This window comes from Arvicanthis niloticus, chromosome 4, assembly GCF_011762505.2.
Source record: "Arvicanthis niloticus isolate mArvNil1 chromosome 4, mArvNil1.pat.X, whole genome shotgun sequence".
In the NCBI taxonomy this organism is placed as follows: Eukaryota; Metazoa; Chordata; class Mammalia; order Rodentia; family Muridae; genus Arvicanthis; species Arvicanthis niloticus.
This window is the reverse complement of record NC_047661.1, coordinates 64,687,510-64,831,688: the sequence shown is the minus strand read 5'-3', so window position 1 is coordinate 64,831,688 and position 144,179 is coordinate 64,687,510. Positions and strand designations below refer to the sequence as shown.

Here is a 144,179-nt window from a genome sequence, read left to right as displayed (position 1 = left end):
AATGGCTTCTGGCATTTTGCTTACCCTGTGGAATACCTTGTTGCTTAAGCCAGGCAATGCAGTACCTGCTTTCTTCCTGTTGTGCAATGATAGATTCTGGCTCTTCCTCAAGCCCCACCTCCCTGTCAGTCAACAGCTAGGCCTTGGAGCAGGCTCTGAGATATAATAAGTTGTGAGAAAAATTATGAGTCCACTGATATCTCGGCACCATAGCAAAAAAGGTCACCGGAGACTGACTGATGTGTCTATGCCACCAGACACCTAAGCTATTTCTTTGCATTGATGTATTTTTAACCAATCCCATCCTTCTGGCTTGAAGCATAAAACCCCAAACCCAAAGACTCCACTTTTCCCATTGCATGGAGCTTTTTAGACAAGGCCCTTTGGAGATTACCAAGGGTCATTTTAATCAAAATGAAAGACATCTCTTATTAAGATAGCTTTGCTGACAAATAATTAAGATGAATTACTAGCATGTACTTGTCCTGGCTGCCTCATCGGTGTCATTTGGAGTAGGCATGGGCAGCTCATAGTCCCCGCCTCAGCTCTTTAAAAGCAATTTATAACCTAACTCACCATCCTAACTACCTGAGAAGATTCTAATCCTAAACCTGTCACTACCCATTATTTTCACAGGGTCCTGACAGTTCTACATTAAAACACTTTATAAGTAAAAGTTAACAAGGCCTAAAGAGAGTGATTTATGTTTCCGTGTGTGAAACAGTCAACATTCTTTCCCTGGCCAAAGATAGCCCAGAGCTTTCTATGGACTGAAGAAGAAAAATTATCTTAGAAAGATGGATGGCTCATGCCTCCAGGCAGGTGGCTGATGTGTGGTCCTGGGCCTGAGGCCTGGTCATCTGGAAGAGCTTGTGAGTGGGAGGAGCCAAGTGCTTCCTGTCCTCCACTTCTCTCCACAATCACCACCCTCTAGGGTCTAGATACTCTCAGGTATTTGGTATCTCATGCCAGCTTTTCTCTGTACATTCTGTATGTTGCCCTTGATTCCTCAGAGCCTGATCTGATGAGTCAAAAAATTGTTCTTTCTTGTTGCTGGCAAATTGGGAGGATGAGTCCTAGAAGACAGGAGGAGTAGCATGAGGCTAGTCCCCAGCTCTACTTCTCCCAGAGCCTCCCCCAAATCTCTCCTCACATATACTGAACTCTGTCTCTGTTTCTCCAGTCTCTGTCTGTCTGTCTGTCTGTCTCTCTCTCTCTCTCTCTCTCTCTCTCTCTCTCTCTCTCTGTCTTTCTCTGTCTCTCTGTCTCTGTCTCTGTCTCTCTGTCTCTCTGTCTCTCTCTGTCTGTCTCTGTCTCTGTCTCTCTCTCTCTCTCACGCACATACACACACACACATCAGGATGACAGAACAGCCAAATGCTTTGTTTTCTTAGCCTTGACCCCTCTGCCGAGTGAACTGTTTGATACAACCCTCCAGAAGCCACTCCACTCCCACTCGAATTGCATTAGTTTTCTCGGGCTGCTGTGACAGAACTCTATAGTCAGGAGGCTCACACTACAGAAATGTATTTTCTCATCATTACAGAGGCTGGAAAGCCAAGTTTAAAGCATCAAAGGGTCTGTCCTCTCCTGAGGACCCCCTTGCTGGCTTGGAAGAGCTGCTTTCTGCCTTAGTCCCATGTCCTGGGGTTGTCTTCCCTCTGCATGTGTCATTGATGTCCCCTCCAAACGAGCCTGGGGGAAGGTCCATCCCAATGTTCTCACTTCAGCTTAGTCAATGCTCTAAAGTCCCATCTCCCTCAGCTTCTCAGGTGCTGGGGTCACTGTGTCTATATCTAAATTTCAGAGGAAACAATTCAGTCCACATCCTTCTACAGCTGTGAAAACCTTCCAGCAGAAGTGACACCAGCAACAGAAGGACATGGAGTCTCACTGACTCTTAGTGAGGCCCAAATCATCCTGTTTTGACAACTAACAGACAAGCTTCTCATGCGAAAGGATAAAAAACACTCCCTTTGAAAGGAAACCTTGAATGAACTGAAAACCAAGCAAGATAATTGGGAGGTTACCTTGAGTTGGAGGCCAGCCTAGGCTACAGATTGGGTTCAAGGCTAGCCTTAGCTACAAAGTACGAACTGGAAAAACAGCAGGGAAAGTAAAATCCTTCCAAGGACAGTTACTTAGTTTACTTCTTTTGATGCAACTTTCAGGACCCTCCCATCTCCCTCTCATTCTCCGAGTTAGTTACGTTCATCTCTCCTTTTCTGGGCACATATCATTAATACAACAACATGGCATCCTCCTTGGCCATGGTTGCTTTCCATTTTTGGTACCCAACTTTCTAAATGTGCTCGGGAACTAATTCAGGGTGCCCGGTCTGCAGTGGGTGCGGCAGGTATTTCTTCATCCATTATTTCAAGTTATAATAAGCGAGTGTGGTCAGAGCTGTTCCCAAGATAAGCAGGGCATAATATTTTCATGGTCACCATGATCACAGACTCAGATAAGGGGCCAACTTGCTATTTTTACTCCCTACTTTTCTACTCCTGGTGTTAAGTCCAAGGAGAACAAGTGGAAAAACAAACTGCCTCCCTCAGCTCCGGCAGCAGAACACAAAACGTCCAACCTTTCCCTTTTTTCTCGGGCCACCATGTACGTCAAAGAGGACACAAATACTATTGAGATGATTCTGTGCTGAGGAGATGCCTCTTAATTGAGTTTGCAGCCCAGAGCAGAAAGCATGCTCATCTGAGGTACTTGTTGTATCATTTTTAAATCAAGGCCATCTTTTTCTCAGTGGTAAACGTGAAATGTTTTTAAAGGCCAGACTTAGCATAAAAATCTATTGGTTGCCATGGAGACCACTTTACCACACAGGACTACACTCTGTGTTCAACTGTGATTTTCTCTATTCAAAGGTTCAGCATTGTCAAAAAACAAATTACTTTTTCTGTTGTTTATCTCAAAGTTCATTATTGGGAAGGCAATAAATAAGAAGATATTCTCGTACAAAGAGGAACAGCATAGGGCTACACTTGGGTGCTATGACTTAAAAAATTTTGTATTTTACAGTAATTATCGCCAAATTGGCTATTGTTAGGAAATAAAATACATTTTGATCTTTTTTGTGTATGTGAATATAAAGTAAAGCAGGTACTTGGAAGTCTGCTTCTAACAAAATTACATGGTAATAAGGCTTTTCACACCTACACGGCATTTAGTAACACAGCTCTGAAAGAGACGGGAAGCCCTGATTGGTTTGCAACTTGGTACCTGAGGCACTGGGCTTTCCTCTTTATGGGAGAAAATGTGAGTTCGGGACCTCGTGCTCACTGAATTATTCATGCCATCTTTCCATCACGTATCTTTAGGTTGAAACCTGTTAGGCTATTATTAAGTGCAATGGTCCATTGCATCCAACACAGTTCCAAACCGGCACCACTGTCCTTGGCTAATTAGCAGAAACCTTTGCAGATGGCAACTCCTTCCAGTCCCCACCCCTCTTTCCCTCCCACCTTCATACCACAAGGAAAAGTGTGTTGGGGGACGGGAAGGGGGGGAGTAGGGCTGGGAAGTGGTAAGTATGGGGTGGGGCGGGGCTCCTCAAGGAATTTACTGAAGTAGCGAGAGGGAGTCTCTCACATCCCTGGAGGGCATTCCAAGATAACCAAGTGTCAGCAAGTTGCCATTGGCTGAAGCCCATTTTATTTTGTTCTGTCTCCCAAATTAATTAAGGAATGTCCTGAATTTTGACTCGTTACTTATTTAAGATGCTCCTCCATGCACCTCTCAGGCACTCTTTAGATGCCTTGATTCAGGCAATTTGCATCACAATGAGGGAAAGGGGCGACCTTAATGAAGGCATCTGGTTTTGAATGTACTCCTGGTATTGGCTGCCTGTAATAATATCCCAGAGGGGGATGGAATTCTCTCTCATTTGGGTTCATCTACAGCAGTACACTGATGCCTGCTAATATGCAAATTCTTCCTTGTCATCACAATTATGCCTATAGCTGGTAAAGTTGTGGAGGCTGCGGAGTTACATTCAAATTGTGACCCGGGCACAACCTACTTACTAGATGCATTGGTAATTAATTTACATGTTGCACACTTAAACTGAGGCCAGCTCCAAACCAGAATGCCCAGTGAAGGCGTTGTTGGTAATCTCCGTACTGCTCACTGGGCCTTGCAGGAGCTGGCTGGGCCCCATCCTGGAGTTTCCCGGCCACATTGAAGGCACTTTGAGGAGAGTGGTGGATGCCAAGAGCTTTACTGGCTGAAAGTTAGGACCAACTATAGAAATTGAGTGAAAGTAATGTTTTTTCCTGTGGGGTGATTGGGTTGTGGAGCCTTTAAGAGGCGGGAGCTGGTGAAAGGAAGTCAGGTCACTGTGGACACGCCCCTGAAGGAAATACCCTTAGCTCCAGCTCCTTCCTCTCTCTTTTTACTTCCTGGCCATCATGGAATGGGCTCCATCACACACTCCCTTCACCATGGGCCTCAAAACAATAAAACTACTATTGGAGAAATTGGGATTTCTTTTTGGATTCTTGGTCTCATTAATAAAAAGAATTTAGAGACAGGCTGGAAAGGAAGCTTAAAGAAAATTTTATTAGAATTTGAAAAAAAAAAAAAAAAACAACCCACTATCACCACCAACAAAAGAGGCACGTGCGCGTGCACACACACACACACACACCACAAAAACAACAACAAAAATGGAAATGATGAAGAGCGGAAAGAGGTTTACATTTATGGCCTGTCCTAGTTAGAGGTACTCATGACCAAAGGCTACTTAGGTCGGGTTTACTTGGCTTACACTTCGACATCATGGTCCATCACTGAAGGACAGGAACGAAAGCAGGGCTGGATCCTGGAGACAGGAGCTGATGCAGAGGCCGTGGCAGAGTGCTGTTTATTGACTTTGTTTCCATGGCTTGCTCAGCTTGCTTTCTTACAGAACCCAGGACCAGCAGCCCAGGCGTTCTCTAAGAACCAGCCCAGGCCCACTCCCAATGGTTTGGGCCCTCCGTCATCAATCTTCTAACCAAGAACAGCGCCTTTGAGGCTGCTCTACAGCCTGGTCGTATGTGAACATTTTCTCAATTGAGGTTCTCATCTCTCAAATGCCCCCAGCCTGTGTCAAGTTGGCATAAAACTAGCCAGCATGGGCCAAAGAAAGCAGGTGTGTCCAGCTCCAGAGGCTCCACAGCAGCTGTCTGACAGAAATGCAAGGGTGAGGAGGGATGGCGTGAGGTACCTCAGGGAACCAGAGTTCCCAGAGTGTATGTAAAAGTATGCTCATGCTTTTGGCCAGTCTCTGAAAATGAAATAGAAAGAAGAAAAGGGGAAAGTTAGGATTACTGGCGTAGACTTAAATAAGGGAGAGATATTTCTAGAAGGAATAAATACATGATTTCATTAAGCGAATAGTTATTTCTCCCATCTCCTTAGTGTGTCTTTCCCTAAATCAGATTTCCTGTGAGGTGGTCTCCTTAAGAGTGATTGACAGGTCCAGCTAAATTAACTCAGTAAAGCCCTGATGCCTCTGCCCACAGCTGACCACAAGGAGGGGTCCTTTCTCAATGGTCTCTAAACCTTTTAGTTCCTGTAAGTACTAAATAACCAACCAATCATAGAGTAGGACAAGCAGCAAACAGTTATTTTGGCTAGCCTGGGCTAAAAAGGTACTTACAATGAGAGAGAAAAGTGAGAGGTAGAAATTAGGATGATATCAGGGGTTCAGATGACAGAGGTCAGTGGAGGACCGGCTCACGATGCCACCACTGGAGCATTCAGCTTTGAATGGCTCACGATGCCACCACTGGAGCATTCAGCTTTGCTCCTCTTCAGTCTTTTGTCACTCTGCTCAAGACCTAAATTTGAAAAAAAACACCCTTTATGTTAGTTTATTTTTCTATTTCCTGACTAGAGTATGGTGTCAAGTGGGGCCCAGCTATAAACTACAAGTCCCAGACTCCTTTGCGGCCAAGTGTAGCTGGAAAGGAGTTGGGGTGATACATAGCCATTCATAGGCCTGGATCTAAAGTCACAAAGTAAGCCTTCTTCCTTCTGGCTTGTAAAGAAACAGCAAAGCTGTAAGGCCATGTGTAGAGGATGGCAGTACAGCCTGCCCAGATACCCATGTAACTGTATATGAAACAGCTTGTCTGTTGGTTCTGGATCCGTTATAAGACAACCTTCTCTTTTGTTCAGACAACACTGTGGGGTGTCTTTGCTGTGGCCACTATGCATTCCCTTTGCCCAGAGAAATCTGTGGGCTACTTTCATCAGGAGAATTGGATGCTTGGAAGGAAAGCAAGGGATGTCCATTTTATAGTTGTTATTGTTGGCAGTAGTATCATTCTGCAGCATCTACATCCAGTGTAAGTGAGCTGTTTTGAAATCCCTTATCAGTATACACCTCTTTCATGGCCACTCAGACTTATGACTTGTCCCTTGGGTGACAAGCACAGAGCTGCTCTCCTCCCCTTGCTGTAACAGTGAGCATGGATCCTCACTTAAGGGACAGATGGGTTCATCCACAACCCATTAAAGATGAAACAAGCTTGGTGCCTGATCTCTCGTCTCTAGCTTCACCTCTTGGATTACAGCACAGTCTGTAACATTGACTAGCACCTGCCCAGCTTCAACAAGCATCATTCTATGCTAACTGTTCCTAAGAAGAAGCCCTTGTTGGGGAAGTAAACACCTCATTAGTCTGGGGGAGAAAATGGTCAGCAGGCACATGGATCTCTAATTTGTATTTTTATTTTGTGATTTATTTTCAATCAATCAAAAAATACTCATTGACCACCTTCTAGCTGCCTACCACGGCTTTCATTCTGAGTAGAACAATGTATTGTTCTTGACATAGGTACTGCTGCTATTGCTTAATTGTTTTTTTTAAAAAAAGTTCTTGAGTTTGTTTTCTAGTTAAAGCACACATGCACACACCCATTTGTCAGCCTTAGCTCATTGCTAATGGTAACTTTGCAATTCCTCTCTGGAAAGCAAAGGAGACATGGGATTTATTTGCAATAATTTTATTCTAGCATAGACTCTTTCTGGGATGTGCTTATTTCTTTGATGATGCCGTTAATGGTCTTTCCTCTTCCTCCAGTTTTGCACATTCCATCTCTGGGACAATCTCTCTGCACACAGTCTGGCATCACACAGATGTGCAACCTTCCTTCATTAGCTGTGTAGGCTGATCCACTTGAGTCCAGGAGCTATACTCAGTAAACTCTGGCCCATTCCATTTCTCAGCCAGTAAATCTTTAGATCTGATCCCTTGTGCTTGGCCCAAGAATCTGGTTCTTATCAGCTAGTTCTGATCACTGTTAGTATGCAGAATCAAATGACTTTTATGCATCACCATTCCAGTAGAAGGGCACAATTTGGTCCTGACATGGAAAGTGTGTGGTGGGATAGAATGAGAATTAGTCATTGGAGATGAATGGAGTCTAGACCCAGAGGGTGATTAGGATAAGTCTAGAGCAGAACTTTCTATGATGATAGCCCTCTGTCTCAGTGATGGTTCCTAATTGCTGTGATGAAACACCACCAACAAGCAACTTGGGCAGGAAAGGGTTACACTTCCATCAGTCCATCACTGAAAGAAATTAGATCAGGCACTCAAGCAAAGCAGGAACTTGGAGGCAGGAGCTGATGCAGAGACCATGAAAGAGTGCCACTTACTGGCTTGTTCTTCGTGGCTTACTCAGTCTGCTTTCTTATATACCCAGGACAACCAGTTTAAAGTTGGCACTACCTAAAATGGGCTGGTCCATCCCACATTACTCACTAATTAAGAAAATGCTCCAGGGGGCTGGAGAGATGGCTCAGTAGTTCGGAGCACTGACTGCTCTTTCAGAGGTCCTGAGTTCAATTCCCTGCAACCATATGGTGTCTCACAATTCCCTGTAATGGGATCCAATGCCCTCTTGTGTTTCTGAAGACAGTAGCAATGTACTGGTATACATAAAATAAATAAATGGGGGGGGGTGCACTACAGACTTGGTTACAGCCTGATCTTATGGAGGCATTTTCTTAATTGAGAGCTCCTCTTCTCAAATGATTCTAGCTTACTTCAAGTTAACATGAAACTAGCCAGGACAAACCTTTCTATATTTCTACTGTCCAAAACAATGACCAGTACCCACAGTAACCACTGAGCACTTTTAAAGAGATAGCAGAAGAAAGTATATTTGCTAAGGAATGCTGGTTCCACTGGATTTTCTATTCTTTCGTCTCATTTAGCATATGCCTTAAGCTGTCACCAGTAACCAGAGTCGTTGGCCCCCTTTCTGTTCTTGCCAGTCCTAAGCAAGCCCAACTCCCATGTAAACCCTACATTTAAAGTTTCACTGGTTCAGAAGAAACCAAAGAGATGTCCCTTGCACACAGGAGGGGCTCTAAGAAACAAGATTTACCTACAAGTAAAGTAGCAACACCTCCAACTTCTCCAAATTCTTTATGGCACAAGGTTTCCAGAATGGCAGCAATTCCTGAAAATGGATGAATCTAGCAACAGAGAATTAAGCATGTTGTTATATATACTGGAGTAGCTATGAGAATACAGTTCTTTGCTTTTGGAGTGGTATGGGGAAATGGAGGAGATAGAATTTTTAATTTCATTTTATACCCTTTACAGAGTTTGAGTCTGCATTTTCAAGGAGAGTAGGGAGGAGCTAGACCATACTTGCGCTGTCAACCTAATGCTGATGTTTAAAGAGAGGCAATGGACCTCGAGACAGCTGCTGAATGCCTTTTAAGTAAAAAATGGATAACTGAAGGTCTAAAGTGACATTTCTTGGGGGTTCTGATGCAGCAAGGGAAGGAAGTATTACAGCGTCTTAGTTGTGGATTCCAGAGTATGAGGAGAGACTGAGAAATGAGGTGTTTTAGTTAGGATTTTGCTGCTGTGAACAGACACCATGACCAAGGCAACTCTTTTTTTTTTTTTTTTTTTTTTTTTTCATCACTTGTAGTTTTATTCCCTGGGACAACAGCGAAGGTAGTAAATTTCTTTGTTGTATGTTTAATTTAATTTAATTTAATTTAATTTAATTTAATTTTTAGCTTCTATTTAGTTTCATTTATTATTTACTTATTTATTGTTTATTTAGTTTCATATAGTCATATTTTAATTTTTTTTTTTGACCAAGGCAACTCTTATAAAGAACAACATTTAATTGGGGCCGGCTTATAGTCTCAGAGGTTTGGTCCAATATCATCATGGCAGGGAACATAACAGCCTGAAGGCAGATATGGTGCCAGGGAAGGAGCTGAGAGCTCTGTATCTTGATCCAACTGCAGCCAGGTGAGACTCTCTCTTCCACACTGGGCAGAGCTGAAGCACTAAGAGTTCACAAAGCCCGCCCTCACAGTGACTCATTTCCTCTAACAAGGCCACACCTATTCTAACAATAATGTCACTCCTCATGGGCAAAGCATTTGAACACATAAGTCTATAGGGGACAAACCTATTCTAACCACTATATATGGCTTACATACGAAAGCCAGATAAGCAGTGAGGGTAGGCTTGGAGTGATTCTTAAGTGTAGAACAAAAAGCCATACACTGCAGGCCCACAGCAGAGCTTTAAAGGACATAGTAGGGACTAGAGAAACTACCAAAGACCCAGAGGCAGAAGCTGTCTCCCTGATCACTACCAAACCTAGTTTAGGAACCAAAACATTCCTTTAGCAGCAGAGATCACCCAAGCATGGGATGAGGGTCCTTCTCTGCAGACACAGCCAAGCTTTGTTGTAATTCTAGAAGGTCTTAAATGTTTCTTCTCCCTCCTCCATCTTCTTTCCACTCCTCTTCTTCTTCTTCCTCTTCCTCCTCTTCATCCTCTTCTTCCTCTTCCTCCTCTTCCTCTTCTTCCTTCTCCCCCTCCTCCCCCTCCTCCTCCTTTTCTTTCTCCTCCTCCTCCCCCTCCTCCTCTTCCTCCTCCTTCTCCTTCTCCCTACCACATACTGTGTCTTTTCCCTTCTATTAACCCTCCATACTTACAGAGAAGAGATGGGCAAATCACTTACATATGGAATGAGCTTGGAGCTATAGCAGTGGCCTGATCAATTAGGAACTGAATCACTCTGAGCATCCACCGATAGGATACTGGAGGCCTGAGAGCAGCCCAGAGCCCTGGGGCCTTCTCAGATGCTCCCCAAGTAGCTAGAGATTCAAGTCAGACTCAGCTGAAAACCATGCACTTTGCTGTTCCTCCACCCATGGGTCAAGTATCTGATTCTAGCCTCTTGCCTGGTCCCGAGTACTCACATAACTTCAGTTGCTGCTGGAGCCAGGTACTGACAAACACAAGGTTCAGTTCTCCTAGGCTGCCTTTCCTGTCTTTTCAAGAATGTTATAGCGGCTTAATTTATCTTAATGGGGTGGGGGGTGGGGTAACTAATAATTGCAGCTCTCTCAGCCAGCCAATCTGTAATAGAGCCACCAGGCTAAAGAAACTGAAGTCCACCTTGGGTATTTAAACACTTGCTACCTCAGAGTAGCTGTCACATTTAGGTTTCGGCATTCGGCTCCCACCCCTCTGAAGAGGGATGGTTAACATAGTTGATGTCAATTCATTTTCTGTCCTTCATGGAAAACCCACCCCATGGCTTTCTACAAGTCAAAAGAGTTCTGGGGTACCCATGATTTTCTGCTCAAGGAAAAGAATGGCTTTTTGCATAATTCTGAGAGCAAGCAACACGACTCTCCACCACATCATGGAAAATTCCCAGAAATACAATGCATAAAATGAATAGAGGTCCCAGCAAGCAAGCAATGATAAGGAGGTGTGTGGCGTTCTGCAGCGGTCTCCTGCCTGGAAGTCACATAAAAGCCCAGTTTGCACTATGTAGCAGCTGCATTTTTCTTGTCTACAAATTCCAGTTGTGTGAAAGTGGCATGCTATAAGGGAACACCATGTCTGCCAATAATAGAAATTATCTGAGAGTTCTGAGGAATTGGTAAACGACTGGGAATGGAACAGAGGTGGTTTTGGAGTTTGTGTCTTGACTGGAGATTCTGGACACAGCCCTTGTTGCTCTTAATAGCTTAGCCCTAGGTAGGAATGACAGGCGATTTGGTACTCAGGTAAATAAATGGCAGGCAGGGTGTTTTAAATGGTTTACTTTTGTGTTGCTGTGGCCAAAATATCTGAGAACAACTTAAGGGAAAGAATGTTTTATTTATCTTGCCATATCAGAGGTATAAGTTCATCATGACACTAAATCACAGCAGTTCATACAGTGACCAGCAAATAGAGAGGAGTGCACAAGAAAAAACCTAGGTGAGAGAGTTCCCAATGACATGCCTTTGGGAGAAGTAGGTCACCAGGTCACTTCTCTTCTGACTTTTACTACCTCCCAGCAATGCTGTCATATCATGAGTCCATCAAATGCTTAATCTAGGCATGAGTTCAGAGCCCTGGGGCTCTAACTGTGTCTGGACATGCCTCGAAGACACCCCCAGGCGGGTGTTCCACTAATCCCTTTGTGTTTCTCAGTCCAATCAAGTAGACTGTCAAAATTGACCATTACAGATGACATAGAATTCATGGGTCTGTGGAAGCCAAGATTGCAACATGAGGACAGTTGAAACTGGACTCAAGCACAGATCAGAACTACCTCTGTGTATTAACCATCATGAGCCACCATGTCCCCAGCACCTCTGCTCAAAAAAATCTAGGAAGGCCAGAACAGAGACTCATAAATTAGAGGCTTCTGATTTACTACTCTCTGACCTTCTGGATAGCAAGTGTCTGGTGGTAGCGCACATGGGAGCCCAGAGACTAGTGAACACCTAGGAAGTTTCATGGTGGGTTCTAGTTGCCATGATGAGTTGTCACTGTGTCTAGTTTTACAGACAAAGAAATTGGACTATAAAAGGATTACATGCTCGAGGCTTCTGTGGGGGTAAAATATCCATGCCCTGAAGGTTCCCTTAAGTTAACTGATGAAGTTCAACTAGAGAAAAGTTATACAGATTTATTATGTACATGGAGGCATCCACATAACCCAACATGACTCAGCAGCATCTACAACCTTTTCGTATAGGAGAAGGGAAAAATAACGTGTAGGCAGATTTCCAGGGGAATAGTATATGACTTAAAGGAAGTTTCACTTAGACAAACACAGAGCAGAGAGTGGGTTGCCACGGATTCTCCTTGGAGTGTGGATGGAAATGGAAGAGAAGATGAGGGTGGGTGCAAGTCTGTCCAGAGTGTCCATGTGGTGGGTCTGGACTGCAGCAGATAAGGGGTGCCGAGTACAGCCTCTTCCGGCAACTGAAACCATTAAACTCCTTTAATTCAAAACAGCCAAAGCTGGACATGGTAGCTATGCCTGTAATCCTATCATCAAAGAGGTTGAAGCAGGAGGATTCCAAGTTTGAGGGCAGCCTGAGCTACATAGTAAGGGTGTTTCAGAAGCAAATAAACAAAGCATACAAGGGCAGCAGTTTTGAGAACGAGAGTCCCTGGGCTCATTTGTTGTGCAGCTAGCAATGGGTAGAAGCAGGATTCACCGTCAGCATTTGGGCATCTCTCTCTGCCCTTTATACCAGCATCACCTCTCTGGCCACTGCACTTCTGACCATCAATTTACCCTTCTGCTCTCTACTTTGCTTTGCCTACCAGCAAGTCCACATGGCTCCTAACTGCCTGCATCTCTGGCCTTCTATCGTCCATTCATACTCACATTCTGGCTCATGGGCATAGGTTTCAGAGGAACTTGCTGGAGACTGCTGCTTTGCTGGGTTTCCACATGCCCCGCAATCTATCTGCCCGGTTTTTGACCCCATCCTCAGCCCACTCCAGGTCTGACACTCTCTGATTTTGGCTTCGTTTCTGTGCTATATGGTCACGCTTGCTGGATCACTGACCACAAAGTTGGGTTTTGTTTGATGAGAGCTGGACCAGGCAACAAGTCATTAGCCAATGACCGCTCCACTGAGATGACAGGACAGATGGGCAAGTCAAAACTGTGAGCCACGAATAGAGGCCAAAGATGCCCCAGGTGCAGGCTCTTGAGAAAGGGAATGGGGATCTACGCAAAGGTCAACCAGTAGTACAGAAGCCAAGGCAAACAAAGGTAGGTAGAGTGGGTGGGGCAGCTCTCAAAGAGACTGCTCAAGCAAGGGGCCTCTCCATGGGATGCAGTGTGAAAACAACGTCAAAGCATGCAGGGAGGCTGGACACAAATGGGCAGGGATGCAGAACTGGAAAGTGGTTTATAGTTAGTTATATTCACTTCCCTTAGGGAAGAGCATCGGATACCACTCAGGACCATGTAGCAGGATGCTGAGGCTGTCCCAGAACACAAAGAGGAACCAACTGTGGGAAAGGGTCTTTAATTGTGGTTGCCAGGAAAGAAAAAGAAGGCTGTGTAGGCAGGATTTAGTAGGGCCTAGCTAGAGTGATTTCAGCTGACCCCAGGGCTTGCACTTGGCTCTGGGAAACTGGGGTGAGTGTGCCATAACTCTGGAGTATGAGAGTAAGCTGAGGGAGGTGGTTGGGTATGGCCTTAATTTTTCACTCAAAAGGAAGAATTGGCTAGCAGTCCATCAATGCCTTAAAACTGGGTCAAGAGAGCATGTGTACGAGCAAACATACATAAAATTTATATTAGAGCTGGATTGGAACAGACTGTAAAGGAAAGTTGTTTTCTGTTTTCAAATTCCAAAGTAGTATATAGAATTACAGATCCAGATTGCAAGTAAATGTACTATTAGTAGGATAGATACATAGTTCTCTAGAACATTGGCTGTCCCGATAGGAAGTGGACTTCTAGGGTGCTTATATATGCACTCAGGCCATTTTGTAGTTCACAGTAAAGATTAAAATAGGATTGCTGACTATCGTATGAATGCCTATTGTAAGCTTAATAGCATATTATGGGTCTTGTTCCATATCAGCACAAGGCTGTAACATCACTCTTTTTAAATAGCTATATAGTATTACACAGCGTGTCACAAACAGAATGAATTAGCAATCATTCTACTATTAATTAATATTTGTGTTGCTCTTAGGCTTTTACTAGTATATTGAGTCAGTAAACATTGGACACATTTGTGTGACTTTTCTGAGACATAAATTCTTAGAAATAAAATTTCTGGATCAAAAGAATCATACGCATTTTAAATTTAATTAGCAACTATTCAATTTCTCTCTGAAAAGATTACATCAGTTTATAATCCCACAGCAGTTTATGGCTAGACATTAGGCATTATTGATCTTCATTTTCTCAATATAATTGGTAGAAAATGTGGCTTTATTTTAATTTGACTAGGGATGTATGTAGTCCTTAAATGTTGCTGGCATTTGAATATCCTCATCTATAAATTAGTCCTTTGGGTCTTTCCCTAATTTTCAATGTCTTTTCTTTATACATTTAGAAGATCAACTGCTTGCTATGTAACTTTATAAGTAGCCTTATTAGTTTATCAGTTGCTGTTAATTTTGTTTATGGTTTCTTTTTCTGCATAAAAGTTTCCATGTTTTGTATGATAAGACCTTTTGGTGCTTTCTTTTGTGGTCTCTGTTTTTCCCACCTTGCATCAGAAGATCTTCATATTGGAAGAGCACTATTGAGGGGACCAGGCTGGATTAGCCAGTACCCCTAGCATTGTCTATATTCTCCCAGAACCCCTACTATGTCTTCTTGGAAGTCCCCTGGTGGCTGAGGGTGGAGTAGAGCCACTGCAAGCTCAGGCCATTGATGATATACTTCTTAACTTTTTGTGTGTTGAGATTCTGATAAAAGGCTATGAATCTCACACATAATCTAACCTAACCTAACCTAACCCAACCCAACCCAACCCAACCCAACCCAACCCAACCCAACCTAATCTAATCTAATCTAATCTAATCTAATCTAATCTAATCTAATCTATCTTCTAATCCTCATTTCAAACTGCCTGAACTCTATCACAAACTCCTCAGACTAGCAACTCTTTCTACTGAACTGCTGACTATCTAATACATGTCAATCAAATTCCTGCCAGTAGACGTTTCATTCTGACAGCTTTCCCTACACCCAGGAAACCAAGCATTTCGTGGCTGATATCTCAACACCTGAGAATCTTTCTGCAGCGCTGCTGCCCTCTTAGGAAATCTGTGACTCCTCACAGCCCCACATGTAAAGGCAAATCTCACTCCATCTCAGATCCAGTGTCTCTGTATCCTCGTGGAGGACAGCTGCTCCCCAGTGCTTTCCCCTACCTCTAGTCATCTGACTTCTCACCAAGGAGGTGATAGCCAAGCCTTCTCCAAATGGGGCCCTGGGCTGGAGTGGAATTAAGAGGGGGTAGACTAAAGACCTCAGGTAGAGGTTGGCATCTGTTCACTTTCCAGAAGCTCCCATGAGGAGAAGGACATGGCTTAATAGTAAGATTTTACCAGTGCTCTGGAGGGCAGAGATGAGGAACTCGGAAATTCAAGGCCACTTCTGGGAAAACCAATACATCATAATTGAGAGACAGGTTTTGGAGGATCTCTCCAGAGTGTTGGTTCTCTTTGAGTGCCCAGGAGGAAATGAGAGACATTACTGAGGCCTCCAGTCCTTGCAGAGCCAGGATCTTTAATATAAAAGCTAACATCCTCTGCAGATCCTTTTCCTCTCCTCCCTCTCCCTCTCCCTCCCTCTCCCCCTCCCCATGTCTCTCTGTGTTTCTGTCTCTGTCTCTGTCACTCTCTCAGATCAGAAAGCATCATTTCCAGACAAATCTAATCAATGATCCAAGAAACACACAGGGGGCTGCTCTTGGCTTCAGAAATCCCAGCCTCGTATGGTCCCAATTGCTTTCCATGGGGCTTTAACTACAGAACGGTCAGTCCAGGGCACAAAGGCTAGCACACTCAGAACTTGAATTGGGTAATACCATCTAAACAGCCCCATGTGGAATTCAAATGCCATCTGATGCAGGTCTCAGCCATCTCCTATACCTCCCCATTTCTTCCTATCTTATATATGTAGCTACCAAATAGTGGCTGGACTGTTTGGGCCTCCAAACATAACTAATCTTGATCATAATCCTTCTGGAGAAATAATGAACCAAGATTCAACTCTTAAAGGAATATGGAGAATAAATCACTCAGCCCCCATAAAATGTAGGTCATTCCAATTTTAGCAGTAGGCTTCATTTCTCTCAATCAGATGCTATTTGTTTAATCTCCTAATTCTCCTAAAAATATTTCAAACAAGGAGGAGAAAGAGTCCTCTTATAAAAGATATCCGGCGAAGTGGAGATGGACTGTTTAAGCTTTGGGCACGAGCAACGGCTTGTGGAGAGAGCTGTTTTCAAATGGACCCCACAACAAAATCCTCAACCTTCCACTGACTTATCATGCATTTTACCTGAGGAAAATGCCAGCCCTCAGGGAAAATGGTCTGTTGACAGAAATGCAGGGGCAGAATATAATACCACCACCTGGGGACCGAATGTTCAAATGTCCAAGAAGATGGGGACACTTCATCTAAACCGCAAACCTAGCAGGCAACAAGCCACGTATGGGTGAACCCTGCTGTGGAGGAGGCAGCCTGAATTAGTGCCTCTTTCCTGGGCACTAAACAGTGAGACTGTGACAGTGAGACTGTGTTCCTCTGTTTTGGCATTACTGCAATGAACTGCCAGAAGCTAGATAATTTTTTATAGAGAAAAGAGGTTTATTTTGGCTCACAGTACTGAGGCCCAAGGCTGAGGGGTTCGCATCTAGTAGTAGAAGTATTGCTGACAGAGTCCCAAGGCAGGTTAGTGCATTGCACGGTGAAACACAGGGGAGGCATTCTTGCATTACTATACTCCAGAGTTTCTGACTTTTCTTATAAAGTCGCCAGGAATCAATCACAGGGTCTTTATCCCAAGGACTTGTAACAAACCCCACTCATCTCCCCAAGTCTTCACCTCTAGACATCACAGTGGAGTGGCTTCCACCCTATAACACCTCAGAGACGACACGGAACCTCAGAGCATGGACTCTCGGGCACACTGAGAGCACACTGAACCGTGTAGCAGAGGTGCTCACCTATATCGGTGTGGGGAGCTGACAGAAGGCGGATATCATCCTTGCAGCCATCTTGAGCCATATACCTTGATAAGAGACTTGATTAAGTCAGCCTGCAGCAGCTGAGCACACTCTAATAACATCTTGCTTTAGATACCCAGGATCTTCCCTTGGGTGTGTGAGACTTAAAGCTGTGATTTAGAGCTGAGACTTAAGGGCGTGACTTAGAGATCAGATTTAGAGACAAGGCCTAAGGGCATGACTTAAAGGCATGACTTAGAGGCGTGGCTTAGAAGTGAGACATATAAAAAGTGAGAGGCAGACAGAAGAAAACAACAAATTATTAGGTACTTGGAAGTACAACTTGGAACTAGGAATTAGGTTAGAGAGTACAACTTGCAGTACAACTTGGAGTAGGAATTAGGTACTTGAGCACTTGGAGGAAGAGCTTGGAATTAGACATTAGGCACTTAGCACTTGGAAGAAGGAACTTGGAACTTGGAGACACTAGGGACTAGGAACTCAAGACGTGGGACTTGGAGAGAAGAAGAGAGACTGAAGAATAAATGTGATTGAATCACACTCTGTCTGGTCTCCATTCTTCAAGTCCATCCTCACTCTCTCTCTTGCTGAACCCCGACCCGCAGACTGGAGCAGCTTGGGGCAGTGCAGGCTCTAACAACTTAGTCCCCAAGGCTTTTGGCAGTGTGGGTTCCAACACTGACAGAACGGTCCGAGACATTTTGGACCCCAAACGTGGAGTAGAGCAGTTCTCAACATTTCTGGCCCCCAAACGTGGGCCAGCTTGGGCCTCAACATATCAATGCGTTGGATTTTTGGTTTTGTCTTGAGTTTGATATCAACTTAAAATTTCTTGTCCTTATGGAACAAATGAAAGCACAGTAGATCAAAGACCCGGTGCCTGCTCTGGTCTGCCCTTGTACCTTCTCCACTGAGACTTTCGCTGGACACCCTACAGCATTGGCTCACAGCTCTAACTTAGTCTTCTATCTCTTGTTTCATTTACAGGAAATCCTGTGCCCAACTTTCCCATCAACCACTTCTCCCCCTCACCCCTCACCCCTCCTCCGCCCAGCCCCTGCCTCTCTCTGTGTTAATCTCTTTTCCCTTTTCTGCTACAATTGTCTTTTTCCATGCTGTGAAGGAGGGGGAGGAGGGGGTGTAAATTCTTCCGGTGGAAAAAGCTACTCCTTACTTGGGGTATAAGATAAGAATTCATTTTCTCACCTTTCTTTCTTACTAGGGGAAAAAATAAGTAACAAAAGTAAAGCTTCTCTTTTGCCTCCCCCAAAACACAGGGAATTATATGAAATTACAGTAACCTAAGAAAGACTCCTCCTTAACATTCTATACCCTACTGCAAAGAGCCAGTGGGCAAACCTGACTAAAATAAGCACTGTTTTAATAATGCTATAGGTTTCCCAGCATGTTAACTCACTTCCTGTTACTGTGAACAATCCCAGGGAAAAATTAATAGAAAAGGGAAAAAAAAATATTTTACACGGTTCATGGATTCAGAGCCTTTGATCAATGGCCACTTGGCCCGGTTACTTTCCACTTGTGGAAACAGTATATCATGGCAGGAGTGTAGCAAAGAAGCCTGCTCACCTCATGGTCTCATGGGAAACAGATGGGAAGACAAAAAATGCAGTCCCAGTATTCTCTTCCATGGCATGTCCCCTGTCATGGATATTATAGTAGTAAATTGTCATGTGCTATTTTCATTGGTTGAGAAACAATAATAATAAACAATTCTCTGGGTGCCAGGAGAGTCTCATCTTGTCAGACTGGAGTATGTCTATCTCACAGGTCCTCCAAGACTCCCTGTCCTGGAACAAGTTGACCTCTGACCCCATAACAAGGAAGAAGGGTAACAGGAAACCGCTGAGGGTATTAAGAATATTGTGTCCTTGAGACAGCTAAAATGTAAACTGTTTCCAATAGAGCTTACTATTGTTCATGACCTAATTTCTTACCACTGGGCCCTACTTCCTAGAACTTCCACTTCCTCCCAGTAAATGCCACAGACAGGAAACCAAGCTTTTCCCACACAGGCTTCTGAGTGATGAGCCCTGAGACTCCAGGAATTGGAGTTAGAGCCTTAGGGCTAAGGCATGGTCCTTATACCTAGCCAACTTCTCTCGTGAGTTGCTATGGCCACCAATCAGACACAGGTGTGAAAACGGTGGCAGTTTGCCACAACAAAGAGAACAGGCTTCAAGTGTGTTGTGTATGTAGGCAAGTAAGAAAAGCAGAGAGAGGCTCACTTGCCTGACATCAGTGAACAGTTCATAGCTGTGGGCATTGCCCATCAGTTGAATGAGGAGATCTGGTGGAGGGAGGGGTATTCTTAGCAGCAATGAAGAAAGAAAGGGGGAGGAGAGGATGTTCGGAGTGGATGTGAAGTAAAGAAGTCAGTCAATGTCCTGGGAAGAGTGGACAGCCAGGGAGGGCTGGCTCCAGTGTCTGTGACCCTTCACTCTTCTGGGATTCCCAACCTTTGACAAGGATCTTGCTTTTGCTCCTAAAGCCATGAAATGACCAGAGGGAAGATGTGCTCTGTTAGTAATGAAGTCACTGGGTGGCACCATTCCTGGAGGAAGTCCCTAATGGGTCAGAGCCTCCACCAACCCTTCACAGAGGCCCCTCAGACCACCCTGGTGCACATGAGGATCACATACATTCTTTCATCAATGTACCAGGTCTCTTCCTGGGTGTCCTGACTTAAGTGACCTGGGGTGGGGACCAGGCATTGGTATTTTTAAGAGTTCTCCACTAATTCTAACTTGAACATTGAGATGAGAGCCACTGAATGAACCAGTTGAGACTGGCCAGTTGGAAAATATGTGCCTCCATTTCCCATAGTCCTGAAGGATGCTGCTGAGGTGATGTGACTTCCAGCACCTCTTGTCTGCTGTCTGCCCTCTCTCTCTGTCTTTGCCACACTGTCATGGCAGTTCTGTCCCATCATTTTCCTTCATCTTCTTCACCACAGTTTGCTTACTATGGGCCCTATGTCACTCTGCTAAGTGACAAGTGGCAAAGACAGCAAATTGCTTGATCAAAAGAACTAATCACTATTAACACTACCTGACTAGAGTGTCCCCCATACTAATGAAATGTTCTTCAAGCCAGTTATAAGGTGCTTCCTCAGAAGCTGCTCCACACAACAGGTGCTTCTGGACAGACTGACTGGGGCACACAGGGCTTTGATGTTACTCAAGGTCCTTGCACTGATGGCCCCACCTTCGGAGTGGGCAAGCATGGGCTGAGGAAAGAAGGGGATTCTGTTATTGTGAGCTGTATGTATGAGCTCACTTACTTGCTAGGACCCTTGTTAGGGGCCCATCAAAGAGTACAAGCATGCTACAAACATTAGCTTCCATTTTCCCTCCTGTCAAGGGCCAAATCCAAATACAGGTTCTGGCAGCTACGTCTGTCTTCCTGTTAACACACGGAGGTTAAATCTAGAGCTGAGCAATACCCCCTCCACCTCCATCTATACAGTTATTTGATTTCCACATTTTCTACTGAAGGATACACGTAAGATGACACTGACTGTCAGATCCACTTTATTCATGCCGTTTAGCAGTGTTAAGCACATCATGCCCTTGTGTGACTAATGCCAGCACACCGTGCAGCTATTTCCAGAGCTCTTCACCTTGCAAAATTCAAGCTTGATACCATTGTGTGTGTGTATATATATATACATATTTCTGTTCCTGTGGCAAAATCACTGAGGTAATCAATTTATAAGGCAGAAAGGTTTACTCTGGGCCCACATGTATAGCCCATTGTCATTTTGCCCTGTTGCTTTGGGTCTATAGTGAGGCAATACGTGGTAGGAGGAACACATCAAAACAAACCAAACAAAACAGAAAGCTGTTCACCCTTGGCAGCTGGGAAGTGGGAAGAGAGGAGGGGGTAGGGACAGAGACGGTGACAAAGACAGAGATAAGGTCCTATTATCCCCCTTCTTCAAGAGTATACCCCCAGTGACTTAAACTCTAACAAGGATCCATCTCTTAAAGGTTTCTCCACCTTCTGTTAACATCACTTTGGGACACATATGAAGCCACATATGAAGAAACTGTTACAAAACAGTAACAGTTTCTTCCCCCTCAAGTTCCTGACAACCTGCATCCCGTTTCATCCTCTCTAGACTTGACTATTCTAGGTATGTCATGGAAACAAAACCAGAGTGCAGTTATTTTTCTTAGTCTAAAGATCAAGGTTTATTACTCCTCCTGTCATATTTTCTCTTGCTAGTTCTTGCCCAGGCTCTCAGCCTTCCTAGAGCTCTCGGATCCTGATTAAGGGTGCTCACGTTTCCTGTCTGTGTTGTCTGCAGAGAGTGCAGCGAGCTCTCCAGGACTCCATCCAAATCAGGGGCAGCATCTTTAACATAGTGAGTCAGAAGGCAAAGTTCTTCTCTAGCCAAGGTCTGAGCACGGGGCTGGGAGTTAACCATGCATCTTTGCTTTACTGTGGGTTTCCAGTCAGCCAAACGGTACCCCCCACACCCACCTCACACTAGAGGCAGTGATTCTTTACAGTTACTTTTGATGGCCAAAACTCGCTTTCTGTCCCAACCTCTATTCTTGTCTTCTTCTTAGCAAAAGAACCCTAATTTTCAGCTCCATTGAACCCGCCTCTCTCATGGCCTGATATGACTGGGTGTCTCCATTCCAGCCAATGACTTGTAAGTAAGAGTTGTGTGGTGGAACTTTGGACATATCTGCCCTAAAAATATCTGACTCAGCTGGGAGGAGCCAGCCCTTCCTTCTCCCTGATGTTTCAACACAGATGTAAAGGCTCAGTCTGAAGCGGCCATGTTGATCATGAGGTGACCTTGAGCATAAAGGAGAGAATCAATCTCTCTGAGTCTTAGAAACCAGGATTTTAGAAAGTAGCTTGAAAGGTCATTAGGAAAGAACACAAAGTGTTTTGTCAGCACACGTTTCAGAAGTGCCCCGATAGGAGGAGCTACAAAAGCCTTTCTTTGGAGACTTCAGCCATCTCTAACAGTTTCCTTTGAAATCGCTAATTATACTCTAAAAAGACGGCATCATTGGAGGCAGAACCAGCAGCCAATTACCCACGAGAAATCACTCACTGTGTGGGCTGTCTTCTCTCTCTCTGTTCGCATAATTTCAAAATGCAATTTCTAGAACCATGCTAAATACTTGTAAACAGAGATTGGTTTGATTGCACAGGGGGAACCATTTCGGGGCGGTAAAAAATGACAGTTGTTTCTCCTTGTCTTCTAGTTCACAGAGCAGTTCCCTTTGGGTCACCTTCCACCGAATTCAGAGCCATCTGCAACTCCAGCCAGAGGTGCTGACTTCTAAAGCAGGTGGAGATTCCTATGAGGTGGTGGAAATACCAATACCAAGCTCTTGGAATTAGAAGACCCAGGTTTGAGTTCCAGCTCTAGTTACAGGTTGGTTAGCCTTCTTATGCCTCAGAATCCTCATCTCAAAACCGGCCACACTAAAGACTAAGTGGGCAAGCATGTATGTGAACTGTAACGGACCCTAATGGAAAGTGAACCTTGTAAAGCAGTATCTGGGTTCCCCCTGCCATCTCTGGCATGTTAGCAGTTCCTGGAAGACTAGAAGTGCTGATATCAGTCATGACTATTCAAACTGCAGCAAACAGGAACTGCAAAGAGGTGGTAGGTGGCCACCACCAGTGTTTGCTTTTCTTAGGTCTGATCTTGACGGAGCCTGACTGGTGTCCGCTGGGTTGCATCAGGCTCCTGTTCTTCAGCTGGGCAACAGAGCTGGGAAATCTGTGCTTCATGGGTTTCTCATGCTTTTCTTAGGACTAAGGGCTAGTTGGAGCCTGTCCTTCTTGTGGTGATAGCAGAAGAGGAAGCAAGACAGCTTACCTGTTTGTTGTTGGCATTTTTTTCTACACTCTGCCCAACAGCTACCTGGCAACAGTCAGGTAGGCCTAGCTTGCTATAAAAGGGTGAGAAGTGTAGACTGATTCCACAATAGGCTTCAAATTGGAAGTTGAGGAGACTAGGCCTAAATCTCTATTTCCAAGAACTGGGCAATTCCAAGCAAGTTCAGGCCTCAGAAGCTGCCCTGTTGCCTGGCCTGAGGCAAGGACAATTGGTCAGCAGCAGTTTCCAGACTTCCCCAGCAACAGTTTCCAGATCTCCCTAGCAAGTTTCTAGCCCCCATATCCCAGCAATAGAATTTCTGTAGAGATGGATCCAACAGATTAACATAGAGGTCACCTACACCGGAATTCCCTAATGTGCTTTAAGTCAGGTCTGCAAGTTGACTTGGGTGTCTCTCTAGCTTGGTAATAGGAGACCCCAGCCAGCATGCTGGACTTCTGAAGAATTAAACACTCTTTGCATTTACATACTATTTGAATCTGGGGCATCATTCTTCAGTGAATCATGGACCCTTACAAGCTTTGGCCTCTCCCTCTCTCTCTGAGTCGCTCCCCTTTTCTCTGACTCCCTTTCCCTCTTTCCTGTTCCCCTTTCCCACGTGTTCCTGGCTGCCCCCCTTCCTCTCTTTCTTTGCCTCTACCTCTATTCCCTTCTCAACTCCCCTTCCCATGCCCCCAAATAAACTCTATTCTATATTACACCTGTGGTATGGCTGCTACCTCAGGGGGGGAGGGATGACTTACCATGGGCCTGCTGAGGTAGCCACTCCCACTGCACCATACTTCACTCTATGAAACATATCCCTGGATTTATAAAACATATCACTTGTGCTATACTAATACTGCATTCATCAGAGGAGGATGTGTGTCCCATTCCATCCAGAGACAGGAGCTCCATTCAGCACAAAGACAATGCAAAGTTCCAGGGTACATGGTTCCAATAACTTGGACAGAGGAAGGGTAAGGAATTTGCTCACTAATACCACTTACCATGGGAAGCAAGGACAGAAATATGCATGGTTTGTGAGTGAGTGAGTGAGTGAGTGAGTGAGTGAATACATGAATGTTTAAAGATCAGAACAAATTCAGGACACTTAAGGCGAATCTTCACGTTGTCCATCACATGTCATCTTTGCATGTCTACAAGCCTTTTGTTAATAGGAGGTGGGAGGGAAGAGATAGCTATCATAAAACTATGAGAAGAAATTCACATTCAGCTCCTGTTTCCTCTTGGGTCCTGTCTGCCTCCAGCCTTTGTTCCCCTCCCAGCATTTCTCCATGAACTCACTCTCCACTGATGATGGCCAGGATTGCAGTTGATCTTGAAGGTGTTACCCAGACATGTTGAGTCCATTCTAAGTTGCAGAAGACTGGGGTGGGAAAGTATGTTTCTGTCTCCTTTCTCTACAGATGTTTATCTGATTGTCTCTTGAGTTGAAATAAGCAAGATGGGTCTCTTCAAATGATAATGATCAAAAAAAAAAAAAGCATGAAGGAAAGGTGAATGGTGGGGTCATTTTCTTTACATTTTACTTTCCCATGCTATTGATTTGCAATGATATATGTAAAATATCTCATATATATATACATATGCATATGAGACAGAGAATAAATATATATATATATATATATATATATATATATATATATATATATATGACAGAGAATATATTTTGAAAGGGTTTAGACATGCATTCTTTTTAAAAAATTTTTTATTTGCTTCTGGGAATTAACCCACGGCCTTGCTCATTCTACACAAGTGTGCCCAGCCATTGAGCCACATCCCCAGCCCTGAGTACTTGAATCTTTAAAAGAAAAAAAAAAATGTTTTAAAAGTTGCCCTCTTGCATCTGTGCTCCCAGAACCCCAGAAGACAGAATGGGGGAAGCGAACTTCCAGGCTTCAGAGTAGCAGCAAGGACAGGGCCCCACCCAGCTCCATTTCAAATCTCACCTGCAGACTTGGCCCACCTGCCTTAGCCAGGCCCTCATTTAAAAGGAGAGAGAAAGGGAGTCCTTTTCTCAAGCCAATCCTAGGAAAGGAGCATGAATGGAATTAACATTCCTGTCTGCTCACCTAGAATAAAATGTCACTGGGTGAGTAAAAAAAGCGATTACTTCAAGGCTGAATGAGCAGACTATTTCAGTGGTTGGGAAAGTCTTGTTGTACTCTGATTTGGGGGTTATTCCCCTTGTCTTTCCATTTCTTCCTGCTTCCTGCAGGTCTGGGTGTGCATATAGAGTGTGTTTGGGGGAGTGGATTCTCCTTTGTCTCACATATGCAATAGGGTTTTATAACGTTTCTGTGGAGTCGGGAAGAACCCTAGGAAGAAGCCTGCAAGTTGAGGTGGATTTTTTTTTTTTTTTTTTTTTTGATGGGGAAATGCTTTCCACAGCTCCCACACAGGCAAAGCTCCTGTTCTCAGAGAGATTTTTCTGCTGCAGAGCAATGGGGGTGGAAAATGACCTTCCTTGAGTTTTAGCACAGTGGCAGCATGGGGTCTCTCTGATGTCACAGCTCATGAGAATCCCTGTGCTTCTCTCTTAGACACCGTCTGCTCTATCTCTCTCTGAAATGGCAAAGGAGACAGATTCTAAGTCCCTGTCTAATTTGTTACTGAGACAGAAAGAATCACCATGAAAATGAATCCTTCAACCCCTGCCCCCTGGCCCTCCCTCCATGTCTATGGGTATGTGTATATGATGTATGTGATGTATATGATGTATATGATATATATGATGTTATGATGTATGTGTATATGTATGTGTATATGATATATATGATGTATGTGTATACACATACATACACTAAGACAAATGACCACATGTTTCAAAGCCTCTTCAACCTAGAAACCAGTAAGAATGGGTCTGGAATGCCAAGTGACCTTGAAATTCACAGATTGGCAAAAGTCTTTCAGCAATGCAACTGACAGGTCACCGGCCAGATTTTCCCTGCTGCGCTAAAGAGTGCAGGGATTGAGATGAGGGTTTGATTCTCCTAGATCAAGGCTCCTGTCTGTCCTCTCTCCCCACTCCCTTCCTCTTGGCTTGCTTTGCAGGGATGCTCAGTTGATCACACAGCCTCTTCCCATTAAGGTAAACAGTGTTTTCCTGAGAGCACATCTTCGCTATGTCTGCAGTTGTGCATTTGTGTCTTAGTGGTGCTGTAGTTTAATGGTCTATTAAAACACAGTGCCACACGTTAAAATCTTGACTGTAGTGCTGCTGCAGAGCGCAGGAGGAAGTTAGGGTCCCCAGAAAGCACCATTCACTTGCTGAGAGTTGTTGTAAACAGAACAGGGGAAATATCAAATGGCAGAAAATGTAAGGGGAAAATGGGGTAGGTGAGGGAGCCAGTAAACCCCTTCCTGCCTATCTTCTATCAGAGGAGCCCCTCTGCCTGGAGGGAGCAAAATGTGCTGGTGCCGTGGGCTGTATCTGGAAATTCTTACTGTTTAATAACAAATCCCTTCAGTCCAATCTCCGATCTTCATTTGGAAGCACTTCAGCTTTCTCTCTCCTTCTCCGGGAGAGACAGAGTTCAGGAAAGCTGCCTCCAGCCAAGGAAAGGACTCTGCAGTTGCATCCCTCCAGAACAATTGCCAGGGAAGGAGAATTCTTCAAACAGCTGTAAATCCTCCCACCAATATCTCCTTCCTGTAGAAACCACAACAGATCCCCACATCAAAGCTGCCTGTCAGCTGCCCAGACAAAGAATCAATAGTTTAACAGAAGGGAAGCCACAGGAAAGCTGGATGTTTGGTGCCAAAACACCTATACTGCAAACAATCCAAATATCATCTCGGGAACTCCTTAGAAACAAGAATGAAGGTCCTGAGGCTGCAGCTTCCTATGAGCTCTGATCTGCTTGCTTGCAAGTCAGCAGTCAGGATAGCTGCACTGACTTTGTGGGAAAGGGAGCGAGGTAGAGACCAGGGGAATTCCCCGGTGGATGCTCAGAAATAGGGCAAGAAACAGGAAAAGTGAGTTTGGAATGGGGTGAACAAATACAGCAGAAGCTTTGCTACTGCCATGCTTCTGTGTGGTTACCTCAGGCCGGGTGGAGTACTCTACCGTGGCTTCTCACACATGGATGGAAACTCTCTCTGATGAATGGACCCTAAGAAAATACACACAAAGAATGAGTGTGTCCCCTCCTTCAGCTCCAGGTGTGTGTGTGTGTGTGTGTGTGTGTGTGTGTGTGTGTGTGTGTGTGTGTGTGATATGTGCACATCATCATTTACCTCCTTACTAGATGTTGGTCTCCCAGTGTCTCTGGCAAATGTTGGTTGTTTGGTTAACTAATTTATTATACTGCAATGGGTCTAGTGTTAAGTGCAGGGCTTACTTAAATTTCTGGTGAAAGTGAAGTTCCCCTAAAGAGTCCTAGATTTTCCAAATTTGGTTATTAAGCAGTGGTATAGAACTTAGGGGTCACAACCTATGCTTCAAGTCAGGCCCAGCCATGTTCCCTCCATAAGCCAAAACAAAACAACAAAAAACAAAACAAAACAAAAAACCCCACTAAATTAATAATAGAAAACAGAAAAGGAGATTTATTCAATATGGCCACATTGGGAAGAGGGACTAAGACACCCAGCAAGCCATTCAAGAATTTGATCACAGCATGGAGACAGTAACTGGCATGCTTCTTTTTATTACACTGTGGGGCTCTTTAGCCATTAAATACTCAGAGACATGAAAGGTTGCATGAGCCAGCATTTCCTTTAAGGCATGAGAGATGGAGAGAATCTGGAGTGGTCGTCATGCAAAGACAAGAAAGGAGAAAGGGTGGTTTTGGATTTGGCAAAGGTTGGTATAAGAACCTTGTGGGGACAGGGAGGCAGCAAGGAGGTAGGTGCAATACAGCCTTCCCACTAGGGTGATCCACACTCCCAAGTAGGGTTTCCTATGTCTCCGGAGTGCCCTAGAGCTCCCTGCTGGTCAGCTCAGCTCCCTCAACTTCAGCTCCACCAACTCTAGAGGAGGGAGGTGGACTGAAGAGTCCAGAAGGGATCATAGTGAAAGTGAAGCTTAAGAAATCTTTGGTAGTGAAGAAACAATCAGGTGTCCTGATGTCCTGGGAGCCGGAGCTGATTACCGAGATGCCTGGATATGGGGCTCCTAACCAGAGCAGTGAGAGTCTTTGGGAGACCCCCAAGGAGGAGCTGTGTGCCCTTATCCACCAGCAGCTGAGAGGATGATGGATATGATGAAGCATCAGGGGACGCTCCGCCCACAGAACTGGACATTCCGCCCACAGCATTGGTTGGGGCAGTTTGAAATGAACGAACATGAAAGGGGGAGTGGCAACCATGAGAAATGCTTGCTGCTTTTCTTCTCAAAATAATCTTGGTGGAAGGGGCAATGAGGAGTAAACACAGGGCGTGGAAGATATCAAGACTGTGACAGCATCCTGGAAAGATAGAGCCGAAAATCCTTGGTGGCTACTTGAGATGCAAGTTTGAACCACATCTCTAATGAAAATAATCACATCAGAGGCTCCTTTCAAGCTTGGCACCGGCTCACATTTCTAGTACAGAATGAGAGGAGAATTTTTTAATGTAAGTTCTGAGCACCAGTCTTCACCAGCTTGAGAACTCCTTTAATTGTCTAGTCTGACTTGCTCAGAGGTAATTCTGAGATGTGAAAGAGGGCAATGAAGGCAAATCATTGCACACAAAGACCACCCCATAACAGCTAATGGTTAGAGGTTTTAGCTTTCAGGGATCTAACCCCCACAGGCTACTTTCAATGAACACCAAAGAGCTGGGGCTTGGTGGTGGTGGTGCACATCTTTAATCCCAGCACTGGGGGTGAGGGGTGGGGGTGGGAACAGAAGCAGGTGGATCTCTCCCAGAGCTCTAGGCCAGCCTGGTCTACAAAGCCAAGTTCCAGGATAGCCAGGGCTGTTAGACAGAGAAACTCTGTCTCAAGAAACAAATAAATAAAATAAATGTACATCAAAGAACCACTTACATTTCCTTCTTTGGAGCTGACTTGAGGGTAAAAGGGAGGGAATCTAGCTCATAGTAAAGAAACTCCTGGATACTGGCACCCAAGGATGAGCCAGTGAACTTCCTCAGCCCACAGAGGGACCCCAAGCTGTGCCAAACCAAATGAATACCTTGGCAACATGTCACTTCCAAGGCCTGGTGTTGGAAAGAAAATCATGGGGTGTTGGTATGCACCCCCCCCCACCAGACAGGGAAGAGTGGGCTGTCAACCATTTTTAAAGGGGTCTCAGATCCTCTTCAAGGATGGCGGCCGTGAAGTGGGCATGACCTGATTTATATTTTCCATTCTCCTCACTTAAGATTCTTCTCATCCAAGGATACACAGTCTTCTCTAGATCCAGGCACTATCCCAACCTGTCTCACCAGAAAGGTCAGGTCATTGGCTGACACTCCCAATCACTTTTTGTCTTTTCTCTGCTTTAACACCTGTGTACTTTCTGAGAAGTTAGTCCCAGAAATGGGGGCCCTGGCACTCTGAGCCATATTCCCTTCTCCCCTCAGTGCTCGCCCACGGGAGGTTCCTAGGGTACCAAATGCAGAAGCTAACACACTCTGCCTGTCTTTTCTTTCTGGGCCTCGAGCACATTCCTTAGAATCCTTGTTCTTCACACCCACCCAGGCCTGTCTCTGTGGTTTTCCTCCTCTGCTGAAACCTATAGAGAGAAGATGATGTCATGCAATGTACCGGAAAGTGGACCTTATGTTCCTTCTCGCTTGCTTGTACTAGCTACCGCCTCTTCCCTGTCTTCTCCTTGTACAGGCTCAGGCATCCCACCTCCATTGTTTTCAGAGGTGACACAAGAAGACTTAAGTCAAACAGGACCACCACAGGCACTCTTGTGATAGGGCTTTGCCATCATGGGAAACGAGGTTAGTTCCTTGCCTTTCATGTTTAAAGTCCAGTAAAATCCTGTCCCTGCCACACAAAGTGTGGAGCCTGGTCTCTGAATCCTATCATCTGGACGAATGTAGAGTAGCTCCCTCTGACATGAAACCTGGCCAGTGCGTGGGTGGGATACAGCAGTGAGCCTGAAAGATATATCCTTCCCCCTCTTCCTGTGCATGGTTCCAGCTTATAGTCTTCCTAGGAAGTCTCTGTGATTGTTAAACCAACCTGCCAAGCCCCCAGCCATCCTTGTCTAGTACTGGCCAGAGAGGAGGTACATTCAAGGAAACAGGTTCTTAGCTTGACTTACCTTGACATGCCTGTGACCTTTCCTTGACCTGCTCATGACCTTCATTACCCACCTAACCCTTCTCTGCTCTAAATCCTTGCCCAGCCTCTGCATATCTAGAGAACCAGAGACCAGACATTCTTTTTTTACTGTAAGAAAAAGTCATTGCTATTTCTCTTTCCAGGTATTTTAGTTGTTCCTAACTGTGATTTTTTATATTTTATCACTGAAAGAGATATGAAGGAGACAGGGGGATCCCAGTTAGGGGAGGCAGACTTAGCTGGGAGAGGTACTTGTCATCAGCCTTGCTTTGCTCAAAGAGGAAACCTGCTGTTCTAGTGTGGAAGCAGGCTGGCCTGGCGTGCAGAAATCTTGGTGTGGTGGGACTTAGGGAGAAGTGCTTGGCAAGCCTTCTGCAGGCTGAGCGCAGCTTGGGAACAGCTAGTTTCTATTGACTAAAAACTTGCTAGGAAAGGATTAAAAAAAAATCATAGCAGGCACAATCTAGCTACGGCAAAGATCTTGTTTTTGCTCTCTTTCTTTTTAAGAACAATATAATCAATGAAAGGATTTAGAAAGAAAAAAAAAAAAAACAAAAAGAACCGTGAAGAGCACACGGGATCTTGAGATGGGTCTTTTTTCTGCAATTGCTTCCTGCACGGTAGTTTAGCTTTATTTGCCTTTTGAGAGATGGAGCTGTGTCAATAGCAGCCAATCATCCCATTAACTGGGCTGACAGGCAGAGCCACAGCCTGGCTGGTGCCTGAGGTGGGTGTCTGTTCATCTTTCCCCTGCTCTAGGCTTTCAGCTTCCACCTGTGGCTGCAGCAGCTGCTGGGGAGAGGGGCCCAGCACTGCAGTGAGAAGCAGGAGCATCTTCCACGCGCAAAAGGCAGCAACTGATTTCTCCCTTGACGCTTCTGCCAGGAAATGAAGAATGCCCAGGGGAGAAGCATGTGGTGCCAGAGGAACGTTTGTTTCTGTTTCACTCTCTAAGCATTGCGTTTTGTGGGTTTAGGGAAGACCGTAGGAGGGACTGAGCCAAGACAGACTGGATGCTGACACAGCCAGGCTGCTGGGTCAAGAAAGCAATTTTATCCATTGGTGTGCGCACAGGGAGTCTACTATCTCTATGTTCTTGTAGACTTGAACTTCAGGATATCCCAAACTTTTTCCCTCTAGAGTCGACTCCTCCTCTGGGTCTCCTCTTGAACCCTACCATCCTCCTCCTCCTCACTGTTCATGAAATGAGAGGAACCGGAAGTCATGCTTGAATTCCCCTCTTTCCCATCCTCAGGAACCGGAAGTCGTGCTTGAATTCCCCGCTTTCCCATCCTCATCCGTTACTAGACTGCATCAGCTTCATTCCATAGAACCACAATGTCTCTTGATTCTTCTTCCTTTGCCTGTCACTGCATCCCTAAGAACCATGGGAGTCCATTATTGTCCCCACCCCTCCTTATAACAGAATTTATTGGCTTGTCTTGAGACGGTCGGTCTCTCATGTAGCCCAAGCTGGCCTCAACCTCATTGTGTAGCAGGAAAAGGCAGGTGAACCTACCACCTCTGCCACCTGAGTGATGGGACTACAGGCATGGTGGCAGACTTCTGCAGTGCTAGGAACGAAACCCAGGACTTTGTGCATGCTGGGCAGGCACTTTGCCAACGGAGCTGTACCACTACCCCACTCATCGTCACCGTCGTCGTCGTTGTTGTTGAGAAAGAGTTTCTCTGTATAGCCCTGGCTACCCTACAGCTAACTCACTAGTAGAGCAAGCTGGCCTCGAACTCAAAGATCTGCCTGCCTCTTTCTCCTGGGTATTAGGATTCTTTTTTTTTTTTTTTTTTTTTTTTTTTTTTTTTTTTAAAATAGTACTCATGTTAGGCTTCTTGCTACAAAATTCTAAATATTTTCACATTGCCCCTTAAAGTCTAGTTTCAAACTCCTATACATTCCCCAGACCATCCAAAGTCTGCCCGACCCACCCTACCAACCTACAGCTGCTATCCTCCAGATGGTCACTGTTTGGGGGATCTTCAAGCCTTTCTCATGGTCACACATATCCTAGGCCTTTTGAACATGTGATTTTTCTCTACCTGGTATTGGGGCTCCAGAATGACACCATGAAGTATGGCAACCTACACACTTTGAACTGTGGGAGATGGGAAGGCCAGAGAAGTAAGGTCTCTCTGTTCTTCTCCTGTTCTCTCTCCCCACTTGCTAGGGATCACCATGTAATATCTCTGTTTTCTCCTCTCCTCCTCAACTGGGTCATAGAAACTAAACCTCCTTGCCACAGAGCATGGCCCAAAGCCCACAAAGGACACTGTCTGGGCAGCCCCTCTTCTACCTTGAAGGTCTTAAGAGTGGCAAGGGTCTGCTCCATATCTGAGGGAGGACAGTCTTGCAGAAACATAGATAAGAATCTGGACAAGCCTTGCCAAGTCTTCTGTTGTCTGTCAGTATTGGGCCACACTCTTTTTTGTTGAATTGATTCTCCAAACTATCTGTTTCTTTCATCACACTGAGCAGAATAAGCCAGTTTTCCCTAGGTCTTAAGGCCCTGGTGTGGTGTGAAGTTTGTGTGTTGTGCTTTGGCCTAGTTGAGAGGATATAAGCTGTGACCTCTGTGGTGGGTGAAGATATGATAGCTCACCAGTTGATGTGTTACTTTTGTCACCGCTGTGGCAAAATACCTGACCAAGAAGGCACTTAAGGAAGAAAGGGTTTGTTTGGGCTCACAGCTGGAGGGAGCCAGGAAGTAGAAAGAAACACACACACTGCTGCTCTGTCTGCTCACCAGCTCCTTTTCCTTCAGTCCTGCTGCCTACAGGGTGGGTCTTCTGTCTTCAGTTCACACTTTCTGGAAACGCCCTCTCAGATGTTTTCCTGAGTGATCCTAAATCCAGCAGAGCTGACAATGAGGATGAGCGATCTCATGAGGGAAGGTCTGTCATTGTTCCACAGTATTCTGTAAGCTTGGTGCCATTTGCAAATAGACATTAAAAAGATTCTTCTCATTTGGCTTTTTATCACCGTCACAAAAAATAACCAAGATGATCAGCTTAGAGAGAGGAACAGTTTATTCTGGCTCACAATTTCACAGTTTCAGTCCATGATGGCTTTCCTCTTGCTCTGGGCCTGTGGCAGCATAGTAGATGGCAAGAGCATGTGGCAGAAGGCTGTTTATCTCATGGTTGCCAAGCAATGAAGGATAAAGAAAAGAAAGGGCTGGGGTATCAATATCCTTTTGAAGAGCATGCTCCCAGTAATCTAACTTCTTCCCACTTAGGCCCCAACTCTCAAAGGTCCTGCCACCTCCTAGAAGTGCTATGTGAGGGTTCTAAGTCTTGACACATGGGCCTTTGGGAAACTACAGCATCTTCAACCAGTCTCAACTCCAAAAAGAAAAATATTGCATCTGTCTCGGTAACCACTGTATCCCTTGACCCCAGAGTTGATGGTAGGCACCTAGGAGATGCTCAAATATCTAAAATTTAAATTGAAGACATGCTGGTAAAACTGCTGTGAAACTATATATCATGTTTGTGGGCTTTATCTCTTTCTCAGAACAAGTGGAATGGAATAGTCTATTATTATTTAAACTTGAATAGAACTTACTTGCATTGGTTTGTCAAGGTTTCCAGGCATTTGCATCTTGGGCTTTTACTTTATACATGTAGAATGAGGTGAGTGTGTCTCACTAAGGGACTTCTAGGCAGTAGCCAACAGGTAGTAGATTCCTTGTGAGGTACCAGAACATTCTTATCTATCTATCTATCTATCTATCTATCTATCTATCTATCTATATATATATATGAACTGAAACTTATCAGTTTTTTTTTTTTTTTTTTAATAGTTTAGAACTGAAAAAATGAGGAGGCATACAGTGGAGTTAAAGAAGGCAGATGAGGAGCTGTCCTGGCTCTGAAAATTTGCTCTCATCTCTTCAAGCCCACGGACCGTAAATGAAGGAACTGGGGCTGCTTGCCAGAAGGAAAGGGTGAAGGAAGAGCTCTGGGTAAGAAGTATCAGGGCTTCTGTCAGGTGTCCTGAGTTCAAGGTCTGTATTAATCTTGGACCCTCGAATCCAGCCTCCGTTGCCTTATTTATAAAATTGAGATCAAATCTCTTATCTCTTAGGTTTATTGTGAGGATTAAGGTGATAAACAATGAAATAAAGCAAAGGCTATATGCTCGAAGCAGAGAATCAAACTTCTCAGTCACAAAACCTTCTTCGAGAGCACAACAGACCACACCTAGTCCACTCACAGAGACAGGGCCCCTAGCCAGCTTGCTTCTCTGTTAGCCCACAGAGTGCCACTACCAATGAACTGACCAAATGTTTGTCAGGTGACTGTAAGGTGAGAAGCAAGGAGAGGGAAGATCTGTTTTTTAAAAAAGAAAGAAAAAAAGAGAGAAGTTTGAGAGAGGTTGCCTAGATTTCTAGGAAGATGTGTAAAACACCAGAACAAATAGAGGTACCTTATTAACTGAAGTATGCCTGTCTCACTCTTGGCTGAAACCCCAATTCCTAGGATTTGGGGCCAACTAGTGGGGTAGGACTGGAGAGAGGAAGTGTTCTTGGTGAGGCCTAATTCAGCTTCAGTGTCCTCTTCCTGGGGGGTCCTGCAGAAGCCAGGGAGCAGCAGTGTGCACAGAATGCTAAACTGGGGATCCTTTCAAGAGAGGCAGCAAATAGAACCAAAACACCAAGAAATGTTTCTTCCCAGTACCATAACAAACACATACTTGCACATTAGTGACTGGAGAGGGAGAGGGAGATGGCTCATCAAGAAGGAACTCTTGCTGTTCAAGCATGCAGACTTGAGTTCAAATCCCCAGGGAACAAGGTTTTTGTTTTTGTTTAAGCTGGTATGGACACATAGGTTCCTGTAAGTCCAGCATTGTTGGGTGAAACATAAAGCTTGCCAGGGCTTGCTGGCTGCCAACCTAAGTCTAGGTTCACTGAGAGACCTTGTTTCAAGAACTAAGGAAGAAGAGAGAGCCAGACTACAGATGTCTTCCTCTGGCTTTTGCCCCACAGGAGTGAGCACACCTACATATAGAAGTATATACATACCATATGCCTCCTCATGCAAATGACTAACCAAGTGATCTATCTCTCAGCTAGGACCCTGCTGTGCAGTTCCCTAGGTGTAGACTGATGTGAAGGTATCATGCCTGGATCATCTCAGGACTTATTTCTCTTTAGGGGAACAACTCATGAAAGAGAAGAAAGCAATGCCCCAGGGGTTGATGGGAGAACGAGCAGCTTTTTGCCATGAACCCTTGGCCTAACACCTCTCTGACAAGCCCTCTAACTTCTCTCTGGCCATGAGTAGTAAAGGGCCCCAGAGCAGGAGCACAAGAGAACTCTTTCACTCTGACCCTGACCCCTGACCCCCGACCCCGACCCCGACCCCGACCCCAACCCCGACCCTGACCCTGCTAGAAAGTTGTGAAGCACCAAACAGCAGGCTTATTTGGTCATGGAGCAAACTTTCAGATCATGCAATAGCTTTCTGTTCCATTTCTTCCTGCACTTAACAAACAAGGGACTGATTTCTTTAGGAAAAAGTAACTAACTAACTAACTCCCAACTCTTTTATTTGGTTGGGATGGAGTCCATTGGTCTGGGCTATGAGACCTGGGAATATCAACCTGAGAACACGTCTTCCGGTTGGTTGACCACCTGATACATATGATGTCTCAGTCTTCAGATGGTACAGCTGGAGTCTAAGAGAAGACCGTGAATTGGACACAAGTGTTCTTCAGCTGATGGAAGGCCACATCAGGGCCAGAGGCATTGGCATGGCTACCAAAGATGAAAGTGACAATTACTCAATGGGTCCCAGGCTTCACATTGAATCTGGCCCACTCTTCAGCTCTTTTTATACCTATAGCAAGAGGCCCTTTGTTACTGACAAGAAGCCTCAGGACCAACAAGGCCTTCTCTGTGACACTTTTTCAATATGTCTAACGAGTAGAGCTGCCAGGGTCCCTGGCCAGCCTCACATAGACCTTTAAGACACCCAAGTGCAGTTTTGCCACACTTCCTGCCAAGCCTCTTCAAGCTTCTTTTAAAATATGTGGCAGCCAAGTAGCTTTCAGCAAGACCCTCCAAGCTCACCCCCATACTGGGGCGTAGACTCTCTGAGCCCACCCCCACACTGGGGAGTAGACAACATCACCAGGATGCCTTTCTTTCCAGGCCTGGAAAGAAAAACCAAGACATGTGGCTTCCTTTTATGCATGAGGTATTTCTGAACAAGGGGGCCTGTGTGTAGTGCCACAGCAGCGTGTCTGTGTCCTGGGCATGGGCCTCACTTGCCGGAGGGTCAGCAGCATGGCGAAAAGTGTGCAGTGGAATACAGATCGACACTGAGCTCTTGGGGCAGTGCCCATACTGTGGCTGGACCTGGCACCGGCGGACCAACATTCGGCTGCCAACAGCTTGCAGGCCTGTTTGCTGTGCAGCCAACATCCTGTTTGTTGATTTGACAGGAGTCTCAGGCTCACTTTGCATATCAGAACTCTGGTCTCTGGGCACTCAGCGTGGGACGATGCATCTGGACCACTGAGGCACTCCTTACATTGATCAGCCACTCAGCCAGCTCAGGAAGTACAGCTGTAAACTCTTGGGGAGCCCTCTGTATGCTGCTTTCTGTCCACAGCCTCTGCTTGCAAATCAGTCTTCATTATTCATGGGAACAAGCTGCTAACCAGGAGAGCTCCCATCTTAACAAAGGCCCAACGTTTGTCACTGGGTTCTGATAAAGATGAGGGAAACCCGATGGCCTCTCCCTCATTCTCACAGCAGTGACCACCATCCCTGTAGTCACTGGTGACCAAAATGTGCGATCCACAAACCCCTTTAGAGCAGCTTTGCATTTTTCTTCAAGTAGTTTACAAAGTAACATAGCCATCTTCAAGTCAAGGTTGGGGGTCACTTGGAACTCAGTCTCAGTAATATTGAAAGCAGAAGAAGTAGGCCCATTCTAGTCACCATTGCTTTCTCCTCTGTCATGAGTTGTTCCCCTAAAGAGAAATGAGTCCTGAGATGATCCAGGTATGGTGCCTTCACATCACTCTATACCTAGGGAACCGCACAGCAGAGTCCTAGCTGAGAGATCACTTGGTCAGCTCAGCTGTCTTGGGTCGTACAGCCCTAGATCTCTCCACATTCTCTGGTTCTTTTGGGTTTCTCTTCCTTCATACTCTTTATTGGATTAATGGCTCAGTAGGTTTCCTCAGACTCCTCAGCTCTCCTGGTATTCACAAAGCAAAACCCAACTTGGTACACAGATATTAGATTTACCTTGGTCCTTTCTGCATAACCGAGGCTGAGTTCTTTTGTTCATTGTCTAGGCTGCCACAGGTTCACAACCTCTGACTTCACCTGGGTCTTTAGTACTGTCTCTTGTTTTCCAGCCCTCAGAGAGCATTCTATCCTTGGACACTCCCCTAAGGCTCTGACTTGCATTTCTGTCTCTCCCCCTCAGCAGATGTGCCTGACTCTCACCAGGGTCAGCTTTCTCAGCTGCCCATCTCCACCTACAAATACCCTTATTCACACCCATCCTCACTTTTGGTCTCAGGGATGTGACCCTCTTAACCCTTGATGCCAACTGATACATTCAGGTGGTCATCCTCTCTGCCTGTTTCATTTGTTTGTTTGTGATTTGAGACAGGTCTCACTATGTGGACTTAGCTGGCCTGGAACTCAATATGTAGACCAGGCTGCCCTCAAAAATCACAGAGATCCTCCTGCCTTTGCTCTCAAGTGCCATCATGCCCAATTACTCTTGTGTTAGCTGGAAGACCAGAATGCTAATGTTTCTATTGTGTACAGTAAAGATTAGTCTTGTGAAGTTTTAGAGGAGAATAAGGATTCTATAAGAAATTGAGCTAGAGGTCATTTTCTACTTTAACAATGAATCTGGCTGTTTTCTGACCACTTGAGTGAGGCTGAATTCAAAAGTAATAGAATAAAGTGTTTGGCAGAGGGATTTTCAAGGCAGCACAACATTCAGACTGTGGTCTGGTTACTGCTTGCTGCAGTTGCCTAAATTTATTGTGAAAGAGAATGGAGTAGAAAGATATGAACATGCAGAGTTTTATGAGGATAAGAACACAGACCTTTGAGAACAAGATAGATGCAGACAAACTTACTGTGGTTGGTGAGCAGATCAAGTGCTTTTAAAGGAATTTGTTCTTTCATAGTTTCATGATGTATATGTAGTACTTGATCATATCCCCACCATTCTCTCTTAACCACTCTCCACTTGTGGCAAACCCTTTCTCCCCTGTAAGTTTCCTATTAGCATGCCCTTTATTTGTGGTTTCTTGTTTAATTGGATTGCTTGCATAAAGATGGGTGGGAGTTAGTTACTGGTGCATGGTGGTGACACCACTGAGGAAAATAACTCTACCTTCTTCAGCAGCCACTGTCTATAGCTTCTCAAGGATGGGTGAGGCCTTATGAGCTCATCTCCATCCATTATGGAATATTGGTAGGCCGAGTCTTGTGTAGGAAGCCACTGTTGATGTGAGTTCATAGGTGTAATAGCCATGTCATATCCAAAAGATAGAACATTAAATACTCCTTCCCAAATCCAGCTCTTACAGTCTTTCCACTGCTTCTTCCAGAATATTCTCTGAGCCTTAGGATGGGTGATATGGATGTTTTGATGGAATGGGTGATATGGATGTTCTGTTTGGGGCTGAGCATTTAACAGTCACTCATTCTCAGTACTTTATCTGGTTATGAGTCTGCATTAACATCAACTACAAAGAGAAGCTTCTCTAACTAAGGCTGCTTTTCAGAAGAAACGTTGGGCTTTGCACTAGAACAACAAGAAATTGATCTTAGGAGAAAGACCTCCTCCCAAACACACACACACACACACACAAGCGGATTGAATGCTCCAGAATATAGAAATGCCAACTCACTTGAGAGAAGAGCATCTAAGGAAAAAGAGCCTTTGGGGTGACCTGTTGAAAAATGGCTGCAAAGGGAATTGTTTTCCCAGGCTTTACTGTGGAAACTGTTTTCTTAGGTTCGGCCATGAAGTCACAAGGACTGTCAAGGGCATCAGGCTACATCTCAAGCTACCAGCATGCATCATCTACACATTACTTGCCAGCCATGCCACCGCACCTCACCAGACTATACTCTAAAACGTGAGCCAAAGCAAATCCTTCCTCCTTTATGTTGCCTTTTGTCAGAGATTTGGTCACAGCAGTGAGAAAGGGAACTGGTACACTTTCACTGAAGCTTCCCGATCCCTTAAATTTATGCACTGTGTTCTCTCTTCCCCATCACTGGTCTGAAGCCACCCTTCTTTCCCCACCTGCGAGACGCATGCTGATGTTCCCCAGAATGCTGTTCTGACTCATTGCTTGTCTCACTCCACAACATATGCTCCCTGCAGCTTCTCCTCTCTCCTGGGACAGGCAAATAACTCCCAGTTCCTTCTAGCCCAGCTCTTTGTCCCCAGCTCTCCCATGGGCACCACTAAGCATTTCCAAATTGACATGGGGCCAGTTCTCATTTCTCTGGGAAATTACTCCTTCCCCGACATCTCTACCCTGATTAAGGGTATCATGGCTTTCCCACCAGATTAGGGGGGTTGGTATCTAAGCTTTATGTCTACTCAATCACTATGTTTTCTCAAATATCTCTCTTATGTGATTCTCGGGGTCCCCCTTAACTTCCTCCTATCACTACCACCACTCTGTCCCTGATCTAGTACATCATCCTGTTGATACAAAGTCCTCTGGACCAGAGATGCTACACATAATGTGGTTGTGAGCTTCCTGATCCTGTGGCATCAGATGGCATGTTTTGTCTCTCATCTCTCTCAGGCTTGGGGTAAAAGGAATATCCCCCCTTCTTCTCTTCCTACTTAACTCTTTACAAGGTGCATTATTCTTTACCTTGTAACATCTTCTCTCTTGGGAATGTTCCCAGATCTACCATTATGGTTTGAATTTTGAACATAAAATTGATCTGTTAAATTTCTCATCACAGAATCCCTGGTGATGCTTTATTTGGAAATAGGATCATTATAGATGTAAAGCATGAATTAATATAAGGCCATGCAGGAGTAAGGTGGGGGTCCCTAATTCAATAGGACTAGTGCTCCCATAAAACAGATAAATTTTGCATACACAACTTCACATAGGGAGAATCACATGTAAGATAAAGTAGAGATGGGGTAATACTCTACAAACTAAGAACACCAAAGATTGCCAACAACCACCAGAGCCAGTCTGGATCACATCCTTGCTTCCCAATCCACTTAAAGAATCAGCACCATGGAGACCTTGGTAGTGAGATTCCAGCCTCCAGAAGGAGACACCAGTTTCTGCTATTAGGCAGCCCAGACTGTCCCTCTGCTCTTTATCTTTTGAAATATGTTCACCTGGACCCATTATGTCTTAAAAGTACATAATTTGCTTTTAGAGATTTTACAGGGGATTATAGATAAGAGTTTGCCTTTGGCCACAAGGGAGACTTTTGGTTTAGACTTTTAAGTGATTCTGGAGCTGTTACAACCTCAGAAAGTCTTGGAGACAGACTAAATATATTTTCCAAAAGACAGAATGAACGAACAGGACAAAAGCAAGCAAACCCAGCAGGGCAAACTTGAAGCTCTACTGTGTCCTATTGTCTGGCGTCTGCAGCGTGTCGTGGCATGATGTGAACCCCAAAGAGTTTGGGCAGCCCACCCCTGACCTATTTGCTGCATCCTTCATATCCTTGAAGACACCCTACTTTCACACCCTGCTCACTACCAAGGCATTCCCCAGGATACAGTCCATGATTCTGGCATCTGTTGGTTCCTGAAACTTGCCTGGAAGCTGGACCTTTCTGCTGACTCCTTTTCTGATTAGATTGCGTAGTTATCAAGTTCTCTCTCTCTCTCTCTCTCTCTCTCTCTCTCTCTCTCTCTCTCTCTCATCTCTCTCTCTCTCTCTCTCTGTCTCTCTGTCTCTCTCTCGTGTGTGTGTGTGTGTGTGTGTGTGTGTGTGTGTGTGTGTGTGTGTGTGTTTCCCTCATAATTCTCACTGTAAGCCAGGCTAAAATTAAGTAACAAGAACAATGCCACTGTTTGGATGCTAAATTGCCTTGCCTGTTTCCCCACCAGATGGATTAGTCTGTCAGGAGTAAACCTCCTCACACAGTCAGATATAGACAAGGTCTTTTCCAACTTGTAACACACATGGCCTCAAGTCTAATCTTGATAGAGTCCCTATTTCCATCTGAAAACTTATCTGCACAATCTTTGGTGCCGACACTCCAGGAAGCATTCTAGACTTCTGAGCTTCCAGCAGAGTGGCCAAGGAAGCTATGCACAAAGAGTTTTAGGGTTCCTGTAGCCTACCTGTATCTTCGACTTCCCCAAATTCTTGTCACAAATCAGTTCTAAAGGCCTTGGAATCACCTTGCCTGGGATCAATCATCACCTCAAGGACAGGACACCCCCCCACACACACGTTAGTGTTTTTAGTCACAGTAACAGGATATCTAGGAAAAACAATTTGAAAGAGAAATGATTTATTTGGGCTCCTGGTTTCTGAGGTTTTGTCCATATGTCCTGATTTCATTATTTCTGGGCTGCAGTGAGGCATGACGTCATGGCTAAAGGGTGGGAATATACCCTCTGACACATTCGCCCAGTGGCCCACTTTCTACAACTCTGCCACCTCCATGTATCCATTCAAGTATTGAATCCATTGTTTAGAACAGAGGAGATCTAGTCATCTATGGAAATGCTCACTCACAAAGGCACAGGGTGGGTTTTACTGATCTCATAGGCAGATCTCCATCTAATCAAGTTGATAATAGAAACTGGCTATCACACTCACATCTGACTATTGTGTTGGTAGTCACCTGGCTTGGGCTCTCCACTGTTAATTTTGTAAAACTAGTGTCTTATCTCTCCTTTATCTCTGTTCATTGACAATCCTTTTATCTATGCTCAGTGACAAGAATATAAAAACTAAATAAGCATTTTATGGCTGAATCAATGAAAGTTCATTTCAAACAAAAATCGTAAAATTCAGACAACCCACAGAGATGCTTTAACTGATTTTGATTTATTTCCTAATTTTTTTTTCCATACAGGTTACTTCTGAACTTGCTCATGTTTCCATGTTCATCTGGATGTCTGGGATCTTTGCAGAATTCTTTGTCTCCTTTGGCCCATTTTACGACCATGGGTAGAGTCCTCTTGGGCAGCCCACTCTAGTTTTCAAGCTCTAAGTTCTGAGCACCTTGCATTGTTCCTTTTTCCTTCAGGCTTGAGAATAGTTAGGACATCTCACATCACCAGTCCCGAGGGCTTCATTTCATGTCCTCTGGATTCTGCCCATCCCTCTGTAAATAGTTTCTTCATTCAATGCTGGTGAACCATCTGTTTCCCGCTGGGACCCTGACAAATACTCTTGGTAGGCACGTGGGTGGGGACAGAGATGATAACCATGGTTCAAAAATAATTACTTGCTTTTTAAATGCTCTTTTAAATCCCTTGCTTAATTCCCTTTTGGTTGTTTTCAAAGCTCCACACACCTAGCATTTTTACATAAAGCCTGCCATTTGACCTATGCATTTGACTAAACATAGAAAATGTTTCATTGCATTTAACATTTTATTGAACACCTGTAATATGTGATGTGTGGTGGTGAGCTTTTGGGAATCCAAGAAGAAAAGAAAAAGACCCAGAAGCTATTAGGGAGGCAGAAACAAAGAATGTGACCATGGTAACTTGGAGGAGGGCACTGTGCCTGACTTCGGGTCAGGCCCCACATCGCCATCAACATGAATATGTGTGTTGTCCCTCCCCAAGCTAGGCCTTGCAGAGACACATGGGTCTTTCCCTTTCCACTGTGTTCCAAACCATCTTTGGCTTTTTAATGGAGATGTTCCTTATGGTCTTCAGATACACAGAGCGTGCTCAGTTAAAATATTTTGCTGCTAAATTCTGTTTTATTTTGTCCTTTCTTGACATGATAGAACATTCGTGTCAAGAGAACTTTAAATGATTGCTTGGCTAGCAAATCCCATTTGGGATACTCATGAGTGGTTACTCAGAGTTTTCTGAGCCTCAGGACAACCTCGGGGAGGGGAGGTGTTAGTGGTGGGGTGATGCCCAGAGGGGAGCTTCCTCATCTCAAGAGAAGGGGGAGATGCAATGGGGGAAGGACTTATGTGAGGGGGTACTGAAAAGAAAGGAAGAGCTGATATTGGGTTGTAAAGTAAATGAATAAAAACAAAACAAACGAAGAAAACCCCCAACCAAACAAATGAACGAACAAAAACTTGAACACCAAAAGAAAATGACCACTTACAGACTGGGAGAAAATATTTGCAAATAATGTATCTATCTGGTAAGCCACATTTACAATATGTAAAGAGCTCTTATAACTCAACAACTTGAATAAGAAATGAGAAAAGCACTTAAACAGACATTCCTCTCTAAAGATATATAAATGATCAATAATCACATGAAAATATGCTTGATGTAACTCATTATGCTAGTGTTTGCTTTCCAGGGAAACAGAGCCATAGGATGGACAGGCAGACAGATAGACAGACAGATGAGAGGATATTTATTATGGGAAGTGATTTAGGAGACTATGGAACCTGAGAAATCCCATGATATACCATCTGTGAGCAGGAGAATCAGGAAAGACAGTGACATAGCTCAGTCAAACTCCAAAGGCCTGAGAACCCATGATAGGAGGAAGGGCTTACCAGTACCGGAATCCAAAGTCTGGAAAACCTGAAGTCCTCTGTAAGTGTGGGAGAAGATGCATGTCCCAGTTCCAGAAGACTAAGTGGTTTCACCTTTCCTATACCCAGTTGTTATATCTGTGTCCTCAACTGATTGGATGGTACCCACCCACTGGGGGAGGGTCTTTCTAAGTCAGGCTACTGACTCCAATGTCAGTCAGCCTCTTCCAGAAACACCATCATAGACATAACCAGAAATAATGCAACTGTTTGTTAAGCATCACACAGATCACTGAGGAAATATCAACCGAGCACAGCAAAGTAACTAATTAAAAAGACAAGCTATAGTGTTAGGAGAAAGTCAGGAAAGCAGGATTCTCAGGCATTGCTGGAAAAAGTGGAAAACCTTCCACCAGTTGTAGAAATCAATTCAATTCCTCAGGAAGTTAGACAGAGTTATCCATAGTCTAGCAACTCTGAAGTATATACCAGTGAGCATATACCATGTAAGATGAGAAACTTGCACCCACATGTTCACATCAGCATATTCATAGTAGCTAAACACTGAGACAAACCAAATATCCACAAAAGGAAGACCAAATCAATCAATCAATCAATCAATCAATCAATCAATCTCTCTGTGTCTCTGTTTGTCTCTCTCTGCCTCCAGTCATATAGCAATGAAGTTCTGATACCAGCTACCACAAACATTGTGTTAAGCAACAGAAGCCAGGCACAAAAGCTGTGCCTTGTGTGATTCTGTTGACAGAACATATTCAGAAGAAACAAATGAATACAGATGAGAAAGTAGTTGGGTTGTTTCCAAGAGTCAGAGTACAGAGGTAATGGGTAATAACAGCTAGTGAATACTGGTTTCTTACTAGGGTGATAATGTTTTAGAATTACCTGATATTGGTTAAAATATCAAAATATTAAGATTTAAAAATCCACTGAGTTGTACACTCACAAGTAAATTGTATCTGTAAATTATATCTCAGTTTTTAAAATTTTTTAAAAAAACATTTAAAAATTACCTAGGCATTCAGGAACCTGGGACTCTATGTCTGAAACAAGTTTTTTAAGAGAAATTGCAAACACAGCCACAGAGATCTCATTGGTAGCACTATATAGCCCCTAAAGCAGGAAGAATATGAAACCTGCTATAAAACAAAACAAGTGAAAATTGGACAGCCTAGGGGAGGGAAAGTGATTATTCATCAAAGAAATATTTATCTGCTGCCTGAATACTGCAGGTAGCATGCTGGGCCCAATGAGCTGGCCACACGCTCTGCCATCAATGAGCTTAGAGACAGATGAGACACAGACAAGAAGACAGCTGTGATGTCTGATTGAATGGAGGTTTGGATAGAGTAGAGAAAATTCAATAAGGAACCCAAAATGAGCCTGAAGGAGTCAGAGGGAGGGGCATCATTTGAGCCAAGGCACGAGATCTTGGGAGATGAATTAATGAGAGATGCTGGGCCTTCCAGGTAGAGGGGTGATGTGTACAAAGTTGCACTTGACTGGGGAGCCCAGTATAAAGCAACAGCAAGAACATGAAATAAAATGTACAAGAGAGGAGAAGGAGCAGAGGACGCCCTGTTGAGAGAGAAGCAGTGAGCAAGTCCCGGACTGGAGTAGAGGGAGTCAGAGGGCTAGGTTAGGTAGTCAAGGGCTTTGTCCAGAGTGGTGAAGTCCAAACAAGGGCAGCGGGAGGGAGGAAGAAGAGGCACGAGTCATATATTCTTTACTTAAAATTCTGAAGGAAGAAGAGTTTGAAGACAGGAGGAGGAGACATGGTGGAAAGAGAGGCCGTTCCATGATTTAGTGTAGAGCTCATACTGTGTTCCAAGCTTTGTTCTGGGTGCTGAGGAGGAGTCAGCCAAATGTAGACGCATGTTCCAGGAAGGACAGCCTGGCAACAAACATCCACAGCAGGTGGTAGTGAGGGCTTTGAAGAAGAATAAAGCAGGGACCAGGACAAAGGATGACAGGGGTACTATTGTAGCTAGGCTGATCAGAGCAGCTTTTTTGAGCAGCTGATATTTCAGCAGAACCTGGAGCCAAGTGAGGAAGGGAGTTAGAGTTTATGGCTATCTGATCTAGGGTAATAGCATGTCAGGGTAGAGGGACCAACACTGACATAACCCTGGACAAGAGCATCTCCAACTTACTGCAGGGGCAGCAAGGGAGCCAGAGCTTTAGAAGGGTCAGTGATGAATGGAGATGGTAAAGTAGATGAGATAGAGGCAAGATACTCTGAACCCAGAGCCTCGAAGACCATGGTAATGACTGTAGATCTTTTTCCGATGTGTCCTGGGAAGCCACTGGTGAATGCTGGGGATGACCCACTGCAACAGGAGACATGTGGGCTGGACTGTGCAAGAGACTAGAGATGGGTGTGCAGGTACTGGATGAGAGCCCCAAGAGGGGACGAGTCTTGTGATACATCAGTGAGAACCATCACTTCCCCGGAGGCAGTGGAAATCTTCGTGAGTATGGGTTTGTTTTATAATGATGTGCAGTATGGTGCAAGGCACATGGAGATACCTGCAGCTAAGGGGTAGAGAGAAGAGAAAAGGTTTGTGAAGAAACTGAAACGAATGTCCAGAAATGGATGCAGAGAAGAAGGAAGGAGTCACCCTGAGTGACCAGGGAGAAGGATTGAAGAACACCCATAGTCACCAATGCTACAAAGAAGAAAAGGACCAAAGACTGTGCTTAGAACTGCATAGTATGTCAGGTGGTACAGGGACTTGGAAGATAGCCAAGCAGGGACCGGTCAGTGTTGGCACTATTTCAAATTGGTTGGCTTGTCCCAAAATTCTTGCTCTCTGATTCTTGTCCATGCGCTGACTCAGTTATTAGGGTAGAAAAATACACACACACACACATACACACACATATACATACACATATACACACACATGAATAATATACCTGGATCCCCAGTATGATATGATTTAGAGAAGGAGGGGGGAGGAGAGAAGAGTAGAGGAGTTGGAAGAGATGGTAGTGGTGGAAGAGGAGGAGGAGTATTATACATATATGTATATGTGTATATATATATATACATATATATGTATATATATGTTTATGTGTGTATATGTATATATATGTATATTCATACATATATATGTATATATGTATATTTATACATATGCATATATATGTGTATATATATGTTTATGTGTGTATATGTATGTATATATATACACATAAATTATGTATATATACATATATATGTATATACATTATATTATATATTATATATATAAATTATGTATATATATACATACATATATATATACACATAAACATATAATCATGCCAAGTGGAGAAGAGATCAGAAGGTTGTAGTCATGGGATCTCTGCAGATACAGAGGAGGATTCTAATGAAGGCACCGTCTGAAGCAGATCACTGGCTTTCTTAGGACACTTATAAAATGAGTATAAGATGATGTGGGGTGGGCAGCAGAAAGAGTTAGAGGCTGAGGTCTTGGTGAGATACCAGAGCTGACAAATGTAAAAATAAACTGGAGAAAAGCCAAAGTTGTGTTTTTAGAAGGTTTTACTTTGGATAAGTAAAACAGAGATGATGTTTCCTGGGTTCTAGGAGAAAAATCATTTTTTGTAAGTAGAGGCTAGGACCTACAGGCACTAGGAACTTAATAGATGTGACAACGGTTTCTAGATGATTTACCTAAATTGGAGGATCCCCACAAAATAGTGATGTGTTGTGTGTCAGTTGACAAGGGGTCAATTGTACTGGCTGGGTTTGTGTGTCAACTTGACACAAGTCAGAGTCATCACAAAGAAGCCTTAGTTGAGGAAATGCCTCCATGAGATCCCCCTGTAAGACATTTTCTCAATTACTGATCAGTGGGGGAGGGGCCCAGCCCCATGGTAGGTGGAGCCATCTCTGGGCTGGTGGTCCTGGGTTATATAAGAAAGCAGGCTGAACAAACCCTGGGAAGCAAGTCAATAAGCAGTCCTCCTTCCTGGCCCCTGCATCAGCTCCTGCCTCCAGGTTCCTGCCCTGTTTGAGTGCCTGTCCTGACTTCCTTTGGTGATGAACACCAATATAGAAGTGTAAGCTGAATAAACCCTTTCTTCCTAGATTTTTGGTCATGGTGTTCTGTCACAGCAACAAAAACCCTAACCAAGCCACCCAGGTAGCAGTAGAAATCACAGGTCGAAGGTGACATAGGCTTAGTCACTGGGATCTTGGGTGATTCCATGGAGCAGAACCTTCTTTCCCCACACTGTGTGTGCTTAGCTCGCTGGATCCGATGTGAATGCCATGGAAACATGTGTTAAGCCTCTGAGCTTTTGGAGTTTTGTTATAGCAACTTGGACTTCATTAACTGCTATCCCCTGCCTAGATGGCCAGCCCTGTGTGACAGCCAGCTAGTGTGTTCATTTACAGTTTGCTCTCAGCTGAAACAAGTTGTGATTTCATTTTCTCTCTCCACGGAGCCTTTGCTGCGTGCTTTTAAAAAAATAAGCATGCTTAGTACTCTTTTTTATTATTTCCATTTTTGTTTCTTTCATTGTTGTTGAAAAAAAAAAATAAAGCAAGCTGCACAGAGTCCCTCAAGTCCAGAGTGGTTGAGTGTCTCTGCTGATGGCTGACTGTGCTTGAAGAAATGACTTCTTACTGTTGGAGATCTCAGCTTAATTCCCAACAGAGGCAGGGCAAATGTTATACAAACCTCCAGTGATCTTAAATAGACATGGCAGTTACTACACGTTGAGCATGACAAGATGCCAGGCCCGGAGAGGGTCGCTCGCATGTGGTATCACTAATCTAATCACCCTGCAAGGCAGATACCAGTATATCCTTCAACAACTTTAAAATTGCACCGGAGAATGGCCACAGTGCTTCCCGGGGTCACATAGCCAGAGAGAGGTGGGACCAAAGCTCTGACTCAGGTCCACAGGTTCCAGTGTTCAGCTTTAATCTCCCCCCTTTTTGTGTGCTCCTTTCTTTTACTTCCTTTTTGGCTTTGTCCATTGACTTTCATGGTGTACCTTAAGTTCAGCCAGGACCTCTTTTTAATTCTACATATATATGTGTATACACACACACACATATACACACACACACACACACACACATATATATATATATAAATACATACACACATATACATGTATATATATTTATATATGTATATTTGTATATATTTAACTATATTATCTAATATTTTACTATATTATTTAATATTATCTATATACATACACTATATATACATATATATACATATATATACATGTATATAGTGTGTGTGTGTGTGATGGTTTGTATGTACTTAGTCCAGGGAGTGTCACTATTAGGAGGTGTGGCCTTTGGAGTAGGTGTGTCACTGTGAGTGTGGACTTTAAGACCTTCATCCTAGCTGCCTGGCAGCCAGTCTTCCACTAGCACTTCCTTCAGAGGATGATGTAGAACTCTCAGTTCCTCCTGCACCATGTCTGCCTACACACTGTCATGTTCCCACCTTCATGATAATGGACTGGACCTGTATGCCAGCTCCAATTAAATGTTGTCCTCATAAGAGTTGCCTTGGCCATGGTGTCTGTTCACAGCAGTAAAACCGCAAGACTGTGTGTGTGTGTGTGTGTGTGTGTGTGTGTGTGTGTGTGTTTGCCTACAAATATGTATATATACACCACATGTGTGACTCATAGCTGTAGAGTCTAAAAGAGGGCACAAGGTCCTCTGGACCAGAAATTACAGATGTTGTGAGCAGCCACGTGGGTGCTGACCCTCACCTCTGTGTGAGACAGTGTAAGCACCATGCATCACTGAGCATCTCTCTGGGTGCAGAACCTTCTAAAACAAAAACAGTAGAATTCAGTCCATTTAGTGAGAAGGGCTTCGGGCTCACTTTGATAGACAGTAGAAAACACTATTTTTGTCATTCTGGAAAACACAGCTTCAGCAATGCTCTCACTGATGGAGCAACAGCAAAGGCATTGCCTACCACCTCTTCCTTAGAAGCCACCCAGTTCCAAGTCAAAGCCCCCTGGCATGTTTTAAGGCTCTTAAGGTCTGGTACTGCATTGGAGAAGAACTTTGCATCCTGGCCATGTCTTGCCTTGCACAGGTCTGAAGCCTGCTATGTATTTGTCGAATAAATGCTGAAAAGAATTTCCTGGTATGCACTTGAGCACACCTTTAGTTACAAGTAATGCTTGTCTGCCTCAGTGAAAACATAGCTGGAATGCACTCCTCAGGGTGAATGTGTTGGAAAGTGGATGCCCAGCCTAGTTCTTTTAAGGGACACTGGGATCTAGTGCGTGTGTGTGTGTGTGTGTGTGTGTGTTTGTGTGTGTGTGTTTGGGGGGGTCATTAATGGCTCCTTTATGCTCTCTGGTTCCTGGCCCCAACCTGTAATCTCTCTCAAACCTGTTCCCACCACTATGATCCCGTCTGCCATGAGACGGTCACTAGAGCTGAGCCAATCCAGAGCCACGCCCTAAACTTCTGCAACTGTGGGATAAATGAATCTCTTTTATGTTAGACAGCTTCAGGTATTTTGTTATAACAGCAAAAAATGGACTCATATACCACACTTGGTGTGTTTATAAAAAGATAAAGAGATATAGAATATGTTATGGGGGTGTGGTGAGGTATGGGGAAGGGGATGTCTCAGTGGGCTCATGCCAAGACATCCTTTCCCCTTGAGGGGCCAGCCACATGACGGTATAGTATAGAATAGAGTTTACTCGAGCATGGGGAGTTAAGAGGGTAGTAGAGGCAGAGAAAGGCAGAGAGAGGGAGAGAGGAAAAGTAGAGGAGAAGAACAGAGACCAGCTATGAGCACGTGGCATGGGGAGGGGAAGAACCCAAGAGGGCAAGAAAGAAGAGGCAAGAGAGCAGAAGATTAAGAGAGAGAGGAGGGGGCAAGCAGTCCCTTTTATAGTGGGTCAGGCCTACCTGGCTGTTGCCAGGTGACTGTGGGGAGGAGCATACCTGGCTGTTGCCAGGTAACTGAGGGGGTGGAGTTTAGACAGAATGCAAACAATACTGAGTAAGAGCAAGATAAAGACTGACAAAACCTGTTTTATACCTAGGTTTGGATGTGAAGGAGAGAGAAGAGGAGGGGAAAAGGGAAACGGGAGGAAGAAGGGGGAAAGGTAGGGGCAGGGAGGACAGCAGGATGGAGGAGGAAGAGTGGAATGGTGGAGAGAGAGGGACGGAAGTGGCCGTTTTAAGCTTATTGGATCTTGCATGCATTTCAGGACCTTAGACATTTGGCACTCAGCTTTCCTGTCTTATCTTGGGCGTGCTATTAAATCCTCTAAGAAGGAAAACTTTATTACAAGCCCTGAAGTCCAGGTTAAAATCCTGGCCTGGCCACCAACTTGCTACACTCTTTCTGCTCATTTTCATCAGTGTAGAAATTAGACTGAGGCTATTACTTTTACCACAGTCTAGCCCCAGGGCTAAGTGGTTCCCATAAGGCCTTTAGTGTCATTCTTGGTATGCAGAATCTTATGGGTGAGAGCTCCTTTTTCTAATGCTATGGGTTTGGTTTGGTTGTTTCAAAGTGCTAGACTAGAACACAGAACCTCTTGTACTCTAGACAAGTGCTGTATCACTGAGCTACCTCCCCTGTCTACACTCTTCAAACGTAATGGCTCTCCAACCCTGAAGGTTTAACTCAACTAAGAGAGGAAGCACTTTGTCCTGAGTGCTGATATTGGTAAAAACAAACAAACAAAAAAACAAACAAAAAAAACCAAGAGACTTGTGTCTGAAGACCTTGGAGTTCACATTCTACATTTAAATATTTAAGATTCATGAGTCTCTGGGCAAACGGTGTTAGTGTTCTGTGTCTGAGCTTGCACATATAGAAGTTGAGTGGACAGTAGGGAGCTTTCCAGTCTTCCGACTCAGTGTGCCATGAGCAAGCCTGAGTTGGCTGGAACTCACTGCTGGGCACTGGAAAGAGTAACTGGCTAGTTGTTATCCTGCTAAACATAGGATGGTTACATCCTTTTATTAATAGACTGAAAGGTACCCGCCAAAAATCAGGGGCAGGGCTCCAAAGTGCAAACTCTTTGTATTTTAGTTTCTGTGGCATTTGATGAACAGGGAACATCTTGGGTTAGGTAGAAGTTTGGGGAACCAGCCTCTACCTCCTGGTGCAAACCAACGTCATGTTAGTTTTTATTTCCAAGGAAAGGAAAATATACTCCCTAGTCACTCCAGCCTTTTCCTTATCGATTTAAAAGTATAGTTCAAGGACTTCAGAGGAAAATGTATTACATTCATTTCTTCATTAGGAAAGGTCTCTCTACCATACTGAAGATTATTTAAATGGGAAAAAGCTAAAAATAAAAATCTCACGTGATATCTGGCACCTGTTAGTGATTAAGTAATCCATTCCCACCTCTACTGGGCATTTTAAGCTCCAAGGGTGGTGTTTTCATTAAACACCCTTACTGTATTCTGACACTGAGTTTGCAGTGATTTTAATGGTAGCATAATATTTTGTGAAGTGGATGCTGGTTGACTTTTACCATTTTCCTGAACTTCCCTGCCTTGTCAGAAGGCAGTGAAGATAGGAATTAGGGCCACAAAGTGGTTGAGACTGACTCTGTTATTTCCTATGTGGTCTCAAGCCCACCACGTCACCTCTGCAGGCTCCAGTGTCCTCCCTCTGAGTGCACGGGTCATGTTTGTCTAATCTCATCAGAGTCCTGTCAGGACCACATGAGGTCATGTCTGTAGAGGGTGCACTAGTATCTGGAACATGGTTGACCTCACTGAGCTTGGCTGCGGCTGCTCCTTAGCCTGCATTCCCCATTGATGAGCCTACTTGATTTTTATAAATATCCCACAAAGAAGTGCACAGGACTATTGGCTGTGTGAGCTCACCTCTGAGGAACCTTGTTCCTCATTTGCAAAGTGTAGTAAGTGATTAGACTTAAATCATGACCTCAACCTGCCACCCTTGATGTGCCACTATCTTTACTATCATTTCAAACTCTATGGCCACTGCAGGGAAGGGACCTGTAAATTGATGGCCAGTGAGGAAAGCCTGAAGGCCTGGGCATAGTGGCTTCTCCTCACATCTAGAGAAACACTTGACACTGTCCCATTGTGTTCTTTCCAGAGGCAACTGGTCCTTTGGTCTGTGTGACCCCTGATTTCCGTATGTGTGTGTGTATACATATACACACATATATATGTATATACACATATGTATATATACATATACATATATATATATAGAGAGAGACAGAGACGGGGGAGAGGGATGGGGAGGGGAAGGAGAGGGAGAGGGAGAGGGAGAGGGAGAGGGAGAGGGAGAGGGAGAGGGAGAGGGAGAGGGAGAGGGAGAGGGAGAGGGAGAGGGAGAGGGAGAGGGAGAGGGAGAGGGAGAGGGAGAGGGAGAGGGAGAGGGAGAGGGAGAGGGAGATGTAGGCTTAGCAGGCTCTGGTCTTGCCAGGGTTTTATTTATCCATTTTGTGGTTCTAATGCCACTTTGTTGCTGTGATCATCTTCCTGCGTGGTCACTGAAGAGAAATGGAACTGCAAAGGTCAAGAGGAGCCTCAGTGCCCTTAGATGGTCCCCGAGGGACAGGGCTTTTCTGCTCCACTCACCATTGCTGGCTTGTGATCCTCCATGACCTTCCATGAGGAGTTTTTAATTAAAAATAAGAAAGTTCTTTAGACACCAGACTAATTGGATGAGTCGTCTCACTGATTCTCAAACTGTACCCCGATACTCAGACTTCTGAGATTCCCCCAACCAAGTACCCTAAAGTGCCTCCAATGACCTCCCCTTAGGATCGGAGGTGTTTCTGAGGGATGGAATCAGAGAAGCAATCAGATGCTACTAGCACAGAACTGAAAGCCACAGAGTCAACCTGCCCCGCCTCTTCTGGCCTTGTGTTCCTAGGGGATGTCAAGGAACCAGCCTTTGCAAGCATCCCCAGTGAGTCCTCAGTGGGCACACTTCTGCACTGGGAAGAAAACAAGCCTAGTTCACATAGGTACCCACAGAGGGGCAGTGGGCTAAAAAGGTCAAGCATAGGGTCCTACCTGGTATGAAGCTGTTTGCTTCTCTTACTGTGCTGTGTGACTTATATAGGTTATTTAGCCCCTCTGTGCCTCCATATCCAAAATGAGATGAAAAGGGTCTCACGGAGGAACTATAAAGGGTTGTCCCTGGGAAGGGCATACATCAGATATATTCTAAACGTTCAATGTTCTATATGCTAAATGATTAGCACCTGATACCACAACAATCAAGGGTGAGTGAGTCTGGTCATCAGCATAGGCGGCCATCTGTAGCAGGGACTGTAGAAGCAGACCTGAGTTTGAATGTCCCCTGAGCTCCATCTTCAGTGCCTTGTCTGACTTCTCATAGCAATCTGCCCTCATCTGCTACGTGTGAACGAGTTCTCTGCCTTGGCGGCTGATCTGAAGAGGAACGGGAGGAGGCATGTGACGGGCTGGGCACAGTGTCTGGAGTGTCACTGATGTGTGGTACTGTGAGCTCCTGACACAGCCCAGCTCTACCAGAGCTGGGTTCGCACCAGGATCTTTTGAGGCGAATGCTGCTTCTGTTGTTCCTGGGGTCTGCTTTGTGCTGCCAGGCTGGTCTTGGCAGCTACTGGGCCTGGGGTCATCAAAGCCACTTTGGAAGTTTTTTATTTCCCTCCAGCACCTCCCTCCTGCTGGAGAAATCCCTACCCCTGCCCATGGAGCCGGTGTGTTTTTTGGGTCACACCACAGGCGCTCTAATGTTGAAGCTGCTTTGTTTTTGCTGCGAGCCAATCAACAACAACTCTTCTGCTTCCCTACTCCATCATGGCTTCTATCTTCTGCTTGCCTCTGTGCAGGTTGGATGCTTCTTCTAGAAACATCTCTACTACCTCCACTTGTTACTCTTGTGCTTGGGTTAGACCACCCTTCACCCCCTAACCCCACTGACACCTCCTAGGTCCAGTCTAGCCTCATCATTCTCAAAGAGACTACCAGCTCTCTGCAGGTACCAGAGAAAGCTCACCTCTGCATTTCAACACTCACCCTCAGAGTGTGGCCCTCAGAGGAAGGAGGCTGCCTGAGTTTTCTCTGTGTGGTCCCTCTCCTTCTCTGGTGAGCAAACTCTGTAAGGGCAAACAAAGAAGTATAGGCATGAATTTTTTTTTTTTTTTCTGCAGCCTACTTTTCATAAGGGTTCAACCTCTCCTCTAGCCCACCACCCAGCAGAGGGAGTGGAAAAGTTATTAGGATGTGGGGCAAGCGGACCTGTTCAGCGGTAGTTCTTTCAGCAGCTGCAGTCCAGTCCTTTCAGCAAGCAGACATCAGGCAGCTGTAGTTCAATCCTGAAGAAACTGCCAGGGTGGACAGCTGGCCTTTGGTGAGGCCATGGAGGCAGCAAGCCGCTGCAGGAACCTCACAAGCAATTCTTGGGCAAGTTTCTCTCAACAGCAGCATTACCACAAGCTGAGCTCAATAACGCTATGTAAGGTGAATCAATACATGTGTGTCTTTGCCAAAGAATGTCGGGGCTGAGCAAACCAAACCAATGCTCAGTGCTCATCTCTCACTGTCTGTGGGGTCATATTTCATCAAGCATCCTTTCACGTGTCTGCTATATCCAAACATCCTCTCACCTGTGTCTGCTTCAGGAAAACATCCTTTCACGTGTCTGCCTTAGCAAGACACCCTTTCACCTGTGCGGCCCAGCAAACCATCATTTGACTCAACTGACTCTCCAAAGAAACCAGAAGTTTCCACTTCATAGAAGCCCACAGATAAAAAGGGCTCTGGCAGCAATATGCTTTTAGTTGAGTTTTTTATGCAATGCATGCCTATAGGATTCTAAGGAGGTGGAAGGGGATATGAGATGCCCTAAAACTAGAGTTACAGGCAGCTGTGGGCTGCCAGGTGGGACGCTAACTCAGGTCCTCCCTCTACTAGAGCAGTAAATGCTCTTAACTGCAGAGCCATCTCTCCAGCCACATGAATTGATTAAAACAAAAAATTGAGTTGAGTCCATGAGAAAGATGAAATAAAACACAACCTTTAAAGTTTTTAATTCTTGCTTCCAATGAGCAATTTGTGAATGGTGCTCTCAGGATTTGAACCTCCCTACACTCGACAGAGACGATCTCATGACTGTGTAGTGTTACTTCTCAGACTGGGGACTATGTGAGAGCTGTGGCCCCTTCTTTAGAAGGGTTTCTTCTACCTGAGGCCAGGTCTATATCTGCGAGGCCTTCAGAGAAAAATGATGTGTGATGGATGATCCACTTCATCAAATCTGAAGCTCCTAAAGACCCTGCCATCAGGAATTTAGTCATCCCATGGAAGCCTTTGGCACAGACAGAAGAATCTGTTTTTATAATACATTCATGGAGAAACATCCATGTTGTTTAAAGAAATAGGAAAAATAAGGTGTTTAAGAAAAAAGAAAAAGACATATTATTTCCTTTTCTAGAAATAACAACGCTCCCAGCTTCCTGGGGTCATGAAATATGCTGTTGGCAGTGACACTGAGGTGTGCTGTCACAGTCTCTGTAAACTTCCTCTCCCCCTGGGCCACACTTTTAAAGTCACTGCGTCTGTGCCCAAGGCACAGACATAATTTATTATTTGTTTATGTGTTTCACTTACTAGGCTAAGGTGGGAAACCAGTGACGCAGTGTTATGAGAGAGGAATGTAGTGTGTGTGTGTGTGTGTGTGAGAGAGAGAGAGAGAGAGAGAGAGAGAGAGAGAGAGAGAGAGAGAGATGAGGTAATACTGTGTGACTGTAAACATTCGTTCTCTTTGAAAGGCTCAGGGGGATCTGATACATCCTGAGCCTTCAACTTGCCACAGTGGCCTTTTCAGGACAACCAGAGCCTCCCTGGGCTCTTGGCTTATACCCAGTACATCTTGAATCCCATAATCTCTTCTCTTTCTCTGGGAAGCAGGATGCTCTCTGGGAGGTACAGGCTCCCAGTGAACAGGACTCAATTTCTCCTTTCCTCACCATCTGTCTTAGTCAGGGCTCCTGAACACAAACATTATGACCAAAAAGCAAGTTGGAGAGAAAAAGGTTTATTCATATTACACTTCTACATTACTGTTCATCACCAAAGGAAGTCAGGACAGGAACTCAAGCAGCTCAGGAAGCAGGAGCTGATGCAGAGGCCATGAAGGCATGTTACTTACTGGCTTGCTCAGCTTGTTTTCTTATAGAACCCAGGACTACCATACCAGGGTTGGCACTACCCACAGTGGACCCTTCCACCTTTGGTCACTAATTGAGAAAATTCCTTACAGCTGGATCTCATGGAAGTATTTCCTCAAAGGAGGCTCCTTTCTCTGTGATAACTCCAGCTTGTGTCAAGTTGACACATAAAACCAGCCAGTACTCCATCTTTTAGAAGGATCCAGAAAGGACCTGTAACAATGACCACAGCACTTTCCTTCAGGTGACTGATCTCAGGAAAGAAATGAGATAGATATTATTACCCATCTTTTATATCCGCAGGAAGTCTAGAGAGATCAAGGCCATAAAGAGGCTGGAGATATGGCTCATCTATTAAGAGGACTTGCTGCTCTTCCAGAGGACCTGAGTTCAATTCCCAGCATCCACATTCATAAAGCAATGCACAAATGTGGTGCATACACACACACACACACACACACACACACACACACACACACACACACAGAGTGATCCTGACACAGAGAAAGACGCCTATAGCTTATTCAGTCACTCACAGCTCTTTGACCTGGGGCTCAAGCAAGTCACTAAAACTCAAGATGTTCACTCCTAAAGGACAGAGGTACTTCCTTCCTAGGACTGCTTCTGAAATTAGAAATGTGAAAAAAATATTCAGCAAGGGCTGGAATGTAATAAAAGAAAATGAACTCAGTCTCTACACTGACACACACACACCAGAGAGAGAGAGAGAGAGAGAGAGAGAGAGAGAGAGAGAGAGAGAGAGAGAGAGAGAGAGAGAGAGAAGCAAAGCCCTTAGTGAAATGGCAGGTATCACACCTAGGATGTGGCTCAGTGGTAGATTGTTTCACTAGTATACACAGGACCTTGGGGTCAGTCTCTAGCACCACTAAATAATTTTTAAAAAGCAGATGTTGCCAATATTACTGGTGTGTTCAAAGCACTATGCTCACCCCAGCTTTCGTATGTTGAAATAAGATTCAATGGCTGTTCTTTGGCATCATCAGAAGTACAATAATAAGTGACCTCTGCGTATTAGAAACCACTGAAGTCTTTTGCATCTTCACCCACGTTTTCAACACCGCAGACTTATGTGGTACTTACTATAAATCTACATCACAGGCGAGTTGTACAGTAGGGCAGTCCATTTAAGACATTTTTGCGGATTTTCTTGCCTTGAGCTAGGGCCAGCCTTCCTCTCTCTGATAGTTGAGTTCAGGTATTCTTTGGGGAGAGGCAATCAGGCCCAATGGGATTGGCAGTTTGCCAGTTTGCCCAAATTCACAAGGAGAAAGAGATTAAAGCCTATCAGATCTGAAGGCTGGATCTGTGCTCTCGCTATACAAAGGTGTCCTTGTGATGACATGAGCGAAACACCTTAAGGGGTCGGGGTTTTCTGAACCCAGGCAAGTGCTAGACAAAGAAGCAAAAATGTTCAGTAGGGGGCGCCCGAGAGCCCGGATGGTAACTCTGTCTGGCTAGGGGCCCAGCCGACAGGGAAGGGCTTGGAATTTAATCCTCAGCATTCCAACCAGGGTTCCTGTGACATAATAAAGCCCAAGGAGGGATCTCGAGTGACTTGTCAGCAGAACCCCCAGAGGGACGTTCTATAGATAGCCAGGGTGTGTCTGAGGCTCAGTCCTTCTAGTTCTTTCATGCCTGGGCTGGGCAGTGCGGTGTGCAGCAGGTGGAAGGGTGCGGACCCACCAGGCCAGGACCCAGAGGACTGCAAGGCTGGGAAAAGTGTGCACGGGGTGTGTGCGGGAGGAGCCCAGGCCCAGGAGGGAATTCCAACTATGGCGTTTTGGAGAAAATGTTTTGTTATTTGCCCCAGATGACCCCACCCCACGTTAGGGAGCTGCAAAGGAGAAGTCCCAAATACAGAGCTTCACACAGCCTTTGATGTGGTCTCTGAGAAGATTCCGTGGAACGCGCCAGGCTCTCTTTTGGGGAGAGACTTGCCAGGAATGTTGGCGTGCCCCGTGCTGTGATTGGAAGTTGCTGGTTTTAGAGTTCCCTCATTTGCATGGTCGAGCGGCCAGTGCCTTGTTTCCCACCATAGAGACTATTTACCTTCCCACTTCCAAGCCAGCATTGGTCCTAGCAATAAAGTCACATAAACACCGGCATGATAGCAGAGACTCTGGTCATTACTAATATATTTTTCCCACCCTGTTTGCTGGAGGAGAGAAATTCTCAGAAGCCATGCATATATTTTACATAAAATAATAGCTGAGTTGCCAAGGGTTTTAACGATATAATTTCATCATGGGATTATGGGCTTTTTGGTTTATTCTGCTGTCGGAACCCCAAGACAAAAATTAATTCATGTAACTGGTTCAAATCCAAGTCCTATTTTGTCTATCCTTTCTTACGGGTGAACTCAGCTATTCTGATTGCCCAAGCATAAATGATTGGGGTATAAGTTTCAGAAAAGTCTGTCTTGGTGTATTCATTAGCTTCAGAATCAATTCATTCATGAGAAGTCATATACTGTCGTCAAAACCATGCATATTAGGGTCAAAGGGCTGGGATTTTTTTTTGAATCCTGGGTTGACAAAGCCAAGAAGACTAAGTTTTTATCTCTCACCTGTAGTAAGCGGCTGTTGGCACTAGGCTCTCAGGGATGTTGGGATAAAATGTGTTTACAACCGATGGGATGGTTGAACTGCATACCTGTAAAAGGTCTGTCCCAGGTACCTGGGTGGACTTGAAATTGTTCCTGAGCCCTTAGAAGGTCCAGGAATCTTAGCTGCTTCCATCCAGAAGTTTCTCTTTTTAGCCCCTAAATTCCTCAGATGCTCCACATACGTGAACTGTATTCTTCCCAGCCCCTACCCTGTCTGGAATCTCAGAATCCCCTGTGAGATTCTGACCCAGCACAGCTGCCTGTTGCAAACAATTTAGGGAACATGAAACAGAACATACTGCAATTCCACAGCAAGGTTAAGAGTGAACTTGGATTTCATGGATTCATAGATATGCTTTCTCCTGCAGTGGAGCAGAAGCAAGTCTCTGTCTGGAAGGATCCTGTCCTCCATGTGCCCACCAGGCCAGAAACAGGGAATCTGCAAGCAGCATGGGTTACCAGGCTTCCCCTTAAAGCCAGTTCACTGAGGTTCCTCTTCCAGGGGTGTGGGAGCACTTCTCTGTAGGTGTAAACGTGGCTTTGCCTGTGAGCAGTTCTTCTCTCAGCTCATCTCTCAAAAGGACGGCTTAGGAGCTTCCTCAACTCTGTTAGTTGCGACCCTGGGCAAAGAGTCAATATTTCTGAACTTGTTTATTTTGAAATCTGCAAGATGGAGAGAATCAAAAAAAGTTCTGTGAAACAAATGGGTCTGTAGTGTGTAAAATCCTCTCTCCAGCTTCTGGCACGAAGGAAGCACAGAGAAGTGATGTTGAAATCCGAAGGTAGAAATTGGCTTGGAAGCTGGGGGTCAGGGTGGACCAAAGAAAAGGAAACTCTTTCTTGGCTGAAACCAGCAAAGGTCCTTGGGCCTCTTGACAGCTTCACCCAATGTTTTGGGGGCTCTGATCTGATTCCTTAATAGTTTCAGGGTTACCTCTTGTAGGGGGATATTAGGGTAAAAAAAGCCTCAGTCAAGAAGTCAAGAAAAGAGAATCTCTGGCTTCAGTGGAGACCTAACAAGCCAGCTGGTCCTTCACTTGGCCAAAAGACTCTGCTAGGACAGTAGATTCACCTTAAAACATGCTGATGAGATAGGCGGGATCGTTGTCCTTTAATGATGGGCTGGACTTTTCCTTCCCAGAATCCCTGTGTTTTGCAAGACTGAAGTAGTTTATGGGCCCTGTACAGCCATATCGGGTATAAGTCTTCCCACATTTCTGAATGGCTTTTTAGAATGATTCAGAAAATCGTAACTTTTTTCATTTTCTCCTATCTTCTTAAGCACACCTTCCCCAACATTCGGACCCCTCCCTCTCCACTCGACCCCCTACCTCCTCACCTCCTCACCTCCTCACCCCCACTCCCATCCCCTACCCCTGACCCCCCCCCCAACATTTTGGTCTTCCTTGCCCTTTTTTTAAGCCCTCCTCTCCACCACAGGCCTGCTTGTCTGCCATGTGCCTGGCCTTCCTGTCTACTTAAACTGCTATGGCCTTTTTACTTCTCGCCTCCATCTCCAGGCAGATGCTGAGGTTTTTACAGGTTGTCTGCCCCGAGGGTTTCTTTCACACTCTAATAAAATTTCTTGGCTTGTATTAGAGTCAGTTTCTAAACTCTTTTATTATTATCCAAGAGGGGACCCTCAACTTCCCCTGTTTCATCAGGGCTGGTGTAACAGGGCCCCAGACCTTAGCAAGACTGATGCCATGATGGAAATACCATGATGGAAGGACCTTGGAACCCAACATGTAGGACACACCCCACCTGACAAAACAAGAATGAAGACCTAATCCATCAAAGCCTACATTTCTGGGCAAGTCCCTAAATGTACTAACCTTGCTTTTTGGTTTCTGTAAGTTCTGCTTCTGGCTGAGTGATGTCAATCCAGGATGTGTTTTTTGAGCTTACAAGTTCTCCCAAAGAAAGGCTTAGCGTTACTCTGGGATCCCAAACACCCAAGCGTAGTTGTCAGCTGGCTAATGAAGACTTTCTACTGGCTTGAACTTGTGCCTGAGTGGTCTTCTCTGATGGCCCTCACAACACTGAAGCCACTTCAAAGGAATAAATTACCTTGCAGGCCATGTTCAAGCTAGCTGCAGGACTCTCCCATCCCTCCCACCTTCCCTTCATACCTCTCTCTTTCTGGGCCTTTCTTTCAGTGCAGCAAATTAGACAATATAAGAAAAAAATGTTTTCAAGTTTCCGGATAGTGCCTTTAACAATCAAAAGGAGATTTTATTCTTTTTTTTTTTTTTTTTTTTTTTTTTTTTTTTTTTTTTTTGAGAGGCATGAAATGTGGTTGCAATATTTCTCAGCTGGAATCCTCAAGGGGCCAAAGTTACAGCTCATCAGTAGTGAAGTTCAGAGTTCTCAAATAGTCCTTGTGAAGCAACGGCTGCTTGAATGGAGGAGGGAGTGACATGTTGCATGGGTGCTGGAGGGTCTTGAGTAAGATTGTTGAGACACTCATCTGTAGCTGAGGAACTACAGCCTGGAATGGCTCAGACGGACTTCTGCATGCGGCCTGTAATGACGCTGAACCTCGGCCGTCTCCCTACTCATTTCACTCAGCTTTCTCTTAGAGCCATCTTCTCTACTTGTAAATATTTTCCTCTCACCTATGTGGGGGAACTGGGCACAGTCAGTTGTAGGAGCTGTGAATGGAGTTGAATTGATTTGCAGGTCAAATCTGCCGCTGCCAAAAGCCCAGAACAGATCTTTGGATGGATAGAACGGCAGCTGCAGGGGAAATAAATGGAAGCATGCTTGTTTTCATCTCTACCGCAGGCACCATGCCTGGTAAATCCTGTGTGTTTCTCATAGCACCCCGTCTAGTTCTTTCCAGTGATTGGCGGCCCATAAATAGTACGGTCTCATCTCAGGTTCAGGGAAAGACTGAGGGGTGAGGGCTACAGCAAGTGGAGTCCTCTCTTTTCGGCAGTTTCTTGTTTGCAACTGACACCATCTACTACCCTCGAGGGTTATGTATATAGCGGGCTAAGCATTCTGAGAATGTATTGCTATGAAAGATGCTATGTAAAATAGTCCCCAGATAGATAACTTGTTTAGATTGTGATCATCATCATAGAAGCTGAGCCTCTCCTTGATAAGCTTTGATTCCTTCCCAGTACCACAGACACTGACACTGAGGCTGGAAACCACTGGGCTGACACGGCCTCCATATTTGCAACGAGCTGACATGCCTCTTTGAAGACTCCTGACCTTTCTGGGTTTGCATTATATAATAGGTCTTTGCTCCTTACATGTCTTTTTTCTCCCCTGTAAGCCAAAACAACCTTTCTGTTCCTTTAATGGAGCGAGATTCCTATCCAATATACAGCCACATATTTACTACACAGAGACTTGAGCAGAGATTAGATTATCCATCTAGACAGTTTCTGGTTACACTTGGCCTGTTGATGGGATAGGTTCACTTATTTAAAGTTGTATACACAGAAAAGTTTTAGATCTGGCCAGGCTATGCATTAGTCCCCTCTAAAGCAATGGTTTGTAATTTCAGCTTCATTTTGAAGCATTAAGAAGTTTATGGGTTAGATTGCCTCTCAAAATGTTTTCTCTGCATGATTACTTTTCTCCACCCAGCCAAGATTCACAGTGTTGCTTTGAGAATTTTATGCTCCAGCTTAAGATACAAAGTTCCCTTCATCACCAGAATGCAGTTTTGCTTTGACAGCTCATCTTCTGGGCTGCATTTTTGCAGTACCAATGAACACAAGAGCAACTGTCCCACATACAGCTTGGCATAAGAGCAACAGAGCTGTGTGGTGTGGAAGCTGATGCTAATATCTAGTTATCCAAAGGTGTCTCAGTAACCAAAGAGCCATTTGAAGAAAGCCCAAAAGGCAACTGTTTTGAGTATCTGGCATCTGAAATGACATGAATTTTCAGAAACCAGTGATAGCTATTATCTGTAAAGGTAACTTTTATTTATCTGATGTAATTGTCATCTCCAAGGCTCAGTCTGCTAACCTAGGCCTAGTTCTGGAAGCTTCTAGCCTCTGTACAGTCTTATCTAAGCCTAGAATGTTTCAGCCTCTGAGATTTCCTGCATGAATAAGCCTACCCCTTTCTAGTTCTTTCTGAGCTCTGGTTGGCTGATTCAACTCAGCTGTTCTGGCTCAAACTCCTCTCCAAGCTGACTGATTCAGTCTGGCTTCTCTCTCTTGAACTCTCCTGAGTTGTTCTGCTTGACCCCATACTAACTTTGTCAATTTGTTCTAATCTTCTGGCTTCTTCTCATTCTCTGGCTTGTTCTGTCTTAATCTATGTCTACCCTGTTCTCTCTTCAACCTGTCTCCGTAAAGCTCTCCCAGTGAAACTGCTTCCTTTCTCTCTCTCTCTCTCTCTCTCTCTCTCTCTCTCTCTCTCTCTCTCCACTGCTCTCTCCTAAGAAGTCTCTATTTTCCTCTCTCTTCTTGTGAGAATTGGGCATACTCTATTCTGTTAAATCTTTGATTCGTCACTTTGCCACTCAATTAGACATCACTTTCCAACACGGCTGCTTCCTTCTACAAACTAACTTTGCCTTCATTGTTTGGGATTAAAGGTATGTGCTAAGGGTTGAGCCACACCATAAATTATTAGAGTCAGTTTTTTAGTAAACAACACAGTCTTGGGATTCACAATGTGACCAGATATCCTGCAGTCCTTGCTCTTGTGCTTTCCAGCTGTGGAGACATTAAGACATTGATCCAGATCCCTTTCCTCTAGCCACACAGCTGTGGCTTCCTGAAAAGTCCAGATCACAGCATGCAAGGTTAAGGAGACACAAGTCTGACAGTGATGTTAGGACACAAGTCAGATTTGACCTTCAAACTTTTTAACCGTTAGAGAAATAAACACCCAAGCTAGACATAGTGTCATTGTAATCCCAGCATTCAGGAGGTTGAGGCAGGAAGATCATGAGTTTGAGGCCAGCCTGAGCTACATGGCAAAGCCCCTTAAAAATACCCGAAATAAAAAAAATGTTTAAAAAGCTATCCAGCAAGATGGCTCAGCAGGGAAAGATACTTGCTTTCAAGGCTGATTGACATAAGCTTGTCCCCAGGACCCACGTGGTGGAAGGACAGAGCTGACTCCTAACGGCCCCACACTGATGGAGTGGCCTGCTTCTGTGGTGACTGTAGTGTTGGAGAGGTTACTGGAGGCTGCTTCATGGACACTCTACCTGCCACCACCTTCGCTAGGTAATTCCCTATCCTGTCTCCACTACCTCACTCATTGGTTTGAAGTTTTCTGGAACCTTTACAGTATGTGAGGTGTTCTACCAGGAATCAGAGATATGACTTCTGAGAAAAGCTGAAGCTATGCTTGTTCTCACAGAGCTGATTATCTACTGGGAGAGACAGACAGATGGAAAACAAACAGCACTACACAGACATACAACCACAAACTGAGTTACATGCCCTGAAGGGAAGTTGAGATCTATAGAAACCTAGCCAAAATGGGTTAGAGAGAAAGCTCTGGTTGTATTGTAAATGTTTATAATATTTTAATTAATTATTTGAAAATTATTATAATACATACAATGTATTGTTACTCCATGGTTGTATTTTTATGTCCTTGTCTCCACATGATTCTAGTTATTGTAAACAGGGCAATATGCTCAAATTATCTATGCTTATTCATCAGAATAGTGTCTGCACACACCGAGACATTAAGCCATTTTTGTTTGTATGCACCAGATTCTCATTTGGTCTAGAATTCATGGATTCTTTGCACACAGAGACATCATATATTCTGCAAAGTTTGGCTTCTCAAGGAATGGGAGTTCCTTAACCAGATCATTTCTCATCTCTGTGTGCTTCTAACAGTGACTGTGAGGCTCCTCAAGAGAGATCTTCAAAAACCCAGCTTCTGTTACGATTCACACAACGCCAGATAAGTATCAGGTGTAGTATCCTCTGTACCCACTGATGATCAGAAACCACTGTGCCTGAGGTAAGTTAGGTGACCAGAAGAAAGTGAACCTAAGACCACTCCAAACCAGCTGGAACCAACAAGGCTGACTGGGAGTACCACTGCTCACTCTCCTTAGCTTCAATGGCACACCCACCAATACCCTTCAGAAACAACTGTTCCTGTCATGCCCCTGATGCCATGATACATCAACTGAACAAACTTCCTCTCTCTCCAGACAGCTTAATCAGAACAGTAAAGTGTGTGTGGGGGGGTGGGGGGGTGGGGGGGTGTAAGCAATGGGAGAACAATCTTTATTTCAAAAAAATTCCTGGAATGTATGAACACACACACACACACACACACACACACACACACACACACCCCACATCTTAACTCATAAATAACCTGGTCCACCAAACAAATTTGTCCTTAAAGGGAGCCATTCAAAACCACTGAAACCTGGGAGAGGAGATGCATACCCACCCCACACTCACGGTGAACACCTTTGCTCCACAGTCAGACTCCCAATTGCTTACTTCACCTGTTTCTAAATCCTTTTTCTGACAGTGACAAGAACCTGAAAGGACTGGATGGAGGTCTCAGCCAGTGTCCCATGTCATCCCCCACTCCTGCATAGTCTGTAACATTCTGTCTGCCCTTTCTGTCACCTTCTGGCAGGGATAACTTATCTGATGGAGATCAAACCCTATGTCCAAAGCCACACCAAGATCCTTCCCACATCATAGTCTCAGAGGAGAAGCCAGAAAGGGCTTCTTCAGCTTGGTTCTGTTCACCCCTGAGCCTGGCATTATTGGTCTCTATTATTTTATCAACTCTCAACTAGATGACTGCATGTTATACCCCAGAAAGAGATATGTATTTCTTCTGTAATGGCTTCTTGGCTATGGATATGGTCTATAGTTATTTGATTTATGCTCCCTAGTTATAGTCTTTACTGCTTTTTGTCAGGCTCCAGCCTTTGCAGTAGATAGTTCAATAGTCTAATCCTTCTTACTTAACCAAGGAGTAATGTATTAAAGCAAGATGCTTTGTCAAAGATGGGAACAATCCCATTTGATAGGCAGAACCACCTAAGGGGGAAATGAAGAATCCAACTACTGGCTGTCATGGCTTGTCTTCTCCAGGTAGGAAAGAGATTTGGTTGGTGTGTTTTACAGGGCTGAATGAGGCACATCAGATCCTTACCTAGATCCAGTATGCAGTAAAGGAAGGTCTCTGCATGTTAAATCCTCAGAGGGCAGAGATAGAGTCTCTACAAACAGCTGTAGCAGCAGCTACCCCAGTGGACTCACAATCATTTATAAAGAACAAGTAGCTTGCTTGTTCGCAGTACTAGGATCCAGCCCAGGACCTTATGCATGCTAGGCAAGTGTTCTGGCCCTGAGCTGTAGCCCCAGACCTAGGAATTAATAGTTCTGGGAGGATGTGTTGAGGTCACCAACTCAGACAAGAGGATAGAAATAAGCTTTGAAAGAATCATGAAGGATCCAGAGACCTAAAACACAAAGGATGATGAAGACCAGGCAGGCAAGGATCCTGGGGCAGGAACTTAAGGGGCCTGATGTCTGTCTCTGCTTCACAGAACTGGGTCCTGTGTGGTGGGATGGACCAAAGACATGTCCAGAGAGCACAGTTCAAGCACAAATGGGTCTAAACACACCAGAGCAGCTTTGTCAGAAGGACTACTCATTTTGCTATAGAAAAAACCTCATGTTCTTCTGAAATATTAGCACATGTTCAATGTGTTTTGCAGAGATGACACTGAACATGCTCCAAACATGTGCATCATACATTTGTCTGTCAGATGGCCTAGTTTCAGCCCAGTTCCATTTTTATTTAAATTTCATCAATGTCTATCACAGGATTGGAAGTAACTGAGTACTTGCCAGGGCAGATGCAGGCAAAGGACACAGGTGAAGGGACACAGCACATTTGCATAGTGGTTCACTGCCCACCAGTCACCCTCCCACCATTCTGCCCAAGGAAGTCCCCATGAGCCATGTGCTTAGTGTTGTTCGTTCACCAGCCACGACTCTCTGGGGTAAGCTAACTCACTTTTTCTATCCCCACTCCCTGTCATGGATAATTTATGTATTTTGTCATTATGGTATTTTTTATGGCATGACAGTGAAATACCTTTCTAGAACTCACATTCAAATCGATTAAAGCAGTAACTATCCCAAGAATAGATTATGTTCTTTATAACGTAAAGCACCCTCCCCTGCGCCCAGTCCCACCCTCATTATGTTTCCCCACAGATGACAGCCTTGTAATTAGTTGCTGTTTTTAGCTCTTGTGGCTTTTTCTCATCTTCAAATGGTATGTTTACACTGCTGTGTCTTGATCACCCACCTTAGCAGACATCATCTCTCTGCTTCCATCCATGGACAAGTTGTGATTCATGGCTCCCACTCTCTCCGAGGTTCTCAAAGTCTTTGAAGAAAGAGAAAGATAATTTTCTTTCTCTGTGGCTGCTGTAATGATAGAAAATCTCTTAAATTCTACCCCAATCAACAGTCAATGATACCTTTGACTTATTTTCCTGCAAGACGAGAGTGTTTCCTCTCCTCTTCTCTCCCTCCAAGCCCTACCTACTCTGTAACCACAATTAAATTTCCCCAGCTTTGTTTATAGGCTGATTCTAAAAACTGAAAGCCAGAGCGTACTGCTTCCGTCCATTACAGCTATGTAAATATTGTTGATTACAGAGCAAGTAGCGAGCGGGCCATGATTACGTTGCTGCTTCCCAGTTCCAATGTCATGACCTGTGTGCCACTCAAAGCAAAGTGTCCTTAGCACCAAGCACAGCCTTCCTCACATTCATCTCAGTGCTAGATATAAGGATACATTTTAGTTATGATTTGGATTATGATTCAGTTGTAGAACTTTCTGTTTTTCCTGGAATTTCTGATTGCTTCTTTTTTTCCCCCTTATTGATAGATTTTTTTCTTTATCTCCAGAACCATCTTTTATTCATGTCCACTTATTTCTAGGAATGAAGTCCAGTACTCTTAAAAAGTACTCCTCTTGTAATCTGCTGGTATTCTTCTATAATTCGTACGTGGCTCTGCTAGCTGACAACCGGCAACCAGAAATTTCCTGGGTGAGTTTAATCACATCTTATATAAAAAAGGCTTTCCTTTCCTGGGAGTTTTAATTTTTTTTTTTTTTTTTTATGGAGTCTGTGCACTCAGCTCCTTGAGAGGAAACTGCAAATAAAAATCGTTCTTAACCATTGGAGTCTGACAGTCGGATAGGCTTACCTTCTGACGCTTGTTTGGTTTGAGAGAGCATTCTAGTTTCCAATGATCTCTTCTCCGGACTTTCAAAGGCGACTTTCCTGCACACTGTGGTTATGGATTCTCTTTCCTTCCAGGGCCTTATTATTCCTTCTCTTTAGACACTTGTAGAGTCTTCTGGCCTCTGGTTCTGGAACGCCACAGTACATCAGACTAGACTTTCTTGCTGAGGGTTTGGTAGATCACTGTTCTGAAAGCTTCTAGCCTCCATCCTTCCCTCTTCCCTCTGATTTAGAGTCCCACTGGTTTTTATGACTTTTCATTTTGGAATTCCTAATAGCCAGTACTAGGATTAATTGTCAAGCATCATTCCTCCCCCTTTCTACCGTCTCCCTTTCCCTGTGTGCTCTGAAAGTTCTTCCTCACCTCCATATTCAGTCATATCTATTGCTCTCCTAAGTTTTCAATCATGATTTTGAGATGATTTATTTTTTTAACTGTAGTGTGTGTGTGTGTGTGTGTGTGTGTGTGTGTGTGTGTGTGTGTACATAACTGCAGGTGTTCACAGAGGATAGACATGTTGGCTCCACTTGAGCTGCAGGTACAGGCAGCTGTGAGCCACCTGATAGAGGTGCTGAGACCCAAACTGGGGTTCTCTGGAAGAGCAGCGAGTGTTCCTGACTGCTGAGCCACCTCTCCAGCCCTTCATCGTACTGTTTTAATTTCTGAAGATTTCTTCTTGGTCTCTGATTAATGGAGCTTTCCACCCTTCTTCCCTTCCTCTCTCCCCACTCCCTCTAAAAGACAACTCCCAAGCCCTTGAACTTGTTTGTTTCTTTCACCACTGACCCTTTTTAGCCCTCACTGCTGTAAAAATGTGCAGGGAACCAACCAGAACCAGAAGGTAAACTCAATATGGCGACCAGGGCTTCTTGCTGGATGCCCTCCAATGCTTACCAAAGCTTTGAAAGTTAGAGCTAGCCATGGAGATCTTCTGGGGTAGGGGTTACAAAAAACAAACAAACAAACAAACAAACAAACAAACAAAAAACCAAACCTACGAAGAGTCCTGAAACAGTTTAAAGCCCATTAATTTCTGCTCTTGAAATGTGGAGAACTGGAAGCACGGTGCAGCTTCCCAGCCTGCAAGGCCAGAGCCTGCCGTGCGTTCTTCTACCTGCTCTGACTGACCAGCAACACTGTACCAGCTAAATGTTCATGACCATCTACATTTGGGGGAAGGGGGCTGCATGACGTACTTTTTCTCTACACTGTGAGGAATAGAACATAATACCTAAAAAGTTGCCAGCACCAACAGGCAGATATAAACTAAAATACCAGCACCATAACATTGGAATGAATGGGATATGAGTTAACATAGTCAGAAAACAGGAAAGATTAAATTAAGCATTATGCACTAGCAGTTTCCAAAAAAAAAAAGATTTTTTTTTATACAAAGAGCATTTACTGTATACATATTAAACTAATTATTATTACTGTTCTCCTTATTAGAATTTAGAAATATTTTTATGAGTTTATTGTGAATTTCGGACAGTGGGTTTTGATCATACACACCCCATCTCCTAACTCCTCACAGAACTGCCTCCCCTCCCTACCCACTCAATTTTGTATCCTCTTTTCTCTGAACACACACCAAGTTCAGCTCATGCTGCCCATGTATTCTTGGGTGTCTGGTATTCAACTGGGGCATAGTCAATTCACCAAGGGGAAATTACAGGAAATTTCCTCTTCCTCTCCAGGGAGGTACCAATTGCCAGTATATCTACTGAGCTAGGCATAGACTTCATGTTCCTCTCCTCCTATGCTGGCACTTGGGATTGAGCTTGCACAGGGACAGGTGGACACTGTCACAACCTCCTTGAGTTCTTGTGTGCAAATGCCTTGTTGTGTGAATAAGATTTACCTTTATTTTCCAGGCCTCTGGCTTTGATCTGTTCCCTGACCCCTGAGCCTTGGGAGGACAGAATGTGATATGGATGTTGCACTTAAGGCTGAGTAGTCCAGAGTCTCTTACCATCTGCACACTGTCCAGTTGTGGGTCTCTGTCAATGATGATCTTCTGCAAATAGAAGCTTTTTCAGATAAGACAGATTTAAAGGGAGTATGTAAGGGTTTACAAATATCTAATGAAATGTGAAGGAAATGGTGCACGTTTTATAGAAATGTCATTTTATTTGCTATGGCTTGCTGTTGTTTAACATTTACTTTTGTGTGCCAGTGACAATTTTAAGTATTTTTGTTTACATTGACTAGTCTACTCTTCCCAACAAACTAAAAGGAATGTTTCGGATGTGGAATCTCAAGTTGTATCAGGGAAATAGCTGTCCTCTGGAAAGTTCTCACTTGCTTTGGGGTTGGAATTGTAAAACTATGTCTGTGTGCTTCATGTAGATGTCTCATTCTCTAATGTGTTTTAATTGACAAATAAAAACTGGATCTATTTCTCATGTGCAATTTGACTTTGTCAATATGTACACATTGTGACATGGCTAAATTGGGCTAGTTAACACATAAGTTACTTTGCATCCATTTATTGTGGACAGAGCATAAAGTCTACTCTCAGCAATTTTTGAGAACTCAGTGCCAACTGTTGTACAAGACCTCTTAAACTTTTTGCCTCTGGCTGAAATTTTGTATTCCTGAACTCCCATCTCCCAAGTTTCTCCACAGCCTCACCCCATTCTCTCTTCATAACTCAGTGAACATCTTTTAGATGGTACATATAAGTGGGATAATGCAGTATTCGGCTTTCCATGCTAGGTTTATTTCACTAAATATAATGCCCTCTGTACACCCTTCTTTTTGTTGTTGTTTTAAGACTGAGTTTTTAAAAGACAGATTATTTCCATATTTGGCTGTTGTGAATACTGCTGCAATGAACACTGACCCCATTTCCTTTAGATGTACACAGAAAAGGCATTGCTAGATCATATGGGAATTGTAGTCTAAATTATATTGTTCTCCATACTGGCTCTACTAACCTTCCTCATCCTCCTTGTCCCTCCACACTCTCGCCAGCACACTTTCAATCGTCCTTACAATTACAGCCACGTGACTTGGCTCATCACAGTCTTAATCTGCTTTTCTCTCATGATTCGAGGCCCACCCCACCCCCAGCCTGAAGACTATATGTCTGCTTTTGGTAAATATTTTTTCAGGGTCCTATGGTAGTTTAAGTATTCTTGGCCCATGGGAAGTGGCACTATTAGGAGGTGTGGTCTTGTTGGAAGAAGTGTATCACTGTGTAAGCAGGCTTTGAGGGCTCTGAATGCTCAAACTCTGCCTAGTGAGGAAGAAAGCCTTCTCCTGGCTGACCACAGAAGAGAAGATTCCCTTCTGTCTGCCTTCGGATCAAGATGTAGAACTCGTAGCTCCTCTTCCAGTACCATGTCTACCTAGATGCTGCCATGCTTCCTGCCCTGATGATAATGGTCTGAACCTCTCTGAACCTTCGAGCCAGCCCCAATTAAATGTTATAAGAGTTGCCTAGGTCATGGTATCTCTTCACAGCAGTAAAACCCTAACTATGACAGGTTCTTTGTACACTTTTCATGCATTCGTGTGTGTGTGTGTGTGTGTGTGTGTGAGAGAGAGAGAGAGAGAGAGAGAGAGAGAGAGAGAGAGAGAGAGAGAGAGAGAGAGAGAGATATGTGAGTGTACATCTGGATACCTGAGGAAGATGGAAGAGGATATGGAGTTCTCTGAAGCTGCAGTTATAGGCAGTCAGAAGCTTCCTAACATGACTGCTGTGAAATCTGGGAAAAGTGCAAGCCAGTTAACCACTAAGCCACCTCTCTAGCCTTCTTGATTCACTTTTAAATCAAATGATTTAAGATGATGTAAATGCTTATTTTCTTGCTACTGAGTTACTTATCTTTTTGGCCATGAATTCATTATCAAGTGTATGACATGTGGTATTTCCTCCCAGTCTGTCTCTACTCTATTCATCGTTTCCCTGGCTACAGATTTATAGATATGATCACATCTATTTTCAATTTTATCAACCATGCTTTTGAGATTATATTTAAAACTTACCACTAAGACCGGCATCACTGAACTTTGCATTTTCTTCTAACAGTTTGTGTTTCAAGCCTTACATTTAAAGCATTACTCTCTTGAGTTGATTCTGTATATAATACGAGATAAGGCGATCCTCTGTGTGTGGACAGGCAGTTAACTCGGCACCATTGTCAAACAGACTGCTCTTATCCCAGGCTCTTCTCTTGGCACCTTGGTTCAGAAATCTATGGACCATGCCTCTTCTGCCTCTGTTTCATTACCGTAGCTGTGCTGGATATTTTGAAGACAGATAGTTTGGAAATGTTTCCTCTTCATTTTTTGAAAGAGTTTGAGACTTGACATTTATTCTTGAAATTTTTGGTAGATTCTTCTAGCTTTGTTCTTTTTGCCCAATTACCTTTGTTATGGTCTTTTGTGTTTCTTTATGATTTTGTGATAGTTTGCATGTGCTTGTCCCAGGGAGTGGCACTATTGGAGGGTGTGGCCCTGTTGGAGTAGGTGTGTCACTGTGGGCATGGGCTTAGCTCAGCCTAGCTGCCTAGAAGTCAGTCTTCCACTAGCTGTCTTCAGATGCAATGTAGACCTCTCAGCTTCTCCTGCACCATGCCTGCCTAGATGCCGCCATGTTCCCACCTTGATGATAATCTGAACCTCTGAACCTGTAAACCAGTCCTAATTAAATGTTGTCCTTTATAAGAGTTGCATTGGTCATGGTGTCTGTTTACAGCAATAAAGCCCCAAATAAGACAGATTTCAAGATTCTTTTTCTATTTCTCTGAAAAACGTCCCTTTGATAAAAATTGTGTTGAATCTGCAAGTTGTTTTGACTATAATGGTATCTCTTACAATATTAAATGTAGCCTTTATTGTGCTATGGTATGTTCTTCATATATACTTGTTGATGGTTTTGTTTTTATTTGTGTATACATGTGTAACATCCACGTGTGTATGCAGATACACACACACATAAGGCCAGAGAAGGACATCAGCTGTCACTCTCTGCCTTGTTACTCTCAAGCTGGGTCTCTCACCAGCCAGCAGTCCTCAGCAATCCTCCCTTCTTATCATCACTGGGATATAGACATGTGCACACATACCTGGCTTTAACTTGGTGCTGCAGATTTATACTTAGGTTCTCACACAGGAAGTAGTCTATGCCTACCAACACAAGTATTTGTTGTTGTTATTGTTATTGTTTTTAATTATGAAAGGATATTGAATTTTTCCAAGTGTATAGACACAGACACACACATATAAGGGAAGAGCATGTGGACTTGTGCCTGTCACTCTGCTAGGCAGCATACCATTTGTAGATTCCCTGTGTTGAACCAACCTTCTATGCCTGTGATAAACCCCACTTGGCTATGGGAGACTCTCTGCGATGCCTTCTTTTGTTTAGCCTGATGGCTTTGTTGAGGATCTTCTCTCACGGAGTTCATTAAAGACATTCACAAGTACTTTCTTTTTCCTAGTATACCTGGCTAGCTTTGGTACAAGAGTGATACTGCCATCACAGAATTAGCTTGGAAATGTTTCCTCTTCAAGTTTTGGAAGAGTTGCAGAAGGCTTTATATTCATTCTTTAAATTTTTGGTAGAATCCAGCAGTTAAGCCGTGAGGTCAGATTATTTTTCTCTGTGGAGACTTTGTTACTGTTTCAGTCTCCTTATTTATTATTGGTTTGTTCACGTTTTCTGCTTCTTCCTGCATCAGTCTTTGTAAATTAGGTGTTTCTCATAATTAACTTGTTTGTTTTAGACTATCCATTTTGTTGACCTAGAAATGTTCATAGCAGTGTCCCATGATTCTTGGTATTTCCATGGTATTGAGATGTTCCATGTTTTGATTGGTTGCTTTTTCTCTCTCTTTGTTGTGTAAGTATGTTATTCAAATTGAAACATTTCTTCCTGGAGAGAGAAAGGAAATTCATAAGTCTCAGGAAGTACAGGGAAGTTACAAAACTCAGAAAAGTTACACAAGAGGAAGTTATGGAACTCAGAAAGACTGTCCAAAAGTTTGTGAGGACAGTAAACCTATACAGAAGAGACTCTCTCTCTCTGACAGAATTGACAGAATCATACAGGTTAGCCAGAGAGTTCTAGAAATGCAGCTTTCCTGAGTCAGAATGCTCCTCAAGGGAATCCCCCCACTCTCCACTTCTTCAGTCACCCACTCCCACCTTTTCACCATTAAGCCAGTGAATGACTCAGCAAGTTCTTTGGTTGACCCAGTTGGACTTGGGTGAAGTCACACACACACACACACACACAGAGCTAAAACCTTTAAGTCATTGATGGAGCTTCCACTCTATGCTTTTGGCTATGTATTTACGCTACTTTCTTCATTCTCCTGTGGGTTGTTTTGTTTGTTTTTTGTTTTTGGTGGTGGTGGTGTTTTTTTTTTTTTTTTTTTTTTTTTTTTTTTTTTTTTTTTTTTTTTTTTTTTTTGAGGTGCTAGAAGCAAAGAGGTATGGTCAATAGAGCAGCTGCACAGGCAATCATTGTGCCATTTCCCCCTTTATAATGTGTGCAACAACCACTTTTTCTGTTTATTTTTCCAGCAGAGACTTCTGGTTGAAGCGTAGAGCCCACTCTCCTGCATCTGTTATACTATCTTCCTCCATGACAGTTTTCATCGACATGACAACCTGGAATGCCTTAGCCTCCCTGCTAGATGTAGTGAGCTCTAGCCTATGGGCATCGATGGAAGGCTCCTGTGGCAGCTGGAACTGTCTATGAGAGATGGTAAGGATGCAGCGTCGTCTCGTCATCTTCCCTGCCCCTCTGCCAAACCATGTTTGAAGTAAACATTAGGACTCTACACGTGCAGAGCTTATGCTTCCAACACCATGGAGCCCAGCACTGGACTTACGTGGCTCAGGGAAGTTGTGTTTTTGCTTAAAGAAATACACCTTTAAGTTTTTTGTCCAGAGAGCTAAGTCAAAATCTTACAAATATGATCTTTAAGAATATATCTGTGGTACCAAAAATAATCACCACGAAAGTGATTTATAAATGATAAAGGGATATTCAAATGTCAGAGGCTATTTTTATTCCTCCTACCTACCTAGAGTTATAGCTGCCCCCTCTGCAAGGAACGTCCTTTAAATTATTCATTTTTGCCATCAACAGCTGGCAGAGCATTTACTGTATTTACTTAGGGAATGCACTTTAATATATTCAATATATTTATGTATCAAATGTATTCTAATATTTTCAGTATATTTGCCAAGTAAATATATTTATAAGTAGAATTCAATATATTTACTTATCAAATAAATGACTTCAATAGGTATTAGTTCTGCAAAAGAATTTCAAAATCATTAAAAAAAGACAAGAAAAAAGGTAAGAATATTTTCAGCTCATTAATCTCTGTGATAAGGAGCGTTAAAAAATTAATAGAAAAGAATGAGCCAAGGACACAGTATTGAAGGCAAAATGCAAATGATCCTTAAATACTTGGAAAGGTGCTTGGCCTTGCTGGCAAGGAGACAAATGCAAATGAAAAGACACAGTGACACAGAGTTCCAGAGTCCTCAGATCAGCTCACACCCTGAGGCCTGTCCCCATGCTGCCTTGGTGTGACTGTAGGAAGTGGGGGTCCTCTTGCAACGTCCTGAGAATGCAAAATGATGTTTCTTCATCATGTAGAGCCTGGCAAGAGCTCCCAAGATGCTAGACGCATTATTCAACTCACCCGGCAATCCCCCTTCTGGGAATCTGTTCAATTTGCCTAGCGTTTGTATGAGTTTATTTATCACAGCCATGTCATAGCAACAGATTGGAAATGATCCAAATATTCATTGATGGGGCTATTTAAATAAATTATGGTACCATGTACAATGGAGTACTACACATCAGTGAAAGAGCATGTTTTCTTTGAATGCTAACATGAGAAGTGTTTTCTGAACTGAGAGAAGCAAGCAGATGACAGCATGTCCTGCACGCTATGTTCTAGAGAGGAAAGCAGAGACATTCAAAATATTATTGATAGTCTACATCTTAGTATATAGAAAACTCAAAAGGATAAATCAAGGACTAATGAAAGTGGTTAACTATCAGAATAGAGAGGTGCAGGGTAGGAGGGAGAAGTCTTGGTTTTGTTATAAACAAAACTGCATCAATGAAAACGAAGCCATAATTAAAATCAAAACCTTGAAGGTGATTTCCTTGCTATAGTGACGTGTAAGGACTGAACCTAAGGAGTCCCTTGGCATACAGACACACTGTACTAGCTTGATCACACTGCTTCCGATTTAGAGAGTCAAGGACTACTGACTGCATGAACAATCTGGACATTGGCTTGTTTCAATTACCTCATTTTACAGATTAGTAAACTGAGACCCAGGGGCTTTATAGCCTTCCCAAGGTCACACAGTTATTCCTAGAAGCCAGATTTTACTCCAGCCAGCCAGCTCCAGCCAACTGTCTTTTCTCTGTCCTGACTCTGTTCTCCCTCAGACTATGTCAGTCAAGAGCTATGCAATAGAAACATTCATATCATCTTGTCCAAACCTGAACTGATGCACCTACCCTGTACAGCTTGGTACAAGGAGGTCTTGTCTTGTTATACTACCTGCATACCGTCTCTCATGGAACCCTGTGCTCAAGGAGATAAGACTGATTAGTCCTTGTGTACTACTTCCCAGGTTCTTTCTTCTGCCTCCGAGGAAAATGTTACTGCTTGCCTAGACTCTAGATCAGTGTTTCTCATCCTGTGTATCACAACCCCTTTTGGGGGGAGTACCATATAAAATACCCTGCATATCAGATATTTACATTATGGTTCATAACAGTAGCAAAATTATAGTTATGAAGTAGCAATGAAATAATTTTATGTATGGGGGCCATCACAACCTGAGGAACTATATTAAGGAATTGAGAACTCTAGGTCATCCAACTTGTACCTTGGTAAAGGTTGGCCTTTGAGAAAGCACATGGTGGATGTTACATTCTAGAGGTGCTGGTTTAGGCACAGCAGTGATGGAGTTCAAGATATGTAAGCTCCAAATGTGGCAGTTTGGCATTGCAGAAAACAACAGAGAGGTCACATTCTGAAGACCCTCATAGGACAGATGTTCTTTCCCTATACCTGGGGACATCCTATACCTGGTAGTCAAGATGAATATGAGCAAACAGAATTGCTCAGTTCCACCCAGGCTACAGGTTGGTCCACCAATCCTACTTCTTCATAAGCATCTATAAGAATGCAGATGACGCCGGGCGGTGGTGGCGCACGCCTTTAATCCCAGCACTTGGGAGGCAGAGGCAGGCGGATTTCTGAGTTCGAGGCCAGCCTGGTCTACAGAGTGAGTTCCAGGACAGCCAGGACTACACAGAGAAACCCTGTCTCGAAAAAGCCAAAAAAAAAAAAAAAAAAAAAAAAAAGAATGCAGATGAGCCAGGCTGGAAGATGGCTCCATGGTTACGAGCGCCAAATGGCTCTTGCAGAGGACAATGGATTCCTAGAGTCCACTTCAGACAGCTCACAACTGCCTGTAACTCTAGCTCCAGAGGATCTGGCACCTTCTTCTGCCACCACAGATAGCCCATACAGGATGCAGGCATACACATACACACATAAATAAAAACCAACACAGTTTAAAATAATGAATTTCCATTGAAAACAAATACAGGAGACTATGGAGCAACATGGGCTAGAACTGCTCATGTCTGCTTATAGGCAGATGACTCTGAGGGAAGACTAGACTAAAAATCTTACAGATAAGCCACATAGCCTAGAAATACAAAATAATAATAATAATAATAATAATAATAATGAAAATATGGATATGTTATGAGCACATATATAGAAATAGTAGCTTGTTGTATCTTTTTTTTTTTTCAAAATACATTCACAAATATAAAAAAGGAAAACGTTTTGAGGACTCAGCAGCAGCTCAGTGGCGGAGTGCTTTCATGAGATCTTGGATTGAAATTTCAGAACAACCACAAAACCAACAGTAATAATAAAAATCTATCAGAACTTATACACACAAATAGTAGCAGACCATAACGATGACATAATTCATGGTCAGAAGGAACATAAGCCGACGTAAAGACACAGGATTGTCACAGCTGCATGGGAAAGCACGGAACTCGCTTTGTGGCTCCCTCTTGTTGATATTGTTACGGAGTCAGAGATTTCCTGTTTCATGGGAGACAGGGCTGTAAGCCCTGTTCGGGAGTTACCACTCTCAGGTTCCCTGTTTTCCTTGGTTCCTGATTTCTGAAGGTCTCAATGCAGCATAAAACCTACATGAAATCAGCTTGTGTGCTTTCATCCTGTTGGCGGTCAAGAGAGTCTCAGCCAAAGCCTTGTGACAGGTAAGACAACAAACCCACAGCAAGGCCCTGAAATTTCTGGCTTCCTGCATCTTGGGGCCACAGAAACTAAGACTGGATTCAGAGTGAGAAGCCATCAAGGAAATCAGGATGCAACAGGAAGGAGGATGGGAATGATGGTAGAGATGGACTCGTGTCCATCAGGTAGGCCAGGGAAGCAGATGGCTCTCTGGACGCCTCTTGCCTATAACAACACAAATTTTCTTTCTTGGTTGTGCAAAGCTTTTCCCAACCATGAGACACTGTTTGCCACGAATCCGAAGAGACAGAGTTGGAGATGGCTGAACTTGTATTGCTATCTGCTTGTGAGATGAATAGCAGTGAACCCCTGCAAAAAGTTTATGGAGCAGATTCTCATCATGTCATCTTGGGGCTAGGTTGTAGAGAGCCTGCTGTCATCTATGTCCTAAAGCCTGCTCCCCTGGTGCCATGTTTGCCCTAAGTTGGCACCTCAGCGGAGTGACAGGGGACCCTGTGCTACAATGCTGTGGAATTTGGTGGCTTTCATGAAATAGATGTCAGGACTCCCAAGAGGTACTTGAGGACCTGAGAAAACAGTTTTCCCGTGGCTACAGTCACTATGTGCTGGTGTACCACTGCTCAGGACATTTGTCAAGGGAGAAATAAGTCCTACATGATTCAGTCCTGCTGGATACTTTGGGTGGAAAGCCTGTCTTTAATCACCCCAGCCTACATCCACAATGCAAAGTTTGAGGTTTTGTTTGTTCAGGAAGTTGTTTAAGTTTATTTTCGGGATAACACATAACCACTCTATAAATCAAGGGAAAGACAGTCCTGTATTTGGTTTGGAACTTTATGGGGGATCTTTCACTGCCGTGCTGTGCTCATTTGTATTCACGCTGTCACATTCACCGGTGGCAGTGTGGGTGTCACTTGGATGTGAGCATATGAGCACTTCTCCAGGCCTAGGAATGTGGCCATGTGCATTTTAAAATCTCTGCCATTTCTCTGGAAGTTACTGCCCTCCTTGTTCTCTGAAACAGTGGTTGGGAAGTTATTGGCTTATTTGAATCATATATACATATGTGGGTTTCATGTCAGAAAGATTAGGGAGTGTCTTAGTTAATTTTCTATTGCTGTAAAAGGACCAAGGAAACTTACAGAAGAATGAAATTCTTTGGGGCTTATGACTTCAGAGTCATGTTGGGGAGCATAGCAGCAGGCAGGCCTGGCGCTAGAGCAGCAGCTGAAAGCTCACATCCTGATCTACAGCATCAGGCAGAGAGAGCTAACTTGGAATGGCAAGGGCTTTTGAAACTTCAAAGCATGCCCCCAATAACAAACCTCTTCCAAGAAGGCCACGCCTTCTAATCCTTCATTAACAGTTCCAACTGAGGACTAAGTAGGCAAACATATAAGACCATGGGGGGCCATTCTCATTCGAATCACCACAGAGAGCATAGTAGGTATTTTTTTTGGGGGGGGGGGGAAGGGGCATTGGGTCTGATGTCCTCAGGACTATTCTTTATGTATGTGCTTAGAAAGTGACAGTGTGCACAACAAACCCACAGTGCAGAAAGAATGGGGGTTACACCAGCTAGACAAAGCCAGCTCCAATCACTACATTTGCCGACAATGATCAGGCTTGGGTACCCTCAGAGCAGCTGCAGGAAATCAGGCTGGCTGCAGCCATGCATTACTCCCTGCTCTAGAGCCAGCTTTGGCTGCAGCTTAAAGAGCTGGCAACTCCAACAAGTCTATAACAGATCAACTGAAGTCATTCTGTTTGCAAAAAAACACCTGGGAAAACTTCCTAATGGGCCAGCATATGATTGGCACCTAATGAATATGTGCAACAGAAGTAGAACTGGATAGGAGTTAGGAGACTCTGGCTGGCTTGTCTGTATTTTAGATGGATGCAGATAGAATTACATACCTCTGGCTCGATTTCCCATCTTGAGACCTATTCCCACCCAGATATATCATCACCACCATCACCATGCTCATTGCCACTGTCATCATCATCAAAACACAGTCTTGCTGAGTGTTTAATCACCATCTCCAGCAACGGTGCGAGAGCGCGCTCATCCTGATAACTATGTTTGTGACTATTTCTGTTATCCAACTCGCTTATTCAACACTCAACCAACATCTACCAAGCACCTAAACTACACTGTGTGCTGCGGACTGTTCCAGGCAGAAACAGAAAGATGTGTCTGCTCAAAGGGCTTAACAGACTCAGGGAAGAGGTGGACACGAATAACTAAGCTCACAGTTACGAAGCCAGCTGCATTTGCTATGGAAACAGAGCAGCATTTCTTGGATACCCTGTGGGCCCCTGAACCCCTCATTTTGCATCCCCCAAGCTTGCTGCTCCCCAGATATTCAGTCTGCACTATTTGCACAGAAAACTGAGTCATTCTAGCAATTACGTCTCTGTTACTTCCCATCCCTGACATCCAATTAATCACCAAGTACTGCTAATTTTACCTCCCAAGTGCTTTCCTGATGTGGCCTTTCTTCTCCCACACACTCCTCTTTATCATACTAAGAGAGCTCCTGATGGCTTCTAGCGAGCCTGTTTCTCCATCTTTGTCCTGATTAGGACCCAGTTGCAGAGAACCAACTCCACTCTCTCCGTGAAAGTGGAAGGTGGTACGGTAAGTGGCTGAATGGCTTGTGCCGTTGTCCAAAGGGCCAGAGAAGCAGGTTGAGACTTCCAAAGTGGCTTCGAAAGCCACATTGCAGGATATGGATGCAAGGGCCCACTGCCCCTTTCATAGCAGGTAGCTTCTGGTCAATGAAAGAAGGTATGCTTCTGTTGTAAGCTCTGGTATCACACTTCCCGCCAGTGTCAGAGTACCAGGGTGATCAGGACACTCTGGCATTTAGGAAACAGACACAATTAGAAAACAAAACAAAAAAAAACAACAGTGTCCGGCACCTTCATGAGCCAGCACACCAGCAGCAGGAGGCATGTCGTTTCTGGGGTTGTTCTAATGTTGGGCGGATACTTCTGCTGGGTGAAACCAGAGTGATGGGGCTGAAGCACAACTGCACCATGCTTCCCTTCATCACAGACAACCCAGCCTCAGGACTTGACAGATCCTCTCTCAGCCATTCTCTCTTGACTATCTCGTGACACCACGTGTCATGCTCATTTAGGACCTTGACCTCTGTTCTTAGTTCATCCTGTCCCTCTGACTAGAGATCGTCCCAACTTGCCTAGTGAATATTCACTCATTCAAGACTTTCGAAAGCCAGGAAATTCAAAGGTTTTCTGGTTAAATAATGCCACTGCAGCCTCCTGGGTACCCTGGGCCTTGCCAACACCTGCCCAGAGCCACACAGATGGTATGACGGAGTAGCTCTCCTTCAGCATCTGTATAATACTCAGCCCCAAGCACATGCTAGGTATATTTGTCAAATAAATGGCACTGAGCTGTGCCTCAGATTCCCCAAGAATCAGACTCAGAGATGGTGGGGCTACAGGAAGTTATTACCAGTTCCCTGGGGATCCATTCCTGTCAAGGTGAAGGTAAAGGGGTACATGAAACAAGATAAAGTATGGACAAGTGTTGGTTCGTGTTTGACGCTGCCACTGGGGTGTGGGAAACGCCACTGGACAAATAAAATGCTGAGACATTAGACTGTTTACCTTGTGCCACCACCATCAATGCTGGACTTTAGGGGAGCCCCAGACACCACTCAGTGGGTGGGAAAAAGCAGCTTATGATGTGGGAGGTCAAAGCTGGGGTCCCCAAGCTCCTGAGCATCCAGTTGCTGCTGGAAAACCACACAGAGGAGTCAAGAACAAAGTTGGGGACCCATAGACTGAGGCCGACTATGAGCCCAGGGCTGGGGAATGAGGAACTCTGGCTTAGCTCATTTGTTGATTGTCCTTAGGTAGCTACGGTTGTCTGGGAGAGCAGAGAGGCCTTCTGTGAGCACAGCTCAGTAGGCGAAGGCTTTCTCCATGCTCCCCACAGCGGTTCTTCATGAAAGAGACAGTCCTTGGTTCCAAACTGTTTATTGCTTGTTCATCCTGGAAAAATGGGAGCATACCATCTCCTCGGGGTGGACTGGAGATTAAATACCTTTTGCAGGAAGGAATGTCTGGGAAGGGAAGCTTATTGGCTAAATCCTCAGGGCCTCTAGTTATTTCATTAGCCCAAAGAACTCTTTCTAGGCTGTGTGACCACAGGTCACATTTCCTATGTGAGAAGTGTGACAAGTGTTCCAGGTCAGGAATCTAGTAGGGAGCAGAGAGGGGCCTACCATCTCAGGTGGGTACCTGGGTGCTAGGGTCTCAAACCCACTCAACCTCAGCAAGTTTCCTGGTACTGTCTACTGTCACACAGGGAGGAAGGTATTGGACTATGGCAGCCATGAAGAGACCTGAACCAGCAATGCAAAGAACTCAAGAACTGGAAAGCCTCTTTGAGTTGCCTTCCCCTGGGCTGGGTAGAGTCTTTCTGGCACACAAAGCTAACCTAATTTGATCAGGTTTAAGGCTAATCTAGAGAGCACTGCATAGTGGCACACCTGAAATTCCAGAACTCTGTAGGGGGAGGTGAGGGTATCAGAAGTTCAAGATCATTCTCAAGTTTGAAGCCAATACATAAGGAAGGCTGAGGGGGCTGGGGAGTGGGGAGCAGATCACACATTCAAGGCAAAAGGGCCAGGTTTATATATCCTTATGTAAACCAGTTACTGGGTATGGAGCTGGATGTCTAGCTCTCAAAGCTGGAGGCTATTCCTAGAAGATGACAGCATCAATCAATTTGGTCATTAAAGAAAAACTGTGCAGACGGGCAGGTGGATAAGATGAATAGGTAAAAGACAGACAGAAAGACAGACAGATAGATGATAGATAGGTGATAGATGATAGATAGATGATAGGTAGATAGATAGATAGATAGATAGGCAGGCAGACAGATAATAGACCGTTCTGGTTTAAATATAAAACACCACCTAAAAGGCTCAGTGCTAAAGGAAGTTCCTGATGTAGCAGCGTCAGAAGGTGGAACTTTTAAAAAGTGATTAGATCCTGGGGACTCTAACTTCATGAAAACATTGATTAATCAATTGATTTGAGTTTGCTAGAACTCTTGCAGGTGATGGACACATGAGGATGTATGTCACTGGGCCTTTGAAGGATGTTCATGTCATGTGTCCCTGCCTCTCTCAGCTTCCTGGCTGCCATAGGTGGGCAGACTTTGTTGTAAGCTGCTACCAGCAGGAAGTTCCTTCCCACCCCAAGTCAAAGTAATGCAACCAGTCAACTATGACCCCAAACTTAGGAAACCACAAACCAAAACAAATCTATCTTTAAATTGGTTCACTTAGGGATTTATCATAGCAACAGAAATCAGAGATGACAGGTGGATGGGTAGACTGATTGATTACTGATTGATTATGGATTGATGATATATGATTTATAGATGACAGGTGATAGTTTGATAGATGATAGACAGATACATAGGTGGCAGATGACACTTATTTCCTAAGACAAGGACTTACTTTGTAGCTGTCTGGCCTGAGACTTTCTATGTGGATCGAACAGGCCTCTAACTCACAAAGATCTGTTTGCCTCTGTGTCCCAAGTGCTGAAATTAAGGTTTTCATCTTTACACCCAGCTTGGTATTTATTTTTTAAAGAGACCTCACTAGCTGTGCATATCTTATGTGTAGCTGTTGTTTCTGTTTTGTGCTTGAGCATACAACCTGCTAGATGCAAATCAGAGGCAAGATGGATGTGAACTGGGGAAGGAGAACAACCTGAAATCCATGAGGCTGAGCTGGAACCTAGTGGATAAACTAGGATCTAGACTCACATCTCTTCAAGTCACCATCTTGGGCAGTCGATATGGAGCTTTGCATCACTGGAGCTGAGAGCTGTCAGTGCAAGAGCCCCAGAAAGATGAGGGCACCATCAGCAGAATCCCAACAGGGTATCTCAAGCACTCCGTGCAGAAGAGCACAGAGCACCGCCCATTCCCTTGAGGGCTCCCTACACAAGGACCACAAAATCCTAACACACATACATAACACCGTCAGTCTATGCACATCACATGATGAAATCAATCTATTTAGGAAACAGCTCCTGCACTTACCATGGAGTTTGTGATAGGAAGGAAGCAAACCAAGGCCGTCCAGGGCTGGGGTTTTTAAGAAATTTCCAAATGAATGACAGAGGGAGAGACAAGCTGTGAAGAAAAGGCAAAGGAAACAGATGCGTGACAGAGACTATGGGAAGTGTGCCTTAAAGGTTGAAAGACCTGCATAGACTCATTTAAAACCAGTATATTCTGCAGAAGCATGTGTGGCCTGGAAGATCTATTCACTCTTCTTTCATTTTACTCTTAGTCATTGTTTCTATAGTGAGGGGGGGGCACCTCCACCATCTTTATTTTTTGCCCCCCCCCCCCCCATAATGGACATCACTAATCAAGCATGACATCCCTTCCTGGAGTGCACAAATGAGGCTCTAAGATCCTTCTTAACAATGCATTCCAGGATACAAGGTTTAGACCCAGTCCTTCTTTAACTTTTTTTTTAACTGATTTGAGATGGTTAGCCTGTGAGTTAAGGGTCTTTAGCAAATTCATGGCTTGGAGTTTATTGTTAGGGTGTTTTCTGTATTTTATTTAGAAGTAGCTGAGTGGAGTTAACAGACAACAGTCCAGATTACCTTATATGGATAGTTGGTTTTCAAAACATCAGAAGTCCACAGAATTGACATTACAAACATTTCTATATTAATGTTCATTTTGATTAGAGACCTGTCTGCTCCTGACAGCTTCCTGTCTTTGATTCTAAGAAGAAATTGAGCATCTTTGGAGTTACTCCAATTGTGGGGAGACAGCCACTAGGCAAGAATTGCCTCTTTCCATCTACAGATAAATTACTGTCCAGAAAATTATATATAATTGCAGCATATATAAATATAATCGACTGATTATATCTGCCTAAACAGAGTAATCAGCCCTTAATAATTCTGCATCACTAAGGTCTGTCAGATGATCCTGGGCCAGAAGGCTGAAGATTTGATGCTCCAACGTTCTATAGTATAGGGACTGTCCAGGTGTTCAGGGGTCTCTATAAATTGGCTAAGTTTTAGAAACTATGCTTTGTGCTTCCCATAATTTCAGTTAACTCAGTCATTCTGGATTTCTGACAGGGTTGAAAACTTATAGTCTCATAGCCAATCCTGGCTATTTACTTTGAGAGAAAAGATCTGAGTGGATGGTTTTCAGTCGACATTCATTCTAAAGCCAAGAAAAAGGCCAGGTTCAGAACTAAGTGTTTTGGTTAGGAGAGATGATAGAGGTTCTGGTTAGTCAACAAAATGATGGACTGGGTATTAGGACTATCTTGTACCTCACTGGTACAAATAGGCATAATTATGCTCTAATTGTATTTTGAGAGAAAAGTTTTATTTTAACAGGAAGGGTGATATGTAGGAGGAGCTAAGGTGGGAGGAGTACTGAGAGGAAGAGAAGGAGCAAGGAGAGGAGAAGGAGAGGAGAAGCTCGGTGATGAGAGAGAGAAAGAGAGAGGGGGGGGGATATGGAGGCAGATGTTCACATGTCTCCACCAGTCAAAGATAGTTGATATATCTAGGTTGGGTATTGGGTTACATTTCTGATTGAGCATTACCAAACTTATAAAGCCTTTGCTTAACATTTTTAAAAAATTGTATAAAAGCAAAAAGGAAAAGGGGGCATGGGATAGGGGTTTTCTAGGGAGGGAAAATGGGGAAAGGGGATGGCATCTGAAATGTAAATAAAATTTCCAATAAAAAAAAAAAAACAATGCATTCCAGGTAGCCCAGGATAGACCTTCATAGCTTTTCCATTCATTTATACTTAACCTTACAAATTTCCTCTAAAAATACCCATTTCTCAGACCATCTTTACCATAGCAAAATGCATGCCTGGGAACAAGGATTTTGGTCTACTCTTCTGGCCTGACCACAAGGAGGTAAGGTGAAAGGATTGAAGACTTCTGTGCCGATTACTCTGGTCTCTGCACAGCAACATGGCTATCTTAGGATGTCATTGCTGTGACCACGACAACTCCTATAAAGGCAAGCATTTAATCAGGGTTGGCTTACAGGTTCAAAGGTTCAGTCCATTATCATCATGGCAGGAAGCATGGCAGCATCCAGGCAGACATGGTGCTGGAGGAGCCAAGAGTTCTACATCTTGATCTGAAGGCAGCCAGGAGGAGACTATTCTTCCACACTGGGTGGAGCCTGAGCATAGGAGACCTCAAACCCCACCTTGTTGGGAGCTGACTCCTAGCAGAAAGCAGCTATCATCTTTGCAGCCATCTCAGGCCATATACTCTGACAAGAGACTTGTTTTTCAACAGCCTACAACAGCTGAGTGCACTCTGATAAACATCTTGTTTATCCCACATAGCTTGTTTTGTTGTTTAGTGCCCCCAGCTGCAAGGTGCACGTGGTAAAGTGTCTTCAGCTGTGTTCCCCTGCTTATCCACGGAAGCAAGGCACATGGTAAAGTGTATATATACCCAAAATTTCCTTTCAATAAAGGGGAGACTAGAGTCTTGATCACACACATGGTCTTGTCTCGATTCTTTGAGTCTCTTGCCCCTCCATCCCCTCTCTCTCTCTTGCTAGACCCTGTTGTCTGATCCCCTCAGACCAGAGCACTTAGTCCCAAAGCGTGGGGCAGTGTGGTCCAGAACATAGTGGCCCCCAAGCATGGGGCAGTGAGGGCCTCAACACCACCTACACAGTGACACACTTCTTCCAACAAGGCCATAGCTTCTCCAATAAGGCCATACCTCCTCATGGTGTCACTTCCTATGACCAAATACATGAATCTATGGGGGACAACCTATTCAAACCACCACAAGGGTTCTATTTCCAAGGGATGTATTTGGGAACTAGGGCTGGTGCTAGCATGAACAATAGAGTCTGGGGAGTAAATCCATGTATGATTTTCTGAACAGATACTCTTTCTTAAGGCGGATTTTGGAGAGAAGCAAAAATGAAATAACTCTTGACTCCAAAGCAACAATGGGAAGACGTCTGATTTTATTTATAAGCACCATGAAGAAGATGCACTGAGAGCTGTCACTTGCTTTCAGCAGTGAGTAGATGGAATTGAGTTGGAAAACAATCAATCTATTGGCTCAGATGTTCATCTCAGAAACCGCCACCTCTAATTTTCCCTTGGACGCTTTAATCATGCGTTCCTCTGGCCTTACTCCCAATTAATCTTCTGTAAGTAAGCACTTAAGTGTTAAGAATGTTAAGAACTCTCTTTGTAAAGGCAAATGATCCCTTTGAAGTGTAAATATCCCTCTCAGTTTATAATATTGATATTACCTGCTGCTGTCACAGACATTTATATTTTCAAAGTGCTCCCGTGCATAACCGTATTTGATCATTCTTCCGGTGACTCCCAGCGAGGGGCTGCTGTTCTTCTTCCCAAGTTCTGAAGTGGAAACAGTGAGTGTGTTTTACTTTAACCAAGTTCACTTGGCATTTTGCAGGCGTTTGGCACTTGACACATAAGACACTGCATGGCCAAAACAGACTCTGGTTTCCATTGGGATGCACCAGGTACCCTCATGTATCTGTTTGTTTAGTATTTAAGATGACATCAGCTGTGTCCAGTCTTCTAAATTCAATACAGTCCAAAATGAGCTTCTTCTTGAGGAGCCTGACAGAGGTCATAGTGTCCTCTGTTATTGTTATCTGTCAGTCAGAACAATCTAAGATGCTTCTTTAAAAATGCAGGAGCTAACCCAGGCATACTGACTCACTACTCTGTCCCCAGCTGTTGGGAGGCTGAGGCAGGAAGATTGCTACACGGTCAAGACCAATCTGGGTTACACACAGTGCCCTAGGATGTCTGTACTATGGTGTAAGGTGCTGATTGTCTCAGTCTCTTCCCTAGAATTTATGAGGCTAGATCTAATGGCACATCCCTGTAATCCTAGTCCTTGAGAAGTACAGTCAGGCGGATAATGAGTTTGAGGTCATCCAAGACTACAAATTGTGCTGAAGACCACCCTGGGCTATCCAGTAAGCCCTTATTTCAAAAGAAAAAAAAATAAATAAAGGAATCTCAGACCCACCTGACGTAGAATAGACCTGAATCTCAGGATGGTGAAAGAGAAGACAGTTATGTCTCAGCAAACTATCCAGTTAATTCCAAAACACACTAGTATTTAAGGCCCGTGTGGCTACATGGCTTTGGATGAGTACATATTATTGTCCTCTGCTTCCATGGCATAGAGCCTGACTCAGACCATTCCCAGGAAGCTACATGTTATGCTGATTACTTGATTTGTTTTCAAACCACACAGTGATCTTGGACTTGTCTACAGGAGAATAACAGTCAGGTGGATGGGATTTTACTGCTTGTCTCCACAAGACCTGAAATGGCTCCCCCATGCCCACTCTTGGACACAATCCAAGAGAAAAGGACACTGCCTTCCACTGGGCCTTGCTCCTGACTTATGAGCGCTTTGAGGAAGGGCTTAAAGATCAACTTTTGCAGACTTCAGCAGTTCCATGTGGTAGGGGCAAAGCCAGGGCTGGCAGTTCTGTTTGTCTACCTTGAAGCATCACTAGGTAAACTACCTGCTTGCTTGAGTGCTTCATGTCCTGTCAGAGAACAGAGGAGGGGTCTGGAGGGCTAGCTTGACAGGATAGCATGGCTGTCCTCTTCATGTCACCTCTACCCTCCTTTGCGGGATGCTCGGGACACAAGGAATGGAAGGAACCCAGGTCCCTCAATGGCTAGACTACTCTACAGCATAAGCTAGGCCCACCATAATTGCATACTTCATCTTCAGCCTGATTTCCTCATGGCCCCAGGGAACTCTTGTGATCAGAGAATATATTTTTTACTGTCTGATAACCACTGTCTGCCCCATCCCCCTTCCTCACTTAGCAAGCCACTTTTCCTCGTTCATTCCTGGTCCCTGAAATCTATGATAGTTTCTATCCCACAATTAAATTTTTTCTTGGAAAATGTTGACCACAATTAGCCATCAATTCAAAACCATCAATTCAATCCTATTTCTTTTTCGCCTACCTGCTGGCATTTAAACTCGGCACATAATAAAATGAAAGGAAGGGCGGGCCACAGTCCTCCAGTCCTCCGGTATGAGTCCCAAGATCTGGCTCCCAAGATGCCTAACAGTGGAAGCTGGATAGAAACTTGAATGGTGACACTGGTCTGTTTGGACAACTGTCCCCTGAGTATGGCCCTGTCATTTTCAGAAACCCATCTCTGTCCCTTCCCCAGCCCCATGTTCTTACAGGAAGTCTTTAAAGGCCAAGCATTGGCAAGCAACTACTGGTGCCAAGGATGTTCTGCTAAACCCCTAATCGTGTCCTCACTGGAACTTTTGGGTATGTTGTAATATCTGTGTCAAGGGAAGAAGGAGGTATGGTTTGGGTGGACAAGGCAGGGGAAGGGCCTCTGGTTCCATCACTCATGAGCTGTGTGACCCACCATGTCACAATATGGATACTGTTAGTGTTTACTGTGCATAGCTCTATTATGAGAGTTAAATAAAACATTGTCTGAAAAGGGCCTGGAGTCCAGACACCTAGCAAGTGTCAACAATAAACGTGAACGGTGAGCAGCAATTGAGCTTAAGGTAGCTGTTGTCACATCTAGAGTTCCTCTGTTCCTAAGGGTGTGTGTGTGTGTGTGTGTGTGTGTGTGTGTGTGTTAACAAGGACTCACTATGTTGTTCAGGCTGACTTCAAGTTTTCAAGCTCCTGGGCTCAAGAAATCCTTCTGCCTTAGTCCTTGCTGTAGTTAGAGTCATAGGTGCATACCACCACGCCTGACTTGCTCATCAGATTTTGGTGACCATCCAGTTGCTGCCTCTTCAGACTTTAGAGATGGGAGAGGCCTTTGCAAAGGACTTCATCATGCAGCTCAGAGAGGTAAGAATTTGAGTCTCAGGTGTCATGGGGATTCGATGTCTCTCAGTTTCATATTTTCACAGTAATGTTCTCCCCGCCCCCACTCTCCTGCGGGGCTTTTCTTAAAGCCCCCACCCCACTCTCACCCCCCACATCTGAAATTGGACTTCTGGATTCAAGTTTTGATTTTTCCAAATACTAACAGGAGAGTCACAAGAAAGACCCCTACCCTGCATGTGCCCAATATGTCCTGGCAGACAAAAGTAAGTAATAGTGGGTACTTCCCAGAGCCATGTAGAGGACTGAAGTAATCTCTCAGTAGGGTTGTGTTTAGCACACTGCCATGGCTGTCCTCACCGTGGGGATGTTAGGAACTTCAGGGTGCCCCAGACCATAGTTCTGCTGATTGCATGAGGCTCAGTGAGACAGACTGAGCATGACCTCACAGTCTTTAGTGTTTCCAACAAGTTTTCCCTAGCCAATCTTGAACAGCATGGCCGAATCCTGCCTGCCAGTGCCATGCAATCAATCTAAAATGAACAAAAGGGGGTGAGTAACCAGGGCTTAACAATCGTTTCTGATAGATGAGAATGGAGACAGAGAGGGAGAAAGAGAGACAGAGAAAGAGATAGAGAGACAGAGACAGAAAGACAGACAGAAACAGAGAGACAGAGAGCAGAGAGACAGAAAGACAGAGAGACAGAGAGACAGAAAGACAGAGAGAAACAGACAGAGGTGGGGGAAGAAGTGTCTGTCATCTGTCTGTCTATTTGTTGTCTGTTTGTGTGAAGGCCTCTGGGTTTAAGATCTGTTCCTGTAGGACCCCTGCATACACATCCCAGTTTTCTCATCTTCAACTTTGATCAGTCTGAAGAATTGGAACTAGAATCCCAAGGACCTTGGCTTGCTCTGACTGGTCACATGCATAAAAGCACTGTGTTCAAAAGTCTTGCCCCCGCCACCCCCCCCCCCCCCCCCGCCATCATAATAATGCCCTGCTCTCTGCAAAAGACAGAGGAAAAGGGGTAGACAACGGAAATCAAAAAGCCTTTCTCCAAGTCCCAGACACATTTGATAAAGGGGAAAAGGCATTGAGATGGGGCGGGGCTAAATCATCTTTCCTTCCCAAGAGTCCTGGGACCTGCATTTGATCCTCCCTTTAAGACAAGCTGCCACTCTTAGCCAAACTGCCTGGGTCACACATGCAACCCCTCAGCAGCCACACTCTGGGTTTCCTTAGAGAAAACCTTAAACCCCACTTCTCATTGCTCTCTGGCTCTCAGCACCATGAAGAGTGACTTGTGACAGTTTTAATTACTCTAGCTGCCCTGCAAACTGGCAGCCAGGTTATTGACTGGGCCCTAAGAAGTAAGTGTTTCTCTCTCTCTCTCTCTCTCTCTCTCTCTCTCTCTCTCTCTCTCTCTCTCTCTCTCTCTCTGTGTGTGTGTGTGTGTGTGTGAGAGAGAGAGAGAGAGAGACAGCTCAGGTACCCTCTTTAGTGACTAAATGAGAAAAGTCATCACTTGAACCCCACAGTCCTGCCCACATTAACACCCCAAAACTGAGGCAACAAGGGAGGTAACTCCTGAACCAGTGTCCCCTCAGAGTGGTCTGTGGCCTGTGGCTGGGGCAGGATCCACCAGCATATATAGGACTGAAACAATACCACCACAGGCCACCAAGGCCTCTAAGCAAATGAGACCGACTGCTGTCAGCTTGGAAAGCTGAAACATCTGCTTTTGACACTGGTCAGGTTTTCTACGAGATACCTCAGCGCTGTAGACAGGCGTGCACAACACTGAAATGGCTGCCCTCTTCCCTCTGAAGAGAATACAAGTGGGATTCTGGGTGCCTGTGTGTGGCCCCTTGGCACACGTGTAATTTATTAGGCCTGCCCCTGGTGACTCCAAGTCCTCTCTTTTTACTCAGTGGGACAAGATCCTGATTCTGCTGTGGCCAGGCATCAACTTGTTGCCATGCCTGGGTGACATAAAGAAAACATCTGTGCCTCAGTATGGAATCTACAGAGCAAGCTCCTGCCCAGCCATCTCCCAGCTCCAGGAATCACCAGAGATTTGTAAAAGAGAAAGGGTAGAAAAAGCTCAGGACAGCGCCACAATCACGGCAACATTGTTAGCAGCAGAGAGATAAGGGAAGCAATCTCTCTAAAATTTTATTCATTTTTTTCTTTACTAATTTGTTTAGCCTTGTTTATCACAGAGGCTAGAACACCAGGTCTCAGGGGACCAGGCTGTCCCTGCAGAGAATGTCATACAAGGAGAAAACAAGCATCTAGACCAAGGTCACCGTAAGTCATGTGATGCTTTGAGAACCCCTTGACAAAGTGAGGACAGGCCTATGCCGCCTAAGTCACTCCAGCAGGGGTGCTCTCAACTGCCTACAGACACACACCTCCCCCAACCCCTGCTGGGCTGCCAGTGAGACCTCCCTTACCCCATTCCCTTTTAACAGAGCACTTTTGCAATTGAAAAGCTAGAATTTCTGTCCATAGAATTTTCTGAGAATACTGTAGCATAGAAGATTTTGCCCAGAGCAGGCAAATGTTAAAGACATTAGTTAATTAAGTCTCAGAACACTCTAGTTGCTGTCGATATCCTCCCAGGGCCTAGGAACTAAGGAATGACGAAGCCAGCAAGGCCAGAGGAACAGTGGAGAACAGAATCCTCCTATCCTAGCTGTTCAGAAAAAACAAAGTTCCACGTCTGTGCCTGAGAGTGGGCCAACCTTGGGGAGTAGCAGCCTGTACACAAGACTGTTGCCCTCTCCTAGCTGTGTGACCTTCTGTGAGGACCCTCACCTTCTCTGATGCTCTGGTATGAAGAATGGCACTCTGAGAACTGACTGCAGAGAGCTGCTGGAAGAACAGTCTCTAGGAATATCCGTGGACCTGCCATCATGATGTTTGTACCCAGAGAGCCAGGTGGAGCCACAAAGGGGCAGGTAATCATGTTTATTATGGCACTAGTCATGAAAACCAACTTATGGAATCAGCCTAGGTGTCCACTGACAGATGAATGAATAAAAAAGCAAAACAAAAAAAATCAATGTGCATGTCATACCAATGTTACACATGCATAATGAAGTACTAGTCATCCATAAAGAAGAGAAAATGATTTACTCACAGGAGAATGGGTAGAACTAAAGACACCATGTTAAGCAAAATAAGCCAGACTCGGAAAATCAGAAAGGCAAACATGCCTCATTCGCAAAATCTAGATGTTACAAAGTGTGCTGAGAGAGCTCTGTGGGTAGTGCTTGCTGTGCAGCAATGAAGACCCCAGTTCAGCCCCCAGAAGCCAGCTAACAGTTTGTGCATGGTGGGGCATCTTTGTGACCTCATGACTGCGGAGGCAGAGATGGGAGGATTGACCAGCTAGCTAAGTAAGCTCAGGCCAATGAGAGACCCTGCCTCAAAGCTTTCAGGAAACAAGGTGGACAGCCTCTGAGGAAAAATACTGAAGATTATTCTCTGGCCTCCAAATACACGTGCACACACATAAACATGCACATATATATATATATATATATATACCCCTATATACAGATATATGTATATACATATACATGCATATACACATACACATATATACATGCATATACATATAAATACATAGATACATGTATACATACATACATTTCTATGCATGTATACATATATACACATACACACACATATAAATATTACATGAAAATGAAGTGAGGCTATCTGGGACAAGGAAATGAACCAACAGGACAGAAAGCAGGGACAGAGAGGTTAACACGTTGATATGATCAAATCCATGATATACATATATAAAAATTTCATGATAAAGCCCATTATTTTGTACAATAGATATGCTCTAGTATAGATAAATAGATAGATAGATAGATAGATAGATAGATAGATAGATAGATAGATACCAAAGCAGTAGGGTGACAGGCAAATGGCTTCCTGAGACTTAGTTGCCTGAATCTGTATCCTAGCCTGGAGCTCAAAATCTCCCTCTGTAGGTGTGAACATGGCAATTATCCCTTTAGGGGAGAAAAGAAAGTTTATTTGTCTGTCATTAAAAATAACTCTTCGAGTCAGGGAAACTTGTAAATGTGCTCTTCATTTTATATTGTCAAAAGTCTGATTTCTGCCCCTCCCCTCCCAGCGAGTTGGTGCCCCAGGGCTTTGATGTGCCTCCCTGCAGCTGCGGCCTGCTGCCATTCCCACTGGCTTGTATCAGCAAGCTCTCTGCTCCAGAGAACAAGCAAGTGACCTGAGAGAGCATTCAAGGGGCTCTAAATGAGAAAAGTGCCATTTAGAGGAGCAGTCGCGCGCGCGCGTGCGTGTGTGTGTGTGTGTGTGTGTGTGTGTGTGTGTGTGTGTGTGTGTGTGAATGCAGCCTGGGACTGCAGGAGTCACCACAGTCGGCAGAAAACTGATGTCCCCCTTGCTATTCACCTTCAGAAACTGGCTGTGGAAGAGGGACAGAGCAGTTGCTCAGAGGAAGAATGATCAGAAGAGGGGATTCTCTGTGCCCCTGGGCCCTTGGGACTCCCTTACGGTAACCTGCTTCTGGCAGCTTTTCTGGGACAATTGGCTCAAACTGAACCAAGCACCCTCCTGGAAATGGAAGTTGTAGAGGAGTTTGAGAAGGGACACAGGTCACTCAGCTGGGATTGGTGCTTGTCCCTGGAACTCCTGGAAGAGGAGGAGGTTCAGACTCTGAGGCAGGGGACAGGCCCCTTGGAGCATCCAATAACGTTTTGCTCCTCCTGGATTCCACCACCACGGGACACAAACAGGCCCAATAACTCAGAGGCCAAAGATGAGGAGTTTCTATAGATACAATTATCAAATGAGTCTCTACCCAAACTTCAGCTAAAGAACCCCTACTTGAAACTTTTGTAACTTGAAATTTTTGTTAGTGTAGGCAGGAGCCAGTTGTTCTTTATGTTCCACAGAGACATTTGGAAAACTCTGGAAGATTCTGACTCTCCACAGCCAAGAGCCAGCCTACCTAAGATGTTTAAGGCATCAGTTATAGGAGAGTTTTCCAAAAGGTTGAATGTGTACAGCATTCCTTTTCCTTCAGGACCCTTCTTCAAGACTGAGACGTGGATGCCATGCTTGGATGGATGGCAGCCATCTTACAACCATGAGTATAAAATCAGAGCCTATCACTGGATTTATAATGGCATGGACAGAATGACTAATTTTGAAATCATTTCATCAGAAAAATGAGGCTTTGATGACGTAAGCAGCTACTGATCCGATTTTTGTCATCATTGTCTTGATATTCTATTGCATTGATCTTGGTCACACATGTCACACCCATGTCATCAGTTCTATGCCCTCATAAGATCCAGATGCTCTTCTGTCCTTGGATTGTGTAAGTTAGCCCTCCATCTTAATACTCATTAGTACTTCTCATTGGCTAGCTGGATCTGGTTTCTGTCTCCTGCAATTAAGCCACCCCTTTGCCAAGGATAAGGATGCTTGACCTAAGGGTACAGAGAAGAGTTTTATAAGGACCAAGGCTCTGCTGAAGCAGGAATTAGAAATATGAGCAGCTGAAAGGATGGCCAGGGGTCTGGGAATGATCTTTCTCAGACATTGTTCAGAATAGCTGCTCTTTGGGGACAAAAGTGTGACACACGTGACTTTGGATGTACAGCACCCAGCTTGTTTGGATAACCATACAGGAAGTCTTCAGAGTTCAAAGTAGCCCAGCATCTGCGGTAATGAGGCTTGAGAAGGGAGATGGAACTGAAAACAGCGTATGGTGTGGACCTGTCTACTCTTCCTTGCCTTCCTCTGTGTAATGGCGTAGAGCAGAACGGGCCCATTCATTGACTGTGAGGTCTTGGCGCGTCTTCTGCAAGTCCTTCTGTGCATCAGGTCCCATTTTCTCGGTGTAATGAGCCATCAGCTGAGGTTATCAACTGATGGCAGTCATGTATGACTGTCACCTGCAGGGAGCTTTGCTCGGAGAGGCAGTACTGACTTGCTGCTGGTGGCACAGCTATGTGGATGAGACCCCAGCAGTAACCAGCTCTGCAGCCTTTTGTAATAATACCCATGGCCAGCTGGTCTGTGGTGGTGTATGCCTTTAATCTCAGCATTCAGGAGGCAGAGACAGGTGAAGGCAGATCTCTGTGAATTCGAGGCCAGCCTTTTGTTCAAAGCGAGTCCAGGATGCCAGGGCTGCTTACACTGAGAAACCCTATCTTGAAAAAACCTAAATAAATAAGCAAGCAAGCAAAAATAAAACAAAACGGCAACAAAAACCTAGCCAAGCTCCTTTGATGTGACTCATCACAAGTCCCTACAGGTCCTGCAGAGGGGAGAACAGCTTTTCTGATACAGGAGCTTTCCAATGGAGAAAAGGCCTTTGTGGGACAGGGGATAGGGATGGGGGCAGTGTTCCTGCATAGAACAGCACAGACCCCCCCTTCCTCCCAGGAACTTCCCTCCAGTAGAATCACTGACATTTAAATATGTCATCCCAATTTTCTGTGTGCAGAAAGATCCAACTTTTCGGTGATTTGGAAAGGAGGTGGGAACGAAGGAAATTTGATCGTTCTCTTTTAAATGCTTTCTGTGAAAGCATTTTCTAAAAGCCATGGGTTTGCTAACGATACAGTGTTTGACCCCAAAGAGAAAATTGCATCCTGATGGAAAACTAGAAATTCATTCCAAAACACTAAATTGTAGACATTTATCCAGAAAGATGCTCAAAGTATATTTTTAAATGAAAAAAGTATGGGTTGCCAAACTATGCATGGCATGATCTTAATTTTGCCTAAATAGAGATAGAGGAAGGGAAAATGTAAAAATGGGAAGGGGAAGAGAAAGAGGAGAAGATGAGAGGGATAAGGAAGGAGTGAGAAGGGAAGCGACGGGGGGGGGGGAACAGGATGAGGGAAGAGGGGCAGGAAAACAGGAGGGAAGCATACATTTTCATTTTACGATTTGTTTTTATTTTTATTTATGTGTATTGTGTGTGTGTGCATGCGAGTATGAGCACATGTGTGTGGGAATCCATGGGAGAGAGTGTTGAGCCCTCAGAGCTGGGGTTCCAGAAGGTGGTGAGCCACCTGTTATGGGTACTGGGAACTGAACTCAGAATCCTCTGCAAGAACAGCAAGCACTATTAATGGTTCAGGCAACTCCCCCTAAGATTTAATATCTATATTTTAAATATATAATTTTAAATATATAATTTTATATATAATTTAAATATATTATACAATATAATTCTATATTATATATAATATTATATATTATTATATATTTAAATATATACATTTATGTGTTTACAGAAAGAATGCAAGTTTTGAATATCAAAGACCATAAAAATGTTTGTCTGGAGAAGAAGCACTTATGGTTTTCAGCTTCTTTACTTTTTTTCTATTTTTGGACAGTGAACAAATATCAATTTCATTAGAAGTATTATGTTAGCTGACATTTTGACATTTCTGAAGACCTCATAGTATTGATTTCTTAGAACATCAGCACCTACATGGGTTAGGGGCCGATTTTCCAATAACTATTTAGTGTGCCGATGGGTTTTTGTTAACTTGACACAAACCCAGACAAGTCTGAGAAGAGGGGATCTCAACTGAGGACATGCATCCCTGATATTGGCCTGTGTCCCCTTCGCCCGCGAAAAAGACACGTGAGGCAGTGTTCGGGTGGTTACTACAGTGAGGCTTTACTTCTTGTATAAGCAGAAGCGGAAAGACAGAAAGACCGGAAAAGGCACTGCTTATATACACCCTAGAGTGACGTGTTCACTTCTGATTGGCTGTTCACTCATCACCCCATATTACGCCCTGGGATGGGCAATGACTTTGGCGCGCTTTTTGCCTTTTGCACTTGCGCCGTCAGTTGTTTACTAGTGGGAGGACAGGATGCCCGCACCATCTTGTAATGGCAAATGCTGACCCGCTCACTGCGGCTCCCAACAGGCCTGTAGGCAAGTCAGTAGGGAATCTTCTTCAGTAGTGACTGATGTGAGAGGGCCCAGCTCAGTGCCACCTCTAGAACCACCTCTGGACAAGAGATCAAGGGTGGTGTGAGAATGCAGGCTGAGCAAGCCATGGGGGCAAGCTGGTAAGTAGCAGGCTTCCTGCTTCAGTTCCTGCCTCCAGGTTCCTGTCTTGAGTTCCTGCCCTGGCTTCCTTTTGTGCTGTACTGTAACTGTGAGCTGAGCAAACCCCTCATGCTTCTGTTGGTCATGGTATTTATTACAGGACTGGTGCCTGGTCATGGGGAGTTGCTGGGACCAACCTGTTTCTAGGAGGATTATGGTGGCATTTGGACTTTGGGTTGGAAAAGCCATTGAGTGCTCAGAGCTCAGCTGGCTTCTCTGTGGAAGCTCTGAAGAAGAGGGTAATGAGAACAGCACAGACAATGGAGGCCTGGCTTGTGCACTTTCAGACAGGAGTAGAGATTCCACCAGCAGTCCAAGCACTAGTTTGCATTATGATTCTTGTTCTCATCAGTTGGGGCTGATTCTTAATCACAGAACTAACTGTGATTAAGAAGAAACCAAAGCCATTAGAGAAGAACCTTTGCTCTCCTGGGACAACAGATGCTGGTTAGTTGGAGCTGGGAAGCTTGTGGTGTTTAAGAAGACATTGGCATCATAGAGGCAACATCTTTTAGGAAGTGTTTCCTCAGGGTCAGTACATGTAAGTTGTGGTCTGGAGGGGGCTGAGGCTTTACTTTGTGCTGGCAGCTGAACATGATGAAGTGTAAGAGCTTCTTGGGTGGTACTGGTTTTGAAGATATGAAGGAGTCATGGAAAATACCAAGGCTTGTCACCTTAAGAGCCCAAGAGAGGCTATTGGTAAAGATGCAGCCTGATTGCAATGAGGATCCCAACATTTCTGGAGATGCCAGTGCCATGCAATAACTATTAAGAAGAGCAGCGGGTGTACAGCAAAGCCAGCCTAAGTCTAAAAGGTGAGCTATGTGTGCTGTGAATGACAGAGGCTGAGAAGTAGACTTGCCGAAACCTCTTGTCTCCTAGAAGATCATGCATGAGTGGACCCCAGATTTGCAACACTGGGCTTTTTTATACTGTGAGACTTTGGCTTTGCTTTTATCTGACTATAACCGTGCTCTGGCTCTTCTTTTCTTGAAACAAGAAGCATATGACTTATTTTTGGTCTTATAGACACCCACAGTTAAGAGACTTGAGAATTTTAAAAAAGACTTTGGATGGTTTAGAATGGCTTTGCTTTGAAAGAGTCTTTGGACATTTTAAAGAGACCAAATTTTTAAAGTCTTTGAATTTTTAAAGACCATGGGACTTTTTAAAGTTGAACAATTTTATATTATATTAATATTAACATGACATCTTGGGGATAAATAAGACAGAGAGGGTTATGGTTTAAGCATACTATATTGTTGTGACAAATTAACAAGGAGTCAGTTGTCCTGACAGTTGTTATTGTTGTTTGTCAACTTGACACAAGCTAAAGTTATCTGGGGAAAGGAAGCTCAGTTGAGAAATTGGGAAAGTGCCACCATTGGACTGTCTGTAGGCAAGAGAGTAGGACATTTTCTCCATTAATGATTGACTTAAGAGAGCTCACCTCACTGGAGATGGTGCCACCCCTGGGCAGGGGATCCCGAGTTGCATAAGTAAGCAAGCTGAGGAAGTCATGGAAAACAAGCCTGTAAGAGGCAGGCTGTGGTCTCTGCTTCAGCTCCTGCCTCCAAGTCCTTGCCCTGCTTGAATTCTTGTCCTGACTCTCCTCAGTGATGGATTGTTACTAGAGGCGGAAGAGGAGATAAACCCCTTCCTCCCCAAGTTACTGTTGGTCATTCGGCTTTATCTTGGCAATAGGAACTCTAACTAATGTACTCAGTCACTTGGTGCTCTTTTTTGAATTAATGAGGATGGGGTTTGACCAGATCAAAGCGCATGCGGAGTTAAACACATTTTAGGGCCACGTCTCCCCTCTGTGTTGTCCGTACAGTTCCAGCTGGGTGAACTGTGCTTCTGCTCCTCACCACGACCCTTCATTTACTCAATAACTATTTTGTGAAGCATCGTCATGCTTTGGACCTGAAATGCTTCCCAAAGGTCCATGATTCAAAGACCCCCAGACTATGGTGCTGCTGGGAGGCAGTGGAACCTTTAGGATGTAGGACTTCATGGGAAGAAGTTAGGTGACCAAGGGCGTGGTGTCCAAGGTGCTGTTGGGACCTGGCCACATCTTTTTAATTTTTTTCATAGCTGCTACCTGGTGATCAGTCTTGTATATACCATATGTCTCCACAGTCCCAAAAGCAATAGAGCAACTGACTGTGCACTGAAACCTCCAAAACCATGAGCGAAGTGTATCTTCCCTCCTTGAAGCTGACTTTCTCAGGTGTTTTCTCACACCAATAGTAGCCAGCAGGCCAGTTGCTATCACTGTTGTGGCTAACACAAGCACCAATGTGTGTGTGAGACAAAGAGAAACTAACTTTGTCAGCATGTAGAAACCACTAACAAAAACCTGGTTTTTCTGGTATTTCTCTGAGGGGTAAATGAGCCCCATTTTGAAGGTCAGCTTCCACTGACCACAGAGGTTACGGGAGTGCATAGATAGCTCAAGGGAGACAGCCTTGTGCCCAGGCCAGGTGTGGGCACATTGGAGATTGGCCAACCCTGTTGGAGGTTCATAATCACAGAAAGAAAGAAAAGCAGGAAAGAAATGGAAGACGAGGCCAGGCCTCATCTAAGAGATACTTCAGTTTGTCTAACCAGCCTGGGGCTTTTCCATTTCCTTTTTTTCTTATTCTGAAGTTCTCCAGGGAGGCTAGAGCCAGGCCTGGCTAAATCATTTGTTCCTCCAGTCCCTTTTCTCCCATCGGGAGGGTGAACCTTCAAAAGCAATGATCCTAGCAGGGTCCAGGCCCGTTGCTTCCCTGCTAACATCCCATCTACACCCAGAAAGCATGGCCGCGCACTGGACTTCGAGCTTGTTCTTATTCCAGAAAGCAAAGATTAAAGACTCCATTTTGACAAAGTAAAATAAATGTGAAAATGCCAAGGCATGTGGACTGCTTCTTCACCTCTCCGGCTTCACCATTTACAAATCTTTATAATGTTTGGTCAGCATCTGGATCCAGTGCCTGATTGTCATGCAGAGATGCCTATAATGGCTATTTGTGCTCCTAGAGAATTTGTTCCCCCATTCTGCTGGGGCCGTTTATTCCCATGGGAGGGTGATACGCACAGTATTGGTTTTCATGAGGTGCTATAACTGACATCTCTGTCCTGCAGAAATGCTAGGGCTTAGGGAGACACAGTGAGTTCAGGAACAGCTTAGAACCAGACAAGACCTGAGGGATCTGAAATCCCATGCATTGCTTCATCCAAGAAGTCTCCATGGTCTTCTTTATGGTCATGGTAGTAGTGTGGTAAACTCTAAGCACTGATTTCTTACTTTTCTTTTCAAGTCATTTAGGCACTGAGAGTGGAGTCCCATAAGTGCCTACCTCTGTGCTGGGATCACCTCAGCCTCCAAACCCTTTCCTGGACTTCAGAACAGCTGGCCATCTCAGAGCAAAGGGAAAGCCTGTGAGAAAGAACTCAAGTTTTGTTGGGGAAAGTGGAAAGGCCACAAAGCTTGGGTGAATTGAGACCAGGAACATTCCTCTGTGGTTCAGGACACACCCAAGTTCACCTCAGTCTGATTCTTTGAAAACTGGCTGCCTACGGAGACAAAAACTCCTTCTGCAGAGCACATATCCAGCATGGGTGGGTGTGTGACATGCCCAGAAGTCTCAGGGCACTAAACAGTACAGTAAAGGAATCTAGTCACCATTACGTTGCTGTAAGGAAACAAAGTATAATCTATTGTGAGGAATTTGAGAGATTTACTCTTCTCCAGCTAAGCATCAGTCACAACAGAAACTTCAGAAGTAGATGGAGAAGCCCCTTTGAACACCAAGTGTTCGCCAAGTTGGGACTCAACATGTAGTCACTGAAGGCCTTGAGGCCTCTACAACCATCCTGCCTAAGTACAGGTCAACTTTCTCAATCCGGTGCTGGGAAATAAGTTACCTCAGAGTAGCTCTTAGCAGGCACCTCACATGAGCCCTTGTAGACAAAGGTTGACACAGATCATTATGGGGCATTTTACCTCCAATTGACAGTCTAGTGCAAGCACAGGGAACTCATGAGAGAAAACCATGATTGTTTTGTAGAAGCATCTATGGTATTCCCATAGCATTGGGGGATGAAGATGTGAAAGAATACTCTACATTCAGTGAAATTAAAATCTGAGTAAAGATGTGTTCAAAAGCATCCAGGAGGTAGTTGTGCATGTACATGAAAGTAACACTTGACCCAGAGGTCTTGGAGCTTCCAGGGGTAAAGGGACAGTGTACTTGAATGTGCACCTTCTGTTGACAATGACGATCTGTGAGAGCAACAGCCTGCTTGGCAGACTTTTCCTTCCCCACTCCTGCAGAAGTATGACTAGTAATACACTGTGTGCAGAGATGTTTCCATGCAGATGGTCTCTGTCCACCAGCCTGCTGACAGCTCATATAGAAACAATGTGCCTCCCTGCTATGATAGAGTCTTGATATTACCCCAGTGACAGAAACACAGTAGCTTCATTGCGCTGTCCCCTCTTACTTTAATTTTCTCAAACGGAAGTTCAATAAAGGACCAACTATGATTCTGCCAGCTCCTCTGGCCTACTTAGACGGAATGAAATTGAGTTCACATTGAAAGCTTTTCCCCCTAACCAGGCAAATCCTCTTCAGAGGAAATGCTAGTCTGCGGTTTAATCTTTCTATGTTTTCCATGCTATAATATATAGGCAGTCTTGTAAACTAAATACAATTTCATGTATGAGACACATGCTTCTGGACATAGCTTCCACTCTGCCTCAGTTTCCCCTCCATTTTTCTAGTGTGCTTTCTTGCCTGTCTCAGCAAGTTCCCCAAAGGGAAAAAATGGCTTGATATGAGAATGTGGATTTTGAAACTCAGTCACTTTGTGATGTGGCACAACTAAGTGGCTTTAGACAAGTCACTTGACCTGAAAGAGCCTAGTGCAACTATATGTAAATCACCAATTACTCCTCCCTCGGTGTGCAGTTGCCATGAATATATGAGATATGCATCTCAAGTGTTATACACATAATTGGTCATCAGTGTCCACTGCTACTGCCTTGTTTCTATAGCAATCCTGGGGCCCGGGACTTGGTTCATCTTCTTCACCTGATTTTATCTCCATCAATCATTTTCTTTTACTTTCTCTTTAATGAAGAGACACTTTAAAGAATGGAAAGGGGGGGTCTGGTGTAGTGGTGCACAGCTTTAATCCTAGCACTTGGGAGACAGAGGCAAGTGGATCTTAGTTTGAAGTCCGCCTGGTCTACAGAGTGAGTTCCTGGACAGCAAGGACTTCACAGAGGAACCTTGTCTCAAAAATAGATAGGTAGGTAGGTAGATAGATAGATAGATAGATAGATAGATAGATAGATAGATAGATAGATGTAAAGAAAAGGTGTATAAAAGCTGTTTCTTTTTTTCTACTTTGAAATATTAACACACTCAGTATCCATCTATGAAAAGGTGAGTTTAGAAGCTGGCTGAACATGCTTTTAACACAAATTTTGGATACTGAAACAAAACTGAAATAAATGATATTTCCTAATATTACGTGCAGAGTGTTTTTGATGCCATACGAACAAAAAGGGAAGTTACAAACTGGTTTATAGCAGCTTGTCAACTTTAGCATGCCTGGGAATCACATGATGTTCATAGCCAGCATGGTGCTTTAACAAGGCTGTCCCAAGACTGTTGACATGAGAAATCGGAGCCCTCTTTGATAAGCACCCACTTAGAAGCCTGTGGTTACACAGCCTCCTGCCTGATTCTCATCCTCCTCCTTCCTCCTTTCCCTCCCAGCCTCTGCCTCTGTCTCTTTCTCCTCAGTCCGGCTCAGCTAGGAAGCTGGTGAAGGAAAAGGGTGTAATTGTTTTCCTCTTGTAAACAGTCAAGGTGAAAGTTGCAGCAGAGGAAGAAGGATTGCTAGCTCAAATGAGAAGCCCTCTGACAATCAAAGGGTTTCTTTTGTGGAACAGGCTCAGTCTGCAGCAGCAGACCGGCTTGGGAAGCTCATTATTGAGAGTCCCTGGGTCCCGGGCAAAACCAAAGGCTAAACATGGGAGCCTGGGGGAGAGACACAAATCCCAGTCCCAAAGGAGCCATGGAAAGTGGAACCCATTTAAGCAAATGTTTAGCAGAGTTAAGGATTTGACTTGGTGGAATCTCACTAATCTCCCAAGTCCACACTTGACGCCTTTGTCTATCAGTCAGTATAGGTTTGGTCACACTGTAGTGACAAATGATCCCTAAAACTCAGTAGCTTCAGACAGCAAAGGCAGATTCTCTCTACTTCATGGGGGTCTGAACACTTGACTGGGTCATTTTCATCTTGTCACCTTGGCAAGTAGGCTGATAGAGTGGCCACCACAGAAACATTGCCAGTGACCTTGGGATGAGAAAATAGAGGACTCTGAGCAAATGGTTGGATTGGTAATGAGCTTGCTATGCAAGTGCAAGGACTTGAGTTTGGATTCCTCAGCCTTCACATGAAAAGCCAGTTCTGGCCACGCATGCCTGTAACTCTAGTGCTGCAGAGAGATAACTGGATCCGTGGAACTCATTGGCTGGCCAGCCCGACTGAACCAGTAAGTTCAGTAAAAAATCAGGGGCCAAAAGGAAAGCAGAGAGTGAGAGGAGAAGACACTGATGTCAAATTCTAGTACACACATGCATCTGTGTACACATCTGGACAAGCACACATACACACACACCACACAAGCAAACACACCCTACACATAAGAAAGGAAAAGAGAGAGAGAGAGAGAGAGAGAGAGAGAGAGAGAGAGAGAGAGAGTTGCAATTTGCCAGGTGGGTCTCGCATTAGCAATTATCACAGAACAATACGCTCATTGGCCAGAATAAGTCATGTGATCAGTGGAGTCAGAATGTACAACACTACACTGTGTCTGTGAGAGGCACAAAGCTGCATTTAATAGATAAACATTCCCGTAATGGGTAAAACACTGTGGAGCCTTATTTTAAATTGGAGTAAAATATCATGCAGCACTCACCCATAGTGTAAGATGGTAACTGGAACTAGCCTGGTTAAAGCTAGGGGACAGTATGAGCTTGGAATCCCTGCCCGCCACCTCTCCTCAGTGGCCCTGACACATTCCTGAGGACCCTGGATTCCTAGAGATAGCCTGGCAACCATAGCTTCCATACTCACCAACCTGCCGCCTTACTTAGATACTGTTCTCCATTTATGGGTGATTAACTGTTTTAATAAATGATTTTATTCTAATGGAAAGGGTATAATTAAATAGAAGAGTGTCACTCTGCAGCAAGCCCCACTGAGCAGAGTGGCTGTGAACAAAGCATTCTTTGAAATATCATAAATGCAGACAAACTGATTATGAGAAAATAAACATCTTTAAAAATACCTCCCCTCACTGCCATACACCCAACACAGTCAAATGAAGCATATACAGAATTCAGTTTTCACAAGAAGCCAATGTTATGACTTGCGTGACACTCCAGGACACCACACTGAGTGGAACAGAGCAATCACAAAGAGATAAGTAGTGTCATTATGTGAGATGGGAACTGAGGGTGCTCAGACTCAGAGAGATAGACAGAACAGCAGCTGTGTGTCCTGGAGGAGGAGATGGAGTGTTGGTGTAATGGTACAGAGAGGCATTGTTGTCAAATGAGAAAGTTCTGAGCATCAACTGCACAACCAAGAGAAGACACTTCATGCCACTGCTCTGTATACTTTAAAATGGTTGCAAGGACACTCCTAGGAGACAACAGTCTCACAAAGAACTCCCTACTCTCCTGGCTTTTACAGTCTTCCTGCCCCCTCTTCCGCAATGATCCCTGAGCTTTAGGTGCAAGGGTTGTGCTGTAGCTGGATCAGTTGAGACTGGACTCTACGACTCTGCATTTTGATTGGTTGTGGTTTCCTGAAATGATTTCCATGTGTTGCAAACAGAAGTTTCTTGATGAGGAATGAAGACTACACTTACTGGTATAAAATAGATATTTAGAGTGTAGTTAGGGATTATCCTAGTACATCCATAAAACCTCACCAATGTAACAGCCTAAGCATGGGCTGAACAAGAGCAAAAACAATAAGAAAATTAATGTGAATGGGGGAAAGCCTAGGAGGTCTCAACCCTACACATAACCAGCAGCTAAGGAATGCGGGAGAAATAGTCTTCTCCAGAGAAGAGCACACCAACTGGGCATCCAAGACCAGATGCTCAGCTCTGAAAGTTACATACAAGTAACGTTATAGACTAAGCAGGTTGTAGTCCTGTTGTATGTACACATGCGCAGATTCACTTGATAATTCATTCCTAGTAGGATACACATGATATAGCTTATTATTGTTGGGAGATATCCATTACTATATTCTGAAGCATCAGTTAAAACATTTAATATTTGCATGAATATTGTTCATCATGAAAACATTAACACTTGGTTATAATGAAGGTGAAATAAGTGTAATAAATGCACTAACTTTAATATTTAAAAAAGATTGCAATGGTGAAGCTCGGAAGATGGCTCCAGGGTTAAAGTCCATGTCCCACAAGCATGAGGAGCAGAGTTTGAATCCCCATCATGCATATAAAATGTTGGGTAGGTACAGCAGTTTGCCTGTAATCCCAGCACACAGGAGGATGTGATGTGATCCCCAGAGCAAGCTGGCTAGCCAAACTAGCTGAATCAGCAAGCTCTGGGTTCAACCAGCCATCCTGTCTCAATACAGAAGGTGTGGAGCAACAAAGCGAGACAGCTGAGGTCAGTGTCTGATGTCTGCACACATGTAGACACAGCTGCATTCTAATCATGATATATGAACTTATACCAGAAGCCCAGTATTTCTTTGTTAGCATCTTCTTTTTTCCTCTAAGTCAAAGCGAAAGGTGCAATTGGTCATTCTAACTTCATCCAATAAAGCAGTTTCTTAGTTCAGAAACTTACTTTTGTAATGCTGTGACCAAAGTCCCTGACAGAAACCGTTTATGAGAGGAAGGTTTTATTTTGGTTCTCAGATTCAGGAGATTTCAGTCCATGCTGGCAGAGTAGGCACAGCAGAGCAGCGTCTTTGACTGCATGTGTTTGAGGTGGTGCTTGTTCACACCAGAAAACAGAGAAAGTGGGAGTCAGTCATAAACAGGAAGAGCATATGACCTTCAAAGACCTGCCTCTGTTGGCCTGTTCCCACCAGGAAGGCTCCACCTCCTAAAGGTTCCACCCCCTCCAGATGTGCTCGGTGAGCCCTCACAGCATTTCTGATTCAGATTATAGTGCCCAGTTACCCTCCCCAAGTCTGCAGTGCCTGCTTCTGGGGCTTTAGAGAATCTGTCTTGTCTGAGTTTTTATAGCCCACATGGAAAGGTGACACTGTTCCTGCTAGAAACGCCGGAGGTAACCAGGAACCTTGGGAATTGGCTGGATGTGCTTTGATGGTAGCCAGTATGCTCTGAAGCCTTGCATCTGAGGATAGCAGTAGGCTGCGGGACATGTGACAGATGATGGGTCTGGGGGACTCTGCAGAGCATGCTAAGTTGAATGAAGGCCACTGTCGTGGACGGGAGCATGTATTAGGAGACATACGGGCGATCGGAGGGAAGGCTGTGTGATCTCAGGCAATGGTGCTTAACTTTAAACCTCCTTTTACCACCTATACAGCAGGAATTGTCTATGATCTAAGGATCTGTTAGAATTATTCCTTGTGTCCCCTGCTCCCCCCCCTCCCCCAACATGTGAATTGAGCTAGACACTGTGCTCAATGCTGGAAACTTAACCAGCAAATCAAACAGACAAAAGTCCCTATCCTCACAGAGGCTAAGAAGTTTTGTTTAGGGCAGAATGTCCATTAATAAATTCGAGCTGGTGAGCTGGCTCAGGAGTTAAGAGCATCTGTTGCGCTTGCAGAAGACCTGAGTTGGAGTCCCAGCACCCACACGACAGATCCCAACTGTCTGTAACTCCAGGTCCAGAGGATTTGAATTCTCTTCTGGCCCCTGAGGACACTAGGCACATATGTGATGCACAGACATACATGTAGGCAAAACCACTCACATGTATAAAAAAGTTGAAATGAATAAAGTAATGAAGTATATAACATGTTAATGCTGTTCCGTAGACACACTATGTTAGTGCTGCTCTGTAGACATACTGTGTGCGCGCATTGGTATATTTTAAAATGAGGTAACCAAAGAAATTTTTGAAGGAGCAACTTCTAAGTACAAACAAACTTGAAGGAGGCAGAGGCAAGCACACAAGCAGAGAGAACGGGAGTGGTGGCTCAGAGGGTAAGGTGCTTGCTGTGTATGCATGGGGACCTGTATTCAGATCTCCAGTACTCATGGAAAAGCCAGGGGAGGTGTGGCAACAGTGGCTGGCCTGTAACCGTAGAGCTGGAGGTGGGAACAGGTGAGTCTTGGGGCTCACTGGCTGCCAAGCCTGGCTGAAATTGGAAAACTCCAAGTTCTGTAAGGGACTCATGTCAGAAAACTAAGAGTGACAGAGGAAGACACCCAATGTCTATCTCCAGCCACCACACAGCCACATGTGCACTCACGTGTGTTTATAACACACATGCACAAACACACACACACACAGGTACACACATGGGCACACACAGGTACACACATGGGCACACACAGGCATAAGGTAAAAGGCCCTGGGGTCAGTGTGGCTAAATTGCAGTACAGAGGGGGTAAGTGTTGGTAAGAAATGGAGTTACCATGATGTCAGCAGGTAGAACAGATTACATAGAGTATCAAAGACTTCTATAAAAGCTTGGCTTCTTACTGAGTCAGAAGAGAGGATGCTTAGGCAGGGGGAAGAGCATGACCTATTTCCCATTTTAATAGAATCTTTCTGGCCTCACTGTAAAAAATAGAAAAAAGAAGACGGAGCAGAAGAAAGGCCTGTCAGGCAGCTTCTGCGATGGTCTAGGTGAGAGACAAACGGCAGTTTGGGGCAAGGTAGCTGTTGTGGAGTGGAGTAGGTTGGTTCTAGGAAACACCTGTAAAGCACTCTGCAGTTTCTGGAGCTTGGCAAGAACTCAGTGGGTGGTGATTGTGATGATATTATTAAAAATATATATGAGGAAAAGTGTGAGGTTGGAGACAAAAGACAGATATAACCTTATATCTGTGTGCCAGGCTTATCTGAACCAGGGAGGGGGAACAGAGCCAGGAACCTAGGATAATAACAGCCTGGGCATCAGGGGTAATCTCAGAGAAACTATTTTGGGACCAGGAAAAAAGATTGTTGTAAGCTTCAAAGGTACCACATGGGTGCTTCAGTGAAGGAGTCGTCCCCGAGCCAGCACCTCCCGAGAAGCACAGAATGAAGGAAAAGTCAAGGTCAGCCTAAAGACTCTGGATCCAGGGACTGGGAGAGATAACCACGAGAACATCTTGTATTTTTGTATAATCCAAGATCCATCGAGCAGAAATTCCCTGGCAACCTCAGTGATGCAGCAGCCCTTAATGCCATTTTACGCGGCCGTCTCTCCCAGTCAGTCTTCAAACAGGCAAATACAAAGCCAGTCTGGCCTTTCAGGAGCCTGGTGAGCCCTCCCCCCCCCCCCCCCCCCCCCCCAGTACAGAAGTAGATCCTGGACATCTTGCCGTGGTGAAAGGGAAAGCTACTTGCTTCAAAGGCAGAATTGTCTTCTTCGTTGAGTTTAAGGTGGCCAAGCCCCGCCCTGTAACTGAATCACATCCCCGGTGTACATACACATTCTGCCCAGGCCTCCTGATGCTTGTGGGATCCAGCTCTCTATAACTGTATGAGGATTGGAATGTGAGCTGGGCACACACCAGAGCAGCAGGGCTGTGGCAGGACGCCTACTGGAACCCTAGCAAAGAGAATGTCCGTGGGTTGTGAGGACTGACTGGGCTAGAGTCATGCCTTTATTTTGACTCACTCTCCATTCAGGTTGGAAAAAAAAATCCTTTAAAATAACAATATAAGATAGACTTTGTACAGAACACCATCTACCTCTGAGATGTCCCTCACCTCCCCCCACTAGCTGCAAGTGACTGTTGAGCCTTTGAAAGGTGGCCAGTGCCGTCAGTGGGCTGTGTTTTAAAATCATATTTCCACAAACTAGATTTCAATTTACAGAGCATTGTGTAGAGTAGCAGCCCAACTGGACAGAATAGCTCTAATAATATGTTTACCAACTTTAACCCTAACCTTCTTCTCTACTAGATAAATAATGCCATCATTGGGCCAGGGGACATAGTTCAGTAGGAAGACATGCTTCCTTCTCAAGTATGAGGACCTGAGTTCAAACCTCTATTTCCATATAAATGCTGGATGTGATAGTCGGAGCATCTGTATTCTCAGCACCCTTAGGATGTAGCTGACTGGCAAATGGAACAAAACAAGAAAAGGATCCTGTTATGGTGTGTATATGCCCGGCTCAGAGAGTGGTACTGTTAGAAGGTGTGGCCCTGCTGGAGTAGGTGTGTCACTGTGGGTGTGGGCTTTAAGACTCTTATCCCAGCTTCCTGGAAGTGAGTATTCTGCTAGCACCCTTCAGATATAGAACTCTCAGCTTCTCCTGCAGCATGCCTGGCTGGATGCTGCCATGTTCCTGCCTTGAAGATAATGAACTGAACCTCTGAACCTGTAAGCCAGCCCCAATTAAATGTTGTCCATATAAGAGTTCCTTGGTCATGATGTCTGTTCACAGCAGTAAAACTCTAAGACAGATCCTGTCTCAGGAGGAAGGTGGGGACCAGCAAACCTGAGATTGTCCTCTGTCTCTGCAAGTGTGCCTATGGCACACACATATTCAGTCATAGTGCCTCTGTGCATCCTATACATACAAACATGTGCATACATGTACACACATGTACATATGTACATTCACAAGAATGTCTCTATCCCTAGGTTTGGGGTTCTTATTTTAGTATCCTATTGATCTGGTAAAGAACCCAGCTCAGTGAGAACTGGAGCTAGCCTTGGGACACCAGATGTTCTAATCGATGCTATCCCTGTGAGCCTTAGGTCGTCCATCTTCCTCTTAAGATAATGAGAGACTCAAACTACTCTAAAATTTTTAGGATTCTTTGCAAATAAGACTGGCCTCTTACTGTGACTTTCTCTCGAGTCTTCTGAATAAAAACAAATCATTTCCCGATAAAGATACAGAACATTTCAAGTCCTTCATTCATTTTTAAATCCATCCCATCCTTGGGAAAAAAGAAAAAGCAAGTTGGCTTTTTGCCCATATTCTCCAGATTTACAATTGAAAACCTCAAGGCCAACCATAGACGAAAGTGGCAGAAGCCATCCCAGTGCCAAGCTCTGAAAATAGCAATTGTAGCAGCCAATCCAAGGCTGGTGGTGCTACCCCACAAAGTGGAATGTTTTGCTGTTGTTTATATAACTTACCTAGGCAATTAAAATCACAGGAAGAGGGAATGACAGCTTTGGATGGGTTACATTGCCTCGAGAGGAGAAGGCAACCAGGAGCTGTAAGAATTCCCCTTAAAGTAAAAATGCTGCTTCTGTTACTCAGAAGTGGCTGCTGAAGACATTGGTCAGAACCGAAATCAAGCTGTGGACTTCAGAAGCAAGGCTGGTGTTGGGATGGGAAGCATCTCTCTTATAGAGCTCACAAAAAGGTACCTGCCTCGACTGCTGCATCATCTCTCACTTGATTCTTTCAACGACCCTGTGATACAGCTATGAAAATTCCGAGAGATTAAGAAACAGAGCCAAGGTCACACAGATGACAAATGACAGAGCCATAGTCCCAGGCCAGGTCACCCCCATCCAGAGCTTTGGTCTTGCCTGCCCACAGCAAACAATGCATAGATAAAACAACAGCAGCAAGATTTGGAGGGGTGGGGCTTTATCTGTTTTTTATTTACTTAATTGAGTAAGTGGGATTTGTATCCTACCTACTTCCAAAAGACTTGAGGCAGTTTGAAGATGAAACATGGTACAGGAGAAGGCATCTGAGGACAACGCTCTTGCTAATGAAAGCACAAGCAGCAGATAGCTTCAGACACCTGAAGCAGATCCTCACACTTGGGCATAGCGTTTGGTCTCTAACTTTCCTGGCAGCTAAACCGAAAAAGAGAAACATATTGAATTGCATAGATTTGTGGTTTCTGACAGCATAAAGAATACATATTCATCTCTAGAGACAAAATGTTTCCCTGGAATTAAACCTAGGTAGGAATTCTTCCTGTGGGTCCTGGACTAAAGAGCAAGGAATGACACAGCAAGCTTTATTCATCTCATTTGTAAAATGAGGGATGACATTAAGGTCACCTTGTAGTGTTACCAGTGCATGGACTATTGCTAACTGGAGTTTCACAAAAGGGACAGAGACACAGCAACAGAGTGCTACTTTCGTTGGCCCTCCTTAATGACAAAAGATGTAATGTACTAAAGCTTAGTGAAGGGCTTTCTGAGCATCCCAGACACTATGAGCTGGGACTTTGCTTTCTGGAGTCTAACAGTGAAGGAGAGCTTCCGAGAATGGTAAGGATGAAGGGTTACATGGGCCATCCACCCTCAGAGTCACTGTGTGTAATGGATAATGGGAAATATAAGTAGCAAAGCCAATGAGACACCACTTGAGGCAATAGGCATCCATATACAGGTTTAAACCAAGATCTGTTGATGGTTATTGTACATAGTCATTCATTTAGAATGTTCAAAGTAGATGCTATTTCAAAGATATGGGGTGGAAATAGAAAGAACAAGAAGCGTGGTTTCTACATCTTGAAGCTTCAACCTAATCCAGGGTGTCTAGACCATGGGTCATTGATTGAACTGATTATTTCTTTGCATTGAGAGGCTGCCCAGTGCATTGTGGGATAGCGATAGCAGCATCCTTGACCTCCACCTACAACAGTAGTGGCATCCAAGAGTATCTGCAAACACTGCCCTGCCCTGGTTGAGAATAATTGTTCTATTATATAAGTGAAAGGGTAAAAAATACACACAGAATAGAGAATTCTAATGATCGCAGTGCAGTGAATATAAATGGGTACAGTGACCCAAAGGCAGGGAAGCTCTCTCTTATTTAGCAAGGCAATAAAGAAGCATGGAGATTAAAAGAAAGGGAGAAGGCACTTAAGCTGAGCTTTGATGGATTTGCTTAGGTTAGCACACATGCTCCTGTAAGGGAGAAATCAAGGTCAGGCTGGAGATGGCGGGGGGCGGGGGGGGGGGGAGCACTGAGTATCAGGCAGCAGGTTCAGAGCCTGATTCAAAAGTCCTGGCAGAGCTCTGAAAGTTCCGAAAAGAAGGAAATTGTACAACCTGACCAAAAGAAACAGCAGACTGTTACGTTAAGACTGAGTACTACAGTCTGGAAGCATGAGCCTTTCTACTTACTTACTACCTATGTCGAATGCCAGTCCCCAGTGGGAATGGGACCATTGTGGGAATTCTTAAAACACAGAAGCATAGCCTTCATGGATGACACTGATGCCCTTAAAAGAGGAACCCAGAGATCTAGCTGTCTTGGCACCTGCAAGAATACACTAAGATGGTAGCCTGTACGAGGAAAGAGCCCTCGCCAAACATGGGCTCTGTGGTACCTTGATCCATGACTCCTCGGGATCCAGAGCTGTCTGTAATAAATCTCAGCCACTCAGTTTTAAATATTTTCTTAGAGTCATCAGAATAAACTGAGACACAGAGGAAGAGGGAGAGGGAGAGGAAAAATGGGGAGACAAGGAACACAGCAGTCCAGATGAGAGGCTCAAACACGGAGAGGCAAAAATCCACAGAGCAGGAGGTGATACACAGCAGGGAACAGCGTGGGATGAAAGAGAAGCCGAGATCCTGAGGAAAGGAGCCTTCTATCACCTGCATGCATGAACCCATCAGACAAGGGCACACATCACCTGTCTGCATGCACACATCTCCTGTCTGCATGCACTCATATCCCCGGCACCCACGCACCTCAAGAGACTTGATAAAACCCCCACAGTTGCTGCCTTTATAACTGTGGACTCTGCTATGAGATTGCCTAAGGGAAGAGACAAAGGGACACACTCTTGCCCTGCCTTTGAGATAAGCCACCTGTGGCCAAGACTGCCAGAAAAATGCCTGGAGAATTCTTGAGTTTCTATGTGTGCTTGGTTGGATTTTACTCTCTCCCTGTTGACCAGCCCTAGTTCCTCCTTCCCCAGGTCTTCCAGTTTTGGCTCTGCTGAGCATTGCCTTGCAAGAGGAGCAAGGAGAAGCCTCTTAGGCCACATGACCTCAGGCCTCAGTACCAGAGATGTTTTATGATCTCTCTTCCTGTGCATTGCTCTGTCAGGCTGAATAAATATTGACTATCCTATAAAACACAAAGCCTCGTGTTTATACACCCCACCCCCGAGAGGCTGCTGAAGCCCTGCCTCAGACAACATTGTGCCCGTTAAGGGCTGGGAGCCCCCACTGCAGAGCTCACCCAGGCCCAGCTGTCAGGGTGGGGTCTGCTCTCCTGGGAGACAGCCTACAACAACAGCAGGCACAGGGTTGACAGGTGCTAAGCAAGCCTGGTGTTTCTGTGTCCTTGGGAATGGTGCAATGCATTGTACCCAGTGGGAACACTTTTATTACAAACAGCCAGGACTAGGCCTGTGGAATGCCACCAAGAATTCCAATTTTGTGTGTGTGTGTCTTTGCTGCTCTAAGCTATGGACTTCGAATCTTCAGAAGTGCTGTCTCATGGTTCCAAGATGGCTGCCAGAGCTCCAACCTAGAGGGAAAGGCTAGGGTAGTAACTTCTTTCTCCCTGATGGGAAGTCCTTGTAGACTCACTTGATAATTTTCTTACTATAGCACAGTCCCATGAGGAATCACTAGCATAGAGGGGAAGGAGACAACCATGACTGGCTTAGACCACCCACGGCATATCCCCGGGACACAGGAGGGGAAAGCCCCTTGATCTGAGACCAGGAGATCTTTGCCTGATGCAAATACTAGTAGGATAGATAGGCTCTGAGTGGACTCTGTCACCAGCTGCCATTGCCAAGGCTGTGGGCAGGCAAGGTACCACTGCAAACAGATAAGATTTTCAGCAAGTGAACCTCCATGGAGTGTAACCACACTTTCTTCTCTGTTCTGAAAAATAGGGTGCCAGGCCTCCTGAGGGGCCTGGGGATCAGAGGTGGCCCCAGCTCCCACTCATGTGTGGGAGGCAGATGCCGTTAGTGAATGAAGCTAAGGCTGTAGAACCATCTGGGCCAGTGTCCGAGTCCAGCTCCGCCATTTTCTCAGCTGTGTAGCCACAGGTGCCATCAAATAGGATCCAGGCAGCAGACGGATCACAGCACACACATTACCCAAAGGGATTTTGAATAAAGACACAGTTGAAGGAATCAAGAACAAGAACACTAAGACGGCACGAAGACCTCTGCTTCGGAAGACAGCTGCCACTAAGAGGGTGGAAAGAAGCATTGCGAGCCTATGGAGCCAGCCCAGACCTCTAAGGGGATATTGCTCACCAGAACTGGAGTCTCTCAAGGGGCACACAAAAGCTGTTTCTGGAGTGCTAGAAAAACTACCCAGTGGGCTCAGTCTCTGCAGCAAGCTGGTGTGTTGCTCACAGAGATCAGAAGCACAGTGAGATACCTCAGGCCTCAGAGGAAGCCAGCACGTTCTCTTTATGGCCTCCCCCAACCCCCAGCACACACTATGAGCAGAGCCTCCCAGAGAAGGTAGGTTTACATTTAGAGGCAATGACTCAGTCACTGGAGTGTCATATAGTTTTAAAGGTGGACCTTCATTATCTCAGCTGTAAAATGGGGGCTACATGATCTGACATATGAACTACTGTTAAGTTCTGTTTGCTAAAGATAAAACTGTCCTCCTACTGTAAAACTCACAATTTCTTCTTCTGTGGAATTTGCTTAAGTTCCAGAGAAACTCTCTTTGGTGACAGGAATGAAAAGACCACTCTAGGATGGTCACGAAGACAAGATTATGACAATATTCCATCCCCTATATAAGTAGTGAAATACTTCTTGGTGGGGGGGCAGTTCTCTTAAGCATTAGCTAGGTCATTCTGAATGCCAACAGAAAAATAAAGACTTTCTCTTGATATCTCTGAATGCTTGATTGAATTCTCAGTTAGGGGGGAATTCTTCCCATAACAGTACAAGATACGTGCACATTGTGTTTAATCACCTGACATTACTCTTCAGATCCTAGGACAGGCCTGCACTGCAGTGGGCATTAACAAACAGAAATTGTAAATCATGGGAAAATTTTTTTCATTTAAAAATTTGTAAAAGGTGGAGAGGATTTGGCTAAGATAACTAAGTCTGCCTGCCTCTAAATAAGCGCCAGGACTCAGAGTGGAGCCCTGGAGCCTGTTTTGTTCCCTGACAAGGACAAAGTGTGATGGTATTGGGTTTATTCTGTAGGATGTGGAGTGTATGCTAGGAGATCGATACAGCTATGGATGAGAAGAGGTGATGTCTATTTCTCCATTGATGTTTGCTCTTGATTATTCTCACTGGCATCCCACTCCTGCCGCATCCTGGTAGTGCCAAGGTGGGGACTCAGATGCTCTCCATCTGACTCACTTCCTTTTGCTTCTGTGTCTTTCATGGCTGTCCCTGCCTTCCTGTCCACCGCCAGCATCAGCCTTGAAGGCTGAGCCCCAACTCCTTAGGGAGATGTAAGGAACTTCCCAAGAATACCTCCCCACCAAACAGCTCAAAGCCTTCCCTGTTGGCCTGGGGACAGGGTTGAGGATAAGCAAAGGGCTGAAACATTCAGAGCCTCTTCCCAGCCCCAGCTGTGGCATTTGTCCAGTTCTACTTTATGGAAAGACAGAGCCAAGCTGCAAGAACTCACAGGTAGGTCCAGTCCAAGCCAACCCAGGCTAGCCCAGAGCCTCTGACCTGTTGGTATTGCTTCTTTCCTGGTGCCAGAGACATCACCTGATTGGAGTCTACTGGCACTCTATTCTGCCATCCCCTCCTAGGTTCAAAATAAGGCTTTCTTGGTCCTATCAGGCTCCAACCTGTGCATGTTTTCCCAGGCAAAGGGACTGAAGATCTGGGACTCACAGACAGCCTTGTTTGGCTGTTTCTACCAAAATTACACATGAAACCAGAGAGGTTCATGAAACACATATGAAACCAAAAGGATTGTGGGTGTGGAAGGAACTGGGAAAGGCCAGAAAAGAGCAGACTCTAAAGGTGTGTGTGTGTGTGTGTGTGTGTGTGTGTGTGTGTGTGTGTGTCTGAGAGAGAGAGCGAGAGAGAGCGAGAGACAGAGAGAGAGAGAGAGAGAGCGAAAAATACTAAACCACCTCTGTCACCTGCTTTGACCTGGAACCTGGGAGTGCTCTTTATGATCTTATAGCTTAGAAGTGATGATATCCTAAGTAGATGCTACAGGTGAAGCAAGAGTCTGGGAAGAATGTGATTTTAGGTTAGGGTTGAGAGACAAGGGGACATTGGAAGGGGCAGGTTCAGAGAAGAGCCAGTGCCAAGGGTGCTATTTTGGACATAATATGATTGAGAAACCTATTAAATACCCAAGCAGATCTGCCTGACAGACAAATGACTGAGCATAGTGAGAGTGGGGAGGGAGGGAGGATGAAAGGGAGGGAGTGAGGGAAGAAAGGAGAAAGGGAGGGGGAGAGAGGGGGGGAGAGAAAAGAGAAATCGCTGTATCATGCTGTCCTGCCTATAGTTGAAATTCCACATGCTGCAGAGATTCAGCCAGCAGGCCTGTGGAAAACTACTGAAGACTCCCTTGCACCACAGATTCTAAGTTTGAACGAAGGATAGGATAGGCAGGCTGCTTCCAAGAAGTATTTTTGTGAGCATGTTGAGGGCTTCTTTCTTTTAACTGAAGCACTTGACTTTGTCAGCAAGCCCAGATTGTATTTCTCTCACTGGGGTGAACTCGCAAGGATCACTCTGAGCAGGATCCCAAGAGACTGGAGAGGAGGCACTCTGTTGGCCCTAAGGAGCAGAATCATCTTCCAGTCACCTCCTCTTGCCTCTGTGTCCTTCATAGCTGTCCCTGCCTCCCAGACCACAGCCAGGCTCTTCTCTCTTCAGATAGATACATATGGGAGAGAGCACTCAAACCAGGGGTGTTGGGTAAACTGGAATCTGAGAGGGAATGGACTGAATGGCTTAAAAGTGTTTCATTATTGAAGTATTAAAATTCTCTGAGCTGATTGGAAACTGATAGCTGATAGCTTCTATCCTGAGCTTCCCACTGGGTTGACACATGCTGGAGACCCCACACTTCTCAGACAATAGAAGGTAAGTGTTGGCTACAGTCAGTGCCCTGGGTTGCCACTCCAGCTGTAACCAAAGCCCCTCTTCCTGGATTGGTGTCCACATTAGATAGATTGACTGTTAAATATAACAGTCTTGTCTGTGCCATGGGACATGGAGTCATGACAGCCTACCGCCACTCTGTAACAGAGACACAGCTGGGAAAGGGCCCCAGACCCACTAATATTCCAATCTTTGTCACAGCCAGGACAGATCAAGATACAGTCCCCAGTGTCTTCTTCTTGCTTTTGTGGTGCTCCATCTCTCAGACAGGACACTCTGACCCTTGGTATGTTCAGATTATCAAGTCCAGACAGCTCTGGTCTGAAATCTATCCTGTCCATTTAAGGAGACTTTGAATATATCTTCTTTGATCTACTGTTGGCTGGCTTTATAGTTTTTCTCTCCAAGGGAAATCATATTTTCCATTTTGAAGTTCTTAGGGATACCTCACTCTGGCAAGCCCCATAGACTGTCTACTCACAGAAGGTTAATCTTCATGGAATCCATCAGAGTTAAAGCTGCAGAGGCCTTAATAATCATTTAATTCAGCCTTCTGGTTTTATAGGCCAGGTAACCAAGGACCACAGAAAGAATGCCAGGTCGGATCATTATTTATAACGGATATAATATTTACAACCAGTACAAATCACAAAGAAGACATTAATAAACTGAGCACACCAGAAAGCTGTTCACTCTGGTTTTTCTACAGTGACACAAGACTAGTGACCTTCCTGGGCAGACAGAGACCAATGCTCACTGAGAGGACATGGAGAGCGAATATAGCAGCAAAACTCCATGAGCAGAAATCTTTGTTCTTGTCCAGTAAAAAGAGGCAAAGAACTCAAGAAAGGAGTGGGAGAAGGCCTGCGAAGGCAGTGTCAGCCAAGGTCCAGTTCAGACATGGTCCAGTTCAGAGACAGTACACTTCAAATATTGTCTAGCTCGGATGTGGTCCATCTCAGAATTTTCTTTCTCAAGTAAGGAGATAATTATGTGATAACCATTTGTCATAGTTTGGGTCTCTTGATATCTACTTTTCTTCCAAAGCTTCCCATCTTCTGTTGAACAATCATCTCTGTGTCTCTGGATGATGATCTAGGAGATTTGAGAACCCTGGTCTCTGACTTCTCTTACTCCATATGGCAGAGGGAATGGGAGTCAGAGGGAATGGTCTAGACCGTATATGGAATGAACATTGAGGGCAAGGGCCCTCTGGGACTCCTGAGGTTCTCATCTTATCCACCCTGACTGGTGTTCTCCACCACAGAGAAGTTCCTGCGGCTCCCACTTCATGCCAACCATGTTAGAGTCACTACCTGCTCTATAGTCTCTCATCATGGCATGTGTTTCCTGTATCATCCCATTCGATTCCATTGATGCTCAGGTGAGCCTAGATTATTCTATGTTTCTAGGAACCCAAATCCCTAACCCACAGTCCTCCCAAAGGCCCCTACTCAGAGACAGAGCCAAAGCTGGGATCTGAGATATCCCTAAAGCAGTCTTCGGAGTTGAATTGATCCACACGTATTTACTGCCAACCCCAGGACCTCAGATCCCAGCTACACTTGGAGTCAGGGTCTTTATAGAACTAAGGTTAAATGTGGCCATTGGGTGGGCCTCCCTCTGTCTCTGCTTTATAAGAAGTTGAAATCTGACACAGAAGGAGGGAAAATAGTATTTAAGAAATGGAAGAAAATGGCCATGTATAAGCCAAGGAAGAGGCCTCTGAAGGAACAGCCAGCATCTTTACCTTGGACCTCTTCATCCTTCAGAACCAGGAGGAAACAGAGCTCTGTTGTTGAGTCCAGGTGCTTTGTTATGGTCACCCCAGCGACTCCATGAATCGACATCCACAGTTGCTGCACCACCGTTTGGGGCATCGTGCCAACAAGCTTTATCAAACCAGTCAGCTATGAAGCAGCTCAGATGAGCATGCTGTTCTTAAAATCACATTTCCTAATCAGACTTAAAAAAAAAAATCTCCCTGGTGATAAAGACATTGAAGAGGCACCAAAAAATTCCATGGCCAAAAAATGCCCATCCTTCCCACCCTTTGTCTCTTTACTAATGGACACTGCCTAGAAAAGCAAGACAGATGGCTTCTTGGAGAAAACTATCATTTCCTAATAAATGAAGGAGAATTTAGGGCCCCGGCTGACAAGGAATTTTATCTTGTCCTCCCAGCATCTGCCTGGAGGAGGGAGAGCAGACAAAGGCAAAAGACAGTTCTCTTGTCTCTCCCTCCACACAACTTATTTTAAAACAGGGTTGGAAGTGTGGGGTGGTAGAAGCCCCCGAGTGGAGCTTGTGTCTCCTTTGAGCCTCCCTCCTGTTCACACGTCAAGCAAAGCATCATGGGGTTCCCCCTGACACAGGCAAGTAATTGCAGAGGTCTCCTGGGGAGAATAACTCTGATGTTACCTCTTGGAAGGTCATTGGGAAGTGCTTAGGGCAGAGGGAATGGGAGCCAGTGGAGGCCAAAGGGCTGAGTAGTAATGAGGTCTATCATCACTAGCTCTTAGCATAATGGAAAAGCCGTTTGCAGGGCAACGCTGGGGCAGCCTCACACAGCAATGTAATCTTCTGGAACACTGGGTGGGCAGTGACAAGCAGTTTATCTACCATTACTCTAAGCTCTTAAATCACCCTCCACCCCAATGTCAGCATCCACAACCAAACCCTGACTCCCATGCTGTGGGAGCTCCTGAGATGCTCCCTGACCTTCCTGGTGAGTGTAAGTAGGTGTGGCACTGAGGAACAGATTGAACTGTATCCCAGAATAAAGATGCCAGAGTTCAACTCCCAAGTAGCACGGAATGTGACCTTATTTGGAGACCAAGTCTTAACAGAAGTAATCAAACGGAAAAGAGGTCCTGGGGTCCTGGGTCTTATTGAATATGACTTATGTCTTTATAAAAAGAGGAAGCGGAACACAAAGCCATACGGAGAAAGGGGCGTGTAGAGATGAAGACAAGGATGGAGGTGGCTCTCTTCTACATTAATGAACACTAAAGATCACTAGAGAACAATCAGGAGCTTAGGGGAAAACCTAAAACAGCCTGTCCCTCACAGCCTCAGAAGGAATCAACGTTACCTGTACTGTAAGCTCAGAAATAGAAGACAACAGCACTCTATTATTTAAGGCACTTCTGGTGAGGTAGTGCTTTGTTAAGGCAGCCCTAGAAAGGGACTACACATAAAATTCTACCCAAAGAAAAGAAAAAGGTCTCAACTCAGCAGAAAATAATCTCCTGGTCTGGGGAGGTAGGATTGAGGGAAGAGAACACCGACATGTTCTGTCAGTGTCTAGAACACAGGGTGGACAGTGATAGTTTATCTTCCATTACTCTAAGTCCTTAAATCATCCTCCATCCCAATGTCAGCATCCACAACCAAGCCCTGACTCTCATGCTGTGGGAGCTCCTAAGCTCCTGACCTTCCTGGTGAGTGTAAATAGGTGTGGCCTATTTACCTAGTGTCTAGACCATGAGTCTGTAAGATAGCAGTTAGCCAGCCAAGGGGAGGTAACAACTAAAAGCCACCTTTCAAAGGACTACTTGCTTTTGTTTTTAAACAGTAATGATGTGTTCCAGACCTGTAAGAGTTACTCATAGTGTTGGGGGAAAAAATTAGTGCTTCTGAATTGACTATAGACTTCCTTGGTAGGGTTGCCTGGTTTAAGAAATGAAATAGTAGATGCCTGGGTAAACGTGAGTTTCAGATAAATATGATGAGTAAGATTTTAGTGTATGTCTTGGCACAACATGAAAAACAATGCCTCTTTGCTCCATTGGCTACCCCTCCCCTTGTTCTTTCAATTATCCTCCATTTCTCCCTCACCCCCTGTGAAGGAGGTGGTCCTTCAGCTTACTGGTGCATCAACATCAAGGTGGTTTGTGTCCTGGATCCTTCCTACAAAGGCAAGGTTCTGCAATTCACGGTTCTATTTTATTCAACTCTTCTCATAGAGGCCCAAAGGTCAACCTTTATAGCTGAGGGTGAGCATGGGGCAGGAATGAGAGGAAGAGAAGGAAGAGGCAGAGGAGGAGGAGGAAAAGGAGGGAGAGGAGGAGAAGGAAGAGGAAGAAGAAAGGGGAAGCCAAGGGGCTCCTGTACTCTCAGGCAAAGCTGGCCTTGGGAGACTACAAGATCACCAGAAGAGATAGCTTGTGAACCAAGCTCAAACTCAAATGTTCACACGGTTGTATATTCTTGGATATGTGGCCTTTCTAGTGAGAACTGCATTTGCACATTGCATAGGCTGACCAATTTTATGTGCCCTTTGTCTGCTCCCAGGCATGTAGCTGGGCAGCATGCCAGTGGACCCCGCACACTGCCTGGCACATGAGAGTATTTGTTGATCGTTAAATGCATGATTGCCTCAATGGACAGTGTCTCCAGTCTCCAACCCTTGTAGGTGGAAATCCAGAAGAGCAAACCTGTGGCCCTACTTATCCCAGGTGTGTTGGAGTTGTCAGCCCACTGAGAGCCAAGAACTTGAAGCAATCTGGAGCTCCAGGTAAGTGTGCAAGCTGAGACAAAGCTGGATGGGGTGCGAGGCTGAATATGCGTTGCAATATTCATGAACAGCAATATCTGTGCAACTTGGGAGGCTAATTTGCATGCCCAAATGGCCAAGACTTGGCACAGGCCAGGGACAGTGAATTGATGGGCATTTTTTCCAGTGGAGAAGAGTGTTGGGACAGGGAAATACCAAGAGGTTTTGAAACCCAAACAAGCAGCCGAGGTGATGATTTTCCTTTGCATTTTTTATGAGTTGAACACAGAGCCATCGATCTGGGGCAGGCTGTAAAAAATGGCAGGGAAGGTGGCCCTGCCTCAGATGCAGCATGAGTGTGGAGGGCAGCAATTTAGACTATGGCAAAGAAGGGATGGGGAAGGGAAGAGGGAAGAAACAAGAAAGAGGATATAAGTGGAAGTTTCATCTGGCCAATGCCCAAACCTGCTCTACCCCGTCAACACAAAACGTCCTGCTTGGGCTCAAAAATCCATTGTGAATCTTTTCAAACCCACTGGTTTCTTTTTAAAGAACAAGACTGTATCTGACTACCTGGAGAAGAAAGGCTGGATAAGTGAGGGAACTGGACAGCCAGAAGCTGGTTGAGCGGAAACTGCTTCCCCAGTGAGGTTCACAGGTGTTTGAATTTGTTGATTAGCTAATAAATCTCAAGACAGTGAAACACATTAGCACAGTTTGGACTAAGTCTAAAGTGTCCCAATGGTCTGTAGTGTTGAATGTGAAGTCTTGAAGGGGTTGTGCCTAGAGGTAGGAAGTTGTAGTGGGAGATGCCTGCGGCTCAGCTCCAGCTAGCTCCCTGGCCTCAGCCAAGTTTCCACTCTATGTTCCCGCTCTAACCATGGCACCGGCCAGACCCAGACCCACGAGACTTTGTGGGGGCTGTTGCCTCTGATGGTCAGCTCCATGGACTCTATGGCTCTAAGCATGGTTCTTGGGCCAACTCTGCCACCCTCATAGTGCTCAGCTCAACCTCAGACAATAACCGCCATCCTCGATGTACTCTGTAGAAATAAGACTTTTTTTTTTTTTTTTTTTTTTTTTTTTTTTTTTTTTTTTTTTTTTTTTTTTGAGACAGGGTTTCTCTGTGTAGCCCTGGCTGTCCTGGAACTCACTCTGTAGACCAGGCAGGCCTCGAACTCAGAAATCCACCTGCCTCTGCCTCCCAAGTGCTGGGATTAAAGGCATGCGCCACCACTGCCCGGCCAAACTAAGACTCTTAATGCTTAAGATTATCCAATAGATTTATATATTAGCAAATACTCAATATACAAGATGCTCACACACTTAGAATTGTAAACCTAGTTACCTAACCTTGATATAAATAACTGCTAGAGACACGAGGGTAACACCTCCTTCCATCTTTTCTCTCCTCCTCCTTCTCCTTTTTTCCTTTCTCCTTCCTTCCTCCTCCCAACTCCTAGCTCCACCTACCTCTTCTACTGTCCAATCACAGAGCTCCACTGCAAATACAGTGGGCAGGAAAGGTTCCTGCAACAGGAAGGTAGGTCCTTTAGAAGAGGAAGTTGAATCTTTTGAAGGGGATTGTGGGATCTTGGTCATGTTCTTTTCTGTTTCCTAGGTGAGCAGCTTCTCTACCACAGGCTCAAAAAGCCACAGGGATAACAAATCATGCGCTGAAACTATGAGCTGAATAAGTCTTTCCTTCTTTTGTTTATCTAAAGTATTTTGTCACAGTGGTGGAAAGCTGATTAACACAGCCCATTTTAATAAGCAGCACACTCAGCTGTGCACAGGGACAACCACCCTGTGGGTACGTGAAGTGAGTGGGGTATAATTCCAAACTGTCAGCTATCGCCACCTCTTTAGGAATTTGAATTATAGACGGCAGCCTCATGAACAGACTCATGCCCTGTCTAGATCAACTTGTGTTATTTTTCTGTATGGCTCTGCCAGTGGTGACAGCCCAATAAAGATATTATTTTCTTTCTCATTGTGATGTATGCGGGAACTCCCCTGGTGTACATATTATGTATGCTTCCAAACTCCTCTGTACTAACAAAATTAAAAGGATAAGATTCCTGACATGGGGAGCACCATTTCCTGTACTTCTCACTTAAGGAGTGGGAAGGACTAACTTCTCATTTACAGAGTGGGGAGGACTATTTTTCCATTTTCTATCCCACAGGATGACTAACTTGCTTGCATCCAGCCATCCAGTGAAACATCATAGTTTTTTCATGTTCCAGTTTGTGTGTTGGGTCAAGGGCTCAAAGTCATAGAATATAGATATGGTTCTGCTTCCCAGTTGTATAGTGGCTTGAAAAGGCCACTGTGCCTTACAATTACCTAGGGAACGTCTTTGAAAGTTCAGATGCCCAAGCTTGTTCTTGGGGAATTTGATGAAACTAACTGGTACCCTTGGGTGTTAGAATGATGGGCTGTTGGTATCAAGAAAGGGTAGTGTGATAATCCAGTGACTGGTTACAGGGCATACAGGTCCTCAAGAATTTGAACATGGATTGATACGGGCTGTCAATATGTCCTAGAGGCATTCTGTCACAACAGAAACACCCAGAAATACAAAGACACATAAGCAAGGATTGCCCCAACATGAAAATTCCAGAGTCCCTTTGCCTGATTATTATTCCATTTTGTCTAATTGCATTTTAAAATGCTCAGTGGGAGAAAAAAAATGCCAAGGCTTTTAATAAATTGAAGGCAGGTCTGCTTTTTAACCTGCAGCAGGTTTTTCAAGAGTCCTGCTGTGTCCGGCTGCTCCAAGGCCTCGGCTCTTTGCAGATGAAGGTAATTAGACCACACTTGCCTCTGGAGTTGAGGGCAGCAGAGGCGTCTGGTTGCATGGTAAGTTCTAACTCCCTGGGAGGACACTGGTCATTACGAAGGATACCTCGTGATTCAGACACTACTTTCTTTTCAGACAACAAGAATGTGCAGTAATTCACGGCTTAGGGAACAACAGCGTGCAGATTTTCTGAGCGCTGAGGCAGCCTCTATGATGCACCATGATCAGAACCACTTGGATGTCCAGCAAAGCAGGATTTAGGTACAGATGATCTGGACAGCTGTCTCAGCTACCCATCCATGAAGAATGCCAAGAGATTGCAGGAATAAACACAAATGTAATGCCAGTGAACTTGGGCATCAGTCCATGGCTGTTGATAGGATTGGAGAAATGAAAATTCCACCAAATGTCTTTGGTGAAGGATCCAGAAAGGTCTACAGAGTTTGGAGTCCACCTGCAGGATTCAGAAAATGACTCTGCTAACTCGCAGGGCCTCTGACAAGTTCTTTCACTCCTGTGCTTGATAAGAAAATAAGGCTTTAACGAGGCTAAGTTGTATTCGTGTGTGTGTGTGTGTGTGTGTGTGTGTGTGTAAGTGTGTAAAAGATTGAACCCAGGACCTCATGTGTGCTAAGCACTCTCACCACTGAGCTACACTCCTAAGCCACTTAATTTTTGTCAACTAGACACAAACTAGAGTCACCTGGAAGAAGGAACTTCAATGAAGGAATGGCCTGTCTAGGGGGCATTTGGCATGGAAACTTACAGGTTCTTTGGATGGTGTTATGCTGGGGAAGACATGTGAAGGAGTGTTTTCTGAAGCAGACACAGGTGAAAGGATGTTTTGCTGACATAAGCTCATGAAAGGATGCATGTGTTGGTTCACTTTACATTGCATTGCTGAGCTCCTTTTGTTGTGACTAGAGAGAAACATACCAAAAAACCTTCTGGTGGTGCTCTGGTGGCTATAGTCCCTTCTGAGGACTCGGGCCAATTGGCAGAGTGATGTGAGTTAATACAGACTCACGTTGAGTTTTGCTAAGACAGACTCACATGGTGAGGCAAGACCCGTGGGAGGACACGTGATGTTTGAGGAGTGTATAACCAGGACCACGTGAACAATGAGGAGGCTTGCACAGCTAGCTTTGTCTTTGCTGATCTTCACTGATGTCGGAGAACTTCTCCTGGTGTCCCTGCTGGTCTTGGTCACTCCTGCTGACTCATGCCAATTCAGTGGAGGCCTGGCTGTTTCTGTTAGGTGGTGTCACCACTCCTGATTCATGTTTGCTATCCCAACACTACTGGACTAATGGCATTTTTGTGAAACGTGTGTGAGTGGATTGAGGTCTTGCTGCTGCTTTTCTGTGAACTGAACTGCTGATTTCCTGACAGCACAAACTGGATTTGCTCCAAAGAACAATTTCTAAACAAGTCCACATTCCCCATATCCTAATAATCTTTCTTTTCCACTACCTCTGGTGAGCAGTGGGCTAGAAGAGAGGTTAAAACTTTTAAGAACCATTATTAAAAATGGGGTTTGAAAAAATCAGAGTTACAGTTATTTTATTTTCTTTCTTTTTTAAAAAGGTTATTTTCATTGTATGTGTATGAGTGTTTTGCTTGCATTTATGTATATGTACCATGTGCATGTGTAGTGCCTGTGGAGGCCAGAAGGGGGCATTGGATCCTGCAGGAGGCATGGAGGTCCTTGTACACTAGCGGAACCAGAAATGTTCAACACACAGGTTTGTTCCTGCAAAAGAAAGGAAGCGTCACCTGTTATCAGCCCAGAAGACTAAGAGCCAGGGTGGTTAATAGCATAGTGGCCTTTGTGCTGTCTGTGCAGCTCCCCAGACCCTTATAGTAAGTGTGTTTTTCTCCTCCTCACCAATCTGTAGACTCCATCTTTATGGAAGGTATCACAGATACTTCACAAAGTTTCAACATAGTCACAGCTGTTCTTTAGTTAGCTTACTTTGTGCTTTATTGTGAACACAAGCTTAAGTTAATTATCACCAGGAAGTTTTCACCAAAATACTGTGCTTAAATTAAGTATGCTTAAAACTACTCCGGGTCAGATTTTCCAAGTTTGAACCAGCACTGGCTACTTCGTTGTGCAGAACAGAACTGGCTTCTTGCCCCCCCGTGGACCATTGCTCCACTGGCTGAGGTCGTCACAGAGACCCCTCCCCTCACTGGTACTTCAACCTGGTGTTTCAGAGAGTTGTGAGCCACCATGGGGGTGCTCTTGAAACGGAATTCAGGTCCTCTGCAAGAGCAGCAAATGATTTTGGCCACTGAGTCATCTCTCTCTCCAGCCCCATGAGGCATCTTCTTAATTGCTAACTGATGTGGGAGAGATCAACCCCCATGAGCCTTTTCACCCCTGGCCAGGTGGTCCTGGGTTGTATAAGAGAACAAGGCAGTGAGCAGCACTCCTCCAGGGCTCCTGACTCTGCCCCTGCTTCAGTTCCTGTCCTGATGTCCCTCAGTGACTGTGATTGGGATGTGTAAGCCAATTAAACCTTTTCCTCTCCCAAGTTGGTTTTGGTCACTGTGTGGTCACAGCAATGAAAAACCAATGGGGACACCCCACACACACACACACTCAAGTGCCAGTTAGGAAGATAAAATGGGTGGAGAGAATTCTTGGAAACCAGCTCTGCACATTGTAATGGCCATATAAGGGTTCAAGGTCCTTTATAATTTTGTTATTAGCTCTAGCAGTGGTCTGGTACTTGGCCAGGCCAGGGCTCTACCTACAGCCTGGACGGCTGGCCCCAGAGCTGGAGCTGGCAAAGCAACAATTGCATAGTAAGTGCTGCTTATGTTTAAGGAATCGATTTTCTTTTTTCTTTTCTTTTTTTTTTTTTTTAAATGTAAGCTCTTCAAATTACCTCTAAATCAGTGGTTCTCAACCTTCCTAATGCTGGCACCCTTTAACACAGTTCCTCATGTTGTAGTGACCCTCGACCATTAAATTATTTCATTGCTACTTTATAACTGCAATTTTGCTACGGTTATGAATTGTAACCCCTGTAAAAAAGGCATTCGACCCCCCAAACGGGTTGTGACCCACAGGTTGAGAACAGGGATAAAGGATTTAGAAGATATAAAAGAAATCTGAACAAAATCAAACCTGATAGAAAAGATCTGTTGGTGTTAGATTCCTCCCCCAACTCTACCTGCCCAAGCAAAATCAAACAAACAAAAAAAACTTGACCACCTCTGTTCAGTTTTTGGAACATTTTGAATAAAGCTGTATAACCATGCCCTGTGTGTGCTTCTTTTATCCTATGTGCATAGGTAGCGGGGTATCTCTAGGGGTATTGAGAAAACTGTGACTGAGAGACTATTTTAAGTCTGATGTGGTGTCATACAGCTTTGATGCCACACTTGGAAGACAGAAGCAGGTGAATTTCTCTGAGTTTGAGACTAGCCTGGTTCTCATAGCAAGTTCCAGACTAACTAAAGTTACACAGTGAGATCCTGTATACATACATACATACATACATACATACATATATAAATTAATAAACAAACAACTATTAAATAAGTCTGAATGTTAATTTTAATAAGTTAAATGTTATGTTTGGTGTTTGTAGCAAGTTTCTGATTCCAAGCATGGCGACATGATTTTTGTTACTAGAAAGCTAAGATTGCTTAGTATACCCACCAACTAGCATAAAGTGATAGCCAAGGCTATACTCCAGAGAGTTGTCAACACATCTCTACTGGCTTGCTCAGCTTGGCCTGTCAGCTGCACTGAGGCCCCTCTCCCTCCCCACCCAAACTCAAGCACAGCTGAACACCAGGCCAAAGACAGCGCAGAGAGAAGAAGCATCTGAAAGGCCTGCACCCAGACATTTAAGTGTGCCTAAGATAAACTTCTTGGGGTCAAGTTTAAACCAACACTGGCTACTTAGTAATGTTGAACAGAACTGCCTTCTTGCCTCCTATGGACCATTACTTTGCTGTCTGTGGTGGTCACAGAGACCTCCCCTCACTCCCCCATCACCAGGCAGGCGTAGGGAGGTATCCTAGTAACAGGTAAGATGTAAATGATAATAGTTGAAGCCCAGCAAAAATTCCTACCATAGAAATACTTCTATTTCTTTCTATGCTACAATATCCTATGTATTATGATATATTCATTTAAAATCTTTGATCTATTATTTACAGATGGCCAATTTCATTTTGAGTTTTGTTTTTAAATATAGATTTTTTTTTCCACATTAAAGGCAGTACATGGTTACTTCTAAGAATGTGCACAATAGACTGGAATCTAATTAGAAGAAGATTTACAAGTTCTAGGCCAGCCTGGACTACATAGCAAGATCATGTCTCAAAATAAACAAATACATAAAGTGTACAATATAGAGTTGTATAAAGACAAGAAAAATCACCTATAATCTTGCAACCCAGATACTGCGACAGATCCTCCAACATTTCTTTCTAGTCTTTCCTCTCTCTGTGCACAAATGTTTTCTTTGTCTAAACATATTTATTTGTGTGCAGGTTGAGATTGTAGCTTCTAGCCTGATTCTGTCACTTCACCTTATATTGTAAGCATGTTTTTTCCCCCTGCATTGTATCATATAGAGTCCTAGCAGAAAATACATTTTGTTTTCTGTTGGCCTCCTGAGGCACAGTTGAGGGACATAGAACGACTGGAATGAACCTGAAGTAGACATCTTGGGAAGCTTCCCGTTGCTAAACCTGAGGGTGGAGAAGGGAGCAGTAACTGGAGCCCTGGGTGGCTCAGAAGTGAGGAAAGGTAGGGTGTTATTTTTAACAAAATCTCAAACATTCAATTTTACCAGTAAAGACTCAGTAGCAGATGCTGGTGTGAAAGCCTGCTAGCTTAGAGAGACAGAGAAAGCACCCAGCTGACCTTCCTCATCCCAAAGGGCAGAGCAAGCTCTCCTTTTCCACGATGTCTCAGAAAACCTTCAAATTGTATGTCCCTCCCTTCTACTTCCTGTGTGCCTCTCTATCTGTCCTCCTGACTTCCTCTCACTCTCTATGGTTTTTTCCTGTGTTCACTCCCTGTCAACTGATTGCTTGCTCTGACTCTTGATCTATGGTTGATGTTATTTAATCATGTTTACTTGGATTAAAGGCGTGTGCTAGGGCTGAGCCACACCACAGCTAGAAGCAGGGTTTTCCAGTAAATTACACAGTCTCAGGGTTCACAGAGTGATCAAATATCCTGCACCAGTGAGTCCTTGTGAAATCCATGGCCATGAGTGGAAAAGCAGCCAGGAATGAAGAATCTGTCTGTTTTTCCCCCTCCTTTCTAGTCCCCTCATTGGAAAAACTAAAAATGGAGGTCAGAGGGTTGAGTTCTAGAGAGTGGAGGATGAATCTAGGTGGCAAAAGAGAAATTTGGACTGCGTTCCATGGACCCATGTGTTAAAAGCTTTGTCCCAGCTTAACACTATAGAAAGGTGGTAGAAACCTTTAGAGGTAAGGTCAGGTGGGGTCTAGTCATTGACATGTGAGGCAGGGGAGAAAGAGGGATGATTAAGGGAATGTGCAAATGGAAGGGAGCCCCTTACTCTGGGAGTATGCTTGAAGACTCTCTGAGAGTCGAGCATTCCGGCACAACTAGCATCTGTTGTAAGTGTGCTGACATAGAGACCACATTTCTTTCTTAAAGAGATATTTTAAAATAAGAACGTTAAAATAGCAATGAACCATGCATAAGGCTGTTGTACATATGACCTTGAGTTTAGCCTTCTATCCTTCCTATGTATCTCCTGAGAATCTCACAAACAAAATTATTGAGTTTTGATTATGAATTAAACATCTTCACTTCCTGGAGCCATCCTTGGGTGATACATTATCAACTGTAACCCCAGTGCATTCAAGAACCAGCCTAAAATCACATTTAAATTCTTTGGTAACCCATCTCTGTTATTGGTGGTCTGAGGTCAGTATGGGGTTGGGTGTTTCCAAGTTCTCAGCCTCTTCCCCAGAGAACTGAAAATAAGGGCTACACAGATTAACAAAAGGAGCAAGAGAACTTTGTTTGAAGTACAGACCAAAGAGGGAAGTACTGTCAAGATTGACAGCAAGCCACATGAATGAAGGTACCCAAGACCCTAGGTCTTTTATGCAATCTAAGGCAGGAGGAGCTGTGGTAAGAGAGTCATCTAGTTTGATTGATGGATTAATTTATGTATCCATTTTTCTGTAACTGTCCCTCCCCATAATGTATCTCATTCTAACCACATGTATGCCCAACTATACATGCATAGGCATAAGGTGGTTAAAGCAGGGGCTCACTTAAATAGGCTGGTAGGCCCTTTAATTCTTTAGCATTTAGGACACATCGTGGATACTCCGGAATAGATTTTGATCATTTTAGAGAAACTTAGGGGACTGTTCAGAGAGAGGTATATGTAGCCTAATGCATGTAAGGTTCAAAGAGGTTCTGAACTTGCTAGGTGTTTTATTGGGAGGGGGTGTATGTGCATAATATGTGCAGGTAAAGGAACTAGACTGTTAGGTACATTACTATAAGAAAGAAAGAGGGTGTGCACAGCTAAAACCAATAGACTCCCACGTCCCTAAACAGCTCCTCTACTTGCCTGCCTCACAATTTCAGAACACAGCAAAGTTACATAAATAAATGGCTATTGTAAAGATAACTACCTAAGCACAGCCCTCTCACGGGTGTGGCCTATCCTTTCCCCTCCCCCAGCTTCAATATGCATTGAATTCTCTCTAATATCTGCTACTCTGCTTCATAGCCATTCGTCCTGAAATTGTTTTCTTCGGTGGAGCCATTAATTCAGTCCTCACCTGAGTGGAGGTAGCTTAGGTTTTCTGTTGCTATGATAAAACACCATGACCAAGAGTAACTTGGGGAGGAAAGGGGTTTCTTCAGCTTTTTGTTGTAGTCTATCAGGGAAGTCAGGGCAGGAACCTGGAGGCAGGAAGGGAAGCAGAAGCCACGGAGGAACACTGCATAACAACTTGCTCCTCATGGCTTCCTCAGAATGTTTTTTTATACCACCCAGGGCAACCTGCCCAGGCTTGGTACCTCCCACGGTGGGGGGGGGGGGGGGTGCTTTCCTACATCAATCACTACTCAAGAAAGTTCCCCAAAGGCTCGGTATAGGCCAATCCTGTGAAGGCATTTTCTCAGTTGGGGGTGGGGGGAGTCTCTCCTTTTAGATGACTACAGCTTGTGTCAAATTGACAAAAGCCAAGCTAGCACAGGAGTCTGAGAAGAACCCCTTATACTGTTGCTGTTGTGGATTTGGTCTAACGCTGCTTATATTATGTTAATTTGATCCCCAAAATCACACAAGAATCTGCACGTCCCCAGTAAGATGCTAAGGGACCCTTCCCCTAGTTGGCTTTAGGTAAAGTTGCCAGTGGCTAATGGCTGGACAGGGAGACCGAGGCCGGACTTTAGGGTTCCTGGGCAAGAGACTGAAGAGGAACAGGAAGAGATAGACACCATGCTGGAAAAGGAGAGAAGGCCACACCTCAGAGGTGCTGGATAGAGAACATAGCTGTCACATAGGTGCTAGGGAATTCTGTCCGAGAGGGTTGCAGGTCTGGGCTCAGGGCAGCCAAGATGGAATATAGGTTATATTTATTTTTATATTTATTTTTATATTATATTTATTTTTATATTATATTTATATAGGTTTATAAGTAAGAAAAACTCAGGAATATCGGAGGGGAGAGTGTTAGCCACATGAAGATTTGGAAGTGGCCCAACCACTGAGCTGTTTAAGGCATATTAAAATATAAGGCTGTGTGTGTGTGTGTGTGTGTGTGTGTGTGTGTGTGTGTGTGTGTTTCATTCGAGAACCCAGAACGTTGGGGCAGGTAACAAGGAGCTCCACCGGCACCACAGGGTCAATCTGAGTAGGATTATTTGGGACTGCAACAGTTGCAGCCTGTCTTTCTGGCCCATGCCCACAGCTACTCTCACCCACCCTTGAAGAGGATTGTGGGACCCTGGCCTCATCATGCTCCCCACTTTCCCTCATCTTAAGCACAAGGTGAATGGGTTTGCTCTATCACTGGCTCTGGCTGTGATGTGCCATCCACAGGCAAAGCAACAGGGCCAGTCAATCATGACTCAAAATCTCTGATATCACAAACCAAAGAATTGTTATAGATTGATTTTCTTAAGTCTACATTACAGTCACAGAAAGCTGTGCCACACATATCAAGCATCCTTTAAGTGTAAAAACACACGCACACACACACACACACACAGAGAGAGAGAGAGAGAGAGAGAGAGAGAGAGAGAGAGAGAGAGATGACTGCCTAGTGTTGTCATAAATTATTTAACCAAGAGCCTGTGGATTGTTTCTTTATTTTCTTTACTATTATAACTAGCGCTGAAATAAATATTCTTATACAAACACTTTTGGCTATGTCTCTGATTATTTTCTAAAAACATTTCCCAGGGTTGGCATTATCGGGTCAAGGGAATCTACATTTTAAGTTTTTCATCCATAGCCCCAAATAGCCCTCTAAAATTATACTGTACCAACTTAAATGCTTGCAAATGAGGACCATGGAAGAACCAACCTGGGAAGGCTGTGGAAGTTATTCCAAAGAGCAAACATGGCCACTAGTACTGGGGGAGACCCTGGAAAGAAGAACTAGCCAGCACTCCAGGCTGGTCAGAGACACGAAGGGTGGGAGTCACACCTCCTAAGCTGTGAGAACTGATCTGTTGTCTAGAGAGAAGGAGTTTCAGAGTCAGTTTACTTTAGGGTCATCTGACAAAGGGAAGTGAGGTCAAGGCCTCCAGGGTGGGGAGTTCGTGTTTCACCTGGCCTTCTTGACCTAAGGCCAAGTATGAGGGAAGCATCATGGAATGGTCACTTAAGGCCTCTATGGGCCATTTCCTTGGGAGATTGTTCCAACCAATCAAGTGAGGTGCATGGCAGGACAGAAAAGAATGGAAAAGTTGGGGTACCAATATGAGAGAAAGAAGTGGAAAGGGAGGAAGAAGACAAGAAAGAAAAGGAATAACATTGAAGAGGTAGGATTAGAGGAACATAGAACCAGGGCCCGTGGAGTTTCCTTCCAACCGGAGAAGTCCCTGTCCCTAGCTCTAATGACCAGGAACAGGGAGTAAGTGCAAGAAATAAACAAATGCCAGAGACCAACTTCTCCCCCATGGGCCAAGGAAAATAGCCAAAAGTTCAAGGATCCCACCATATAAACAAAACCAGGACCAAATGGTGAACGGTTGCCGACCTGCATTTGTACCTTGGCAGAAATGTAACATGAATACCTGCCTAGTAGTTCATAAATTCAATACAAGGAAATGATAGGCAAAGTCCAAGAGGACATAGGATATAGATTTTCAATTGATTATTGATTGATAAGAACAGTCATATTAGTGACAGCTCACTTCCAGCCCTCCCTCTGCTCCTGTGGTGCTAAGGCTCCTACTGACACTAAATAACCTCCTGACATATGCATGCAGCTCATATTGGGTGTCAAGAGATGGCTAGGGTGACCTACTCTGTCCTCTAGGGCCCCGGTCCTAACCTTGCCCTCTATGAGCTTGTTCTCATTCTGCCTCCAACTGTAAATGATGGGCCTATGGCCAGCTGCCTGTTCTGTATCTTTTCATTAACACACATTTGTGATCCAAAGTGCCCTCACACCCATGGTGCTGGCACGCAGTAATCAAAACTTGGGCAGAGTCCTGGAAAGTAGAAGACAAAAAGCAGTAGCTTTATTTTTATTGTTGTCTCTGGATCTTTCAACTTGGGGTTCCATCGGCCTGGAAGGCTTCTCCAAGCTTCATCACTCCAGGCTCTCCCCAGTGCTGCCTTCTCAGGGTGATCTTCCTGGCTCACCATGTCTGAATGAAATGAGCTCTTTGACCCTGTACTCCCATTAGATCTCTCTCTTGCTATCCTCTGTTACCCTCTGGTGTGTGTGTGTGTGTGTGTGTGTATGTCTTATCCACTGACATCTTTACTCTCTGCTTCCCCCATCACAAGAGAGGTGTTCTGAGTCCAGTATGCCCTGTTTGTTTCCTGGGTCTGGTTGAGCCCATTCCTCAGGTCCTATCAGTTAGCTGTTCTATATTTACAAGGTTCCAAGCTCCAGCATGCAGCTTGACTTAAGTAAAAGGTAAATCCCCATATGAGGGACCCAGGGGAGGGCCAGGCAGAGAGGCTGGAGAACCAGCCAGGGGTTAGGAAGCACTCTGGAAACAGTAGGCCACTGAGCTGTCCCCAGACCCTGGTCATCATGGGAAGAAGTGATAGTGTGACAAGATACCCCTGTGCTGGACACTCTATGCTCTCCCTATGCTGGACACTCAATGCTCTCCTGGAAGCTTTCAATAACTCAATAATTTATAAACTACGCCAACTGCTTTCTGCCTCTTCTGCAATATTCATTGTCCCTGGGGATGAACTGAGGCTGAGTCACCGGTCCACATCCCACTTTCCCAGTCAGCTTTCCCTTCTGTAGGGGGAAGGAGCGTTGAGAACTTTAAAACTATACAGATGGGAAATTCCTCCAGAATTGCCGAAGGACTGGGTGCTGGAAACAAACACTGTCTGTGAGCAGCTAACCGATGCATCACTGGAAGCCGCCCCATCCCCAGACACTGATGCAGGCTCTGTAAAATGATCTGACAGCAGGTAACATCTACTCACCTCAATGGACTCTGGACAGTCACTCCTCTGCCAGGCCTGGTCACAGCCAGTACACATTCTTAAATCACACACAGGCAAAAGTAGCCAACACCTGGAGGTCCAGTTGTCAAAGGTGACTGATGGAGAGGCCTGGGATGGTGGTTCATGAGGGTCACCTGTGAGAAGTTCATGTGGTGGGAGTGGAGGGATTTCCACAGGAGCCAGGAGGCAGTCAAGGCCCAGATTTCCACTGGGAGGCGGTCACCCGGAGGGGCTCTGCCTTCCTAACCAGAATAACCAGCTGCTTTCCTGAACACTGTCACAGTGCTTATGGGATTTGTTTCTCTTTGGCAGCCTCTCCTGAGGAGAGATCAATGAGCCCGAGTCTGCCTTCAAAAGGACAGGCTCTTTTTTCTTCTGAGAAACAGAAAAGAGATGCTGATACATTCTTCATGCTCCTCCTATCAAGGTTGTAGAGAACTAATGTTTTCTTCAACAGTCACCCTAGGGTAGTCCCTAAAATAAGGTGCAGGGAGATCCAGAAAACACCACAACCCATTTGTGGGCCTTAGTGAAAGAGAAGTCAAGTTTGTGACATTAACAAGCATGTCATTATACAAATGCAGCCAGTTCCTCACCTGCTGCTCTGAGGAGTTGCTGGCATTTCTGGCTGCCACAGAAAACAGGTGAACTCTGACAGAGAGCACCTGCCTGGCCTTTGGCCCCTTGCAGCATCCATAGCCTAGTTCCAGGATGCCAGACCAAAGACCCTTAAGCCAACCTCAAAGGAGGATCCTCCGCCCCATTTTTTTTTTTAAGCTTTCAGGAAACAGGCCTGCCTACTCTTCTTCCCCACCACCCACTCTTCTCTGTGCAGGCTTCTGGTTCCACCCACCTCTGTCCCGAGGGAGCCTCAGGAAAGAGCCCAGGGGCCTCCTCAGCCACCTCAGCATGTGACAGGAATCTATCCTCCCTCAGCTTCCTGGCAGGAAGCTCTTAGTGGCAGTTTCTCTCTTTTTGAGTTGTCCACCTCTCTCTCTGGCAATCTGCTCTCAGCTCCCCTCCCTTCCACATTGCCTCACTCTGTCTCCTCATTTCTGAGGCCTCCAGGAAGAGATCCTCACAGCCAACTCGACACCATCAGCCCTGACCCTCACTTCCCAGGGGCATCTTGACTCCAGGTCTCTTTTGAGCGGCTCCCTCTCTGTTCCTCCTCCATGCTCCACTTTCAGCGTTGTCCCTGGTAGAACTGTTGGCCTTATTTTTCAAATCCAACCAATTGGCAAATCTTTGCAACACCACCCTGTTTTCATTCTTATCAAGTGTACAATATCTGCTCTTCCAGACCGTTGCTACCCCCTACCTGGTATGCACATCACCCCACACTCTATGTTCTATAGTCTTTTGAGGGGACTCTCAGAGTTTGCTTGGGAGACACTAATTTATCACTCCCTTGTTCTAAAACCTGCAATGACTCCCCTGACTGATAAATTTCCTGCTGCTGAGCAGGGAATTTAAACTCTTGGTAATCAAAGGTTCTCATTTATGTTGTCTCTCTAGAGCTGTTCCTCGGTGTCATTTAAATCCCCACTCATCTCCCAATAGTCATGTCTGCCCTCTGTAGGCTTTTGCCAAACAGGAAGTTCCTCTTATTTGCATCTACCAGCATCCTGCCTTTTCTTCAAGGCTCATCTTCCACTTCTACCTGGAAGCCTTCCCGGGTTTTCCTAACCAGGTTCCCTTTCCCTGGTTCACTAGGTTTCTCTAGCCATGCCCACTGTATACTGACTCACCACATCTGTTACTAGAGCTGGGAAACACCAGTTCAAAGCAGATACTCAGAAGCTAAGGAAATGTGTTTTCTTCACACCAGGAGCCCAGATCAGGGTCGAGATCAAGACCTACTCCTTGATCAACTTGAACCATTGCTGGAGAGATTTTAATTAATCGTATGGAAAATATTCAAGGGGCTTAGGAAAGCTGGGGAAGGGGGGGGGGAAGGCCGGAGGCTAGGAAGCTGGGGGAGGAAGCCAGAAGCTAGGCAGGCCGGCTGCTGTAAGCAAGGCTTTCTTCCTGTAACTGTATCCCCAGGGACTGCAGGTACCTCTGCTTAATCTCTCTCTCTCTCTCTCTCTCTCTCTCTCTCTCTCTCTCTCTCTCTCTGGTCACTCAGGATATGATTACTGGCATTACATGCAAGCACATGTTTCTGTTCCATTAGTCTGAGCGAGGCTGAGAAACTGAAAAGGGGGCCACAAGGGTATTGCTGTGATTGCTGGCTCTGTTGGTCTAGTTACCACCTCAAAGAGGAGTGAGGTGGAGGAGAGGAAGGATCCAGCAGATGGGCCAGGGGGGAGGCCTTACAGAAGCAGAGATGAGAAAAACACAGCACCGTCCTGGAGGCAGGGGGCTTGTTCCCTTAAACTGTTATAAAATGATGGAGGGTGGAGGTGGGGTGCACACGGGTCCTGGACCCACGTAGGCACCCACCCACAAAGCAACCCTGAGGCTCAGGCTTCTCCACCACAGGGGGTTGGCCATCAGCCTGACAACCCTGGTGAGCACTGTTGCTCCGGTATACAGTAGCCCACGCAGCATAAATCTGTCTCCCACGCAGGAACAGCCTGAACGGGAGGCTACAGCCCGGTAATGAAGATGTGAACCGCTGAAATGCCGTGTCAGATGGCGGCGGTGACATCTGAAAGCCGTAATTTGCTGCTCGGCATATTTTTGTTCCAGGTACCAGAGCCTGCACAAACGCTGTCGTGTCTCTCCAAGGCAGCCGCTGTGCTCTCCAGCCTGGCTCTGGGCCAGGTGGTCTTGGCCTTGCCAACAGGTTCCTTTGGTGGAGAGCACGGAAAGCCTTTGCTTGGATCCTCTGACCATGCAGAAACTGGGGAATAGCATGAGATTAAAAGCGCGTCTTATTCCCCAAAGTGCAGGGCTCTTGAACCGTTCATATCCCCTCACCCCAATCCAAGTGACCAGGCTGACTTCTTAAAGGGTGACTTATAAGGGGTCAAAATAATTTTAGCCATGCCAGGGCTGGAGGGCTCTTAAAAAGGAAAGATTGCTACAAGCAAGGCACAGAAGCACAGATCTGTTGCTCAGGGCGGCTTGCTTTCAATCAGAGACGTCTCCACCCTTTCTTTCTCTCCTGGTTGATAACTTCCCAGAACCTCAACCAGGCAGACAAGCAATTTCTGTGAGTACAGGCCTTCCAATGAAAGGTTGAGCCCTCACTGGCTACCTAGCACTTCGGTGGAAACAGTGCCCCAGTTCAAGCCTCTGTAGGTAAGAGGGGTCCCCACAAGCACACCCCCACTATGCTTAAACTGCAGAACAGGGAGATTCAAGGTCTGAGCGGAGAGTGAGGCCTTTCACAGCTTAATCCTCCCCGCTGGGCCTCAGCTCAGCAAGCCTCCTACATCTGTTGACCTGCTGCTCTGGATGGCCTTCCTGCCAGGCTCGCTGGAGTGGGCGGAGAGGATAAAGTGACCGTGAACAACAGGAGTCTCAGCTTCTGGCCTGGGTCCCTGAAAGCGCAGGCTGCAAAGCAGGGTTAACCGCCTCCAAAAAACGCCCGGAGGGGCAGGGACAGGGCAAGAACTCTCACTTAAGTGGAGGGTTTGCCTCAAGGACAGTATCTCAAGGACTCCTAGATGCTTTCTTAGGGCAGAATCACCCGGTAAATGCCTCCTTGGAAAACATCCATTCGGCAAACTGCTGGGACCTGCAGGTTTCCCAGCTCCTCACCGCATGGTGGTCCAAAGGCAACAGGGAGCAGGCAACCGAGACTTCTCCACAGCCTGTAAAGCCCAGCCCGCTGTTACCTATGCTACTCACAGGCACACTGTCTACCACTGAGTTCTTTGGAACTCAAACATTTTCTCACCTAGCAAACAGCATAACCCACTTCATAAACTGTGGTCATCCGATCACTTGCCAGCTGCTGGAAGATTCGCTTGTTAAATGCAACATTTTAGGGTTCCGCCCCCCCCACTCCTGTTTCATTGAGATACAATTTACGAATTTTGATGAAATCCACCTTTTTTATACCCCTTTCTTTCACTCCTTATGAACGCACGCTTTCATGTAAATTGCATTACAATCAAGATAGAAAACATTTCTACAGTCCCCAAAAGTTCCCGCATGCCCTTTTTCTAATCAATCCTGACCCCTCAGCACCAGCTCTAGGCAGCACTGATCTATTTTCTTCTATGGTTTCCGCTGCTTTCCAGAGTGGCACATAAATAGAACCATCCAGTATGTGTATGGCTTCCCGAGTCAGGCTTCGTTCACTTAGCGTGATTCATGACTACATTAGTAACACATTCCTCTCTCATCGCTAAGAAGCTCGCAGGTATACTTCACCCATTAACCAGCTGAAGGACATTTGGATTGTTTTCAGTTTGAGGCGATTATGAATAAAGTTGGAGTGAACATCCAAACTCGGTTGTTTGTGTGATTGGAAGTTGTCACTTTTGGTAAATAACCTGAGCCAGATTGGTTGGTATCAGTGCATGCTTAACTTTGTAAAGTAACTGCCAAACTGTTTCCCAAAATGACTGCAATGTATTCCCACAAAGCAGCCTATGGTCCTTCCGTTGCCCCGAGTTTACCTGACATGGTTGCAGCTTCTTTTCTGATTGCTATTTTCATGAGTAGCTAGCTGTAATTCCTGGAAGTGATGTTTTAATTGTATACCAACAGCGATGCCAAACCTTTTGTGTGCATACTTACCATCTATATGGCTTCTCTGATAACACATCTGTTAAGATGGTCTGCCCGTATTTTACAGAGCAGTCTGGTTTTTACTTACAACTGAACTGTGAGATTTCCATCTACACACAAGCCCTTTCCCAGATATGTGATTTACAGATGTTTTCTCCACGTCTGTTATTTTTTTCATTCTCTTTATTTTTGGTGTTGTTTCCCATTTCCTTTATTTTTTTTTTTTTTGTCTTACTTTTCTCATCACAGAAAAAAAGTAAGTTTTTATCAAATAAAGTCTAGTTTATCAGTTAGATAATCTCTTTGGTTTGTATCCAAGAACTCAGTGCTTAAGTCAGAATCACGGAAATTTTCCTCCTGAGTGTTTTATAGCAATCTGCTGTCTTCTCCTCTGTTTATGTTTATGTAACCCTGCCCACACCCTGTTTATGTAACCCGCCCACACCCCACTCAACAGTCTGTCCTTCCCTCTACTCGAAGTCCACTGCTGGTGTGTGTACAGCTTTCTCTGGGACTCTCTCCCCTGTTTAATTGATCTAAATGTCTATCCTTTTGGTAGCATGGTTATCATCATTCCTGTGATAAAGGCCTTGGAGTAAGAGAACGTGGATATTCACCAAGTGCCTATCTCTCATTGGTTGTTTTCCTATGCTAATTTCCATATTGGTTTTAGAAACATCTTTGTGATTTCTACAGGAGAACGTTACGGTGAAATGATTGGCTTCCAGATTGGAAGAGATCTGGCATCCTCGTCCAGGGAAGCTCATAATTGGTAGACACGGCGGATCTCTATCTACTTATATCAGATTTTTTCATCAAAATCTTACATTTAAGACAATATAGATCTTGTACACTTTTTACAACTTTTCATGTGTATTCGGTGCTCTGAGGTACTACTGTAAATGACACTTTAACTGAAACTGCATTTATTGAATTTCAGCGGGTAAATGTTGGGTGCCTTTGCACAGAAATGTAGCTGCTTTTCTGGGCTACTCCTCAATCCAGAATTGATTACCTCCATTAGTAATTCTATCAGCATTGAAAATAGATGAGGTGAGAGTTTCCTGGATGGATTGGTATGCGGTTACAAAAAGAGACTTTCAAAGCTACATGCAATTTTTTTTTCTTGTCTTATCACACACTGTCTAGAATTTCCACAGCTATTTGGATTTAACTAGTAGGAAGAATCCCTCCCACCCTGATCTGTGTCTTGAGGGATCTTGCTAAGCTGCTCACTGCCGAGCAGCCTGTTGGCTGCAGGCATTTTCCACAGGCCTTTATGGATGGAGAAGCCTAGTTGGGGGTCCATTTTATTTGCTCTTCTGGTTTGTTTGTTTGTTTGGTGGGTTTTGTTTTTGCTTTTGTTTTTATCATGAATGGATTTTAAATCTGTCTGCTGAGATGATCAGAGTTTTTCTTCTTTAGATAGGTCCAGTTGGTAGATAGGTCCAGTTATATGGAGAATTACACTGACTAGTTCTTAAGATGCTTAATCAACACTATATCCCCAGATTACCGAGCCTGCGTCCTAAGTGTTCTTGATGAGAATATGTAGTATGCTATTTTCGGTGGCACAGCCTGCGGAGATCACTCAAAACAGGTTACATTGGTAGACAGGGTCAGCCCATCATGTCTCCTCACTGATTTTGCTCTGTATTTATTAGTCTGACCTAGTTAATGCTGAGATCGAAGTGTTGTTATCTCTCTATTTAATTTTGTTAGTTTTTGCTTCTTGTGTTTTGAAGTGTTATTACTAAGTATAAACTTCTTTAGGGTTGCTATGCCACCTCCCTCATGAGTCCTATGTAGGCTAGGCTGGTCTAAAATCCATGCTCCTCCTGCTTCAGCATCATGAATAGTAATATCACAGATATGTGTCATATGGCCCATGTTATATCATCTTTTGTTTGTTTGTTTGTTTGTTTTGTTTTTTCGAGACAGGGTTTCTCTGTGTAGCCCTGGCTGTCCTGGAACTCACTCTGTAGACCA

At 44.6% G+C, this 144,179-nt stretch overlaps 1 long non-coding RNA gene across 3 annotated transcripts; it reads right to left on the bottom strand.

The window, feature by feature from the left end:
* Positions 1–53,299: 53,299 nt before the first annotated feature.
* LOC143442021 (uncharacterized) lies at positions 53,300–137,767 on the bottom strand. 3 transcript variants are annotated; one of them, XR_013109894.1, is made up of 7 exons: positions 137,478–137,767; positions 72,918–74,808; positions 70,786–70,941; positions 68,886–69,051; positions 67,975–68,096; positions 54,901–54,980; positions 53,300–54,291 (listed from the first exon to the last, which is right to left on the bottom strand). It is a non-coding gene; the product is annotated as an uncharacterized LOC143442021 (long non-coding RNA). The 3 variants fall into 3 exon arrangements; XR_013109893.1 differs by lacking the exons at positions 53,300–54,291; positions 54,901–54,980 and adding an exon at positions 61,972–62,418 and having other exon boundaries at positions 70,786–70,954; XR_013109892.1 differs by lacking the exons at positions 53,300–54,291; positions 54,901–54,980 and adding an exon at positions 61,972–62,418.
* Between the last annotated feature and the right edge of the window lie 6,412 nt (positions 137,768–144,179).